Genomic DNA, 132,142 nt, shown 5'->3' with positions numbered 1-132,142 from the left:
TTTTTTTTTTTTGGTAGTAGTAGGGATTGAATCCAGGGTTGCTTTACCACTGAGCTACATCCCCGGTCCTTTTTGTTGTTTTTATTTTGAGACAAGTTCTCAAGAAGTTGCTTAGGACCTCACTAAGTTGCTAAGCCTGGCCTTGAACTTATAATCCTCTTGCCTCATCCTCCCAAGTTGTGAATTACAGGCGTGGTCTACCATGCCTGGCTACGAGAAAATTGTTTAAGGTGATAGAAATTTCCCATATTCTGACTGGGGATGATGATTATATGAGTGTAAGTACTTGACAAAACTCATGGAACTGTACATTAAGATATGTGTATTAAGTTGTATATACATTTTACTTCAATAAAGTCATTTAAAAAAACAGATTTCTGTCTAAGTCAGACCATCCAGTTTAACAGTGCTTCCTAATATTTCCCACATGATGGTATCCTAAGGGAACAATGACACAGTATTTGTACAGTTTTACTCCAGGGCACTTGGAATTCTTGGTTAGGTTGCTCTGAACTCAAAGCTCCCAGACTAGGGCACTTGGAATTCTTGGCTAGGTTGCTCTGGACTCAAAGCTCCCAGACTAGGCTTTGACCAAGCTACACAGGCTGAGGCCATCTATGCCTGGGGACATGAGTCCAAAGTTCAGTGTGGTAACTAATGGAGTCTTCTCTGTAGTCAGACTGACTTGGAGTGGGGATGGGGAGGCATGATTCTTGCTCTGCAATAACTGCCTGTGTGACCTTGGGCAAATTATCTTGTCTCTTAGTCCCTCTCTTTCCTCATCTGTAAAATCAGGACAGTAAAAACACTAACCTTAAAAGATCATTGAGTTCTAGGGGTGTCGTTCAGTATCAGAGTACATGCTCAAGGGCCTGGGTTTGTTCCCCAATACCCCTCTTACGTACACGATTATTGACATGATTAAATGAGATAACGTAAGCCTCTAGCATCTACTGGGCACAGCATAATTAATTAATTACAGCTATCCCCATAAACAGGGAAAAGAGTGCCAGGTGCATGACACTGTACCTATAGTCACATGGAGTAAGTCTAAGACCAGATTCGGCAACATAGTGAGACCCCGTTTCAAAACAAAGAAACAAACATAAAAGGGACAAAAGCTGCCACAACATTTAATAAGAACATAACATTTCCCAGTTTAGTGAAGTTTCTTACTCTAAAAATTGATCATTCTTTCAAATTTTATACTCTGGGCATTCCATTTTTTTTTTTTTTTTTTTTTTTTTTTGTATCAGGAGTTAAACCCAGGAATGTTTAACCACTAAGCCACATCTGTTGGTGCAAAAGGAGAGACCAGGATGAATGCAAACTCCACAAATCAGCAAAGCAGTTTATTCAGGAATGAAGTCTCACACGAGAACAGGGGGTGCAGGGATGAAATGGTGTCATGGAAGCCACTTTCCTGGTGGAAAATGAGCCCCTGAACAAAGACAGGGACTGGGTTTATATAGGGCACTTTTGAGGGGTGGTCTAGTGAGCATGTCAGTTTAGGCACTCAGGAAACCCATTTGTGAGAATTTAAAAATTTATTCTTACTGGGCAATATTTTTACTTGGAGAAGAATGGAGGGTCTGGGGTGAGTATTCAGTGTTAATCTCTTTTCCTTCAGGGTCCCACTGTACTGTCACTGGGAAAGGATGTATCTGGAGAAGGATCAATGCTTTGGCTTCCTTTCTAGGAACTGTTCTGTCATTGGGAAGGAATGCGCTGAGAAAGCCATCAATGTATGGTTTCTTTTCCACTCCCTTTTTTCAGGCCTCACTGTGTTGGGGTTTTTTCATTTTCCTTATTATTAAATATTATTAAATATCCCCAGCCCTTTTTATTTTTTATTTTGAGACAGGGTCTTGCCGAGTTGCTGAGAGCCTCACTACGTTGCTGAGGATGGCTTTGAACTTGTGATCCTCTTGCCTCAGCCTCCTAAGCCACTGGGATTACAGGTGTGTACCACCATGCCCAGCTCAACTCCAAATCTTATTCTAAAGTTAAAAAAAAAAATGTTGGGGATATAGTTCAGTGTAGAGTGCATGTGGTAGGACTAGCTAGCATTGCAAGGTCCTAGGTTCAATCCCCAATATAGAAAGAAAAACAGGAAAGGAAGAAAGGAAGAAAGGTGGGCAGAACAGCTAGCCATATAACTTAGTAACAGAGCACATGCTTATTAGCATGCGCAAGGCCTGAGTTCAATACCGAGAAGAAGAAAAAGAAAAAAAAAATACAAACAGATCCTCAACCCTGGCAGTGTCTAGCCTCTGGCACCAAGTTCTCAGGCATTGCTCTACTGAATTTTCACTGAGTCATAGCAACTCTGTGTCTATCTCTGCCATGCTACCCCTCCTCTGACATCCTCCTGTTTTTACATGGGTATCAGAGAGAAACTCAAAATTAAGGGGACACAGGAAATAAATGTCTGAGGCTGAGGATGTAGTTCAGTAGTACAGCACTTGCCTAGCATGCTTAAGGTTCTGGGTTTGATCGCAAGTACCACCAAAAAAAAAAAAAAAAAAAAAAGGTGTCTGAACGGGGTATTCCCCCATCTTCCCTCCTCCCCCCTCTCCCTCTTCTATCCCCTGGCGCCTATAATCACCAGGCGGTCTGAAGCTAAGTGGTAGTTTTGCCCTTGGTGGGGGGGCTTAGAAACCACACCCCTCCCCCTGGGTCCCTCCTGGCCATTCCCAGCATCCTGGTCTCCTCCATTGTTGAGATGGGTCTGAAGGGTGTATGGTGTTTCCCATGGTGTGGGTGCCGGAGACAGCGGGGGACTGAAAGAAGAGCAGGTATGGGGGTTAACTGAGGGAACATGGGGTTGTTAGAAAAGTGTATGGGGAGAAAGATGAACCCTCAAACCAGCAAAGGAAAAAGGATCCTCTATCTCTCTGGATTGTAGGTGGATCCCTCACTTTCTCCCAAGGCTGGTTAAAGACTTTGCAAAGTCTAGTACAAAATGGAAAAGTGGTGCCCTGGGGCAAAATTTAAGAATTTCTAGATGGTGACAGCAGACCTCTATTCCAAGTATGGGAGACTTTCTGAGCAGGAGAAGGACTTAGGGGGTCCCTTTGTAACTGCTCAGGCTGCATGTTTGTGAAGCCAGCCCTGCTCTTCAACATCCCCACTCCACATCCCTGCTGCTGCCACCAACACTGCTTATCACTTCAGACTCCCAGGACAATTTCTTTTTCAGCTACTGGTGGGAGGTGGTGATGGTGGTGGGAGTTGAACCCTGAACCACAATCCCTTTCTTCCTCCAATCCCCCTTTTAGGTCTGGGTCCTGTTACCCCTCCAGATCCCAGCCCAGCTATCACCTCCATGGCGACTGAGGGAGGGCCACCCTCCCCAGCGACTGGTGCCTACTTCAGCAGAAAAGCCCGACTCTCCTTCCGACACCAGCTGCATGACTTAGCATCGGCTAATGACTCCACCATTTGAAGGGGGCTACCAGGAGCTAACCTTCCAGGAAGACTTGGCAACCCTCCCTTCACCCTATTTCTCAATGGTCCCAGTGTCTGGCTCCCCCAAGTCTGTCATGACCTTCTCATTAAATTCTTTCAGAGTTGTCAAGTATTGTGTGTGACTGAAAGGTTGATGGGGCTCAAGGCAATAAGGCTGGGTATAAGGCTGAAGTAGGAAGTGTAGCATCAGGTGGGAGTGGGACATAGGAATGGTGAATATGAGGCAGAACCCAGGTGTGCTAAGAGGAAAGTAAATTTGCTGAAATCCAGCTTCAGAGTTGAGTGTGGTGAGAACAAGTTTGGGGAGGTTGGTTTGCAGGGTGTGGTGGCACATACCTGTAATCCCAGAGACTCTGGAGGTTGAGGCAGGAGGATTGCACGTTTGAGGCCAGCTTCAGCAATTTCGCAAGGCACTAAGCAATTTAGCAAGACCCTGTCTCAAAATTAAAAAATAAAATAAAAAGGGCTGGGGATGTGGCTCAGTGGTTAAGCATCCCTGAAATCAATCCCCAGTTTAAAAAAAAAAAAAAAAAAGTTTGGGGAGGTTGGCAGGACAGATGGGATTAGGGAGCATATCATTCAATAAATACTTGGGATTTACTCCCTGCCAGATGTTGAGGATGTGTCATTGACCCAAGAAGAAAGAACCTTTTTTTTCTCGCTGAGCTGACTTTCTAGTAGGGGGAGGAGAGAAAAAACAAGTAAACAAAATAAGAATGACAATATGAGATAGTGCCAAGTGCTTCTATGAAGAAAATTAAACAGGGTATTGTGAGAATGAGATGGGAGAGGGTGGTGTTTCCTCAATTTCAGGATAGAAAAGGCTTTTCTGATGAGATGACATTTGAGTTGAGACCTCAATCATAAGCAGCTAAGCGAAAGCTGGGAAATGAGGTTATCAGTAATAGGTCACTAATTCTAACATACCACTCTGATGCAGGATGTTGATAGCAGGGGAGGCTGTACATATGTGGGCCAGGGTTATATGAAAAATCTATCTTCCGCTCCATTTTGCTGTAAACCTAATACTGCTCTAAGAAAGTTTACCAAAAAAATCATGTGGGGTGCGGGGGACCACACCTGTAATCCCAGTGATTGGGGAGGCTGAGGTTAGAGGATCAAAAGTTGGAGGTCAGCCTTAGCAACTCTTCAAGACCCTTAGCAATTTAGTGAAAACCTTTCTTTAAAAATAAGACGGGCTGGGGATGTAGTTCAGTGGTAAAGCACCCTGGGTTCAATCCCCCATAGCAAAAAATAAATTTAAAAAAATTAAAATTTTCACGCAACTGGGGGTATAATTCAGTGCTAGAGCAGTTGTCTAACATGTATGAGCACCCCCACCCCAGGTAGAAAAAACAGCAAATTTTAAGTGCAAAATCCCATAGGTTGTAGCAAACAGAAAATAAGGAGTGACTAGAGTATCAAGGTTAAGCAATTGTTGATCTTCCAGGTCTTGATAAGGAGCCAAAATATTATTCCAGGTGGTATGGTAAGACATCGAAGAATGTCAAAGCAGGGAAGCAACATGGTCTCAGGTTTACAAAGATCACTTGGGTTGCTGTATGGGAAAAGGACTGTCCAAAAGGCAAGTAGGAAAGTAGCAAGGTCATTTTAGGAGGTTGTTGCCAGACTCTAAGGGATGATGGTGGTTTGGCTCAGGAGAGTGGAACAGAGATGGTAAGTAGAATTCTATGTATACTTTGAGAAAGTTTTAAAACTTAACTGTTATATTGAATGTGGAATACAGGAAAAGAGCAGAATCAAAAATGATGCCTTGTTAGGTTAGGATTGTGGCTCAATGGTGGAGTGCTTGCTTAGCATGTGTGAGGCACTGGGTTTGAGCCTCAGCACCATATGCAAAAGTAAATAAAATAATTATAAAAAAATGATGCTGGCCTGGGGAGATAGCTCAGTTGGTAGAGTGCTTGCCTTGTAAGCATAAGGCCCTGGGTTCAATCCCCAGCACTGGGAAAAAAAAAAAAAAAAAAAAAAAAAAAAAAAGATGCCTTGAGATAGGGAGGATTCATTTGGGGTCAGATATCCTTTTCTGTTCTTCACTTAATTTGGGACTTCAACATCTCTGTCCTCTGAATCCCTTCAGGGCAGGATTATATGTATTCTAGAACAAGGATTTTCAAATGGGTCTTTTATGTTTCCCTGACCCCTACACTGGAGAAAACAAGACAGGGAAAACTAAAAACATGTCACTACCTATGAGTACCACTGAATTCCTTTAGGTCCTTGGCTTTGGAGAGAACAGAGTCCATTTTCAGACTCCTGTGAGAATGGTAGCTTTCAAAGCTGGTCTAAAGCACTTAAATTTCACTTGCAGACAAGGCCCACCTCTTTCTCTGAAGCTTAGGAAGTCACATTGCTATGTCTTGACCACAAGATGAGGTAACAGAAGTTAAGTATGGAGAAAGGGGACTGTGAGTCTAGGCTAAAGGAGAGCTCTAAAGGAGGCCCAGTAATCACTGATGATGACTGGTAGGGCAGGAGAGATGATCTCAGTCTCAGAATTCTGAGTTCTACCTTGGACTTGAACATAGAGGGGTATTGTTGGTAGCCCCCACATTAACCATATTCTAACTGTTTAAGTACCTAGAAATGACAGAGAAAAAGAAACATGGGGGAAGATGATTTGGAAAAAGAAGTATGAAAACCAACCACATAACTGGGGGCAACTATGTAGCATGTATCACTGTAGGTCACTGATTCTAACACACACTACTCTGGTGCAGGATGTTGATAGCAGGGGAGGCAGTACATATGTGGGGACTGGGGTATATGGAGAAATCTCTACCTCCCACTCAATTTTGCTGTAAACAGAACATTTCTCTAAAAAAGTTTACAAAAAAAAAAAAAAAAAAAATCAGTCTGGGTATAGGGGTGTATACCTGTATGTGCTTGTATTCCCAACTATGTAAGGCTGAGGTAGGGTGGCAGTGAGGTAGGAAGATGGCAAGTATGAGGCCAGCCTGGACCCTCATATAGCTCATATATATGGGTTATAGCTTGGTGGTAAAGTGGTTGCCTAGCATGTGGAAGGTTCTGGGTTTAATTCCCAGCACCACAAAAATGCAAAGAAGCGAAGGGGAGAGGAGCAGGGAAGGGAGAGAAGGGGAGGAGGGAGGAAGGAAGAAAACCACACATGCAAATGTTTAGTGAGGAGTGGAACACTCATAAATTCCCTTTGTCTCCTGTGTAACTCCTCTGAGTTTAGTGCAATGGTTTGCACAAAACACTAGTGGGCCAGACAAGTTCAGGCTTGAGGTTGAGAAAAGAACCCCAAAGCACAAAGACTCTCTTTGACAAACTGTTTATTAAATTTTGTATCAGTATGGGGTGAATCTTATTACATCCTAGAATCCCAGATTCAGGGAGGTGGTAAAGTGGCAATGGTGAATTTCGGTATCTGGTCTCCCAAAAGTACCTGCCGCTCTACCCCTGATTCTTCAATGGCTGCGAGGCGGATCACCCCTCCACTGGAGCCATCCCGTTCCATAGCCAAAGCAAGAGCTGTGGATAAAAGAAAGTTGGATTTGGAGTTAGTTGCTGGGAATACTGTAATAAATGAAAAATGTTGGCCTGGCTAGGGTATGGAGGATCAAAAATCATCGGCCCAGAAGCCCAAGTTCTTACCATTGGCAGTGAACTGCAGACACTCTTCCTTGGTCATGCCTTCACGGTAGGTAGCATCAACATAACCATAGATATATGAACTCCCAGAGCCTCCAATGGCAAAGGACTGCCTTACCATCATACCTCCCATGGGAACTGAGTACACCTGCCAGATGAAGTAGAACAGTCACCAGTGTATACCCTTCTCCCAGCTCACATACATTCATTTTCCCATTGTGGGATCAGTCTAGGGAGAGTTAATGGTAAGTGAGGTAGAAACTGAAATGAGAAATAGAAAATGGTAGGGGTAGGGAAAGGATCTAAGGCAAAACTTCAGGGCTGGTAGATCATCTTACCTGTCCTCCTTCTTGAGGATCCCAGCCAGCAATAATGATTCCCGCCATCAGATCTTCCCGGTATCGATAACACATTTCCTTAAAGAGGCTGGCTGCTGTGTGCACCAATGGAGGCTCATTCAGTTCGATGCTGGAGGGTGGGGACGGTGGGAGTTACAAAGAAAGCAGTCTCAGGACCTGAGAGTGAGGCCACTTACTGCCTCAGATCCCAGTTCCCTTCACATACTTGCACCTTCCCTGCCCACAAGCACCTGTGGAAACCAAGCTGATAAGTGACAGCATCCGCAACAGCCTGGGTATCAGCTGCAGAGCCTGAACGGCAGCAGAAAATACGGTCATGAATAGGAGTCAGCTTGTCAGTCACTCGATTGGCGATATAGGACCTGCAGGATGGCAGAATAGTGAGGGAAGGACCCCACTTGCCTCTCACCTCCATCCCATCATTATCCAATCTCTGGGGGTGGGGAGCCCAGGGATAGGAAACCAAATATTGCTTATTGGTTCTCATCTAAATTGAAGTTGGCTGGATGGAGAACAGACTTTTATAAGGATGAAGGGAAGTAGAGAAGTACAAGCTGGGACAAATCTTTCTCTCCAGGGAGAGGAGAAACTTCCCTGCCTACAGTAGTCTGGAGGATTAAGGATGTGCTGGCAGGGTTGGGGATGTGTGGCTCAGTGATAAAGCACTTGCTTGGCAGACCATGGGTTTGATTCCCCGGCACCGAAAGGCGGGAAAACAGGATGGGTCATAAGACAAGAAAGGGAAATATGGGAAATCTTTCATAAATCTGTCCTGAGCTCACCCGGTGGTTGTTCTGGAGTCCGCCCCCAGAACGACGCCCCCGTCAAACTGCACAGCCATGATAGTGGTCTGAGAAAAGGGAGAAAACGTTGAGCCTGGACCTTTCCACATTCTCCAACATACATAAACACCAACAATCCCTCCCCTGGATCCCATATCACAAAATTCGTACACGGCGGACCCATTTTCCAATCTCACGGGGGCCTCAACACTCCTCAAAATACCGGAATTCCAACCCTCAAGCTCAGAGGTTTCATTTACCTTGAAGGATTCCAGAATTTCACGCTTCAGCCCACCCTGTACCTCCCATCACCAACGTACCACACCACTCCAGCATCCCCAGAATACCCCTCCTCCTGCCTTAAGTATAACAGTCCACCTCCCCTCTCCCAACCACACTTGGGCTTTATCCTCCCCTCGTGGTCAGGCTTTTTGCACAGTTTCTGAATCCTGACTCATTCCTCACCCCTGTGGAGACTTCCCGGTTTTCCCAGTCTGGGGCAATTGCCTCTCGCCCCAAGGACGGTGCGGGTCCCTCTCCTGGAGAAGCAACTAAAGTGGCCGCCATCTTCCTCCTTCTGTGCTACCACAAAGCAACTGTCGTAAAGCGCTCAGTCACTCTCTCTCTCTCTCTCTCTCTATCTCTCTCTCTCTCTCTCTCTCTCTCTCTCTCTCTCAGGCCTTCTGGGAGCGAAGCCGTGCCGCAGTTGACGGCAGAAGGGAAAGGTTATTTTACGACAGTGAGCATTTGATGGCAGTGTGGCAGGCAAAAAACTAAAAGGGGGGGAAAAAAGAGCGAGAGGTAGAAAGAGAGCGAGAGAGCGAGCGAACGAGAGAGGGAGATAGGGAGAGAGAGAGAAGAGGAGATAAAAGTCCTGCCTTGGCGTGGTGGCGCACGCCTATAACCCTGACCATGGAGGATCCAAGTTTGGCAATTTAGTGAGATCCTGTCTCACCGTAAAATATAAAGAGTTGGTGGATGTAACTCAGTAGTAGACCACCTCTGGGATCAATCCCTAGTACCGGGGAGTCAGGGAAGGCAGGGTATAGCACTTGCTTAGCATATGCAAGGTCCTGAGTTCGATACTGACCTGTACTGTACTGATCTGTCTCACTGGAGCCTGGGGATCTAATTTGGAATAATCGTGGCATATTTTCATTTTTCTTGGCAGTAAACCTAGCAGCGCATACAAGGAGTTGAATTACTGGGTCTTATGGTAACTCTGTTTAACATTTTGAGGAACCGACTACTGTTTTACAAAGTGACCTCACCATTTATATTCGCAGGAGCCATGTATGAGGTTTCCAATTTTTGCATCCCGACCAACACTTGGTATTGTGTATTTTTTATCCTAGCCATCCCAGTGGGTGTGAGCTCTATCTTGTGGTTTTTGATTTGCATTTCCCTAATAATTAGTGATGTTGAGCATATTTCAATGTGCTGATTGGCTATTTGTATATCTTCTTTGGAGCATGTTTATTCAAAGTCTCATTTTTAAATTGGGCTTTTTTTATTGTTGGGTTGTGAGAGTTCTTTTTATATTCTTGATATTAGAAACTTCAGGTATACGATTTCCAAATATTTTTCTCCCATTGGATTGCCTTTATACTTAATTCATTTGTATTCTTTGAAGCAGGAAAGTGTGTGTGTGTGGTGTGTGTGTGTGTTACTATGAATTATGTATACTAGGCAAGCTCTTTACCACTGAGTTACATTCCCAGCCCTTTAAAAGTATTTAGTCTCCCTAAATTGTCCAGGCTGACCTCCAACTTAGGATCCTCCTGCCTCAGCCTCTGGAGTCACTGGGATTACAGGATGTGCTACTGTGCCTGGCACCTAAGTTTCCTTTGAAGAGTTCTGTAGTGCTGACTCTTACATTCCTAGATCTGTGATCCATTTGAGTTATTTTTTGTATATGATGTCAAGTATGGGTCTAAAGTCATTCTCTCTCTTTTTTTTGGCACTGGGAAATGAACCCAGGGACACTTAACCACTGACACATATCCCTGGCTCTTTTTATTTTTTACTTTGAAACAGAGTCTAAGTTACTGAGGGCCTCACTAAGTTGCTGAGGCTGGCTTTGAACTTGCAATCCTCCTGCCTCAACCTCCCAAGCCATTGGGATTACAGGCATGTTCCAACATGCCCATCTTAATTCATTCTTTTGCATGTAGTTATCCAATTGTTCCAGCCCTATTGTCAAAAGGTTATTCCTGACCCATTGAATGGTTTTGGCACCCTTGTCAAAAATCAATGGATCAGGACTGGCAATATATCCCAGCTGGCAGAGTGCTTGCCTAGCATGTGTAAAGTCCTGGATTCAATCCTCAGCATCACCAAAAAGAATCAATTGACCAAAGCTGGAGGTGGTGGCATTGCCTATAATCCCAGTTACTTGGGAGGTTGAGGCAAGAGGCTCACTTTGACTCCACAAGTTAGAAACTAGCTTGGTCAACAGAGTGAGACTCCAGCTTAAAAAAAAAAAAGCAATTTACCAATGTATGGATTTATTTCTGTACTTAATTTTATTTCATTGAGCTATAATTTAATCCTTATGCCAGTATCATATTGTCCTGATTACTGTAACTTTGTAGTACATTAAAAAAAAAAGTTATCCAGTAGTGTTGCATCCCTATAGTCCCAGCTACTTATGAGGCTGAGGCAGGATTGTTTGAGCTCTAGAGTTTTAGATCAGCCTGGGCCACATAGGCCACTTCTCAAAAAAAAAAAAAAAAAAAAAAAAAAAAAAAAAAATCACATAAAATTAATGATTTTAAAGTGCATAGTTCAGTGTTCAGTGTCATTTGGAACATTCACAATGTTGTTCAGCAACCATCACTATCTAGTTTCTGAAAATAGTAATATCTGAAATTGGAAGTGTGGATTCTGCAGCTAAATTTTCCTTTTCAAGATTGTTTGACTATTCTGGGTCCTTTGCATTTCCATATGAATTTTAGGAGTGGCTTGCTCATTTCTGGGCAAAATGATAGGAATTGCATTGAATCTGTAGATTAATTTAGGGGAGTGCTGTCTTTTTTTTTTTTTTTTTTTTTTTTTTTTTTTTGCCTGTATTGGAGATTAAACCTAGGGCCTCACACATGGTAGGTAAGCACTCTACTACTGAGTTAGACCCCTGGCCCAGTTTATGTCTTTCTAGGAATTTTTCTATTTCATCTAGTTTATCTAATTTTATGACCTACACTTGTTTCTTATATTTCATTATAATCCTCTTTTTTTTTTTTTTTTTTTTTTTGGTGCTGGAGATTAAACCCAGGATCTTGTGTATCTATATTCACTCCACTACTGAGCAACATTCTATACCCTTGGCCTCATTTGTGATTTAATTAATTACTTAATGGGTCCTGGGGTTGAACCCAGAGGCACTTTGTCACTAAGCTACATCCCTAGCCCTTTTATTTTTATTATTTTTAATTTTGAGACAGGTTGTACTGAGTTGCCCAGGCTGCTTTTGAACTTGCCATCCTCTTGCCTCAAACCCCAGAGGTGTTGCTAGGATTACAATAGAGTGCCACTGTGCCCAGCTGGCTTGTACTGGGGATCGTACTCAGGGCCTTGTGCTTGCAAGGCAAGCACTCTACCAGCTGAGCTATCTCCCCAGCCCCCAGCTGGCTTTAAACATTTTTAGTCTGAGTGCAATGGGAAGCCACTGGAAGATTTTGGGCAGGAAAGTGACATGATATAATCTGCATTTTAAAGCATTATTTTTTATGCTTTACTGACAATACACTATAGGAAGGGAAACGATGGTCACAGAGACAATTAAAAAGCTATTGCAGGTCGGGTGAGCTGGCCCATGCCTGTAATCCCAGTGACTCCGTAGGCTGAGACAGGAGGATTGCAAGTTGGAGATCAGTCCTCAGCAATTTTTCAAGGCTCTTAGCAACTTCCCAAGACCCTGTCTCAAAATAAAAAATAAAAAGGGCTGGGAGTGTGGCTCAGTGGTTAAGTGTTCTTAGGTTAAATCCCAGTACCCCCCAAAAGTCTACTGCAATAAAATTAGTTATAAAGTTAAAGTTGGCTTGGACAAGGGTAGTAGCACAGTACTCATGGAGAAAGTGGGAAATTGTCAGATTCTCACATATTGGATGTTGATGTGATGAATGGGAAAAAATAAGTCATATAACAAGTTTTTGCTATAAGGTTCTGGAATAATGGAGGTATTTTCTGAGCTAGCAATGACTATGTAGGGAATAGATAGGAGAAGAAGGTACTAGAAGCTCAGTTTGAACATGTTAGGTTTGCTATGCCTACTTGACATCCAAGTAGAAATGCAGAATACACAGTTGTAGATATAGGGTCTGGATTCCAGAAGAAAGTATATTCTCAGGTATAAGTTAGGAATTTGCATAGGAAATGGGCAGCTTTTTCATGTTCACTACTGTTGGGGAGTGGCCAAGGAATCATTTGGTAAACATACAATAAACCTAGTTAGGGAACTGAGTGCCTGCCTGGTGTGAGGCATGATGTACAGGTAGTGGAAGGGAGAGTGTGCTGTTTATTCACGGAGACCGAATACAGGAGATGCATTTGCAGGGGGAAGGTGGTGGGATCCACGTCGCACGTGCCGTTTGAGGTGTCTGTGGAAGTGTCCAGGAAAGAGTTGCTGTATATCAGTGGAACTCAGAAGACAGGTCTGGGCTGGAGACGTGGCACGGAGTTGGCAAACTGAAGCCACAGGAGTGGTTGAAATAGGTCAAGGGAAGCGAGCCTCTGGGCTGCCGGGAACAGGGATGACACATCTTTCCACACTCTATTTCCCTTAAGCGCCTGCCGTCATCACACAAAACGCCTGATGTTGACGACTGCCAAAGAACTTTATTTCTCACCGTTTCTCCCATTTTCCTGAGACGCAGAATGAGGGAGAAGCTCAAAACCATCTCGGCCGGAGGCGGGCTTTGGTTGCGGTGACGTCAGTGTTGGGGCGGGATAGCCAAGTTGCCAGCACAGGGGTCCCCCGCCAGTTTTGGGGTTGCGACCCTGGGTTGCGCTGACCCGGCTCCAGGGCTCTTCCTTCCGGGCCAGTCTCCCGCCACCGCAGTCTTCAAGCCAACTGGAGGAGTCCGTGTCCGGCTAGCAGTCCCTGGGTGAGGTTGTAGACATCCTCCAGGGTGCCGGCGGCCCGGGCCAGCGCAGTTCGCGCGTCCGCCTCTCGGGTTCCTGGACACTCCAGCTCCAGCAAACGGCCGCGACTTGGGAGGACGAGAAGAGCGAGGTGGGCGGCTTGACGGATTAGCCAGGGGTGATGCGGGGCCAGGACGCTGCGGTAGACTTCGCCGCGTTGCACACTGGCGTCCGGGCCTCCAAGCGTTCCTGACGCCACCCGGTGGAGGCAGAGCTGGGACCAGCGCAGCGCGCCGTGCAGCAAGAGCAGTGTTCGTGAGCCCGAAGACCCGGCCGAGTCCCTGGGGACCCTTCCCAGCGGCTCCAGCAGTCCTGCCCGCTTCTCTCACGCCGCCAGGGTTGCCAGTGATGTGTAGTGGGTGGAATCTGGGCCGTGCACGCGAGCCTCGAGTGCTGTCACCTTGGTGAAGGCCTCGCTTGTGACGAAGGCAAAGATGGAGCCAAGGGGAGTTAGGAACCTGTATGTTTGGTGGTGGGATGGGGGAGATGATTTGAAAGAGGGCGAAGGAAATAGGGAACTGAGGACTGGCTTGTGAGAGAGCGATCACTCATCTGATTAGTTCCCTCCATCCTGCCAGATACTGGAACAATTCCACATCCCCTTCCAGATTCAGACTGGCATGAAAGGGCCTTATCATGCGACCCAGCACTCCCGGAGGCCCCAGACAGGGAGACTTTTCCCTTTTTGGGGCCACCAGAGGTTCTGACACTTACTGAATCTAGGGGTAGACATGATGGGAAGGGAGTGAGAGCAGAGCCCCTAGTCCTCCGAACCTACTTAGCAAGCAGCCCAGTTAGGCGCTGAACAACTTGTCCCTAAGAATCTAGTCCTTCCTGCTATACTCTCAGCTTCATGATGGAAGAGGGGAGATGAGGAAGAGGACCCATCTTTCACCAGACCCTTTGCTTAGCTGTCTTTTCCCCTGTTCAGGGTTCTACCTGGGGTTCACAGACACAGCCTTGTCATGAGCATACCTGGAAGGGCATGGACCCTCTGGAATGCAGGACTGCGCCCCAGGCCTTAAGCCTGACAGGACACTTGGGAAGAGGTGAAGCTGAGCAGTGAGATCTGGAGAAGGGAGCCTGGATTCTGAGGGCCTAGACTCCTGAGTTCTTCCCTGAGTAGGAGGAGGGAAAAAGAGCCACTCACCAAGGTTCTGAGCACTGAGATAAGAAGCAGCAACACAAAAATAGTTAGAGGAATTGCCTGGCGGAACCAACGCGGCAAGGCAAGGGGTGTCAGTGAGACCCCCATGGCTGCTGCTGAGGCCACTGCCCACTCAGTAACCCCTAGCCAGTCAGTGTCATCATAGGCCTCCAGGAAGGGAAAGACTCTGGCAGTGCTCTGAGATGCAAAGGATTAATAATTAACCTTTTAAGACCCCCTCCCCTGTGTCCTTTGCCCCAGAGGACAGCTACGCTAGGGTGAGGGGCTGAATGAAGATTTGGGGGAATTGGCAATAATGACCTATCTCTGCATTTCCTTTTCCTGTAGGGCCAGCTTATGGTATTACTGGGCAGAGAGGCTAGGTTAAGAAACAGTGCCCCTACTCAGCACTGATGTGAGCTGTTAGTTAACTCTGGACTTGGATTCCCTCCACTATAAATTGAGGATAATAATGGGTACTTTGCAAGCCTCAGGTGAGGATTAAATGATAATGTTTGTGAAAAAACTGTAAATGGGAAAGCTGACCACAATTACCCCATAAATCTTCCCTAGTTATGGGATGGGGGCTCTCTGAGATCCAGGGAACACCCACTTCTAAATTTTCCATTCTATTCCCAGAGGACCTTGTCATGATCTAGGTACCTGATCTTTGAATCGTGTACTTTAGGTTTTATCCCTTACATTCTTGTGGTTTAATTTTTTAACTCCAGATTGACGTCCTCAATCATTTATCAGAATTATCTTCATTAACTACTTCCACATGCCAGGCCCTTCTAGGCCTCCAAAATAAAAAAGTGTTTACTCAGAGCTTAAAGTCCTTTAAGGGAGAATTTTCAATTTGTCTGCTCCACTGGAGCGATGATGAAGACAGGGGCCTTATTTTTCTTGGATGCTTAATGCACTTAGAATATTGCTTGGGCCAAAACTCATTATTGCTAAACAAATATGTATTGAGTAAGTAAAGGTTATGTGTATGAAGGGGAGGCAAATCAGGGGTGGTTTCTCTAACAAATCCAGACATGTTTTGTTTGCTTTTTGTTTTGTAAATTAGAAGTCCACCAGGTGGTCATGGAGGGAAAGGCATTTCAGGAAAGAAAGCAAGACTACAGCTGGGGCACAGTACAGCAGCTCCAGAGGCCAAGGAATGTAGGATCATGAGTTTAAGGTTAGCCTGAGCAATTTAGCAAGGTCCTAAGCAACTCAGCAAGATCCTGCCTCTAATAAAATATAAAAAAGGCCTAAGGATATGGCTCAGTGGGTTAAATGCATCTGGGTTCAATCCCCAGTACTAAAAAGGAAAAAAAAAAAAAAAAAAAAAAAAAAGACAAGAAAGCAGGGATACAGGAAGTGGTGGGAGTTCTCATACCTTTGTCCATAAACTTCATAGAGTTGGGTATATCTGGTGCCCCATATTCTCAAAGGGTAAGCACTCCAGTCTGTCTATATGAAGACCCACCCAATTCCAACAGTTTATGAATTCTTGCCTTATGGTCACTCTATGTCCTCTCACATCCTGGAGCTCCCTGGGTTGCCCCTGACAGATCCTGTCTCTGGCAAGATTCCCATGAAATCACTTTGAGGCCAACCCTGGACTTTGTTCCCAGTGCTAGAATGATTCCCTATTTGCTGGTTGTGACCTCAGGCAAATCATTTGTCATTTCTGGGCCAATATAGGAAAGGTAATTCAAATTTCCTAAAATTGTTGTGAGGAGTAAATGCCTGCAAAGCATTAACCACAACTTGTGGCCGATCATAAGCCTTTAGTAGGTAGTTATTATCTCTTGCCTACTGTCACTGCCCTTCCTTTTTTTAGCTATGGGATTGTAACTTCCTGAAGTCCGGGGTTCCCAGAACGGATTAGTTTTGAATGTCACTTAATCCTGGAGGCCCTTCCGCAATTGGAGCCTAGATTGGGGCTGATAGGGACCAAACTGATATAAACTGCGTAAGAGGCCTGGCTCATAGACACTGCAGGATGGAGCCAGGTTCAGGAAAGAAGCTGCTGCTGCTGTTGTGGGCAGTGTACTGCAAACATGCACTGGCAGATGGACTGATCGGCTACCCTGTTATTGAAGTGACCAATGGGGGCCCCTGGGGCGACTGGGCCCCACCTGAAATGTGTCCTGATGGATACTTTGCCAGTGGGTTCTCACTCAAGGTGAGGACTCAGGTCTAGGGCCTGGAGGGGTGGAGATGGCATGGGGCCATGGAGCCAAGGATGGCAATCCCCTGATTCATCCTCCCTCCTTTCTCACTATCCAGGTAGAGCCCCGTCAAGGCATTCTTGGTGATGACACGGCTCTGAATGGGATCCGGCTGCACTGCACACGTGGTAACGCTGAGCTCAACACTCAAGTTGTGGAGTCTCAATCTGGAAAGTGAGGAGGGGCAGGGACCAAGCCTCTCCTAGGGTCAGGGCATGTATCTTACCCTCCTGTTACATGCCCTCTCCTAGCAGACAGGCTCCTCTTGAGCTGTAGGGCAGTTTAGACTTGAGGTGGATAGAAGTCCACCTATCTGCACCTTAGGGAAGGTCAGGTGGCTAAACCAACTGAATGGGGTCGCCCTAGACCTGACTTGAAAAGTCCCTGGGTTGGCTTGAGGTGGGTAGGGAGTGCTCACAGAGCCAACATGTCTCTTCTTCCCTTACAGGTGGGGTGCATGGAGTGAGCCTCTGTGGTGTCCTGGTGGCAGCTTCCTAGTGGCTTTCTCACTTCGCATGGAAGCACCTATAACCCCTGGGGACAATACTGCTGCGAACAACATGCATTTCCGATGCTCAGATGGCACGGAGTTGGAGGGGCCTGGGCTGGACTGGGGAAAGTTTGGAGATTGGAGCGCCCCTTGCCCGAAAGGTGCGTGTGGCTTACAGACCAAGATTGAGCAGCCTAGAGGCCTTCGTGATGACACTGCACTTAATGATGCACGAGTATTCTGCTGCCTCACCTAACCTTGTCCTAACCTTGTTGCAGTCCTGTCCTTGGCTAGCCCAGATGCTAGTCCCATCTTCATCTTGGTGTTGGTCTGGCTTGTTTTAGGAATGAGAAATTGTGTCTCCTGTTTACATTCTACCCAGCACTGGGTAAGGTCTACATTTGAGTGAGATCTTAGGAAGTCCACAGTAGGCTGCTGCAAGTTATGGGCCCCTTAGTCAAGAAAAACTTGTGTATGTGTATGTGTGTGTGTGTATGTGTGTGTGTGTGTGTATATATATATATATATATATATATATTATATATATATATATAATTTCCCCCACCCCCAACACACAAGTGAAGGAAGTTCCTGGCTTTCTGAGGACATCTTTAAATACCCTACCCCCATTAAGAGCCCAGGTTGTCTCCTTTCTGAGTTACCAGTGACCTCCAATTAAGAAATTTCTGCCAAATTAGGAGGTGACAATGCTACAATGGCTTTATGTCTTTATTTTCTAGAGTTTAGGAGGCTAAAGTGTCTTTTTCTGTAGTTTCTATGCCTCCCTTGCAAAATCCAAACATGATTTCTCTAAATAGTGTTAAGGACCTTTGTCTTTCATTGCTGTTCTCTCTGCTTGGAATCCCCCAGGTGTCCAGATGGTTAGCTCATCATCAGATGTTAGCTCACCTCTCACTGTCTCACACTTTCCCTGTCATTTAAAACAATAACAACAAAAACGTCTCCATCAGTCAATATCTATTCCATTATCAATGTATTTTTAAAAAGTTTTTATAGCTGGGTGCCCTGATAAAAACCTGTAATCCCAGCTACTTGGCAGGCCGAGGTAGGAGGATCACCAGTTGGAAGACAGTCTGGGTAATTAATCAAGACTTTTTCTCAAAACTAAACAAAAAGGCATGGGGGTGTATGTAGTTCAATGGTGTGGTAGAGCATATGTGAGGCCCTGGGTTCAATAATCTCCAATACTGAACATAAATAAATAATAAAATTAACAAATAAATTAAAACGTGTTAACCATCAATCGAAATAATCCTTTACTTCTTTTAAAAATTGCACTTTCCGGGGCTGGAGCTGTAACTCAGTGATAGAGTGGTTGCTTACCATGTGTGAGGCACTGGGTTCCATCCTCAGCACCACAAAAAAAAGAAAAAAAAAAAAAAAAGTAAGTAAGTAAAGGCATTGTGTCCATATACAACTAAAACATATATATATATATATATATATATATATATATATATATATATATATATAAATAGCGTTTTCTGCCCCTGGAATGTTAAGTTCTTTGAGAGCACAGAACTCATCTGCTTTGTTTTGCCACTGTATTTCCTAGGCAACTGAATAGCTCAATAACTCTGAAAAAAATAAAAAGTGGGGCTCAGGGGCGCCAAACAGGGTCAGGAGAACGCCAAACTCAGGAGGCCCTCATACCCTCCTGCCATTTAGGGCATAATCTGAGCCGGAAGGGTTGGGGTGGACTCGAAATGGTTTATTCCAGGGAGCCAGGGAGTGCGCGGGCCAGGCAGGGGTCCAGGAGCAAGCAGGGGTAACCAGGCGGTCAGTGGAGCCTCAGTGAGCTGAGCCCTGCGGAAAAGAGAAAGTGAGTGAGGACGTAGCCAGGAGCAAGCAGGTCCTTCCACAACCCCACCTCACGCTGTCCTACCACCTTTTTTCCTGCAATCGCCACAAATGACACCAATAGTAGCGTTCACCAGCTGTATGCCACACAGCACGATCTCCAGACAAGAGGCAGCCACCAGCACGGAGAAGAGCGTCACATTCCAGAGCACCACGTTGGGTGGCTCCTCGCACAAATTCCATTGAGTACGATTGCTCAAGTAAGCGCCCCTGTGGATATAGGGTCAAGTGAGTGGAGGAGATAACGGGGTGCCCCCCTCCCACCCCCATCTCCCGTGCACGCGCCCAATGGGATTTTCAAAGGACTAGTTAGGAACACGTGGAGGGAACTCTCCTGAGGCTCACTGGCACCCAGGTTTCCTGGCTCACGTGGGAAGGGCATGGGAAAGGCGAGATGCAGCGAAAGGGGGTCACGCATACAGGCTAAGCCTTACGAGCTTTCTCGGAAGTGGTAGTCCCACTTGCCGTTCATTAAGCATTTCGGTCCAATTCGGAGGCCGGCTCTTGACACTAAGAGGCAGTAGATGGCACCAAGCATTCCGAAAGCCGGGGAGAATATTGAAGGTGGCACCTGGACAAGGTGTGGAAGAGGGCTGAAGAGGGGCGCCCGCTCCCCAGTGGTGAACCGTCCGCGCCTAGCTCCGCCCCCTACATTGCAGAGCTCCTCTGGAGCGGGGTTAAAAATACATTCCCGGGGGAGGGGATACAGTCCTGTAAAAGAGCGCTTAAAAATACACTTTCTTATAAACCCCACACTTGAAGTTAGGCAAAACTAAGGGCAGCGGAGGTTCATGAGGGTTAGGATATCTGTAGAGGGTGCTGTGGCTCTGTGAGAGTTCGGAGACCGAATCCCCAATCTCTCTCTTTTTTGGGGGTGGGGGTGCATTGGGAATTGAACCCAGGGTTTTCTGTCAAAGATATAGATCCCCAGCCCTTTTTATTTCTTATTTACTAGACAGGAGCCCTATAAGTTGCTGAGGCTGGCCTTGAACTTGAGAATCTATTGCCTCAACCTCCTGAGTCACTGGGATTACAGGTGTGCACAATCAAGCCCCGCCAAATCTCTTTTTCTTCTTCTTTTTTAAATTATCAATGGATCTTAATTAATTAATTAATTAATATGCGGTGAAGAAACTCAAACCCAGGGCCTCATACATGCCAGTCAAGTGCTCTACCACTGAACCACAACCCCAGCTCCCAAATATCCTTTTATTTTGGATCTCACCCTATAGCGATGTTCACAACAGCCTGCTCCACAGCAGCCCTTGATCCCTAACAGAACTGCTGCGAGTCCGGGACACAGCACCTGTGGGACAGCAGTTGGAGTGATAGTGTAAGCCCTCCATCACAAGCCATATCCTCTAGGTCTTCACCTATTCTGGAAGCTGTCTATGATGTCCTCAGCCCTTTGGACTACAGGAAGACCTTATCTCTACCTCTCCTGGAGCATTGTTGGGCTCTACCTTACTTTATCATTATTTACTGTGCCTACCTAATCTGTGTGCTTATTCTAGTTTCCTTGAGGGTTGGCTTCACTTTTAAACACTCCCCATAAATCTTGGCACACACTAGGTGCCTTTCTAAATGGGAATCGGGAGGGCCTGGGTGGAAGACCAGGGCCACACTACCTTACATTCAATGAATCAATTGGTTTCTCTGGGTCTCAGTTTTGTCCTGTGTAAAATGGGTTCTAAGAACCTACTTCACAGAGTTGTTCTTAGGATTTAATGAGATAACTGGTGGCGTAGTGTCAAGGACTGCTTTAGAGTAAATGGTATAAATGCCTTCAGCAGTGGGAAGAAGTATGGTGCTAGAAGGTCTGGTGAGCCAGGTAGAGTCTGTTCACAATGCTCTGATGTGAATTGTGAGATTTCCCATGATCCAGCCTCGGATCTCTTTTATATCCTGTGACTCTTCTCACAAAGTCCATCCCCTCCCAGGGAATCAGCTATTCCCTCTGCCAATAGTCACCTCCACATGCGTGGATATCCAAATCCAACTGCCCAAAGGCTGTGTTCACTCAAATGTCTTGATTTTAGGTCTGATTCAGCCTGCCTCAGAATGACCTCAGATTTTTCCAAATTCATCTCCCTTTGATATCCTCATGCTCATAGTTGAATAATAGCATCCACCAGGTCACCTAGGCTGGAAAACTTTAATCCTTCTGCACCCAGCCAGACCTCAGTCTTCCTGACTGTTCCTTCAGTGGCTCCTGAATCTGTTAGTCCTTTCTCCTTCTTCCCTCCTTCAATTCCTAATCACCTTCTGTGAGGAAGATGTTCTTAGCCTCCCTACCAAGTTCCCAAAGCTCTTACCCCATGCCATGCCGCACACATCCTACATGCCACCACCAGATTAAACTTGGTCTTGCTGGGTGTGATGGTGCACACCTGTAAACCCAGGCACTCAAGAGGCTGAGGCAGGAGGATGCAAGTTCAAGGCCAGCCTTGGCAACACAGAGAGATCTCTCTCAAAATCAAAAAGGAGGTCTGGATTGTAGCTCAGTGGGAAAGTGCTTTGGGGTTCAGTTTCTGGGAACAGGAACTTCTTCATTTTGGTTTTCTCTCTGCTCAAGTCCCTCACGGAGGATCCTATCAAAATTGAATCCAAGCAAGGCATTGGAGGCTCTTATTCTGCCTCCAACCTTGTGTTTTATCGTCATTGCAGAGGCCAGGTTCTTTGTTCCTCTCCCATCCCTGGAATTCTGCAGCCATTTTTGATCTTTCCTTCCCTGTTGGTCTTGTCTGGCATATACCATGCAAGGCAGGATTTTGTTCTTTTCCAGGGGAGGGACTGAGCGTTTTAATTCTGTTGTATCATCCACAGCAACCTCAGAGAAAACACTGAGGAATTGAACAAATTTCCACCAGCACTCTCACCTGCCTCTTCCTCTGTTAGGTCCAATCCAGGGCCAGTGCTGACCCCCATTGCTTACCCTCTCTGGTGAGGTCACTAACTGGGAAGTTTCAGGATCCGAAGATACCTCTGGCTTTACTAATGTGTGTGTGTGCGCTGGCGTTCGTGAGTCTGTATGTGTGTTACATTGCTGGAGATCTAATCCAGGGTCTTGCCATGCTGGGCAAGTGCTCTACCACTGAGTTCCAACCCCCAAACCAGATTTACACAATTTTGAATGACCCACCTCTTTGAGAATTTTACTTCTGGTCAAAGTATTAGTTTCCTTTTTTGTGGTCTAAGCTTCCCTGTCTGCTCCCTGCTGTCTAATTGTCTTTATGAAAAGAGCAGCAGTCATCATAAGTTCAGGAGGCAACACGGTTTATAGCTCAAATCTGCTCATTTTCTCTATCACCATGGCCTCTGGCCTATTTCCAGGTCCTGTCTTCCCCTCCATGACATCGTCTCATCTTTTCTGCTTCTCTGGCTGACCTCGAAACTATCCATTTTCCACACAATAGCCAGATGGATCTACTTCAATCCAGTGGGCTGTGGAGCAACTAGAAACTCTCATGCTGTGTGCTGACAGGAAGAACTGATACAAAACTATGGAAAACTATTTGCCACTATTAGCCCTGAGTATTTTCAAACCTTAAGAATCAGCAGTGTACTTCTCTCTAAGAGTGACAATGGAAATAAACACATATGTTCACCTAAGGCACCTACAGGAATGTTGATAGCAACGTTATTTGCAATAAACCCAAACTGGCAACCATCCAAATGTCCATCAACAGTAGAATGTTTAAATTGAAGTGTATTCACACAATGGAATGCATAAGAAATTAAAAACTACAGCTGCACAAAATAACATGGATGGCTCTCATGAATATAATATTATGCTAAAGAAGCCACACAGGAAAGAACACATAGTGTATGATTTCATTTTAAATAGAGTACTGAAGAGATCAAACTAGTTTATGGGATTAGAAGACAGAATAATGGTTACCCTTTTTGGTGGTGGGTAGTGCCTGGTGAGAGGCATGTATGGGATTCTGGTAATAATTATCTGAGTTTTTTTGTTCATTTGTTTTTGAGATTGACCTGGAACTTCTAACCTCCTGCCTCAGCCTCCTAATTTGCTGGGATTACAGTCATGTACCACTGCACCTTGCATTATCTTTCTCTTAGTAATTGGGATTGCAGGAATGTGCACCATGCCTGAATGGTGTGCTCTCTCTCTCTCTCTTGCAATAGTGTCTTTCTCTCTGCTTTGCAGTAGTTCTGGAGATCAAACCCAGTGTCTCAACATGGTAGGTAAGTGCTCTACCACTGAATAAACTTCCAGCCCTATCTATTTTTATTTCAATGGCACCCACTCCTGTCTGAAATCATCTTGCCTATTTATTTACTTCATTCATTCAGTGACTATTAACTGAGTTCCTCTTAGGCAGAGGCACTAGTCTAGGCACCAGGCATACAGCAACCAACAAAACAGCCAGTCCTTGCTCTCATGGGGCTTCTAGTCCTGCTTCCTTCATACCATTTGCCCCCACAAAGGAACACAAGCTTCCAGGGGAGCAGGGACCTTGTCTGTGTCCCTGTGGCATAAGGTGGTACTTCCTGAGAGTGACTCAATGTGTGGAGGGGGAGGATGATAGCTGTGAATGGGAATGTTAGGAGCACATCCTTGGACATGGCCCCTGAAGAAGACTAGTCAAACTGGGTGTAGGAGTGGGGGTAGGTAGTTTAGGCTGGAGAAGGAAACACTATGTGACACTGGGTGAGTGGTGTAGGCCTGGGAGGAGTGTGGCATCTCAGAGGGAGTTGAGGTCAGAGAGATGGAACAGAGACCAACAGCCATGAATCTATGCAAGAGAAGGGAAGTGGAAGAGACCTGAGAAGGTAAGAGGGAGTTGCTAGTTAAGTTGCTAGTTATCCTGCCTCAGCTAATAGAGGTGTGGCCGGGGAAAGGGGATGCAGGTGAGAGCTTCTAGAGCATTTTTATCAGTCAGCTGTTCTGAAAGATGGGAACTATGCTGGGTAGATCTCTCATCTTCACCCCACAAAGACATCACTAAGTTGACCATCCAAAACTTCCCCTAAATTGGGAACTTCCTCCACTTCCCCCAACAGATCCTAATCTCCAGGAAGACTTTGGGGGCGACCTTCTCTGCTGTACTGACCTAGCTCTGAGTTTTATCCTTAGCACCCAGCAGCATGGAGTGGGCATCCAGTGTGTGTGGTTGTGGAGGAGGGGAAGGGCAACACTGAGCTGACAGGTAGAGTGACTGATGTGACAATCACTTCCTGGCTCCAGACATTTGCTGCACCCCCCATGCCCATTATTACCCTGCCCTGATAACCTCCCACACCAACCAGCTGCTGCTTCTGCTTCAGTTCCTTGTAGTGAAGGGTCCCAACATCTGCTCAGCTGTGGAGGCAGGGAGGGGCAGGTAGGACATGCTTTGACCCAGAAGGGGAGCTCTTTAGAGACTGAGCCTCCCTGCCTCCCCCTGCCCTTCACACATTCAGCTCAGGTCCTTGAGGGCTCCTCCAGGGCTGTAGACAGAGTGCTGAGTGTGGAGGGGGGTTTGGGCATGTTTCTAGTCCCCACCAAGCACTTGCCATCCCTCTGGAGTTCTGTCCTTTTCCCTCTGCCCTCCCTTCCCATTCAGACCCCTTAAAGTGGTGCCCAGGCCCCTGGCCACCAGCCTGTGCTCTAGTCGCCTCACCGTCAATCCCCCGCCGATGAAGCCAGCCATGAGGAAGACATGCAAGCTGAGTTGGTCACTGCTCCAGGTCTTCCCATTGGGCACCAACAGGAGGGCATTGGCCAGGATGCAGACTAGGGAAAGAGGTATTAGGGCGAGCCCCACACAGCAGGCACACATCTTCAGGCACATGGCGGGCAGTGAATGAAAGTGAATTGGAAGTTCCCAGTTCCAGAGGAAAATAGGCTGAAGTGTGAGCAATGATCAGAGAAAATATGTGGTAGAAACTGGCAGGATCAGAATGATAGGGGAGAGCGGCCCTTATCACCAGGTGCAGCTGGTGAGAGTAAAGGGAGGATGTGGTGATGGCACAGGTGGGGGAGCTAGACACACACTGAAACTTGCTTGGTATCAGTGTCTTCTATTTCTGCACATACCTCTCCATAGTCCCTTTTTGATTCCTACCTGTTTGAAGACATTACCAAGCCATTTCATGTCTCTGTGTCACAATTGCCTCATCTCTATCAAGGGTAGAGTGATACCACTTGCTTCCTGAGCTTGTTATAAGGATTCCTTAGGACAAGGGGAGTATTTGTAAACTGGCAGCATAAACTGGCTTTGAAATTTATGATTCTCCTGTCTCAGCCTCCCAACTGCTGGATTAAAGGCACATGCCACAGCACCTGGCTTCATTTCTTATTCTTAATATTTGTGATTGATCCCTTCTTTTTTTGAGACTACTCCTGTTTTTCAGGGTAGTCTGGAGACTGAGGCCTGATTGTTAGACATTCCATTCTCTGGGCTCAACGTTTGACCTCAGCGATGACTGTATAATCCAAGCCAGTTCCATGAGAATCCATTTTTTAAAATTTATTTATTTGTGTTGTTGTTGTTGTTGTCATTCAGCATTCTGAGGTAAAAAAAAAAATTCTGTCTTTTTGAGGTTGCTGAGATTGCCAGTGGCCTGTTTTTACCCTAAGGAAGGGCCTCTCTGTTTTAGCAGGAAGTTAAGTCCAGAGGAAAAAACAGTTGAGAGATAGAAAAAACAGTTGAGATACAGAGGTGTGATGATACCATTTGAATCTGCAGATCCAGCAGATCAGCAGCTTGATCTCTCCCTGGAACCTTTTTTTTTTTTTTTTTTTTTTTTGGTACTAGGAATTGAACCCAGGTATGCTCAACACTGAGCCACTTCAGTCTTTCTTTATTTTTAAAATTTTTTAGTTGTCAATGGACCTTTATTTATTTATATGTGGTGCTGAGAATTGAAGCCAGTGCCTCACAAATGCTAGGCAAGTGCTCTATAACTGAGCTACAATGCCAGCCCCTCCGGTCCTTTTTATATTTTAGTTTACAGACAGGGTCTCACCTAGTTTCTTATGGCCTTACTAAATTGCTGAGGTTGATTTTAACCTCATGGTCCACCTGCCTTAGCCTCCTAAACTGCTGGGATTACAGGCATGTGCTTCCACCATCGGTACTCCTTTTGAATAGTCTTTATTATTATTTTTATTTGTTCTTTTTAGTTATACGTGACAATAGAATGTATTTTGGACATATCATGCATACTTGGAGTATAACTTCCCATTTTTGTGGTGGTATTATGTGGAATTACTGGTCATGTATCATATACAAACCTTGGAAACTTTTGATGATGCAAATTGGTTTGAGTTGTGTTTTGGTCAACCACAATGTAAAGAGTAGTTTTTGATACAGAGATTAGTCATTAAACCCTGGATTAATAAATGGCCTATGGTTAGAGATACAGGGATTCACAGTTTAGGACTGAGACCCAGCTTAGTCTCAGGCATAAACAGGATTGTGCAACCCCCTACAGAATTAACCGACAACCCAAGTAGGATGTGGTAGTACCCATGGAAAGGATGAAGGTAGCAGTAAATAATACCACAGGCCTTCACAGATCTTTTTTTTTTGGGTGCTGGGGATCGAACCCAGAGCCTTGTGCTTACAAGGCAAGCACTCTACCGACTGAGCTATCTCCCCAGCCCCCTTCACAGATCTTGCAATGAAAAGTGGTACCACATGGAAATGATAGCCAATCAGACTTCTGATATAGTTTCTCCCAAAGTCCAGCTCAAAACACTAGACAGATATGGATAATAGAGAAAACTTATCACTAAACTGAATGCCAGAATCTGAGAGGAATCCTGTTGTTTATAAAAACAGAGAAGCTGAATAGAGAAAAAGCTATGAAGAATTGACCTCTTGAATGAGAAGACACCTGAAAAAAGAAAATACTTTGAACTTTCCCATCAGGGTTGCCTCTGACTCACAGGCAATTACTGTGATAACTGATACTTGGTTTTGTTTTCTGTTGACTTATTTAATGCTTTAAAAATATTCCATCCCAATTAAAATCCCAATGACATTACTCATAGAGGAAAGCAATCATAAATTCATCTGGAAGAATAAAAGACCTGGAATAGCCAAAGTACTCCTGAGCATGAAGAGTGATGCAGGAGGTATCACAATACCAGACCTTAAAACTATACTACAGAGCATTAGTAACAAAAATGGCATTGGTATTGGCATCAAAATAGACAGGTAGACCAATGGTACAGAATAGAAGTCACAGAGGCAAACCCACATATGTGCAGTTATCTCATACTAGATAAAGGTGCCAAAAACATACAATGGAGAAAGATAGCCTATTCAACAAATGGTGCTGGGAAAACTGGAAATCCATATGCAGCAAAATGAAACTCAATCCCTCACTCACATCCTCACAAAACTCAACCCAAACTGGATCAAGAACTAGGAATTAGACCTAGCAGAAGAAAAAGTAGGCCTGAATCTTCATCATATTGTCATAGGATCAGACTTCCTTAACAAGACTCCTAGAGCACAAGAAATAAAGGCTAGAATCAATAAATGGATGGATCAAATTGAAAACCTTTTTTCTAGCAAAGGAAACCAATCAATTATGTGAAAGAGAGACTACAGAGGTGGGAGGAAAATCTTTTTCACCTGCACTTCAGATAGAGCACTAGTCTCCAAAATTATAAATAACTTAAAAACTTTACACCAAAAATACAAAGAACCCAATCAATAAATGGGCTATGGAAACGGGCAGACACTTCACAGAAGAAGATATACAGGTGATCAACAAATATATGAAAAAGTGCTCATCTGTAGTAATTGGAGAAATACAAATCAAAACCACCCTAAGATTTCATCTGACTCCAATAAGAATGGCTAATATCAAGCACCCAAGCAATAATAAGTGTTGGCGTGGATGTGGGGAACAAGGCACACTCATACACTGCTGGTGGAATTGCAAATTGGTGGAGCCACTCTAGAAAGCAGTATGGAGAGTCCTTAGAAAACTTGGAATGGACCCACCATTTGACCCAGCTATCCTATTCCTTGGTTTATACCCAAAGGACTAAAAATCAGCATACTATAGTAATGCAGCTACATCAATGTTTATAGCTGCTCAATTCACAATAGCTAGATTGTGGAACCAACCTAGATGCCCTTCAATAGATGAATGGATAAAGAAACTGTGGTATATATACACAATGGCATATATATATATTATATTATATATACATATTACTCAGCCACAAAAATGTATATATATACATATATATGCATATTATAATATATTATATATATTATGTATATTAATATATACATATATATATTATGTATTTTATATTTTATATTATATATTAATATTATATATGATATATAATATAGATCATATATACATGTTATAATATATTAATATAATATATTATGTATATATATTATATTATATATACATATTACTCAGCCACAAAAAGAATAAATTATGGCATTTGCAGGTAAATGGGTAGAGTTGGAGAATATCATGCTAAGTGAAATAAACCAATCCAAAAAAACCCAAGACCAAATGTTTTCTCTGATAAGTGGATGATGATATACATGGGTGAGGTGGTAAGAAAAGAATGGAGGAACTTTAGATTGTGTAAAGGGAAATGGGGTGGGAGGGGTGGTGGAAGGAAAGATAGTGGACTGAGACAGACATCATCACCCTAGGAACATGTATGATTATAAGAATGGTGTGAATCTACATTGTGTGCAACCATAGAAATGAAAAGTTGTACCCCATTTGTGTACAATGAATTGAAATTCAGTCTGTAAAAATAAAAATAAAATAAATTAAATTAAAAAACGTATGTAATCCTAGCAGCTCAGGAGGCTAAGGCAGAGGAACTTGACTTCAAAGCTAGCCTCAGTAAAAGTGAGGAGCTAATCAACTCAATGAGACCCTGTCTCTAAATAAAATACAAAATGGGACTGGGGGTGTGGTTGGGTGGTTGAGTGTTCCTGAGTTCAATTCCCAATACCCTCTGCCCCCACAATTATTTCCATGCTGCTTCTGATATTTTCTGTCCTGTTTCTTCAAAGTTTTTACATTCTTCTGTGTTTTAGATGGCCTATTATAAATCAGAATAGAGGTTATTTTATTTATTATTATTTTTTGTGTATGTGTGATGTGGGGATTGAACCCAGGGCTGGGTAAGTACTCTACTACTGAGCTATATCCCCAGCTCTAGTGGTTACTTTTAAATATCGCAATGTCCTTTCACTTGTCTCTCCCTGAGAAACCTCAGAGTCTCATTCTCACAGCCTCCTTTGAGGGGTTCTACACAGATCTTTTACCAGGGATGGAGTCATAAGACCATGTGATCTGTAGTAAAAAGGAGCCCTTCATTCCAAGTCCTCAAATCTCCCTGCATCCATATCCTTTGCTATGCTATTTAGTTGTCCCCTGCCCACCTCCCCACTCAGCAGAAGATTCCCACCTCCCACCATATGGACAGAATGTAAAGTGGGCAGAATCAACCAGATACTGTTTGTGAGCCTAGGCCTTAAAGGAGTTGTTGTGTTGTCCTTGCCACTCTCATGGCCATGAGAAGAACATGCCTGAGTTAACCCACTGATAAAAAGAAGGTGCAAGATTCCAGGAAGAGGTCCAGGTTGGATCCCAGCCTAGATCAGGAGACCTAAGTGAAATAAATGCTTATGTTTGTATGCCACTAAGGCTGTGTGGGGATTTTTGTTACGTAGCAATAGTTGCTTAATACAGATCCTGTTATGCAGGCCACAGCTGACTGACTGACAAGAAGTAGCTGATCCAAAGGCAGATGAGCCTGTAGTCAGAGATTTCTGACATTGCTGAAGGTGAGAGCTCTGCTGAAGAGAGGCACCCTGTCTGCACGATCACTCATCAACTAACTGGATCTTCATTCATGGGCAATTTGTCTGTGAGACAACCTGAGAGAGACATTAGAGGAGCAGGAGTCCCCAAACTGAGAAATGTCAGAAGGAAGGCAGTGAGGAAAAGCCACAATGCAACAGAAACCATGAATGATCAGAATCTGCAGCAAGAGAATTGAGTAGAGAGCTCCATTCAGAAAGAGTTAGGAGGAAGGAGCATGAGACTGGGAAGCAGAGATGGAGAATCTGGGTCCTGGGGTGGGGGAGATGATGATGGTGAGAGGTAGAGCAGGATCACCAGAACTCATGTTGACATAACAGCTAGAGCGACTGCCATGTCCTGAGTAGTGGGCCTTCCCAATGTAGACCTGAAGAGAGGATTCAGCCTTTGGTCCTGATGGACTAAGAGTGAGCCATGAGCCATAATTTACTTATTTGTCTTCAAGTTGAGCAGTAGTGAATCTGAGAGATGTACTTATTCTGTTTTTTTTGGAGCTGATGATTGAACTAGGGCTATTTAACCACTGAGTCTTATCCCCAGACCTCGTTTGTTTTTTATTTTGAGAACAGGTTCCAGCTAAAGTTGCTTAAGGTCTTGTTAAGTTGCTGAGGCTGATCTGGAACTTGCAAACCTTCTGCCTCAGCCTCCCGCCCAAGTTCCTAGAATTACAGGTGTGCATGAGCACACCTGTCAAGATGGTAGGTACTTCTTTTGGGGACAAGGGTCCTCAAGCCAGGGTCTCATGTATATTAGGCAAACACTCTAGCCACTGAGCCATGTCATGGTTATGATCAAGATGATTCTTCTTTTGAGGACAAGTAAAGAGAGGAAAAAGTTATATGTGTGTGTGAAAGGTATACATGTACCCATATTATTTTTATGCAACTCTGTATTGGATTAAATAATGTTAATAATGTTTCAAGACCTTATAGGAGTTTGGAAATTTTTCTTCAAAACAAGGGGAGAAACACATTATCCCAAAGACTGAAAGAAAGAGATCTCTGAAGAAATATTTACTGTGGGAATTGGAAGAATTTTTCAGGAAGGTTTTCAGTGACATCACTAGGATTCTGCAAGTAAGAGCTAGGAAGAATGGTTGAGGTGAAAACGTGCTAGTAAACTAGGCAAGGTAGTGCAATCTTGTATCCTAGCTAATTGCAAAGCTGAGGTAGGAGGATCACCAGTTGGAGGACAGCCTGGGCAATTTATCAAGACATTGTTTCAAAATAAAACAAAAAGGCATGGGTGTGTAGGTAGCTCAATGGTGTGGTAGAGCACTTGCAGAACATGTATGAGCACTCGGTTCAATAATCTCCAGTACTGAACATAAATCAATAATAAAATTAGAGCAATAAATTAAAACGTGTTAACTATCAGTTGAAATAATCCTTTGCTTCTTTTAAAAATTGCATATTCCACCCCTGGAATGTTAAGTTCTTTGAGAGCACAGAACTCATCTGCTTTGTTTGCCACTGTATTTCCTAGGCAACTGAATAGCTCAATAACTCTGAAAAAAATAAAAAGTGGGGCTCAGGGGCGCCAAACAGGGTCAGGAGAACGCCAAACTCAGGAGGCCCTCATACCCTCCTGCCATTTAGGGCATAATCTGAGCCGGAAGGGTTGGGGTGGACTCGAAATGGTTATTCCAGGGAGCCAGGGAGTGCGCGGGCCAGGCAGGGGTCCAGGAGCAAGCAGGGGTAACCAGGCGGTCAGTGGAGCCTCAGTGAGCTGAGCCCTGCGGAAAAGAGAAAGTGAGTGAGGACGTAGCCAGGAGCAAGCAGGTCCTTCCACAACCCCACCTCACGCTGTCCTACCACCTTTTTCCTGCAATCGCCACAAATGACACCAATAGTAGCGTTCACCAGCTGTATGCCACACAGCACGATCTCCAGACAAGAGGCAGCCACCAGCACGGAGAAGAGCGTCACATTCCAGAGCACCACGTTGGGTGGCTCCTCGCACAAATTCCATTGAGTACGATTGCTCAAGTAAGCGCCCCTGTGGATATAGGGTCAAGTGAGTGGAGGAGATAACGGGGTGCCCCCCTCCCACCCCCATCTCCCGTGCACGCGCCCAATGGGATTTTCAAAGGACTAGTTAGGAACACGTGGAGGGAACTCTCCTGAGGCTCACTGGCACCCAGGTTTCCTGGCTCACGTGGGAAGGGCATGGGAAAGGCGAGATGCAGCGAAAGGGGGTCACGCATACAGGCTAAGCCTTACGAGCTTTCTCGGAAGTGGTAGTCCCACTTGCCGTTCATTAAACATTTCGGTCCAATTTGGAGGCCGGCTCCTGACACCGAGAGGCAATAGATGGCACCAAGTATTCCGAAAGCCGAAGAGAATACTGAACGCAGCATCTGGACAGAGTGTGGAAGGTGGGCTAAAGAGGGGTGCACGCTCCCCAGTGGAGAACCGTCGCGCCTAGTTCCCTCCCCCACCCCCCCGCCCCCATTGCCTAGCTCCTCTGGAGCGGAGTTAAAATACATTCCTGGGGCAGAGGGATACAGTCCTGTAATCGAGCGCCTGAAAATACATTTTCTTATAAACCCGGGACCCGGAGTTAGGCAAAACTAAAGGCCTGCAGAGATACATGGGGGTTGGGTATTCTGTAGAGGGTGCTATGGCTCTGTGAGCAAAGAGTTTCTCTCTCTGTGTCTCTGTGTGATGGTGGTTGTGGGGAGGCACTGGGGATTGAACCCAGGTTCTATCACTAATATACATCCCCAGTCCTTTTTATTATTTACTAGTCAGGATCCCGCTCAATTGCTGAGGCTGACCTCAAATTTGAGATCCTCAGGCCTCAACCTCCCTAGTTGATAGGATTAAAGGTGTGCAAACCACGACCCGAAAAATCTCTTTTTAATTTGGATCTCACCCTGCAGCGATTGCCGCAGCAGCCTGCTCCACAGCAGCCCTTGCCCCCTGCCCGAACCGCTGCGATTCCCGGACACAGCACCTGTGGGACAACAGTCGGAGTGATAGTGTAAGCCCTCCATCACAAGCCATATCCTCTAGGTCTTCACCTACTCCGGAAGCTGTCTACTATGTCCTCAGCCCTTTGGACTACAGGAAGACCTTATCTCTACCTCTCCTGGAGCATTGTTGGGCTCTACCTTACTTTATCATTATTTACTGTGCCTACCTAATCTGTGTGCTTATTCTAGTTTCCTTGAGGGTTGGCTTCACTATTAAACACTCCCCATAAATCTTGGCACACACTAGGTGCCTTTCTAAATGGGAATCGGGAGGGCCTGGGTGGAAGACCAGGGCCACACTACCTTACATTCAATGAATCAATTGGTTTCTCTGGGTCTCAGTTTTGTCCTGTGTAAAATGGGTTCTAAGAACCTACTTCACAGAGTTGTTCTTAGGATTTAATGAGATAACTGGTGGGCGTAGTGTCAAGACTGCTTTAGAGTAAATGGTATAAATGCCTTCAGCAGTGGGAAGAAGTATGGTGCTAGAAGGTCTGGTGAGCCAGGAAGAGTCTGTTCACAATGCTCTGATGTGAATTGTGAGATTTCCCATGATCCAGCCTCGGATCTCTTTTATATCCTGTGACTCTTCTCACAAAGTCCATCCCCTCCCAGGGAATCAGCTATTCCCTCTGCCAATAGTCACCTCCACATGCGTGGATATCCAAATCCAACTGCCCAAAGGCTGTGTTCACTCAAATGTCTTGATTTTAGGTCTGATTCAGCCTGCCTCAGAATGACCTCAGATTTTTCCAAATTCATCTCCCTTTGATATCCTCATGCTCATAGTTGAATAATAGCATCCACCAGGTCACCTAGGCTGGAAAACTTTAATCCTTCTGCACCCAGCCAGACCTCAAGTCTTCCTGACTGTTCCTTCAGTGGCTCCTGAATCTGTTAGTCCTTTCTCCTTCTTCCCTCCTTCAATTCCTAATCACCTTCTGTGAGGAAGATGTTCTTAGCCTCCCTACCAAGTTCCCAAAGCTCTTACCCCATGCCATGCCGCACACATCCTACATGCCACCACCAGATTAAACTTGGTCTTGCTGGGTGTGATGGTGCACACCTGTAAACCCAGGCACTCAAGAGGCTGAGGCAGGAGGATGCAAGTTCAAGGCCAGCCTTGGCAACACAGAGAGATCTCTCTCAAAATCAAAAAAGGAGGTCTGGGATTGTAGCTCAGTGGGAAAGTGCTTTGGGGTTCAGTTTCTGGGAACAGGAACTTCTTCATTTGGTTTTCTCTCTGCTCAAGTCCCTCACGGAGGATCCTATCAAAATTGAATCCAAGCAAGGCATTGGAGGCTCTTTATTCTGCCTCCAACCTTGTGTTTATCGTCATTGCAGAGGCCAGGTTCTTTGTTCCTCTCCCATCCCTGGAATTCTGCAGCCATTTTGATCTTTCCTTCCCTGTTGGTCTTGTCTGGCATATACCATGCAAGGCAGGATTTTGTTCTTTTCCAGGGGAGGGACTGAGCGTTTTAATTCTGTTGTATCATCCACAGCAACCTCAGAGAAACACCTGAGGAATTGAACAAAATTTCCACCAGCACTCTCACCTGCCTCTTCCTCTGTTAGGTCCAATCCAGGGCCAGTGCTGACCCCCATTGCTTACCCTCTCTGGTGAGGTCACTAACTGGGAAGTTTCAGGATCCGAAGATACCTCTGGCTTTACTAATGTGTGTGTGTGCGCTGGCGTTCGTGAGTCTGTATGTGTGTTACATTGCTGGAGATCTAATCCAGGGTCTTGCCATGCTGGGCAAGTGCTCTACCACTGAGTTCCAACCCCCAAACCAGATTTACACAATTTTGAATGACCCACCTCTTTGAGAATTTTACTTCTGGTCAAAGTATTAGTTTCCTTTTTGTGGTCTAAGCTTCCCTGTCTTGCTCCCTGCTGTCTAATTGTCTTTATGAAAAGAGCAGAGTCATCATAAGTTCAGGAGGCAACACGGTTTATAGCTCAAATCTGCTCATTTTCTCTATCACCATGGCCTCTGGCCTATTTCCAGGTCCTGTCTTCCCTCCATGACATCGTCTCATCTTTCTGCTTCTCTGGCTGACCTCGAACTATCCATTTTCCACACAATAGCCAGATGGATCTACTTCAATCCAGTGGGCTGTGGAGCAACTAGAACTCTCATGCTGTGTGCTGACAGGAAGAAACTGATACAAAAACTATGGAAAACTATTTGCCACTATTAGCCCTGAGTATTTTCAAACCTTAAGAATCAGCAGTGTTACTTCTCTCTAAGAGTGACAATGGAAATAAACACATATGTTCACCTAAGGCACCTACAGGAATGTTGATAGCAACATTATTTGCAATAAACCCAAACTGGCAACCATCCAAATGTCCATCAACAGTAGAATGTTTAAATTGAAGTGTATTCACACAATGGAATGCATAAGAAATTAAAAACTACAGCTGCACAAAATAACATGGATGGCTCTCATGAATATAATATTATGCTAAAGAAGCCACACAGGAAAGAACACATAGTGTATGATTTCATTTTAAATAGAGTACTGAAGAGATCAAACTAGTTTTATGGGATTAGAAGACAGAATAATGGTTACCCTTTTTGGTGGTGGGTAGTGCCTGGTGAGAGGCATGTATGGGATTCTGGTAATAATTATCTGAGTTTTTTTGTTCATTTGTTTTTTGAGATTGACCTGGAACTTCTAACCTCCTGCCTCAGCCTCCTAATTTGCTGGGATTACAGTCATGTACCACTGCACCTTGCATTATCTTTCTCTTAGTAATTGGGATTGCAGGAATGTGCACCATGCCTGAATGGTGTGCTCTCTCTCTCTCTCTTGCAATAGTTGTCTTTCTCTCTGCTTTGCAGTAGTTCTGGAGATCAAACCCAGTGTCTCACACATGGTAGGTAAGTGCTCTACCACTGAATAAACTTCCAGCCCTATCTATTTTTATTTCAATGGCACCCACTCCTGTCTGAAATCATCTTGCCTATTTATTTACTTCATTCATTCAGTGACTATTAACTGAGTTCCTCTTAGGCAGAGGCACTAGTCTAGGCACCAGGCATACAGCAACCAACAAAACAGCCAGTCCTTGCTCTCATGGGGCTTCTAGTCCTGCTTCCTTCATACCATTTGCCCCCACAAAGGAACACAAGCTTCCAGGGGAGCAGGGACCTTGTCTGTGTCCCTGTGGCATAAGGTGGTACTTCCTGAGAGTGACTCAATGTGTGGAGGGGGAGGATGATAGCTGTGAATGGGAATGTTAGGAGCACATCCTTGGACATGGCCCCTGAAGAAGACTAGTCAAACTGGGTGTAGGAGTGGGGGTAGGTAGTTTAGGCTGGAGAAGGAACACTATGTGACACTGGGTGAGTGTGTAGGCCTGGGAGGAGTGTGGCATCTCAGAGGGAGTTGAAGTCAGAGAGATGGAACAGAGACCAACAGCCATGAATCTATGCAAGAGAAGGGAAGTGGAAGAGACCTGAGAAGGTAAGAGGGAGTTGCTAGTTAAGTTGCTAGTTATTCCTGCTCAGCTAATAGAGGTGTGGCCGGGAAAGGGGATGCAGGTGAGAGCTTCTAGAGCATTTTTATCAGTCAGCTGTTCTGAAAAGATGGGAACTATGCTGGGTAGATCTCTCATCTTCACCCCACAAAGACATCACTAAGTTGACCATCCAAAACTTCCCCTAAATTGGGAACTTCCTCCACTTCCCCCAACAGATCCTAATCTCCAGGAAGACTTGGGGGCGACTTCTCTGCTGTACTGACCTAGCTTCTGAGTTTATCCTTAGCACCCAGCAGCATGGAGTGGGCATCCAGTGTGTGTGGTTGTGGAGGAGGGGAAGGGCAACACTGAGCTGACAGGTAGAGTGACTGATTGTTGACATCACTTCCTGGCTCCAGACATTTTGCTGCACCCCCCATGCCCATTATTACCCTGCCCTGATAACCTCCCACACAACCAGCTGCTGCTTCTGCTTCAGTCCTTGTAGTGAAGGGTCCCAACATCTGCTCAGCTGTGGAGGCAGGGAGGGGCAGGTAGGACATGCTTTGACCCAGAAGGGGAGCTCTTTAGAGACTGAGCCTCCCTGCCTCCCCCTGCCCTTCACACATTCAGCTCAGGTCCTTGGGGGCTCCTCCAGGGCTGTAGACAGAGTGCTGAGTGAGGAGGGGGAATTGGGCACGTTTCTAGTCCCCACCAAGCACTTGCCATCCCTCTGGAGTTCTGTCCTTTTCCCTCTGCCCTCCCTTCCCATTCAGACCCCTTAAAGTGGTGCCCAGGCCCCTGGCCACCAGCCTGTGCTCTAGTCGCCTCACCATCAATCCCCCGCCGATGAAGCCAGCCATGAGGAAGACATGCAAGCTGAGTTGGTCACTGCTCCAGGTCTTCCCATTGGGCACCAACAGGAGGGCATTGGCCAGGATGCAGACTAGGGAAAGAGGTATTAGGGAGAGCCCCACACAGCGGGCACACTTCCCTGTGCACATGGTGGGCAGTGAATGAAAGTGAACTGGAGGTTCCTGGTTCCAGAGGAAAACAGGCTGGAGCATGAGCAAAGGTCAGAGCAGAGGTGTGGTAGAAACTGGCAGGATCAGAATGATAAGGGATAGGGGCCCTGAGGAAGAGGAAGAGAGGCTACAGCTGGTGAGGGTAAGGGGAGGATGTGGTAATGGAGCAGGTGGGGGAGCTAGACACACACCTGAAGTTGCCTGTGGTCAGTGTTGTCTTCTTTTTTTCCGCCACCTCTCCATAGTCCCTTTTTGATTCCTTACCTGTTTGAAGACATTACCAAGCCATTTCATGTCTCTGTGTCACAATTGCCTCATCTCTATCAAGGTTAGAGTGATACCACTTGCTTCCTGAGCTTGTTATAAGGATTCCTTAGGACAAGGGGAGTATTTTGTAAACTGGCAGCATAAAGGAGATGTACAGTGGCCTCATCATTTCTATTTGTCACAGAGTTCCTCCCAGAAAGAAACGAATGATGATAGCAGGCTTTCCTTGTCTGTTCATTTCATTTTCTTCATATTTGTTTATTGATTCCCTTTTCCTTTTGAGACTAGTATCTGTTTCTCAGGGTAGACTCCAGCCTGAGGCCTGATTTGGTAGTGTTGTGGGAAACAGACTGGTCGAGAAGCAACAAGCAGCACTCCAAACTTTATGTAGTACAGGTGATCTCAGAGGAAACAAAACTCCAAATTCTGAGCCTTGATCCACAGTTTCTCACAACGTTTATAGGTTATTTGGCGTCATCTTACACCCCATCCTATCATTGTGGACTTTTTCCTCTTTTAAAAAAAATTCCTACTCCATGCGACTGAAATTCTTGTGCAGGATCTCTAACATAATGCATGCTTAGAGAAACAGATTAGAAGGAATGGTTCTTTTCACAGGCATCTGTTACATTTCAAGAGGAAGTAGTCAGACTCCTAGGGCAGTTATTTACAATTCAAAAGGTAGGGACCCCTGACTAATTAGACTTCCTGGAGAAAGGCTGAGAGAAGGGAGAAGACTGCTTCTTTCCCCAGGCATTGGTTTCTTACCATAATGTTTTCATAATTTCATTTCAAAACCAAGTATGGTTTTGCAATCACGTTAGAACCTTCCATCCTCTGGCCTCAAAGTTTGACTAAGTGATGCCTGTATATCTAATCCAGTTCCATGAACAATGCATTTTAAAAATTTATTTATTTTTGGTGTTGTTGTTGTTGTTCAGCAATCTGAGGTCAAAGAAATTCTGTCTTTTTGAGGTTCTGAGGTTCCTGGTGGCCTGTTTTCACCATGAGGAAAGGCCTCTCTGAGCAGGAAGTGAGTCCAGAGGAAAGAACAGTTGAGAAACAGAATGAGGTGTGATGACATTTGAATCTGCAGATCCAGCTGTGTTGAAGCCTGAACTCTACTTGGAAGCTTTTTCTTTTCTTTTTGGTCCTGAGAATTGAACCCAGGGTTACTCAACACTGAGCCACTCCAGTCCTTTTTTTTTTTTACATTTTTTAGTTATCAATGGACCTTTATTTTACTAATTTGTTTTTATTTTTTATGGTGCTGCGGATCAAACCCAATGCCTCACACATGCTAGGCAAGCTCTCTACCACTGAGCTACAACCCCAGCCCTCCAGTTCTTTTTTATATTTTAATTAGAGACAGGTTCTCACTGAGTTGCTTAGGCCCTCACTAAATTGCTGAGGCTGACCTTGAACTCAAGGTACTCTTTCCTCAGCCTCCTGAGCCACGGGGATTATAGGCGTGCACCACTGCACCTGGAATTCCTTGGAAACTTTTGATGATGTGAGTTGAATTTGAGTTGTGTTTCGGTCAGCCACAATGCAAAGAGTAGTTTTTGATACAGAGATTAATTCATTAAACCCTGGATTAATTATGGCCTATGGTAGAGATACAGGGATTCACAGTTTAGGACTGAGACCCAGCTTAGTCTCAGGCATAAACAGGACTGTGCAGTCCCCTACAGAATTAACCCACACCCAAGTAGGATACGGTAGTACCCATGGAAGAGATGAGGGTAGCAGTAAATACCACAGGCCTTCACAAATCTTGCAATGAAAAGTGGTACCACATGGAAATTGATAGCCAGTCAGACTTCTGATATAGCTTCTCCCAAAGTCCCACTCAAAACACTAGAGAGATATGGATAATAGAGAAAACTTATCACTAAAACTGAATGCCAGAATCTGAGAGGAATCCTTGTTGTTTATAAAACAGAGAAGCTGGATGGAGAAAAAGCTATGAAGAACTGACCTCTTGAATGAGAAGACACCTGAAAAAAGAAAATACTTTGAACTTTCCCCAGCAGGTTGCCTCTGACTCACAGGCAATTACTGTGATAACTGATACTTGGTTTTGCTTCTGTTGACTTGTTTAATGCTTTTAAAATATTTCCAGTGCTGCTTCTAATATCTTCTGTCTTTTTTTATTTAAAGTTTTTACATTTTCCTGTATTTTAGAAGGCCTGTTTGGAATCTGAGTAGCAGTTATTTTTATTCATTATTATTTGTGTGTGTGTGTGTGTGTGTGTGTGTGTGTGTGTGTGTGTGTGATGTGGGGATTGAACCCAGGGCTGGGTAAGTACTCTACTACTGAGCTATATCCCCAGCTCTATTGGTTACTTTTAAATATCGCAATGTCCTTTCACTTGTCTCTCCCTGAGAAACCTCAGAGTCTCATTCTCACAGCCTCCTTTGAGGGGTTCTACACAGATCTTTTACCAGGGATGGAGTCATAAGACCATGTGATCTGTAGTAAAAAAGGAGCCCTTCATTCCAAGTCCTCAAATCTCCCTGCATCCATATCCTTTGCTATGCTATTTAGTTGTCCCCTGCCCACCTCCCCACTCAGCAGAAGATTCCCACCTCCCACCATATGGACAGAATGTAAAGTGGGCAGAATCAACCAGATACTGTTTGTGAGCCTAGGCCTTAAAAGGAGTTGTTGTGTTGTCCTTGCCACTCTCATGGCCATGAGAAGAACATGCCTGAGTTAACCCACTGATAAAAAGAAGGTGCAAGATTCCAGGAAGAGGTCCAGGTTGGATCCCAGCCTAGATCAGGAGACCTAAGTGAAATAAATGCTTATGTTTGTATGCCACTAAGGCTGTGTGGGGATTTTTGTTACGTAGCAATAGTTGCTTAATACAGATCCTGTTATGCAGGCCACAGCTGACTGACTGACAAGAAGTAGCTGATCCAAAGGCAGATGAGCCTGTAGTCAGAGATTTCTGACATTGCTGAAGGTGAGAGCTCTGCTGAAGAGAGGCACCCTGTCTGCACGATCACTCATCAACTAACTGGATCTTCATTCATGGGCAATTTGTCTGTGAGACAACCTGAGAGAGACATTAGAGGAGCAGGAGTCCCCAAACTGAGAAATGTCAGAAGGAAGGCAGTGAGGAAAAGCCACAATGCAACAGAAACCATGAATGATCAGAATCTGCAGCAAGAGAATTGAGTAGAGAGCTCCATTCAGAAAGAGTCAGGAGGAAGGAGCATGAAGACTGGGAAGCAGAGATGGAGAATCTGGGTCCTGGGGTGGGGGAGATGATGATGGTGAGAGGTAGAGCAGGATCACCAGAACTCATGTTGACATAACAGCTAGAGCGACTGCCATGTCCTGAGTAGTGGGCCTTCCCAATGTAGACCTGAAGAGAGGATTCAGCCTTTGGTCCTGATGGACTAAGAGTGAGCCATGAGCCATAATTTACTTATTTGTCTTCAAGTTGAGCAGTAGTGAATCTGAGAGATGTACTTATTCTGTTTTTTTGGAGCTGATGATTGAACTAGGGCTATTTAACCACTGAGCCTTATCCCCAGACCTCGTTTTGTTTTTTATTTTGAGAACAGGTTCCAGCTAAAGTTGCTTAAGGTCTTGTTAAGTTGCTGAGGCTGATCTGGAACTTGCAAACCTTCTGCCTCAGCCTCCCTCCCAAGTTCCTAGAATTACAGGTGTGCATGAGCACACCTGTCAAGATGGTAGGTACTTCTTTTGGGGACAAGGGTCCTCAAAGCCAGGGTCTCATGTATATTAGGCAAGCACTCTAGCACTGAGCCATATCCCCAGATATGGCTATGATCAAGATGATACTTCTTTTGAGGACAAGAAAGAAAAAATTAATTGTGTGTGTGGTGAGGTGGTCCACATGTACTCATTATATTATTTTTATGCAATAATTCTATATGAATGAAATAATGTTAATAATGTTTCAAGACCTTATAGGAGTTTGGAAATTTTTCTTCAAAACAAGGGGAGAACACATTATCCCAAAGACTGAAAGAAAGAGATAGATCTCTGAAGGAATATTTACTGTGAGATTTGGAAGAATTTTTCAGGAAGGTTTTCAGTGATATCACTAGGATTCTGCAAGTAAGAGTCAGGAAGAATACCTGAGATGAAAATGTGCTAGTAAACTAGGCGAGGTGGTGCACACTTTAATCCCAGTTAGCTGGGAATCTGAGACAAGAGGATCACAAATTTGAGGCCACCCTTAACAATTTAGCTAGACCTTGTCTCAATATAAAAAACAAAATGGGTCAGGGGACATAGCTCAGTGGTAGAGAAATTGCCAAGCATACCTGAGACCCTGGGTTAGTGCCTCAATACCACAAAACAAACAAACAAACAAACAAACAAACAAACAAATAAAAAACAAATAGATATAACTCAGTGGTAGCGTACCACTGGGTTCAATCCCCAGTACAATTAAAAAAAAAAAAAAAAAAGGGACAAAAGTTGGTCTGACCAGAGACTTCTTTGTAAATACCAAATGTCACAAGACCAAGGAGTAATGTCTAGCTAAATCCATGACTCAATTAGTATGTTCATGTCCAAATTTATGCCTAGCATCATATGAGCACGTGCTCTTTGTGTAAAGGACAACAGAATTGCATTTCTGAGAATGTCCAGATTTGGAAATAGCACTGTCTCCTCCTCCTTTTGTGGGAGATTATTTTAACTCACGAGGAGATGCAGTAAAATCAAAACCCCCAAAAGGGGAAGTATTTTTATAAATCTAAATCATGTATATAAATCTGGTTGAAAACTTGGATATGTTTCCCTCAAAAAGCTCTTTTAAAGAGAGACTATAAGGGCTGGGGAGATAGCTCAGTTGGTAAAGTGCTTGCCTTGCAAGCAAAAGGCCCTGGGTTCGATCCCCAGCACCGTAAAAAAAAAAAAAAAAATTAAAAATAAAGAGAGACTATATAATATCAATTCTAAAAATGATATTAATAGTGTCAAGATGTTAATCATTTCTTGCCTGCCATGACCTGAGTCCATTTTAGGAACTATCAGGTAACCCGAAACCCAACTCTCTGTTGAAGGTGTGGCTCAGTGGTAAAGTAGTTGCCTAGCATGTGAGAAGCCCTGGAGAAATTCAATTCAATACCAAAAACAAACAAACAAACAACTGAACAACTTACTACTTCAGGTAATCAAAACACCTAAAGCTAGATCTAATATGATTGTAGTCTGATCTATAAATTCAAGGTGTCATCACATCACACTAGCAGCAGCAAGGGAATCTCCTTTGTAGCTTTCTTTCCCTAAAGACAGAGGAAGTTTTTTTTTTCTGTTACCCAGAAAACGTCTCCTTTGCTAGGTTCAGATTCAGTGCCTGTCTCTGACCCAGCACTGTGAACAGGTAACATGCTGAAATCAACATGTTAATTGACTTATGTCACCCACAGATCACTCTGTAACAGGAGGAGTTCTTTACCACCAAGCTAGGAAATTAGAGAAACTCTTAGGAAGGAAGGATAGAATGGGTGATGGGGAGGCACAATAAACATGCCTTTCAGGGAATCTGTCTAAATTTTATGACCCTGTTTCCCTGGCCATAGCTGAGTAGACCAGAGGCACATACCGCCCCAATATATGACAGAGGTAGTGAGTCACCCCCATTCTTGTGTTTCTTTGTTTTGAAATGGGGACTGGCTATGTACCCCAGACTGACCTTGAACTCCTGGGCTCAAGGGATTCCCCTGCTCCAGCCTCCCAGTAGCTGGGTCTAGAGATTCAGGCCACCATACCCAGCTCCATTCGTTTGTTTTGCAGTGATAGACTTTTTAGCTGGGTACATCACTGGCTAAAGACCATGTTTCCCAGATTCCCATGCAGCTAACTGTGGCCATGTGACCATGGTTATGGTCTACAAGAAGGGGTAGAAATGGTGTGTTCAACTTTGGTGCTGCACTTTAGGGATTATGAATGTCCACACATTTCCTTCCTTCTTGGCTGGAGTGCAGGCGTGAAGTTCAGCCTTTTGGACTATGTGGATGAGGGGAACCTTGAGAGATAGTGAAACAACACTATCTGAGGAGCCTGGATATCTGGACAACCTTGAGGAACAGAAACACTGTTACAACCATGGACCGCTTGCCCCTTTACTGTTTTGTGAGCAAGAAATAAACTCCTATCCTATTGAGATGTTGTTAATTTGGGGATCTGTTATAACCTAATAGTTATGTCCTAACTAATGTACAGAGGCTAGCAATCCATAAACTGTATGGCAGGATGAAAGACACAGTTATATTTGCTTTCTCATAGGATGTAAACTGAGAAAAAAAATGGGAAATGTGTTAGTTTTTCTGGACTGAAAGTTGGTTACAAGGAGGCCATCAGATTGAGTCAGTGCCAGTATTAATTCCTTAAATGTTAACTATATCATGCATTTTTTTTTTGTACAATTTAACGCCTCTGAAATGAGGTTATATCATACAATGGATGGTGTCTTGTAAACATGGTATATTTTGCTTACATTTGTGAAAATTTGGTCATAGTTGTTTGTATTTTCATGAATGCAACTGAATTATGTGTCCTATTGGTTTTGTACTTCTTGAGTTAAGATGCTGTTTGAAATGTCTTCAAAAGGCACAATACCATTTACATTAGTCTTGCTATATTGTATAGGCTGGCCTGAACTTCTGGGCTCAAGTGATCCTCCTTCCTCAGCTTCCTGAGTAGCTAGAACTATAGCCACATACCATCATGGCTCCAAATGAAGTGTGTGTGTGTGTGTGTGTGTGTGTGTGTATGTATGTGTGTGTGTGTGTGCGCGCGTGTGTGTGTATTACTAGCACATTAGACACATGAATACAATCACATGAACTTAAACTTGGGCTATGTTCTAATAAATGCATTACTAAACAATTTTGTCCTTGTAAGAATAGCATAGAATGTATTTGCACAAACTAAGATGACTTTGACATCACCAGGCAATACAATTTTATGGGATCACCATCGAATATGCTGTCTATCATTGACTGAAACATTGTTATGTGGCATTTGACTGTAATTAGATAGAAAATCTGATCTAACAAAATATATATAAGATACATAAGAAGAAACCTCCAGAATTTCAAAGAAAGAAAGATCTTTTTTCTTTTGGTACGGGTATTAAAGTCAAGGGTGCTTAACCAATGAGCCACATCCCCAGTCCTTTTTTCTTTTGAGACAGGGTCTCAATAAGTTGCTTGGGCCCTCACTGTTTTTCTGAGGCTGCTTTTGAACTTGTGATCCTCCTGCCTCAGGCTTTGGAGCTGCTGGGATAATAAGTGTGTGCCACTGGGCCCAGCAGAAATCAAAGATCTAAGTAAACTGAAATATTTCAGTTTCAGGGATAGGACAACTCAATATTATCAAGATATCAGTTCTTTCAACTTGATCTGTGTTCAATCCAATCCCAATCAAAACGCAACAAGTTATTTGTGGTTGTTGACAAACTGATTCTAGTTTATGTAGAGGCAAAAGACCTGGAATAGACAACCACAAGACTGAAAAAGAGGAACAAAGTTAAAGGACAGCACTACTGACTTCAAGACTTCCTATAGAGGGCTGGGGATATAGCTGAGTGGTAGAGTGCTTGCCTAGCATGCGTGAGGACCTGGATTCAATCCCTAGTACTGGGGAAAAAAAAAAGAAATGAACTATAAAGCCATGAAAAGACATGGAGGAACCTTCAATACTTATTACGAGTGAAAGAAGCCAGTGAAAGGGCTGCATATTGTATAATTCTAACTATATGAGATTCCAGAAGATACAAAACCATGGAGCATTGAAAAGGTCAGTGTTGCCAGAGATTGTGGGGGGATGGGACAGTAGAATATACGGAACACAGAGGATTATTTTAGGGAACTGAAATTACTCTATATGACCCTTTAATGGTGGATACGTCATATATTTGTCCAAAGTCATAGAATGTACAACTCCCAAGAGTGAACCCTATCGCAGACTATGGACTTTGGCTGATAAGGATGTTAATATAGTTTCACTGATTGTAGCAAAGTTTCCACTGTGGTACTGTATGTTGATAATGGAGAAGGTTGTGCATGTGTAAGGGCATAATATATGTGGGAACTGTACTTTCTGCAGTTTTTCCTTTGAACTTAAAATTATATTATATATAAATGTACATATATATGTATATATATATGTTTCATTTTGTTGTTTGTTTGAGATGGAGTATCACTATATTACACAGGTTGACCTTAAACTTGTGTGCTTAAATGATTCTCCTGCTTCAGCCTCCAGAATAGCTGGGATTGCAGGCATGTATCACCATGCCTCCTATTAAATGTGTGTGTGTGTGTGTGTGTGTGTGTGTGTGTGTGTGTGTGTGTGTAATTACAGGCATGCACCACATTGCCCAGAATATTGTGTTTTAAAATAGAAACAATAAGTTAATGATGTATTTAAAAGGCATGGAAACAAAGTAGGGGGTGAAATTTTGATGTTAATAGCCAGACCTGGCAGCACATGCCTATAATCCCAGAGACTCAGAAGTGGAGGCAGAAGAACTGCAAGTTTGAGGTCAGCCTTGGCAATTTAGGGAGACCCTGTCTCAAAACTAAAAAAATTTAAATGGACTGAAAGGGCTGGAGATGTAGTTTAGTGGTAAAGTGTCCCTGGGTTCAATCCCTAGTACAAAAAATAATAGAGATGTTAGTGAAGGTGTCAATTTTTTTTCTCAGTACTGGGAAGTGAACCCAGGAGCACTTCACCACTGAGCTACCTCCTCAGCCCTTTTTATTTTTGATTTTGAAGTAGAGTCTCCCAAAGTTGTCCTGGTTGGACTCAAACTTACCATCCTGCCTCAGCTTCCTGAGTTGCTAGGATTATCAGGTGTGCCACCACACGTGGCTTGAAGGTGTCAATTCTGTGCACACTATTGGTAAAGCAAGAACATGCCTTGGAAGAACATTCTTGAGAAATGCTGGAACCTAAAAAAAAAAAAAAAAAAAAAGAAATGCTGGAACCTGGTATGTTGGCACATAACTGTAATCCTAAGGACTCAGGAGGCTGAGGCAGGAGGTTTGCAAGTATGAGGTCAACCTCAGCAATCCTCAGTATAAAAGAAAGGGAGGAAGGAAAAAAGGAAGTAAAAAGAGGAAACAGTAAAGAATTGTCTGGCTGGAGGCATAGCAGAGTGGTAGAGCATTTGCCTAGCATGTGCAGGACTCTGGTTCAATCCCCAGCACCAAACAAACAAAATGCTGTTTGGCCCTTTCTTTATTTTATTCGTTTACTTTTTATTTTTTAATTTGAGGTACTGGGGATTGAACCCAGGGCTTCATGCATGCTAGGCTCTACCACTGAGCCACATCCCCAGCCCTTGGTCAATGTTCTTTTTTTGGGAGGTGGGTACTGGGGATTTAACCCAAGGGCATTTTCCCCCCAAACCATATCCTAGCCCTTTTTTATTTTTTATTTTGAGATGGGGTTTCACTAAATTGCTTTGGGCCTTGCTATGTTGCTGAAGCTGGCTTTGAACTGGGATTACAGGTGTAAGTCACTATACTCAGCCCTGGCCAATGTTCTTACTGGCACCGAGAACAATGTTGTATGGAAAAACATTGTTCAAGTATGCACTAGAATTTTTTTTTTAAAGATCTGAAAGAGTTTTAATTGACATAAAATTTAGAAGTTTAAATATTAAGAAATAATTGTATTGTAGTTTAACTGGCAGCATTTTTTCTCAGGGGTACATAAAATAATGGTGTGTTACAATCAATGGTGTCTTAGATTCAGTGAAATTCAGTATCAAAATCTTTTCTGTGCAGGCCAAGTTCCAGAGTCAACAGATACAGCACTTATCTTGACATACTATAGTTTGAGGAGACAGACAATAAAGAAATGAAAGACTATGCTAAATTATATGAAGGAAATAAACAGGGTGATGAGATAGAGGGTGACTGGGGTGTGGCTACCCTCTATTTGGTGGTCAGAGAATCAGAACTACACTTAGACCTGGGTGAGAGGGGCCCCTACCTGACTGCTTAGTTCAGTATTTCTCAAACTTTAACTTGATACACATCTCTGGGGGATTTTGTTGGAATGCTGATTCAGTAGATTTGTGGTGGGACCAGACAGTCTGCACTTCTAACAAGCTCCCAGGTGATGCTGATGTTGCTGTTCCAAGGACCACACTGGGTAATAAGGATGTAGAAGGTCCTGTATATCACAAATCCTGAAATAAAAGAATCCCTCCAGTCCTGTTTTTGGTTCTGGGACAAAGGTTTTGAAAGTTCAGGAACCATGGGAGTCCGTGAGAATTATAAGAAAGAAATATATGGGGCTGAGGTCGTAGCTCAGTGGTAGAGCACTTGCCTAGCATGGGTTCAATTCTCAGCACCACATACAAATAAATGAATAAAATAAAAATCCAACAACCTCTAAAAAATATTACAAAAAGAAAGAAATATATGAGTTGAAGTGAACCCGAAGCTTAGTCTTCAGGGGTGTGTGGTGGTGGGTCCCCAGATCCAGCTTCTGCCCACTCTGTCTCTGCAGTTCTGGGTTACCCTTGGACTTCTCCTGGTACAGGAAAGAGTTTGACTTCTGCAGTCTCTGGACTGTGAAGACAATTCCAGATGAGCAATGTGGGAATTGTTTGATGTACGTTTACTTCTGATGTGTGGGCCTCCATTTGTGCTGCTGTTCTGGACTTCATAAATATTTGCAATGGACTTGCAGGATATAATAATAACTGACATAAAAATGGTTGACCAAAATGCCAGGCAGGCTCTGTCCTAATTGTTTTACATGTATTAACTCCCATAATTCTGATAAGAAACCGGTGAGAGAAATTGGAGTTATTATCATTGTTCTCATTTTGCTGAGGAAGAAATTGAGAATGCCTGGATTCTGAGCCAGGCAGCTTGGCTCCAGGGTCTGTACCCTTCACCACAATGCTGTCATCTCCACTCAGAGAGGGGAACCTAGGGTGAAAGAACTTGCCATGAGGAACCAAAAGTGACTGAACTTTGAAAACATTAGAATCTTGTGATTCTAATCAAAAGAAGGAAGAAGGATCCAAGATGAGATCAGAAAGACAGGCAGGGGCTGATTCCCACACGGGGCCTTGTGAGAGGGTTAGAAGTCTTTGGAAGGCTTTAAATAGAGCTGTGTTAATCTGCCCTACCAGGATGTGTGCAAGTGCCTGGGCCGCTTTGTTCTTGGGAGTCATGCACACACCATCCAGATCTGTAAACTCTGGTGGGTAGAAAGCCCAAGTTGTGTTTGGAGAGCTGGCCTGTCAGGAGCCCAATGTCCTCATCTTGGATGAGCCAACTAAAAACTTGGACATAGAGACTATTTGATGCTCTGAGAGAGGCTATCAATGAGTATGAGGGTACTGTGGTTGTCATCAGCCAAATGCCCGACTCATCACAGAAACCAACTGCCAACTGTGAGAGGTGTTGGAGGCCCTGGGTGAATGACCCTGAGAATGAGCTTTCCCTCCTGGAAGTCTCCTGAGAGACAGGCTTACATGGCCTAGAAGTACCCTGCTGTCTCCCTCTCCTTGGAAGCCTGCCTTTGCCCTGCAGCTGACTCAGCAACCACTTGGGTGCATGAAGGTAGAGCTGTGACCAGGATACTGCTTTGATTGATTCCTTTGAAAGACTCGTGTGTTCCCCTTTTTTTCAGACAATTGAGCTGACTTACCCTCAATAGCCTTCCATACAAATAGAGGTGAACACTGTTATTGTGGGGTTCCATCCAGCCAAGCTTAAGTGGCCTCTTGTCTTGAGACTTATTTCTCAGAAGCTTGCCTGTGGTCTACCTTAAAGCTTCAGGCCTAGCTGTCCCCCTGGTTTTGAGTGGTGCTTTTCTTTTCTTTTTTTCTTTCTTTCTTTCTTTCTTTTTTTTTTTTTTTTGATGGATTTAATGCTGACTTACTGACACAAATATCCATTTGGATCTCAGAACTGGAGGCAAGTGTCTGAGACCTGTGCTGTTACTGCCTAAGATTTGGTGCCTGTGGTCACTTGTCTGGTTGGGGACTTGAGGACAGGGAAGGAAAGCTGCAAAACTTGAATTTCCTTTTGCAAGAGGAAGAAATAAAGGAAAGGAGTTGCTGCCAACTAAAAAACAAATAAATACATAAATAAATAGGGCCGTGAAGTGATTTAATTTATTTATTTACCTATTTGTTTATTGATGCTGGGGATTGAACCCAGGGCCTGTGTAAGCTAAGCACCCACTCTACCACTGAGTTACACTTCTAGACCTTATTTATTTATTTGTGGTACCAGAGATTGAACCCAGGGACACTGCCACATCCCCAGCCCTTTTTTATATTTTATTTAGGGACGAGGTCTTGCTAAGTTGCTTAGGACCTCGCTAAGTTGCTGAGGCTGGCTTTGAACACACGATCCTCCTGCCTTAGCCTCCCTAGTTGCTGGGATTATAGGTATATGCCACTACATTTGACCCTTATTTTTTATTTTTTTAAAGACTATTTTGGTGGTATCTGAAGAATGGATTGTGAAAAGGAAGAGCAGGAGCCAGGATACCAGGAGTTAAGAGGCTACTACAGACTGGGGTTGTAGCTCAGTGGTGGAGTGCTTGCACTTGCTTAGCATGTGTGGGGCACTGGGTTCAATCCTTAGCACCACATAAAAATAAATAAATAAAATAAAGGGATTATGTCCATCTAAAACTAACAAAAAGGAAAAAAAGAAAAAAGAAAAAGTTATTACAGCAGTATAGGTGAGAAAGATGTAGGTGTGGACCAGGGAGATGCATAGGGAGAGTATGGACTGATGGATTGAAGGTGGCGGTAATAGAAAGAAGGATGTCAAAGAAGTCTCTAAACTTGGGGCTTGAACAACCAAATGGACAGTGTTTCCTGAAGTGGGGAAGTTAAAACCATGAAAGTTAAGGAAATGAAGGTAGACTCAGGAATGAAAGTGATACTATGCAGAGGATCCAAGGATTACTATCTAGAATGTTTTGTAATGTGATCTGGCTGGGGATGGGAACTGAATGTTCCAGAGCATGGCAAGGCCAGGGTCATCAGTTCCTGAAAACTAACATCCACATGAGGACCAGATAGAGTCTTTATAAGGGAGACAATCCTCAGAAGGTAAAGAGTTCAAATTCAGATTTTCAATGGAAAACCTATCAACATCCCCTCAGTGTTTCTTTCTTCTTCCTCTCACAACTGAGACTTGTGGAGACCAGGGAATCAGAGTTCAGCGTCCACTCTCTCCCTCTACTATTTATCTATGGTGAGTAGCCCCTGAAAAAACAGCAACACATATTTAGTTGTAATATTTGCAGCACCAAAGAGGGTATCAGGAATAGATTCTTGCCATAGAGAGGAAGGATTTCCTGAGAAGAGTCATCACCTCAGCAGGGATTAGGAACAGGGCACAGAGGTGGAGCATTAGAGTCTGCTAGCTCTGATTTCTCTGCAAGTGGGTCCTCATTTTGTGGATCCTCATCTTGGGTGCAGTTCCAGGAATAAGATCACTAAAGTAGAACTCCATGCAATGTCTCCTCCTTACCCACAAGAGAAATCATCAAAAGGATGCAGTCAGATCTGCTTATCTCCTGAGACATAGTATATATTCACTTCGGGAGAGATAATATTTAGAGACCCTGCAACATTGGGAGCCGCTGAGTGACAAAGAAGAACTGCTGTCAGATGACAGCATAGCAGATGACGCATTGTACTCTGTATAAGGAGGTAGACAGGCAGGGTAGGGGTTGGGGAATGAACATAGTTAGAGAGAAGAGAATAGGGGACAGACACATTGGTACTGGCCAGGTGGAAGGAAAACCAGGGGAGTGTGATATCCTGGAAGATTTCAAGGAAGGAAACAATTATGTGAATTGGTCCTAAGGGGTAAGTACTGACCATTGGATTTGGCAAGGTTGTTAATAAAGGGGGTTTCACTGAAGTGGTCAAGATGTGAACAGACTTAGCAAGGCCCTAAGCAACTTAGTGAGATCCTGTTTTGAAATTAAAAACAATTTTTTTAATGGACTGGGGATATGGCTCAGTGGTTAAGTTCCTTTGGGTTCAATCCCTGGTACCAAAACAAAACAAAACAAAACAAAAAATGTGAATGGAGAAGAAAGGATCATCCAGCTTTTGAAGATTGCATTCAACAGAGAGACTGAAAAAGAAAAAATAACCCCACAAACACAGAGAAAAAAAGAAACATGCAAGCAAGAGACACAATAAAAAGCACTGGTGGAAAGAGAAGGAAGTTCTGGTTGCTTCTCTTTTCTGTGTAAATTAAAAATTAAATTGAGTAGCTGAGGATGGAGAGGTGTTGTCATTTGTGGAGAGATTAAGTCATTAATCATTGTGGATATTAAGTCATTATTTCAGAGGATAAAAGAGAAAACTGAGAAGGAAAACCAAATATGATTGTTGGACAGTGCTAAGAGCCTATCTGTGATTTATGATTATATATTCAAAATGAAATCACTCAGTATACTTATTTATCTCCAGTCATGTAGTTTAGAAAAAGTCTCATCATTGATGGAATTTGGTTTAACCAACCTTGCAGTTTTGCAGGCAAGTGAGATGGAGGGAGAGGAACAAGGGAATTAAGAATGTATGCAGAGTCAGGTATAGTGGCACTTGCCTCTAATTCCAGCAGCTCAGGAGACTAAGGCAAGAAGATTATGAGTTCAAAGCCAGCCTCAGCAACTTAGTGAGCCCCTAAGCAACTCAGCGAGACCCTGTCACTAAATAAAATATAAAAAAGGGCTGGGAATGTGGCTTAGTGGTTGAACACCTCTGGGTTCAATACCAGAAAGCCCCCGCCAAAAAAAAAAAAAAAAAAAAAAAAAGAATGTATGCAAAGCCTGGTGCAGCAGAACATGCCTGAGAGGCTGAGGCAGGAGGATCACAAGTTTGAGGCCAACCTCAGCAACTTAGTGAGACGTTATCTCAAAATAAAATAAAAAGGGCTGGGGATGTAGCTCACTGTTAGAACTCTTGGTTAGCATGCATGAGGTCATGGGTTCAATATCCAGCACCAAATTAAAAAAAAAAAAAAGAGTGTATTCAATGGAATGATTGTAGCAATGGGTAGCTGAATCTAAACTGGGTGAGGTGAGATGCAAAAACTTGAAGAGGATGACAGATAATGAAAACAGGGAGTGATTAATGGACTAAAGACTCTGGAGGGTTGAAGGATTCCTGGTATGAGGGTACAGAGAAGGGACCCCAAATATGGATAGTGGTGGGGAGATTGGAAAAGGTGCAGTTACTGATAATAACAGGGCCTGGGGTTTGACCACGGGAGTGTGTGGCTGAGTTGGCATGGAGGAAAAGATTGTAGTAGAGTGTAAAGGAATAGCAACTGCAAGTTTAAAGTATTGGATTATCTAGGTGGATTTGTGTCCACATCAACGAGGACATGATTAATGGTCAAAAAGTTAATGTAAGCTAAACGCCTTTGGAGAACTTGGTAGGTGTGGGCAGATGACTGTAACAAGGAAGGGTGGGTGATGAGCGGTATAGTCCATTTTCATGTGCTTCAAAGAAGCTTTGGTTTTAGAGGGAGCAGAAATTTTTTGGAAGCAACAGGAAGAAGCAAGAAAGATACCTGCTTCACTTCCAGGTATGTGGAGAGTAACAGAAAAATAAAAGAGCTAATACTACTTTGGAGTGTTGCAAGGGAATAGTGTCTCTGAGGGAGGGTCAAGTTTCTATGAGAGTAAGAAGGCAAAGGGAAAATTGGGGTGATGACTTGGGGAATTTTGTTGATGACATAGCTTAAGTTCCAGGTAGGGTCCAATGAAAGGATTTAGGGTGGGGAGAAGGTAGGAGATTGTACTGAAGAAGGGATGAAGAGTTGTTTGGAGATAAATCTAGGTGATGATAGGTGCCATGGCAAGTGTCGAGTTCTGGTGTGCCTATAGTTAATAGGGATATAGGGCAAAGTGTTTGCTTGGCCAAATGTGGGAAATTAGTTTTAGTTTTAGTTTTATTTGCAGTCTCTGTCTTAAAATTGCTCTCTTACTTTGCAATAAAACCAATAACAATGAAATGTCATATATGGGCCGGGGTTCTTCTAAGCATTTACATTTATTAATTTCCTTTGTGTCACTACAACTCTATAGAATAGGTACTGTTACTCTCCCTATTTTGTGGTAAAGAGGTAGACACAGAGAGGCTGGTAATTTGCCCAAGATTATTGTGAGAGTCGGCTTTCTGCTACTATAGCAAAACACCTGAGATAATTAACTTACAAAAAGAAAAGTTTTATTTTGGCTAACAGTTTGGATGTTTCAGATCAAGATCAGGCTGACTCATTGTTTTCAGACTAGAGACAAGGTAACACATTATGGCAGGAGCATGTGGGGAGCAAAACTGCTCACTCATGACCAGAAAGCAAAAAAAAAAAAAAGGAGGGTACTGGGATCCCACAAACCACTTCAAGGGTACATCCTCATTGATATCAAGACCTCTTACTAGGCTCCATTTCTTAAGGGTTTCACCACCTCCCAATAGCACCACCTGGAGACCAAGTCTTCAATACACTGGCCTTTGGGCGATATCCAAGCTATAGCTAATTGTGTCATTTCCCATGAAGCAGTATGATGCAGAGGTTGAAGCATGTATTTGGAGCCATATTGCCTGGGTTTGTTCCCAGGTTACCCTATTTGACTTGATTAAATTACCTAACCTCCTTGTGCCTCAATTTCCTCATTTGTAAAATGGGGGCAATAACATTTGAATTATAGTTTTGTTGTGAAGATTAAATTGATGTATGAAAGTTCTTAGCACAGCCAGGTATGGTGGCACATGCCTGTAATTCCAGTGACTAGAGAGGCTGAGGCAGGAGGATCCCAAGTTTAAGGCCAGCCTCAGCAATTTAAAGAGACCCTGTTTCAAAATTAAAAATGAAAAGGGCTGGGGATGCTACTCAGTAGTAAAGCGCCCCTGGGGGAGGAAAGAGTACTTATGACACACACTAGAATATTTGTTATTTGTATTTTCCATGCTAGGTCAGCAGAGTTTGGATCTCAGAAGAGTTTCTCTAGGGAGTCTAATTATGAATCTGTCCACACTGACTCAGCTAGTAACTACTGGAACTTGGAATCAAACCAAATTTGTTTAAATTCATAATCCATGGCACACCTGTCAGCAATTGATTGAACAATGCAACAAAAACTGACAAGGAAGCAGAGGAATTCAACAACACCCTCAACCAACAGGATGCAATCAATACTGAAAGATCACCCTACCCAATAATGGGAGAATACACATTCTTTTCAAGTACTCATGGAACATGTACCAAGGTAGACCATGTATCCTCGGTCATAAACTCAACCTTAACCAAGTTTTAAAAATGTAAATCATACAGAAAATGTTCTCTGACCACAATGGACTCAAACTAGAAATCAACAGATTATCAGGAAAATCTCGAAACATTAGAAACTAAACAAAGTCTGCTCCCCTACCCTAGCATGTGGGTACCAACTGGGGCTGTTAATCATAACGATCTATAACTTGCTGTTTCTTGTCTCACCTTTGAATGCTCCCCAAACCTGCCAGCTGTCCAGGTGCCAGAGCCACTCTTGGATTCTTTAGAATTGTCAGTGCTCACCAAAACCACACTGTATTCCCCAAGAAGGAAGAGGAGCCCCGTGGTTTTACAGGGGTTCATTCAAGTGCCCCCTCTAGCTTCTACCCATGATTCCTCCCTTGTAGGGCTCAGACCTGATCCCATGGGCTGACTTGAGACTAGCACCCAACTCTGACCCATGATGCCCTCCCCATCTCCATCCTACACTTCTACCCAGATACCTACAAACTCTCTTTTTTCATTCTTGACCAGACACTCCATGCAGAACATCTCCAGCAAATCAACTCCTCACCCACCAGGCAGGCCCACACCATCTTGGGTCCTGGTTAGGTTGCAAAATGGGCCACTTTCCACTTCCTTTTTCACTTATAATTGAGAAAAATCAGGAACTTTCTAAATCTCCAAAAGTAGGACTGGTTAGCTAGTATACAACTATCCATGAAAAGAAACTGCCTAATGACATGAAAAATTGTTCATAACATATTGTTATGTTAAGAAAGCAAGTTAGCAGCTGGGTGTGGTGGTGCATGCCTATAATCCCAGCAACTTGTGAGGCTGAGGCAGGAGGATGTCAAGTTTGAGGGTCAGCCTCTACAATTTAGTGAGGCCACAATTTAGCAAAACCCTATCCCTCAAAATAAAAAATTAAAAGGGCTGGGGATTTTGCTCAGTGGTCAAGCACCTCTGGGTTCAACAATCCCCAGGACCAAAAAAAAAAAAAAACAAACAAACAAAAAAACACAAAAACCAGCAATATATGGTATACCATTATTAAAATTTTGTAGAAATATCTACATTCTATATTCTGATTAAAAGAGTCTATAAATACATCAAAATGGCAACAGTGATTATCTCTGGGTGTCAGAATTGAGGGTCATTTAAATGTTCTTTGAGGATGGTTAATGGGTGCAGGGGTGCACTGAATAAGAGGAATAATTTCTAATGTTCTACAGCACACTACAGTAACTGTAACTGACAACAATTGTATATTTAAACATATCTGAGCTGGTTGTGGTGCTCATGACAGTAATCCCAGCCACTCAGGAGGATGGCAAGTTCAAAGCCAGATGCAACAATTTAGCAAGGCCCTAAGCAACTTTTTTTTTTTTTTTTTTTTTTTTTGTGGTGCTGGGGATTGAACCCAGGACCTTACCAGCTGAGCTATATCCCCAGCCCCAGCCCTAAGTCTTTAATAAAACTCTGTCTCAAAATAAAAAATAAAAAGTGGTGGGGATATGGCTGAGTGGTTGAGCATTTCTCAGTTCAATCCCTGGTGCGTGCGTGCACGCGCACACACACACACAATGGCAGGGGATGTAGCTCAGTGGTAGAGCACCCCTGGGTTCAATTCCCAATACCTCAAAAACAAAACAAAAAAATCAGACTTCCAGAATCTCCACCAGGATGTCTTATAAACTTTAAAAGTTCCACCAAAATCATTATGTTTCTCTCTAAACTCCTTTTAACTATTCCAACTCTGCTACTCTTGTGTCTCCACTGTGAACAGATGGCACTTTCTTCTATTCAGTTCCCCTAGCTAGGACCAGGGAGCAATCCTTTACTACTTCCACTCTCTTCCTGCCCTAATGTCTATCTACTGATCATGACCATTGTTTCCATCTCATTAGCCCTAGGGTTGCTCTTCTTTTTTTTTTTCTTTTCTCCTTACTTTCTTCCTTCCTTCCTTCCTTCCTCCCTCTCTCCCTCCCTTCCTTTCTTTCTTCCTTCTTTTCTGTTCCGGGATTGAACTCAGGGGCACTTAACTACATCTATTTCGTATTTTATTTAGGGACAGGGTCTCACTGAGGTTCTTAGCACCTCACTTTTGCTAAGGCCGGCTTTCAACTCGTGATCCTCCTGCCTCAGCCTCCTGAGCCATTAGGATTATGAGCATGTGCCACCATGCCCAGCTTAGGGTCTCTCTTCTTTTCTCCAAAATCAAAGCACCATCATCTCTTGCCTGTAAAGGGTCTGTTAGCAAATATTTTAGGCTTTGTGGGCCATAGAATTTCTGTTCCAATAGTAGTACCATTTGTATCCTGAGAATGGCTACAGACAAAAAGTAAAAACATCGTTGCAGCTCTGTTTTAATATACATTTGTTAACACTACAACTTGAATTTCATATAATTTTTACATCATGATATATTATTCTTTCCATCTCTTACTCAAAAGTCATACAAAAACAGATGGAGGGTTGGTTTTGACTGGAGGCCACAGTTTACTAATCCCTGACACAGATCATAATCTTTGTGGAGGCAGGGATCATTATCTGTTTTTTTTTTTTCCCATTAAATATCTAAGTTCCAACACCAAGCCTTCTGTACATTCAATAAATATTTGATAAATTTTGGTGCAATGGTACATGTCTATAATCCCAGTGATATAGGTGGCCGAGGCAAGAGGATCACAAATTTGAGGTCAGTTTGGACAATTCAGTGAGACCCTATCTCAAAAATAAAATGAAAATGTACAGGGATGTTGCTCAGTTCCTGAGTTCCATCCCCAGTAGGGGGGTGTGGTGATGGTGGTGGTGCAAGAAGAAAAGTTGGTAAATAAATTATTAAAGGAGCAAATTGTACACAAAACATTTTTATTACAAAAGTTCTTTGTGTTAATGAATAAAAAAATGAGCAGTATATCCACACAAAATGAATAAGCAAATCCTTAGCAATCCCCGCCCCTCAGAGATAGCCATCTTTTCATACTTTTGTGCAGTAAATGGTAAAAATTTAGGAAAACCTTTTTTTTTTTTTCATGAATAGAGAGTCTCACTAAATTACTGAGGCTGTGTTTGAATTTGCAATCTTCCTGCCTCAGTCTCCTGGGTACTTGTAATTACAGGTGTGCACCACCACGCCTGTCTGGCTAGGAAAAGGTTGTTTTCTGGCCAAGGGAGTGGTGAAAAGTTATTTCCCTTCAATCCGCAGAGGAGGTAGGTTTCCCCTTTCTGGTTGTTGGGGGCTGAAGCTGGAGAAGAAAGATAAGGAGTGTGAATGGAAAGCATGGAGGTGGGGGAGAGTAATTAGACAAGCAATTAAGGATCTCCTACCACACTGCAAAACCAGACCCTGAGGGATAGATATAGCACCCATGCTTTCTGTGTTTACAATTGAAAAGGTAGATAAGGAATTGTAAGAATGAGAAAGGTGAAATACCAGAGGGGAAATTCACAGTGCTATGAGGGCTTGGGGTAGGGGTTTGTCTAACCTCAAGTGGGGGTCAGGAAATGACTCCCCTCCCTAAGGAAAAGAAGAAATTAGTTGGGCAAGACAATGGAAAGTTCCACAGTGGGAAAGTGTGGCATCTTTATTTAGAGGCATTTGGCTGGAGGACAGACAGCAGCAAGAAGTAGCATGAGATCAGGTTGGTAAGGACCACATCAAAAGAATCTTATCATCTAGATCTAACTACCACTTTGTAGAAACTTAAGAAGATAAATGAACAAATTAAAAAATATATGGAGGAGGAAGCAATCAACCAGCTCCAGAATGAAGAACAATCTGTGGAACAGATGATCCAGGTGTTCAGTGGTATGAAATGAAAAAGAAATAAAAAGAAGGGTGGTCTATTATAGAATAAGAGATACCACTGGCTCTGTGGTGCATGCCTATAATTCCAATGACTAGGGAGGTTGAAGCAGAAGGATTGCAAGTTTGAGATCAGCCTCAACAATATAGTGAGACACTCAGCAACTTAGACAGAACTATCTCAAAATAAAAACTAAAAAGAACTGGGGATGTGGATGTGGCTAGGTGGTAAAGTGGCCCTGGGATCAATCCCTAGTACCGGAAAAAAAAAAAAAAAAAAAAAAAAAGAAGACTTAAGAGACATAAATAAAAACCAAAAAAAAAAAGGTGTGGCTCTCATTTATTTCCTGATTGGAACAAACCAACTATGAAAGGCATCTTTGAGATAACTGAAGAAATTTTAATATGAACTGGACATTATAAGATACTAAGGAGGGCTGGGATTGTAGCTCATGGTAGAGCACTTGCTTAGCACGTGTGAGGCACTAGGTTTGATCCTAAGCACCACATACAAATAAATAAATAAAATAAAGGTATTGTGTCCATCTACAAATAAAATATTTTTTTAAAAAGATACCAAGGAATTACTGTGGCATGGTGGTTACATTTTTAAAAAGCTATTATTGGTTATAGATGCATATAAGTGAGATGACTAGTGTCTGGTGTATGCTTTAAAATATTCTGAAAAAAAGAAAAAGAATATTCTGGAAAAAAGGTGGAGGTGGCAATAATAAAATGGGGAAAATGTTGATAATTCTTAAAGCTAGGTAATGGTTATAAAGATATTTATTATGATCAGGTCCTGGACTTTTATATATATTAGGAAACTTAGAGAATACGTAGAGGAAGAGAGCATAATAATAAAACAAATAGAGGCATCTTATATGCAATATTAAAGAATTTCATTTTTTAACTTTTTATTTTGAAATAATTTTAGATGTATAGATGGATTGAAAAGATAATAGAGAGATCCAGGATGGCAGACTAGAGGGAGGCTGCGTTCCTTGTCGCTCCATAACTCCGATTTCAAGCAGAGGATATCTGTTTCTTGGTGAGGCAGTTTTTGCTGCTTATCGATCCCCTGCTGTTTACCCCATTTGTCTGCTGTGATCACCTGCAGTCTGCCAGTATATCGAAGACTTTTTTGAGTGCAGATTGCTCACTGTCAGGCATCTATTATCCGCCATTTGCCTGCCTTTCGCTTGTCCATCGCCTGCCTTACACCTATCCATCACCCAACATACAAGGTTCACCTCCCGATCGTCCGACAATAGTCAGCAAACTGATCGCCGACCGCCAGTGGAGCACCAGCTGCCTGCTGTTGCCTGGAAGTTCTCTGTCACAGTACCTGCAGGTTTGATTACATGTGGCTGCCGCCATTTTGAGACAACGACCAGGCCCCATAGGACCCCTGGCCAGACTGACTGAGCCCCCTCTCCAGGATACCTCAGCCCAACTGATCACTCCCTGCCTCTGGGGCCCTCACATAGACTGACTGCTCCCTGCCGCCAGGACCCCAGACCAACTGACTGCGCCCTATCACTGGGACCCCAGACCGACTGATTGCACCCGGCCTCCAGGATCCCACAACCACACCAAACACACCCGACCTCCAGGACCCCAGCCGGACCAACCACATCCCGTCTCCAGGACCTCTTGCTGACTATGTCCACCCCTGAGCTGCAGCTCCCCATTTGCCAACACATTTCAAAGCCAGAGAGGTCATCTTGGATAATGCTGGAGGCAATAGCTCCGATCTTTGGGTGGGGCAAATCCCATCCTGAGACGCCTGCTGGAGGCTTGAAGCTCATTGACAGGTACCTCTCATGCATCAGGCTACTGAACACTGGGAGGTTTCATTACTATATGACTGTTATACTGTAGATTTTCTTTTTTATCCTTTTTAAAAAATTTAAGTTTTTATTTCTTTACTTTTTCTTGCTTTCTTTTCCTTTTGTTTACCTGTTCCCTCAGAGTCTCTTTCTCCCTTTTTTGCTTGCTAACATCCGATTTCTTTTGATTACACTCTCATCCTTTCTATTATCTAGAACTTCTATATATTCTTTTCTTATCCCATTAACAGCCACATTCTACATCCCTCTGCATCCTCTTTGTCCTCCATTAGAAACTGCAGACCTTATTGCAAACCTGTTTGTTTTACCAAAGATAATATTTGAACTCATTTTGTTTACTATGACAATTTTGTTATTGTCCCCATGGGGCTATTTGGTCTAGGATTGCATAGTGTCTGATTTGGGCACTGCTAATATTGATCTCTCCTTAAAGAAAGGGCTTTGGAAACCTATAGGGCCACTATAAGCCTATAGGGGGAAATCTGCAATACCCCAGATCTGCACTGCTAGAAGGGAAGATACACGAACAACATGAAAAAACAAGGGAAGAAAATGATCCAAACAAATCTAGATTCTATAGTAATAAATCCAATGACAGTATGTTAGAAGAAATGTCAGAAAAGGACTTCAGATTATACATGATTAAGACGATTTGCGAAGCAAAGGATGAGATAAGAGAGCAAATGCAGGCAATGAATGATAATACCAATAAGCTGAAAGAGCACCTGCAGGAAGCAAAAGATCATTTCAACAAAGAGATAGAGATTCTCAAAAAAAAAAAAACCAAACGGAAATCCTTGAAATGAAGGAAACAATAAACCAAATAAAAAACTCAATGGAAAGCATCACCAAAAGACTAGACCACTTGGAAGACAGAACCTCAGACAACGAAGACACAATATTTAATCTTGAAAATAAAGTTGCCCAAACAGAGAAGACGGTAAGAAATCATGAACAGAATCTCCAAGAACTATGGGACATCATGAAAAGATCAAATTTAAGAATTATTGGGACTGAGGAAGGCACAGAGATACAAACCAAAGGAATGAACAACCTATTCAATGAAATAATATCAGGAAATTTCCCAAACCTGAAGAATGAAATGGAAAATCAAATACAAGAGGCTTACAGAACACCAAATGCACAGAATCACAACAGATCCAACCAAGGCACATTATAATGAAAATGCCTACCATTCAAAATAAAGATAGGATTTTGAAGGCCGTGAGAGAAAAGCATCAGATTACATATAGGAGGAGACCAATATGGATAGCAGCAGACTTCTCAACCCAGACTCTAAAAGCTAGAAGGGCCTGGAACAACATATTTCAAGCTCTGAAAGAACATGGTTGCCAACCAAGAATCCTATACCCAGCAAAACTAACCTTCAGATTTGAAGATGAAATAAAATCCTTCCATGATAAACAAAATTTAAAAGAATTTACAAAGAAAGCCTGCGCTACAGAATGTTCTCAACAAAATATTCCATGAGGAGGAAATGAAAAACAACAATGTAGGTAAGCAAAGGGAGGAACTACCTTAGAGAAAAACCACTCAAAGGAAAAACCAAGCCAACTTAAAAACCAAAAATAAGCCAAATGACTGGGAATACAAATCATATCTCAATAATAACCCTGAACGTTAATGGCCTAAACTCATCAATCAAAAGACATAGACTGGCAGAATGGATTAAAAAGAAAGACCCAACAATATGCTACCTGCAAGAGACTCATCTCATAGAAAAAGACATCCACAGACTAAAGGTGAAAGGATGGGAAAAAACCTACCACGCACATGGACTCAGTAAAAAAGCGGGGGTTTCCATCCTTATATCAGATAAAGTGGACTTCAAATCAAAGTCAGTCAGAAGGGATAAAGAAGGACATTTTATACTGCTTAAGGGAATCATAAATCAGGAAGACATAACGATAGTAAATATTTATGCTCCAAACAATGGTGCATTCCTGTACATCAAACAAATCCTTCTCAATTTCAGGAATCACATAGACCACAACACAATAATTCTGGGTGACTTTAATGCACCACTGTCACCACTAGATAGATCTTCCAAACAAAATCCAACCAAAGAAACCATAGAACTCAATAACACAATCAATAACCTAGACTTAATAGACACATATAGAATATTCTGCCCATCAACCAGCAGATTCACTTTCTTCTCAGCAGCACATGGAACCTTCTCAAAAATAGACCATATGTTATGCCACAAAGCAGCCCTTAGGAAATGCAAAAAAATAGATACTGCCTTGTGTTCTATCAGATCATAATGGACTGAGAGTAGAAATCAATGACAAAATAAAAAACAGAAATGACTCCAATATCTGGAGACTAAATAATATGCTATTGAATGAAACATGGATAACAAAAAACATCAGGGAGGAGATTAAAAAATTCTTAGAGGTCAATGAGAATGACGATACAACATATCAAAATCTCTGGGACACTAAGAAAGCGGTACTAAGAGGAAAATTGATTGCATGGAGCGCATTCCAGAAAAGAATGAAAAGTCAACAACTAAATGACCTAACATTACAGCTCAAAGCCCTAGAAAGAGAAGAACAGAATAACAGCAAAAGTAGTAGAAGACAGGAAATAATTAAAATCAGAGCTGAAATCAGTGAAATTGAAACAAAAGAAACTATTCAAAAAATTAACAAAACAAAAAGTTGGTTCTTTGAGAAAGTAAACAAAAGAGACAAACCCTTAGCCACACTAACAAAGAGAAGGAGAGAGAAGACTCAAATTACTAAAATACATGATGCAAAAGGAAATATCACGACAGGCACCACTGAGATACAGAACATAATGAGAAGTTACTTTGAAAATCTGTATTACAACAAAATAGAAACTACCGAAGACATTGACAAATTTCTAGAGACATATGCTCCTCCCAAACTGAACCAGGAGGACATACATAATTTAAACAGATCAATATCAAGCAATGAAATAGAAGAAGCCATTAAAAATCTACCATCCAAGAAAAGGCCAGGACCAGACAGATTCTCAGCTGAGTTGTACAAGACCTTCAAAGAAGAACTCATTCCAATACTTCTCAAAGTATTCCAGGAAATAGAAAAGGAGGGTACCCTACCCAACTCATTCTATGAAGCTAATATCACCCTCATACCCAAACCAGGAAAAGACACATCAAGGAAAGAAAATTGTAGACCAATATCCTTGATGAATATAGATGCAAAGATCCTTAATAAAATATTGGCAAACCATATCCAAAAACATATTAAGAAAATTGTGCACCACGATCAAGTGGGGTTCATCCCTGGAATGCAAGGATGGTTCAACATTCGTAAATCAAAAAATGTAATCCATCATGTCAATAGACTTAAGGATAAGAATCATATGGTTATTTCAATTGACACAGAAAAAGCATTTGACAAAATACAACACCCCTTCATGCTCAAAACACTTGAAAAAATAGGGATAGTAGGAACATACCTGAACATTGTAAAGGCTATTTATGCTAAGCCCATGACCAACATCATTCTTAATGGAGAAAAACTGAAAGCATTCCCTTTAAAAATGGGAATAAGACAGGGATGTCCTTTTTCACCACTTCTATTCAACATTATCCTCGAAACTCTAGCCAGAGCAATTAGGCAGACCAAAGAAATTAAAGGGATACGAATAGGAAAAGAGGAACTTAAGCTGTCACTATTTGCGGATGACATGATTCTATATTTAGAGGATCCAGAAACCTCCTCCAGAAAACTTCTAGACCTCATGAATGAACTCAGCAAAATAGCAGGCTATAAAATCAACACACATAAATCTAAAGCATTTTTATACGCAAGCGACGAAACAGCTGAAAGGGAAATGAGGAAAACAACCCCACTTGCAATAGCCTCAAAAAAAAAATCAAATACTTGGGAATCAATCTAACCAAAGAGGTAAAAGATCTCTACAATGAAAACTACAAAACATTGAAGATAGAAATTAAGGAAGACCTTAGAAGATGGAAAGATCTCCCATGTTCTTGGATAGGCAGAATTAATATTGTCAAAATGGCCATACTACCAAAAGTGCTATACAGATTCAATGCAATTCCAATTAAAATCCCAATGACGTACCTTACAGAAATAGAGCAAGCAATCATGAAATTCATCTGGAAGAATAAGAAACCCAGAATAGCTAAAGCAATCCTTAGCAGGAAGAATGAAACAGGGGGTATCGCAATACCAGAGCTTCAACTATACTACAAAGCAATATTAACAAAAACAGCATTGTATTGGAACCAAAATAGACAGGTAGATCAATGGTACAGAATAGAGGACATGGACACAAACCCAAATAAATACAATTTTCTAATACTAGACAAAGGTGCCAAAAATATGCAATGGAGAAAGGATAGCCTCTTCAACAAATGGTGCTGGGAAAACTGGAAATCCATATGCAACAGAATGAAACTAAATCCCTGTCTCTCACCCTGCACAAAAATCAACTCACAATGGATCAAGGACCTTGAAATCAGACCAGAGACCCTGCATCTTTTATAGAAGAAAAAGTAGGTCCAAATCTTCACCTTGTTGGCTTATGATCAGACTTCCTTAACAGGACTCCCATAGCACAAGAAATAAAAGCAAGAATCAATAACTGGGATAGATTCAAACTAAATAGCTTTCTTTCAGCAAAGGAAACTATCAGCGATGTGAAGAGAGAGCCTACAGAGTGGGAGAATATCTTTGCCACTCATACTTCATATAGAGCACTAATTTCCAGAATATATAAAGAACTCAAAAAACTCTACACAAAGAATACAAACAACCCAATCAACAAATGGGCTAACGATATGAACAGACACTTCACAGAAGAAGATCTAGAAGCAATCAACAAACATATGAAAAAATGTTCACCATCTTTAGTAATAAGAGAAATGCAAATCAAAACTACACTAAGATTCCATCTCACCCCAATTAGAATGGCGATTAGCAAGAATACAAGCAACCATAGGTTTTGGAGAGGATGTGGGGAAAAAGGTACACTCATACATTGCTGGTGGGGCTGCAAATTAGTGCAGCCACTCTGGAAAGCAGTGTGGAGATTCCTTAGAAAACTTGGAATGGACCTACCATTTGACCCAGCTATCCCACTCCTCGGCCTATACCCAAAGGACTTAAAATCAGCATACTGCAGAGATACAGCCACATCAATGTTCATAGCTGCTCAATTCACAATAACCAGACTGTGGAACCAACCTAGATGCCCTTCAATTAATGAATGGATCCATTAATGAATGGATAAAGAAACTGTGGTATATATACACAATGGAATATTACTATATTACAATGGAATATTACTAGCTATAAAGAATAATAAAATTATGGCATTTGCAGGCAAATGGATGAAATTGGAGAATATCATGTTAAGTGAGATAAGCCAATCTCAAATTCCAAAAGATGAATGATCTCACTGATAAGCGGATAATGACACATAATAGGGGGTGGGAGGGGGGCAAGAATGGAGGAAGGAGGGACTGTATAGAGGGAAAAGAGAGGTGGGAGGGGTGGGGGGGAGGAAAAAATAACGGAATGAATCAAACATCATTACTCTATGTAAATGTATGAATATGCAAATGGTATGCTGTTACTCCATGTACAAATAGAAACATGTATCCCATTTGTTTACAATAAAAATAAATTAAAAAAAGAAAAGATAATAGAATATTCCCATATGCCCTTCACTATTTCCTCTAATGTTACATATTACACAATCATGGCATATTAATCAAAGCTAAGAAATCAACATTGATCCAACACTAATTAGCTGAACTACAGACTTCAGGTTTCTATGGTTTTCTTCTCCAGGATCCCATCCAATGTCAAATCTTTTTAGTCTCTTCCAATCTGTCACAGTTTCTTGGCCTTTCCTTGCCTTTTATGGCTTTAATACTTTGAAGAATAGTGTCAAGTATTTTGTAGACTGTTTCACAATTTGGATTTGTGGATGTGTCATGATTAACCTAAGTTGTGGATTTTGGGAAGAATACCACAGAGGTGAGGAGGCTTTCACATCACAACGTGTCAGGAGGCATATAATACCAACAAGACTTATTAAAAATCTTAATCATATAATTGGCATATAATACCAACAAGACTTATTAAAAATCTTAATCACTTGGTTAAGGTGGTATCTGCCAGGTTTATTATCCTTCCTTTTACTACACTCAGTAGCTTGGAAATCATTATTGCCTACTCTCAAGGAACTCCTTTGCTACCATCCTGACCTTGCCACTCCTTTTAGTGTTTTTGTGCATCTCTGTACCGGGGCACGTAACCATTGAACCACATCCCTAGCCCTTTTTATTTTTTATTTTGAGACAGGGTCTCCTTAAATTGCTTAGGGCCTCACTAAATTGCTGAGGCTGACTTTTAATTTGCCATCAAACTACTTCTGTCTCCCAAGATGCTGGGATTGCAGGCATGCACCACCCAGCCCGGCCTCAAATGTATTTTAAGATACTTTGGCAGTAATGCGGAGATGAGATACGATGAAGCTTGCTGTGGGACTGGACATAAATAGCTGGATTTGAGTGATTTTATATCAGTTCAGCAAAAGTTGATATTATTGGATATAAGGGAAATGAGGGATGAGAGAAAGTGGAGCTGGGTGGCTCGGTTCTTTCACTGAATTCAAACCAAGGGGTCTATAGGTCCCTAAAAGGTTGTCTACTTCCCTGTCCCACTAATGAGAATCCAATTTCTGCTTCTCAGTCTTTCCTTGCGTTGGGGCAGTTCCCTGAGGGATACCTTGTCTGGATATAAAAACTGGGAGAGGTCTGAGATTACCAAAGATGATCAGCATTCCTGAAGCTGAGTTTGAGAGCAGACAAGTCATTCCCAAATGCTCTCCTTTCTCAGTTGAATGGCCCAATTAAGAACATGTAATCAAAAGGTCTATGACTCAATGGTTTCAAACAAGTAATTTTATTTACCTTTTCAGATTCGACCAACCAATCCTCCCCTTTGGCCTAGAGTGTTTGTTTTCTTCTAGGATGTGTTTGGAGAAGGAGTACACTGCTACTATCTTTGCACTCATCTCCGCCGGCGGACTCCGCGTCCAGCCTTCTTTTCTCCTCGGCGCCTTCGGGCGGGGGCAGGAGGAGCTGTGGGAGTGGGGGCTGGGGGCGCAGGGCCGGGCGCCGAGCGGGCCCCGCTGCCTTGGGGAGGCTTGTAGATCAGATGGAAGATGAAGGCGTTGCAGTACCTGCAGGAGGCGCATGGGCGTGGTGAGAGGCGGGGCCTGGGCTCCTAGGGGCGGGACTTGTGGGGGCCCGCGTTCGAGGGGCAGGGCTAGATAGGGCTCCGCCCACCAAGAGGGGCAAGCAGGACCTTTTGCACCATAGGACAAGGAGCTGGGGAAAGTTCGTGAACTGGATCTAAAGGGGTATGTTGGGGATTGTCTGGAACAGCCGGGGGGTGGTGGTAAATAGTGGGGACAGAAAAGGGGGGCTATAGGGCTGAGGCAAGGATGGTCCCAGGAGAGCAGGGACCTTTTAGGGTGCAGAGAGTAAGAGAGATTATGTGTCCAGAGGGAAAGTGGGTTGGCTGTGGGCCTTTACCAGGGCATGCAGTTGTCAGCTGCTCTGAGGCGAAACGGGGAGCGGAAGGGGTTCGGTTGTGGAGGACTGGTGCCCCCTCCCGTGGCCACCGCCATGGTCTGGTCGTCCATCACACAGCCGTACTCGCTGCTCTCGGTGAAGAAAGCAGGCACTCGGAGAGACTGAGATAGGGGCAGGGCTTTAGAGACTCCCGGAGAGGCTCCTCCCCCCAGATACATCCCAAGCCTCCAGGATGACAGAACGGTTGAAAACTGAGGCCCCAGAACAGACCAGGATGCAAGAAAGGCACGAGACTGTCACAAAGAGGGTCAAGAGGACCCATGGGTGCTCCCCAGGTTTGTGGAGCTGGGAGAGGAGAGTAGACTTTCAGAAAAAGAAGGAAGGAGCCGGGAAGGAAGTGAGATACCCCACCTGTAACCTGGGCAGAGAGCTCAGCCACGTGTCCTTGAGACCAAAGCCCGAGTTAAATCCTGCCCAGGGAGAGCAGAGAGATGCTGGCTTCCATGATCTCCTTCTCTCCTCCCGTCCACATACTTCTATCCCTGAGCCCCAGGCTCTTACCGATAACGAGGTCAGGCTTGGGCCCCTGGAGCAGATGATAGGGTCTGGCTGACACCTTGATCTGCAGGTCTCTGCGACCCCCTTTCTCCTTAGTCCCAGAGTTGAGCCGTGCTGATACCCCAGAATTAGGACGGACAGACACCTCAGGGCCATCCTGTGGGACCAAGAGTGGGGTGGGGCAGCCACCAGAAATCAGATGGAGGCACTAGGTAAGACAGAAGAATGAGGAGAGGAAGGCCCCCATCAGGAGTCCAATAGGCAGATCAGGGCCTCCCTCAAGCCCTCACCCTTTGCAGGGTAAAATGTTGCTGGTCATTCTCGGCTGGCAAGGCATCACCCACAAACTGCAGCTCCAGGGCCACGTGAGGGAGCAAGACCAAAAGCTCCTGAAGGACAAAGAAAAGGCAGGTCTAGCTCCCATCCTGTGTCCACCCCACAGCCAATTCCAGTTTCCAAGCCAGGAAAGACTTACCCAAAACACCATGACAAGGTCAAATTCTTTCCCTGCCTCTACCACGTGGATCTTCAGCGACTGCTTGTTCTGAATATTGAGCTCAGGGACTAGAGTAAGGCCAGCTTTTAAGGATATGGTCTTTCTCAATTATCCCTCCTGCCCCTACTTCCCCCCATCCTGCCCTGCATTCCTTACAGGACTGGGGCACCAGATGGGTGATGACGTAGTACACGGTCAGTGGGTAGGTGAGAAGCACAGCCATGGGAGAGTCGAGGCTGAGGCCCCGCCATGTGTAGTAATCCTGCCACGAGCCTGGGGAGAGTGGATTACTGGGGCACCCAGCCTGAACCCCAACCTCTCTTGTCTAATAGCTCCCTTTTTCTCAGATACCCAGGCTTCTGGCCCTGTTGTTCCTGTCCCTATCTCAAGGCCCTTCCAGCTCACCAAAGAGGGTCCTGGGTGGATCTGAGGGCACTGGAGGCATCAGGGAAGGCCCATCCCCCTGGAGAAGCTGGTAGGGATCTCCTGAGAAGATGAAAAGAGGAGGAGCCTGGGGTCAGGGAAGCCCCACCTGACCCATCTTCTCTTTTTTCCAGAAGAGCTGTGTTCCCTGAGAGAGGGCCTAGAACTGCAGTAGGAAGGATGAGAGCCTTTTTAGAGTCAGGGCTACTGGATGGGGTAAGCAGGGTGACCCCTTTGAGGGCTTCAGAGAGGCTTGAAATGGCACTGTTGGTAGGGGTTTGGTGTGTATATGAAGGAGTTATCTGGAACCTGGACAGCATTTCCTTCCCTCTAGACTGAGGGGCCCATGCCTGATGAAAGGCCCCACTCACCACTGAGAAGAAGGCTGAGGGATGGTGTGCTGCCTCGAGGGTGCCTGGGGGTGCCAGGTCCTGGAATCAGCATGCTGAGGTGAGTCCAGTAGCCACGAGTGAGGCCCCGGGAGGCCAGGAAGGCTTCCTTGTTAAAGGTTTCACTGGTCACTTCTGGAGAAGGAGGGGAGGTATTGAGGGCCTGATGGCAAGGCCCCAAGACTTTAGCTCTTCTCAGCCTCCCCCAGGGAATCTGGGTCACAGTCTGTTTCTAGTCAGGGAGGGAACTATTATTTCTGAGAGTCTACAGTGTACCAGGCAGAGAGTCCACACCATCCTTGTAAAAATTCTGTGGGATGCTACATTTGTTTGTATCCCTCTTTTACAGATAAGGAAACTGAGCATCCAAGAAGTAATGTGGTATGTTTTATGTTGCACTGCCAGTTGGTGGTGCAGCTGGGAAGTAAGCATATGAAACCCTACCTGAAAGTCCCCTGAGCTCTCACAGGGATGCAGGCACCCAGTTTTCCATTTCAGAGATCCTTTCTTGCCCAAACCTTATTCCAAGGGTCTAGACTTCAGGTAAAGGCTTTCAGTTTCAGAACCTTGTTTCTAGGCACCCAGGTCCTATCTCAAAGACCTAGTCCCGGTGTTTCCCCAGCCCACTCTGACCTCCTTATGGTACCTGCAGTGTAGGTGAAAGGTAGAGTTGCCAGTTCCCCTGCCCGCTCCATGAAGGCTGCAAGCCTTGGGCACCAAAATCGGTGGCTCACATCATCTGGACATCGCCGCCAATCAGCCCGGAGACAAGCCTCTCCACAGTATAATACGGCACTGCACTGGGGACTGGGGGACATGGGGTGGTAGGCACCTAGTGTTAATCTCTTTAAGTCCTATCTGCTGGCTGACTGCCCTGCAGCTGCCCATATGTCATTTGGCCTGTTTGTCTTATACCCTATAACTTGCCTATATTACCTTGTTTTGTTTTTTTTCCCCATCTTTGTCTTCATATTTCCCTGACCCTCCCTGTCTCTCTGCTGTCTCCAACTGTCCTGGCTTGCTTTTTTTTTTTTTTTTTTTTTTCCCTTGTTAGGGTCTTTTTCTTTGTGGGCTACTCACCAGGGTGTCAGCTTCACTTCAAAGCTGTGCCTGTGACAAACATGGCAGGTTCGAGCCCGAAGGGAGGCAAAGGTGAAGCCTGGCCGAGGACCCCATGTCCGCATTGGGGTCTTTGCTAACTTCACACCCAGTCTTGGGACCAGGCTCTCCAGTTCTCTGAATGGGGGTGGAGATGGCATCAGGATGGATAAGGGGGCTACAGAGTCCAGGCCCCAGACCTCCCCATCCCCTAAAACCAGATTTCTGTACCTATGCAGCTGAGCATCTCCCACTGTAAGCTGTCGGGGCTTTCGGGGGTCCCCAGAGCCCATGGGGCAGGCCATGCTATGGCAGAGAAGAGCATAGGCCCGAGAAGCTAGGTTCTCAGTTCCTGAACCCCAGCCCACATTCCCTTGGACTCCATCTACTAGCAGATCAATGCCCAAGATGGTGCCATGCTCATCCGTCACCAGTAAGAGGCAGGAAAGGTGCAGGGGGGCAGTCTCTGGGGAAAGAGAGAAAATTTGGGAGAGGCAGTAGGGAACAAAGCAGGGTCAGGGGTATTAAACTCAAATGCTGTGGGGGCTAGGTAAGTAACTTCAGTGAGTAAAGTAGACTAAGTGGAGGGGGCATATCTTTTTTAAGGCAACAGCTACTATACAGTACCAGAATTTGCCACATGCAGAAATGTAGACACATTGTCAGAACTTTAGATTTTTAGATTTTTCTTGAGGAAGTGTAAATCTAGATTTTTTTTTTTTTTTTTTTTTTTTTTTTGTACTGGGGATCAAACCTAGGGGCACTTTCCTACTGAGCTACATCTTCAGTCTTTTTTATTTTTTATTTTGAGACAGGATCTCATTAAGTTGCTGACACTCTCAAACTTGCAGTCCTCCTGCCTCAGCATCCTGAGTTGCTGAAATTACAGGCATGTACCATTGTGCCCAGTTCATATGTTTGGATTTTTATTGCTTCCAATGTTTAAATGCTGACTTGAAAAACAAAAAGACATTGTGGTTGATGAAAACACCTTTTTGGGCCAGATGATCCAAAACCACCAGTTTGTGACTCCTAACTGAGTCTGAATGACAGGGGTTGACTTCAAAAGGGGAGGATGGTTGGGCAGGACATAGGGCAGACTGGCTCTGGGTTCTTACCACTCCCGCGTTCCTTTCTCTTCTCAGGTCCCGTTTCATCCTCCACTTTGTAATCTCGGCAGCCATCCTCACCACACGCCTCCTGTTCAGTCTCCTCTGGCTCTCCTGGAGGCTTGGCTTCCTGAGGGGATTCCCTGCTGGTAGGGGCTGGTTCCCCATCCTCCTGTGGTTCCACCTTCTCTGTGCTTGCACCCTCCTCTTCTCCATTCTCTCCTTCTTCATCTTCTTCCCCCTCCTCTTCCCCTCCCTCCCCATCCTCTAGGCTGACAAAGCTGACATAGGGGCTCAGGTCTCGAAGGTGGAGTGGAGGCTCATCTCCCAGGAGTCGGGCAGCCCCCAGGCCTGGTCCAGGGCCTGGCTCTGCCCCTTGCCCCAGGCTGATGCCCACACTACGGTTGGGCAAGACATGGAGCACCCAAAGGGCAGGGTCCTGGGGCAGCCTTCTGATCTGAGCCTCCAGCTGTCGCCAGCGGCCCTCAAGGCTGGTCCCCACAGTCCCTCGTTCTGCCACAAACTTGCGGAACCAGCCAAAGAGGAGAGCAGCAAAATCAAGGAATTCATCCCGGTATCCAGACACAAACTCCATGTCTTCAGGGGGACAGGGCCTGGGCCCAGACTGAGCAGAGGAAGGGATAGGGTAGTGTTGGGAGAGTTTGGGGCTGGGTCACTAAATGGGGGAGAGCGTGGGTTTGAAGGTTATTTAGGGTGGATCTATGGTTGTATATTAGGAACTGAGAGTTGGGTTTTGGGGAATGAGGATGGGAGATCAGGGGTGGAAAAGTTGGGGGGCTGGATTGGAAAGTGGGCTATTAGGGTTGAAGATGAGTACTCAGGGATGAGATGGTATTTTGAGCTCAAAATTTGAGTACTCAGATCCTCTAGAGTTTTAATTAAGGGTCGAGATGAAGTAGGGTTAATCCTATGGAGAAGGGTTTGGTGAGGAAGGACAACCCATTGGTCTATGGGGTATGGGAAGAGGGAATAGGAGCTGAGGCATCCCTGGGGCTTTGGCGTGAGCCCCAGTAGACCTAGCCCCACCCGGTCGCCCCACTCCTCCGGTACCTGCAGCCGCCACTACTTTTCGAAGGTAAATACCTCGGGGCAGGGGGGAGGATCGTGACGTCAGGGCTGCCCGAGCCCACTGCCAGTCCCTCGGGTGGCCACGCCCTCCCGGACTGGGTGCCTTGGCGGGTGGCTGCCCTAGTCAGTGCGTGCGCGGCTGAGCTCAGGCCTGAGTCCTTTGACCGCTTCACCTCAGCCTTGCGAGTGGATCCCGCTGCGACACAGCGGGGGAACAGGGGAAGTGAAAACATGCTGGAGCAGGTGGGAGTCTAGCCGGTCATCCATTTCACAGGTCCGCGGACTGACCTGTGGCGGCCAGAGGGGCTGACATCCCTGAACCGAACTCGATCATCTCGTAGGGTCACTGCCCACCTACCCAGACTCGTCTCAGCCCGCAGTCTGAATTTTCTTTCGGTTTCGTCGGACATTCCTGGCCGTCCCCTCCGTCGACTCTGGGTTAGGCACGAGGCTAAGGAGTACGGCTTTGGGGATTTCCCTGCGGCGGGAGGCAGACGCGGCGCGGGCTCGGAAATACTGACCAGAGGTCGGTTCGGGACAGCGCGAGCGCCGGGCGGAAAGCCGCCGCCGCCGCCTCGCGCCCGCTCCCCAGCCGAGACAGCTCCGACCGCCCCCGCAGTCAACATGAGGCGGGCGGGAGAAGGAAGCGAAAGCCATCCGTAAATTAGCTGGACGCCACACTCCCCGATCTTGAGTCAGGGAGAGGCGGCCCTACACCTAAACTCCCCCGATCCCGGAGATGAGACGGGCCTGGGGACCCCCATTCCTCGCGCTCCTATTTCTGCTTGAGCTGCTGACTCTGCCAGGTTAGTCAGGAGCGGGGTTCGGAGTCCAGATCCCGGAGTCCCCGGAAGGGAATGGGCGAGGGAAGGGGACACTAGGGCCGTGGCATCGAGTGCAGAACTGGGGCGCTGTAAGGCTTCCAAGGCAACTGGGACAAGGGGAAGTTCCTTGGAGACAACCGGGTCCTGGTGGGATTATGGACGTTTTGGGCGAGGGGCATCGGATGTGTGGGTTGAGACTGCGGGCCAGACCCCAAGGTCTAGGGGAGAGGCTGAAGGGACAATGAGTTGGAGACTAAGTAGATTAAGTACATCAGAGGAGATTCTTGGCCTGAGAACAGGTGCCGACCACCTTTATCCCATTCAGGAGACGGCAACGAGGGCAGCGTCACTGGAAGCTGTCTCTGTGGTACTAGAATTTCTTCTAACCTCCCACCATCGTTGCAAACCATGGATCATTTCCGAAAACACCTGAAAGCCTACAGTCACTGTGGATTGTACATCAGGTAGTCTCCTCTCTCACCCGGCAGGCAGTGCCTTCCAGTCAGTCCCTGCCAGTTGTCTCCAGGAATCCTTTCTGGTCAATCCCAAACTCCCTCCGGGTGAACCCTGCCTCGTCTCCGGGTTCTGTTCCTTCTAACTCTGCACCATCTTTTTTCTCTGTTTCACTTCACTGGGGATTTCCAGTCTCAGCAGAAACAACTTTCTTTGGGTGACGTCATGCCTTTGGAATGAGGGAAGGTGCTGAGACCAGGTTCTTCCTCTTACAGGTTCCAACTACCTTTGCGGAATGTATGTGGGCGCATCCAAGACCCATGGGTTCGTGAACTGGTGGGCTGCTTTGATCGCAGAGGTGAGAACTTTGACTTTCCTCCTCAAGCACTGGGCATGGCAGCGTCCACCTTACAATTTCCTTTGCCTCTGTCCTTAAGCCCTGACACACTACATCCTAGAAGCTTCTGATTTTGGCCAAAGTACTTTCGCTTAAGTCCATGTCTACCAAACATCATTTACCATCTTCTTCGTGATTTTTTGTCAATTCTACCACATGTGACGTATTTCACTTAATATTTTTCTTGAAATCGCTATTATATAAAGCATTTTCATGTATAATATAATCGCTATTGTATTTTCCTTGAAATTACTTGAAGGCACTGTTTTCATTTTCCAATAGTTAATTATGAAAATTCAGACATATATAAAAGTTTAAAGAATTGTAAAGTGAACATATGTCCATTACGTAGGCTGCAATATTTGATTTATATACCTATATTTCGCATATAAAGCAAATGTTACAATGTGATATTCACAATATTGATATTACTTCATTTTACTGTATTTGCTTATTGCATATCCTTCTCTAACCACCATTAATCTATCTTATTTTTTAAAAAGTTTTTCTACATTTTTATTGGTGCATTATAGTTATACATAATGGTGGGGGATTTGTTGTTACATATTCATACCTATGCACAATATAACCAATATAATGTGGCCAATTTCACTCCCCAGTATTTCCCCTTTCCTTTCCCTCCTCCATTCTCCTGGGTCCCTTTCTTCTGTTCTATTGATCTCCCTTTGATTTTCATGAGACATCCTTCCCACTTTCATTCCCTTTTTGCTCTTTAGCTTCCACATATGAAAGAAAATATATGGCCCTTGGCCTTTTTAGTTTGGTTTATTTTGCTTAACATAATGTTCTCAAGTCTTCCATCCATTTTCCTGCAGATAACATCATTTCATTTTTCTTTAGATCCATCTTATTTTCTTTCTTTCCTTTCTTCCTTCCTTCCTTCCTTTTTCTTTTTTCCCTCCCTCCCTTCCTTCCTTCCTCCCTTCCTTTTTTTTCTTTCCCTCCCTCCCTCCTTCCCTCCCTCCCTCCCTTCCTTCCTTCCTTCCTTCCTTCCATCCTTTCCCCCCTCCCTCTGTTCTTTCTCTCTCTTTCTTGCAGACTGAACCCAGGGGACTACCTCATTTTTCTTTAGATCCATCTTATTTTTTGATGCATTTCTTTTTTTCTTCCTTTTTGATACTGGGGATTGAACCCAGGGGCACTACCACTGAGTCATAGCCCTATTTCTTTTTATTTTTTATTTTGGGACAGGGTCTCCCTAAGTTGCTGAGGGTCTTGCTAAATTGCTGAATGGCTCCAACCCCATTTATTACCACTAGATCATACCCTTTTTGTCCATTTTTCTACATAACTGTCCTTTCTTCATTCAATCTAAGCACAAAACTAGTTTTTTCCTGAATCTGTGTCTTCTTTCTGAAGGCTCTCATGTCCTATAAAACTGATTAAATAAATTGGTTATGCTTTTCTTTTGTTAATCTGTTTTCTTTTGGGGAGGCATTGGGAGTTAAACCCTGGGGTACTTTATCACTGAGATGCACCTCCAGTTCTTTTGATTTTTTATGTTGAAACGGTCTTACTAAGTTACTAAAGGTTGCTAAGTTGCTGATGCTGCCTTCAAACTTGAAATCCTCCTTCCTCAACCTCCTGAGTTGCTGGGATTGCAGGTGTGTACCACCACACCCAGCTTCAATTTTTTTAAAAAAATTTTTTGTTATAGGGGTGTCAGCCATGGTTTTTGGGATCGATGAGGAAAAGTTACCCCTTTCTCTCTCCTGTACCTCTGTCTGCTTTTCACCTGTTCCCTGATAGCCCTGCTTTCTCACTTCTTTCCTTTGCAGAGTGCGGACCTGAACATGGGGGGAATGTGGTCAACCAGGAGCATTTACCTTTCCCCAGCACTCCAATTCCTGAGCCCGCAGGGGGAACACCGCCAGACATGAACACTGCTACCCAGATGTACCTGCCATCCATTCAGCAGTCTACCCAGCAGTTCAAGCTTCCATCAGGAGCACTGCCTTTGGACAAAGAGCTCACCCACCTAAATGAAACCACCACTTTCACTGTGGGTTATGGCCTGGGAACTGAGTTTAAGGTTAAGGAGAACCAGAGACTGAAGGAAGAAATAGCAGGCACTGCAACTGAGGAATCAGCCATGGTGCCAGTGCTGTCCCTCCTGGTCATTGTCTTCATTCTCACTGGAGTCCTTCTCTATTTGTTGTGCAAAAGGAGGCGGGAGCAGTCTCTCCAGGGCTCTTCAGGTAAACTGGGCTTGTGAACCCCTTCCCCAGGGACCCAGGATTCCTTCCTGGCAGGAGTCCTACCCCCAGTAGTTCTTAGGTAGCTAGAGACCTGACCCTGGAACACAAATATTAACATTTCCTGTGCTATGGAACACAGGTTGTGAGAGAAGAGGCAGCTAGAGATTATGGAGTGGGGAGGGAGGGAAGTCACCAAGGGCCCAGGGACCAGCACTTGGACTTTAAGGTCAGGTAGTGCTTGGCGCATCAAGGAGATGGCAGCTAGACCACACTAGTGGGAGATGAAGCTGTGGAAAAGGGTGAGGATCATTCAATAAATTTACAAATCTTTATTGAGCACTTACTATATAACAGGCCCTAGATGTCTTTGTCTTAGAGTATGATTCCCCAATTTAAACTATTATCCACTTCTCCAACCTGCTTTGATCTCAGAGCTCATCTCTATTTCTTTATCCTTTCCAGATCGGCAACTCCATTATACACTTGTGACTCCAGTCTCTAATGCCTGCACCAAGAAATGAAGTTGATGAAGATAAAATTGATTTATTTTTATACTTCATGTAACTAATCCAACTTCTGACACACATAAGGTACAATATTCAATATTTAACATGTGACTAACCAATCACTACACTTTCTTAGCCCCCCATTCCTGTACTGGAGACTGAACCCAGGGCTTCACACATGCTAGGCAAGTGCTCTACCACTGTGCTACATCCCCAGCACTTTTTATTTTTGAGTCAGGGCCTCTGTAAATTGGCTGGCCTCAAACTTGGATTCACCTGCCTCAGCCTCTGCAGCCTCTGAACAACTGTGACAGGTATGTACCACCATACCCAGCTTTGTCCCCACCTCGCTTTTTTTTTTTTTTTTTTTTTTTTTTTTGGTACAGGAGATTGAACCCAGAGGTGCTTAACCACTGAGCAACATTCCTGGCTCTTTTAAAATTTTATTTAGAGATGGGTCTCACTGAGTTCCTTAGTGCTAAGTTGCTAAGACTGGCTTTGAACTCATGATCCTCCCGTCTCAGCCTCCTGAGCTGCTGGGATTACAGGCATGTGCCACTGTACCCACAAGTTTGTCCCTCTTTAAAAAATAAACCAATGTTATAAAATCTGGGTGCTGAGGGTGTACCTCAGTGGTATAGTGCTTGCTTAGCATGTGTGAAGCTCCAGTTTAAATCCCTAGCACTGCTAAAAAATAAAAACTAAAGGGAAATAAATAAAACCTGCCTTTTATCCTACATAATGACAGCTTAGACAAAATCTACATGTGCTTCTTAACTACTAAAAATTTTTTTTAGCATGCTATAGTGATGTGGTCATATCAGTGTTTACAGCAGTTCAATTCACCATAGCTAAGCTCTGGAACCAACCTGGATACCCTTCAACAGGTGAATGGACAAAGAAAATATGATACATACACACACACACACACACACACACAATGGAATATTTCTCAGCCATAAAGAATGAAATGATGGCATTTGCTGGTAAATGGATGAATCTGGAGATTATCATGCTAAGTGAAATAAGCCAATCGCCCAAAACCAAAGGCTGAATGTTTTCTCTGATATGTGGATGCTAATGCATAAGAAAGGGAGGGAAGAATAGAAGTACTCTGGATTAGACAAAAGGGAATGAAGGGAAGGGAGGGAGGATGGGAATAGGAAAGACAGCAGAATGAATTGGATATTACTTTCCTATGTTTTATATGAATTCACTACCAGTGTAACTCCACATCATGTACAACTAAAAGAATGGGAACTTATATTCCACATATGTATAATATGTCAAAACAAATTCTACTGTCATATATAACTAAAAAGAATTAAAAAATAAATATAAAAAATAAATAAAAATTATTTTTAGGATTTGGGTGGTAGTGCACACCTGTAATCCCAGTGACTTGGGAAGCTGAGGCAGGAGGTTCTTAAGTTTGATGCCAGCCTGGACAATGAAGCAGGACCCTGTCTCAAAATAAAAAGGACTGGGAATGTAGCTCAAGAGATAGAATGTTCCTGGGTCAATTCCAGCACTACAAAAAATTTTTTTTTTTTTTAGAATTATTGACTCTTTTCTGTATAGATATTTGCTTCAGGCCCTTGCCCCTTACCATGACTCCTGTCTTCATTTTACTGGTTATGGTCCCCGCCTAGTCACAAGTCTCCCTGCACACTACATCAGCGGTTCCTCTCCAAATCCACACCAAAGGTCTGGGGCTCTCCCACTTTTCCTCCTCAGTGGCTTTGTGCTGATGCTGTTCAGGTTGGGTTTACTTCTTCAATCCCTTGCATAATTCATATATACCCCAGTAAAGAATCTGATTTATTTAAAAAAAAATTGCTGTTGCTTTTATTAATAAAACCCTTAGTTTTTGTTTTGTATATCTTCCAGTAAGGAAGAACATATCTTCATTAGGCTATCTTTGGGAGCCTGGGGCAGGGGCATGATGGACATGAGGAAGTGGGTTTGGCAACTGAATGTCCATCTCCTGAACTTGCTAAATGCAAAGCAAGAGCACCCTGCTGGAGGACTCAGGCCACATCTGTGGGCAGGACTGGGCTTTAGTTTCTCCATTTCCACCTTCTGGTCCTTGTCTTAGTCTTCTCTGACCAGCAGAGCATGTATGTTTCAGTTCCTGTTCCCCATCCTGCAAGCTTCTAAGTTCTGCCCAGGGTGCAGGTCATGGTCTCCCTCCACACTCTGGATACACCTCCTTGGTTTAGTTCTCCAGCATCTGTTCACAGGTGCGGGCCACATCACTGAGCTTGAGGCGGGCATAGTCTACTCGCTTCAGAGCCATCTGACAGTCCTTCCTTGAGGAGTAGCTGGAGCCCTCATGGGGCTGCCCAGTGGCCACCTACAAGACAGTTAAGATTGATCAGTGGAGCCCCACCTCCCTTACCTAACCCCCAACCAAACATTAGGTTTCTTGTCTCATTTCTTTCCTGAGTTTGATCTGTTAAGCAGCCTGGTAGGTGAGTAACTAAGGCAAATCACTTAACTTCTGTTAACATCATCTATGAAATGAAGGTGAAAATAACTACTTTTTAGAGTTGTTGTAGGATAAGGTAATGCTGAATGTCTGGCACACATAAACGTTAGGAGATAGTGGCAGCTGTCATAAGGACCTTGGAACCCCCTTAATCCTGTCCCTTTTCTTGGGATATAAGTATGTGGGGTCTCATTCCTAGAGATCAGGACGTTTGTAGGAACACAGTTTGTGGCTTTAGTATTGATTACACCACTCTCTCAGGCACTTCCCCATACAGTGGTTCAGGCCTTTACTTCTTTTCTTTGGGGGAGGAAACAAGTCCTGGAAGGAAGGTTTCGGTCCTCCAGTTGGGAAGGCCTGATTTTGCTCAGCTAATGCTCCACTTAGCCTAAGGCTAAGGCTAAGGTTGCGAGAGGGTCCGCAGGCGCACAACACGACCCTGACACACCCACCTGGGTGAGGTAGCGGATCTGAGCCGATAGCTCCGCCTCCACGTGCTGCACCGAAGCAGTGAAGGCTGCCGCCTGCCGGTCTAGGAGCCGCTCATTGGTTTTTTCCTTCGATAGTTCCAGGATCACTGTACCTGCGGTGGCGGAGAGAGAACGGGGCTCACTGGAGAGGGCGGGGCTCACTGGAGAGGGTGGGACTAATCAGAGATTGGCAGTATAGCCCCGCCCCAACGACAGCTGCTCCCACCCCACTTTCGCCGCGCACGCGCTTAGGATCCCTCCCTAACCACGCGCCGAGTCTCGGGTCAGCGCATGTGCGCGCAGCTCCGGCTCGTTTTCGGCTCTCTGTCTTTCGCTCGTCGCATTCCGAACCTGCATTCTGGAGGATGGCGCCGATTTCCCGTTCGATGTCTTCCAGGGCGCGTAGTCGCTCGTTCGCCAGGCTGTAGGTAGCCATCGTCCCTCTGGGAAACCTCCACAGGATTTTGTCCTTCTGCTCAGTGCAACGCTTGGGCCCGGAAGTGGTTGTCGGTTTGCGCCTGCGTAGAGAAAACTAACGAACACTACAGTTCCCAGGGTTCCCAGCGCATTCTCGCCCTTCTCTGTCCACTTAGGGAACTACCACTCCCAGGGCGTCCTGCGCCTGACTGCGTCTGCGCCTCCACCGCGGACCACCTGTGTTTCGGGGTGATGTTGAAATAGCCCCTGTTCTGAGACCATTCAGACTTGTCCGCCTTCGTGCCACTGTTTTGTGGACCATACTTAATTATTCTATAAGGATTTATTAAGTGTCTGCTGGGTGCTAGGTGATGATTGGATTTATAGGGCATTCCTTAAGACTGGATGGCCATGGGCCCTTTGTCTGCCAACCACGCCCGAGGAAAACTTGACTTGGTGAGTGTTACATTATTCTCCCTAGGACTTTTCTCTGACCGCGAGTCCAAACGCAGCACAGACTATTGATGTATTTATTTTCTGTTGCTGGCACCCTCCAGCCTTTTCCTCTTTCCTTTTCTGGTTACTTATAAGCTGGGATCAGGGGATATAAAGATGAATGAGGTGGACTCTCATGTGACAGTTAAATAGATGTTTTGTTAGAGATATGCTCAGGGTGTATCACAGGGAGTCCAGAGGAAGGATTCTTGGAGGAACCGCTTCTTGAACTGAATCCTCAACGATGAGAGGTTGAAGTGGAAAAGGGAAACAGCATAGGCAAGAGCAGGTAAAAGGGCTTACCACATTTGGAATCCAGCAAGGGGTTCAGTTTGAACGGAGTGTGGTGGTGGTTAGGTGTGACACTGGGAAAACTGAATGGGGAGCCAGATCAGGAAAAGGCTTGTAAGCTAAGTAATTTGGACTTTATTCTGAAAAAATTTGGGTACCTTCGAAGGAATTTTAGAAAGTGTTTTATAACCAGATTTACCTTTTTGAAAAGATCACTCTCTACAGCTTATAGATCATCAAGAATGAAACTAAGGTGGTGGCCACATGCCAGTAATTCCAGGGACTCTGGAGGCTGAGGCAGGAGGATTCCAAGTTTGAGGCCAGCCTGGGTGATTTAGACTGTGTCTCAAGATAAAAAAAATTTAAAAGGGCTGGAGATGTAGCTCAATGTAGATTGCCCTTGGGTTCTATCTCCAGTACTGGGGGAGGGTTCCAACTACATTTTTTTCTCTCTGAGACTCAGCACACTTAATTTTTTTCTCATAAAACCATTGGGTGTGGGTAATTCAGTGCTCCACAAATCATACAGGGACCTAGGCTTGCAGTGCACCTGGGCCATCCTTTAGGGTCCTATCCTCGAAAGTGTGGTCTGCAGTTTAGTAGCAGTGGCATAACTTAGAAACTTGTTAGAAATGCAGAATCTCAATCCCCATCCTAGACCTACTGAATCAAGTTTGTGGGTTTTTTGGGGTGTGTATGTGTGTTTGGTGCCAGGGATTGAACCCAGGGGCATCTAAACACTGAGCCACATCCTCAACCCTCGGGGTCTTGCTGAGTTGCTTAGGACCTCATTAAGTTGCTGGTTTTGAACTTGGAGTTCTCCTGCCTCAGCCTCCCGAGCTGCTGGTATTGCAGGTCTGTGCCACTGTGCCTGGCCAGTGTTTGTGTTTTAAGATCCCCAGGTGATTTGTACGTGTAGTAAAATTTGTGAAACACATTCTAGAGTATGTTCAAACCGTTGGTCCCATTCCTGGGTTGCAGCTGGCAGAAATGGGGAGAGAAAATGTGGAGGAGGCAGACCTGTCTCAGGCAAGTGACCCATATTATTTCTACTCACATCCATTGAAGAAAACTTGGTCATATGGTCTCACCTACCTCTGAGGTTCAGGGAAATAAATTTTTTTTCCTAGGTGGCCAGCTGTTGTTCTATTACTATGAAAGAATAGATTTTTAGGGAATAGACTCACAAATCAAAATTCTCAATTATGCAGGCAGAATAAAGGCATTTTCATATTCACAAGCTCTCAAAATTTTTCTATGCATCCTTTTATATGCATTCTTTCTTAGGAAGTTATTAGACTTGAACCAGAAGAGGAAGATATAGGATCCAGGAAGTAAGCCTTAATTCATGAGAGGTGACTGGGAACTCCTGGGTTACAGCTAGGGGAATTCCAGGACAGCAGGTGGAAAGAATAGCTAGTTCATTAGCAGGATCCTGGAGAGATTGCTTTAAGGAGATGAAAGAGATGAATATTTTAAATTGTTCAAAATGTAGACTTTTTTGGAGGAGAGTATGGCACTGAATTAGTGATAAATTCTGACAATAAGCAAATTTTAAAATGCCAGTTAAGGGAAACGGTTGTATAAGAACAGAAAGGTAATCATAACATACCACATGACTCAACCATAAATAATCTTTGCATAACCATATTAAATTCAGAATTTTGGTCTGATCCCAACTGATAATATAATTCCCTTTGGAGAATGGGGGATGGGCGCAAGATGAAAGCTGTTCCCTGGTGATTGAGTTCAGTCTTTACCTTTTATGGTGGGAAGCCATAGATGCTTAAAATAAAAATCAAGAAGACAAGTAGGTTTGGAGATGTGGAGATAATGTCAACAGAAACATCTAAAGGAAGTGAAAGTAGTTGCCTCTGAGGAGAAAGAGATTTTGAGAGGGATGGGTTCTGCTTTATAATGTAATGTGTTTTGTAGTACTATTTCACTCCTTAAACTATGTGCATATATTACTTGGAAAATAAAAAGTTAGTTATACCGGGCATGGTGGTGCATGGCTGTAATCCCAGAGACTCGGTAGGCTGAGGCAGGAGGATCGCAAGTTCAAAGCCAGCCTCAGCAACTTAGCAAGACCCTGTCTCTAAATAAAATATTTTAAAAAAGGACTGGGGATGTGGCTCAGTGGTTATGCACCTCTCTGTTTAGTCCTTGGTACCAAAAAAAAAAAAAAAGTCAAGAAAAAGTGAGAGAGGAAATAGAGACGTACTTTACTGTGAAAAAGACCTAAGTGTGGAGGAGAGTTTGGTTTCGTCCCTTCCTCCTTTTTCTCCTTTCTTCCTCCCTTCAATTGAAAGACTTGTGTGGGTTTATTTACTGTGAAGGAAGAGCTAGTGAAGGAGGGGTGGGTGGAAGAGAAGGGGCTGGTTCATTGAATCTAAACCTCTGAGGAGGTGGGAAGGGAGCTGTGAGCACAGGTGGAATGATTAACTTTGAACCAAATAAGCATCATAACCTTGGTGAAAATTGGAAAATTGGTGTAGATGTCAGTGTTTATAGGGGTGGGAAGTTGAAATCATTCATTTTCTTTGCCTAATCTCTATGAAAAGCAGAAGTTCCTAAAAGGAAGGTGGAGAATTAGTAGGATGGGAGCAGGAGAGGGAGGTGACCAAGGACATGGAGAAGGGACAAGGGTTATCAGAGACAAGGGTTATCAGGTATCAAGGTCTCAGCTTAGGTTAGAGATTTATGGTAGTAAATTTATGGTAGTCCTAAGTTGATACCTGGGGCCTAGCATAGTGTTGGCAACTAGGATGTGTTCAAAAATATTTGTTGAATGAAAAAATAAGTGTGGTTGTATGATTTCTCAAGTAGTGCCTATCAGCTCCCTGTTAGTGGAAAGGGGCAGGAGATAGTGGTACAGATCCAAGGGTGGGGTTTGAGAGAATTGTGAAAGGAGAAGAAATTGAGTATGCTGATAAGATAGTGGTTGATCTAATGATCTGGAAGTGTAGGCTGGAAAGAAGAGGAAGTGTCAAGTTGTGAAGGGACCAAGAGCTTTGTAATAAAAAACTTAAGCCATTAAAATGTCAAAGTACATTTTACTGTCATGTATAACTAAAAAAAACAAATAAAAATAAAAAAGAAGCCATTAAGAAAGTGATTATAGCTGACTATCTTAAAAATTTGTGTATTATTAAAAATACTAGAAGCATTATACAGGCACATACCTGTAATATCTCAGCAATTTAGGAGGCTTAGGCAGGAGGATGGCAAATTCAAAACCAGCCTCAGCTGCTTAGTGAGGCCCTAAGCAATTTAGTGAGACACTGTCTCAAAATAAAAAACAAAAAGGGCTGAGGATGTGGCTCACTGGTTAAGCACCCCTGGGTTCAATTCCTGGTACCAATAATAAATAAATAATAAAAAACAAAATACTAGAAGCAAAATGTTTGGGATTAGATAAAGGTGAACATGTGTGGATGTAGTGGTGCACACCTGTAATCCCCACCACTGAGAAACCTGAGGCTGGAGGATCATAATTTTGAGGCCAGCCTGGGGAATTTAGTGAGACCCCTGTCTCAAAATAAAGGAAAGGACGGGATGTAGCTTAGTGGGAAGGTGCTTGCCTAGCATGCATGAGGCCATGGGTTCAATTCCTATACCACAAGCAAAACAAAAACCTTGTATCTACAAGGACAATTATTCTAATACTGTTTGAATTAGCAAAATAGTGGACATTCAGTATGTTCACTAGTAGGAAGCTGGTAAAAATAAATGATATCTAGGCAATGAGGAAATCATTCTTTAAAAGAATGAGGTGGATCTATATGTATTGCTTAAGGAATGCTCTTCTAGATACACTATTAAGTGAAAAGGTGTAGAAGAGTTCATAATATGCTAGTCTTTGTATTTAATATAAGCTAGTGAATACATAAATCCACACATGACTGAATATGAAATGTATCCTTGGAAGGATAATCAAGGAACTAGCAATAGTGGTTGTCTCTGGAAAAGAGAAATGGAAGGATAGGAAATAGGCAAGGAGGGAGCCTTATTTTCATTGTTTACCGTTAAATGCTGTTTGAATTTTTAAAAACCATGTTGCATGTATTACTTCCTAAAAAGCATTAAAAACATTTAAAAGCTTAAAAACGATTGTTCTCAAAGTGTGTTAATTATACATCTAGATTCATGAATTCTTCATGGGGGCTCCTGACTTAGAATCCAGGATGGTAGAACTAGACTGTGGATCATTATTGTGCCTCCCAAAGTGTTCTCATTCACGTGAAGCAATTGGAGATCCATGGGCTTAGAGGTCAAGGAGCAGGGTCATGGCAGTCAGAGGGATGCCTGATCCTATGGTGGGGTAAGCAAGATTATCGGCATTTTGGCAGCATTTAAAGCCTGTGGATAAATGATTTAGCTACATGTATAAGCTTTGATATAGACTAAGGGCCTATAGACTTGTCCCTATTGCCTCTAACTGGTTGTTCCAGTCCAGGGTCTCCAAGTCCCCAAAACATGCTCTGTTCCTTTCAGCCTTCACATTTGGGTTGCCATGGTCCAGAATGCTCATCTCTGTGTGGTCTCTTAACTCAATTCTCTGTCAGTTCTCTGCTTAAAGGTCACTTCCTCCAGGGAAATCATCCCCAAACCCCAGACTCCCTGTCATGTGTTTTCACAACTCCTGTACTTCTCCTTGGAACACAGATACTGTAATTTAATAGATAGGGAATGACTTAATATTTGTTTTGGCTCTACTTTTGTGTCCCTCTATCATGCCCAGCACATATACTTAAATCAAAATGAGTTTGAGCTGGGCATGTTGGTGTACTCCTGTAATCCCAGAAACTCAGGAGGCTGAGGCAGGAAGATCGTGAGTTCAAAGCCAGCCTGAGTAATTTAGCAAGGCCCTCAAATGCTGGGGATGTGGCTCAATGGTTAAGCACCCCTGGGTTCAATTCCTCATACAAAAAAAAAAAAAAAAGATGAGTTTATGGAATGAAGGAAAGAGCTTTAAGAGATAAGGTCAGTTACAGGTGTGGCAGTGGATTATGGAGGTGAGAAATACTCCTGGAGTGTTGCTTATTTCCTTAATCTAGCCTGGAGGTTGGGCCAAGCCTCATGGAGTCTCTGATGCATGTCCCAGGCATCTCAGGAACAGCACTAGGATGTTGCTTCTAGAACTTGGGCCTACAGCTGCATGCATGACTCTTGGCTGATGAAAGTTTCAGCTTCTGTGTTAGAAAGGAGATGTCATTCATGTGGCTGCTGTCTGGTGAAGTGTGCAGATGTGGTCCCACTGAGCCCCAGGAGTGGACTACTTGAGCAACCATAAGAAGTGGAAATGAAACCAGCTGGGTCACAACAGGTCACAATGCTGTCCTTTGTCGTCAGCCATAACAGGGAAGAGCTTGTCCTGTTTAGCTCCTGGGAGCATCTAGTCTGTGGGGAAGTTAGTTATTATTTCCCCTGTAAATGACTACGTTTACTTTGTAGCCTTACTAAACTGTACCCTTGTGTGTGAAGTGACCAAATCAAGATTCAGTGTTTACTTTGCCTTTGCCACAGGCACACAGAATCATTCAATAAACATTTATTGATAGCCTTGTGTCAAGTACCCTGAGGGTGCAGAAAAGAATTGTAGACATGTATACTACACACTGAATACTACAGGGAAAACACACACAGTCATGCCTATTAAAAGGTTTATTTTCATGTTTATGCTCAGAAATAAACAGTTTTGCCTCCACAGGGTCTCATCTTAGAGGAATGGGAGGCAGGCAGTAGATGGAGGGGGGCAGGTATGTTGGTGTGAAGTTGAATATGAGAATTCTTTCTTCCCCTTTCCCTACTCTCACTCATTTTCAGTGTCCCCCTCCAAACAATTTAGGTATGAACACAGCTTGCTACCCATTGGGTGACTAGGGAAGTGGAGCTGTAGTCAAAAGATTAATGCCCACTTTCAACAAGTGATGGGTCCAGTGTGTATCTGGGGTAATGGGGAAGTGAGAAAAGGGGTTGGTTGAAGAAACTGCTGGATGGTGGGGAAGGAAAAGAAGCAGGGACACCTCCAGCCCCCAAGATAGTGGGGATCTTGGTCCTGCCCCTACCTCTCCCAGCACCATCCACTCCCTTCTTCCCCCTTCCTAGCAGAATTGGTCATCATAATCGTCGTCCTTCATCCCTTTCAGCCGAAGCCGGGCAAAATCCTCAAACACAATGTCATCATCTGTGGCATAGCTTAGAGGTAGAAAGGAGAAGGATGAGGTGAAGGCTTCTGACCCTTCTTTATGTCTCCTCCTCTGTTCCTCACCCCCTCCCAGGGGCAGAGGTGTTGGAGCAACAATGGAACCAGAAGGATTTGCAAGGGATGGAAAATGAAAGAATTAGGGAGCCCTACAAGGCTAAGTTATATTCAACCACCCTTTTCCCCACGAAAGAAAACAAATAACCCCAGGAGGTATGAGGGTGGATTTGGACATTATGGGAATCTGCAAAGAAGGTCAAAGTAGGACGGTATGGCTGTGGGTTTCTTACTTGGTATCAAATTCAATGAGGTTGGTATCCACAGGGACATCTGTTTCAGGAGCAGCTGAGGGGAGAAGAGTGGGTGGGTGGGTGAGTGGGTGCTGGATCAGTGGGTACTCCACTGATCTTGTTTCAGGCCTTCCCTGCAGGGTGCAAGGTGGGCAGAGTGCTCACCTGACTGAGGTCTGGGGAGGGTGATGTGGTCATGGGGCTTGGGGTGCATAAGAACAAAAGGCAGCTCCACGGAGACATCCCTGGGGGGAAGGGGAGAGAATGCATGAAGAGGACACAACCATGTGGAACCAGAGACGACCACTGTGACCCCTATCAGGATCTACCATACTTACCCGCCTCGAGACACTACCAGCTTCACCTTGACCCTGTAGGACACCAGGATTCCCAGCACCTCCTTGTTGGCACCCTCCTTCACGCTGCAATTATGGGGAGATGTTGGATCAGGTGGCCCATTGCCTTGTTACCTAGCACAACCCTGTAGCTTCCATCAGGATTCTGAGGTGGGCTACAAACTCACACTATACCCCGGAGCTCCAGCAACATTGGCAAAGGATACCACGGTGTTACCCTGCTCAGAACCTTCCTGGGCCCTCGTCTCTGGCAGTAATAGCTCAGTCTTTCTAACTCGAGAGCCTTATAGGTCCTGTTTGCCTCACCTCTTCTCCTGTGGTTCTTTCTCACTCTGCTGGCCCCCAGGCCTGCTGTATGCAATGTGTACCCAGTGCAAAGTTGCCAGCTGGGGTTTGATCCAGCCCTTTGTGAAGTTCTGGACCAATGGGGCTGCTCTTGCCCAAGGGCACAGGGCACCTAATAATTCCTTAGACACACTGGGCCTATCCCATCTTTGAGTCTTAGGGCTTGCAGTTCTTTCTGCTGCAACACTTGGACTGCATATTCGCAACACCTCCTTCCTCAGTCTTCACCTCTGGCTACCCTATTTAAAATCAGTGCAAACCTGCCCCTCTCTATATTTCCAGTCTCTGCTTGCTTTTCCTCCTTAACACTTGTCCCTTAACACGATATATATATAAAATTATCTGATCATCTGTCCTCTCCTAGGAAAACAAGAATTTTTTTAAAATTTTGGTCTCCTGTTCACTGATACCTTCCTGGCATCTAGGACAGAGCCTGACACACAACCAGCACTGAACAGAAAGTCTGTCTCCTACTCCACAGGCCCTCAGCCCCGCCTCACATGGTGCTGGAAGCCAGGTTGGTGTCCTCATGCTTGAGCTTCCCATCCAGGGCAAGACCACGCTTCTCCCGGTTGTCACTGAGCAGTGGGGTTATGGTGTACACCTTACAGAACGTGGAACTGGGAGATACCTGGTCACTTGGGGAAACAAATGGACAAAACACTTAGGCTGGGCTGGGTGACAGGGCAGCCTACCACCCCCAAGCAGCATCTCCTTTTCTGTTCCTTTGGGCACATGTTACAAGGGGTAGGTTTTGGCTCAACCTGCTCAAGGAAATTAACAACTCATAGGTACCTGACTGGAAGGAACACCCTTAGAAGTGAGATGGTTCAGGAAAAGTTCTGCCTTATACCTCATATTCCCCTGGGCCTACTCTAAGATTGGGACCCCCCAGGCCTGCTGTGATACTTACTCTTGTTCAAGTTGAGCCACGGGGCACTTGTACTGGGCAGTGCTGAAGAGGCAGATGTCGGCATATTGTCTCACTGTGGGGCAGGGGTGGAACAGCTCTGGATGGAGTGCAGACCTACTACTGCACCACCACTCCAGACTATGTGGTGTGGACCCCAAACCCCAGCACACCCCTACCTCCTACCCATAACACACAGCCCTCTCTGCAGCAAACACAGAAGCCCGGATATCATTCTTTAAATTCACTGTGCCCTGGTAGGTCTCCCACACTTGGATATGGCCTGGACTGAAATCATAACAGAAGACACTTTGCAGGGACTCCCTCCCACAAGATACCCCTCCCTTCCAACCCCACCACCTACCAGAGACTCTGATCTTCTTAACGGTCTTGGTAGAGTTGTTGGTGACGTGGACATTGACATTGAGGGGCTCCCCATGGTAGTACAGCTTTTGAAGGGAGGGGCGTTGTCACATGAATTGTGCTTGTTTTTGACTGGTCCCCTTCTTGGTGTGCTCCCTCCCCTGAGTCCTAGCCCGTAGCAACTCCACACCCAGCAGAGGCAACTGTGTTTAAAAACACCATTCTGCTTGTGGCTTCACCCCTGCCCCCAGGGTCTGTTCTGCCTTTCGGGCACTTGCATCACTCTCTAGCACCCCACCTCCTTGTCCAGGGAAGCCTCAAGGTGCAGGGACCTGTCAGACATGAGGAAGTGGCGTGTAGTTTCAGCTGAGGGCTGTGGGCCGGGTTTCTCTGGGGCAAACTGCACCTTTCGGATCACCAGTCGCACAGAGTTCCTGGGGTTGTGGGGAGAAGGAAAGGGATCAATCCCTAGACACCCAAACCTCCCTCTCACATCCCACAGGGGCCTGGGGCTCCAGGAAGTGGGAAAGGAATAGTTAAAACCACAGAGGAGCTTGCTTCCCTCACCTTTTGTGGCTTTTCTCTTCTAGTGATTTGGCACAGAAGGCTCGAATCTCAAAGTCTACCCCGCAGGCCTTGGGAGGGGGAAGGAAAGGCTGTATCTTACCCAAGACTCCTGCGCTTACCTCCACCACTCCCCTTCCTTCCTCCATGCTTCTCTTGTCTTGGGCAGGGACTCTTGCCCCATCACTATGAGGAGTGTAGGGACTATCTTCCCTACGCTGCCTCACTGCGGCCTGGCACCTAGAGGCTTGTTCATGGTAATGCATGGGGAACCCCTGTATCCACATACATGCAGGTCAAGAGCAGGAGGCAGTGTCATACGTGCAGTGACTATCTCCCTCTAACATACCTATGGGCTGGGGGGTACCTCCCTGTCCACCCCTGCCATTCACCCTTTGCTCAGTTGTACTCTGGGCTCTTGCTCAATTTTGTTTTGTTCATGTGTCCTCAGAGCCATTCCTTCCATACCTTCCCTGTGTCCTCTGGTCCTGGCTGCAGTGTGACAGAGCAGGGTAGATTCTGGGGTATCTGTGACAGAGGAAAAAGGGAAACTTCAGTCCTCCAGAAAGCCCCATATTTTCCTCCCAATCTCAACTTAAATGGCTGGACAAAGGGCACCTGGGGATGAGAAAGGAAGAAGAAAGAGGTCCCAGGGTAATGAGGCTTTGTGGGGCTCCAGGAAGTGGGGAATGGTTAAACCACAGAGGAAGTTACTTCCTTGAAGGGTGGTGAATCTAGGGCACCTGCCTTACTTGTTCCTTCTAGATCTACTCAAAATAGATGCCTCACCCCTTTTGTCCCAACACGGTCCCAGACCCCTTGCCCAGCAGAGGGTCGGGGGGCATCCTCACTGTGAAAAAAAAGGGGTGGGCATGCTGGCCCAGCTTCCTCAGCAGCCGGTCCTGCAGGCGGGTGGGGGGCCGGGGTGGGTTGGGCATTGGGGGGAAGGCCTGGTAGGTGGCGATGAACAGGTCTTTGCGGAAGGACAAGCCCAGCACATCCAGGTCTTCGCGGCCATAGCGGAAGGCGCAGGTGAGGGTCACAAACACTGGCAAGGGAGGGCAAGGTGGGGTGGTCAGGAGTACCCCTTTCCCCAAACCCACACCAGTACCTAAGAGCCATAGCTCCTTCCATGGCAGCATAAGACTTCCTTCAGTCCTACTCCTGGTTTCTGCCTCAGCCCTCCATCTTTCTGTGGCACGTTCTAATGCCAGCCCATCTCACTCTTCTCCTCCCCCACTCCCCTCAGGCCCCTTGGATTTGGGGCTGGTACCTTTGCGGTCCTTCAAGTAGTCAGGATCCACGAGCACCACACCATCTAGGAAAAGGACACATAGGCTTATTTCCTGAAGGGATTTCTTCCCCATTCCTGGGCCTAGGAACCTCCTCCCCTCTTGGGAGCTAAGCTGTCCCCTTCTGGACAAACTTACCTACAGGATCCACTTTGTCCAGGTGATCTACAAAGTCCCGCTTGCCCAAGTACACGGTGAGCTGAGGATGTCAAGGGGTCACAGGGAGGATTGGGGAGGATGGTGACAAGGCATCAAAGCCCTCAAAAGTGGCTGCCCTGCCCTGGGCCTGGGCTGGGCTTTCAAGGAGTTTCTCCCAGTAATGTTGGAAGGTGGGGGTGGCAGGTTTCCCAAACTATCCAACCAAACTTAGGCTTTTTAGCTGCTCTCTTTTTTCTCACCTGTGTCTTCCAGGTAGGTGTATGCATTTGGGAGAGTCCTCAGGGAGGACAGCCTGATCAGCCGGTTAAACAGTGCTAGCCTCATAAGGTCTCCTTAAGGTGCTCTGGGATAAACAGACCATAGCCTGGGGGCTATTTTTCCCAACCCCAGGCTCACTGGGTTGGCTCCTGAGAGGGTTACAAGCACAGCGCTTGCTTCTGGCTCTTTTTCTTTGGTGTTGCTTAAGGACTTGGGCCTGTCCCCACCCAGCCCTGTGGCTGGCTCAGGCTGAGCAGCCTCTGCAGCAAGGGGCTTCAGGAGGCAAAGGAAGTCAGCTCTTAGCTGTCACAGGAAGTGGGGAGCTAGTGTTGGGGACTGTCTAGGGGCAGGCTGGTGGCAGGGCCCAGGGAGGGTCAAAAGGGTAAGTACTTTGGGTGACTCACCTTGCAGTTAGGACTCGACTTCTTGAAGACCCTAACAAAACAGAAAGGGAAACCCCACTGCCTCCCTCAGACTCAGCAGGGACCCCCATACCAGGACCTTATCCCTCCTGGGCCTGAGAAGCAAAGCTCACCCCTATCCCTGGCTGGAGACTGCCCAGCCCCATCCCTCCCACTTTCTGATAAGTTCCTTATATTTCTCACATGTCAGCTCATTGAGGCTAGTTGCCAGGGCAAATGCTCCTTCTCGTGTCCTTGGTCCACCCTTACTAGTCCCCTTCCATCCACAGTAATGACCACTGGTTGCCCCAGGAAACATCCAGACTCTTCCCAGAGGGGACCTGAATGGGCAAGCTGTAGCAGTGTCTGAGTCAGAACTAACCATTTTTCCATGTGGCCTCCAGCTCCAATAACAGTTGGGGTATACGGAAGAGCAATGGCTCTAGCCCTTGCCCCTCAAATGGTTTCTACCACAGGAGCTATTTTCTATTAACCACTAACTGTCCCCATCTCTGAGCTCAGCAGCTTAAAAACCTATTCATCTTTCAAAACTTAGCTCAGATATCACCTCTTTTAGGATGCAGATCCAGCCTAGACCCTAGCCTACTCCTCCTTTTTGGTGAATCCTGTCACATCTTATTCATATTTTACTTGTGGTGTGACAGCACACAACAGCAGTTAGCCCTTTCTGTCTCCTTAGACTGTGAGTTCCAAAGCCTTGTTCATTTAGGCATCCCCAGTATAGTAGTAGCCACATGATAAAATTCATGATGCTGGCTAACATTTATTGGGTGAATACTTCATGCCCAGCACTGTTCCAAATGTTTCAAATATGTTATTTAATGCTCTTAACCCAGTGATGCAAGTTCTGATATCTTTATTTTACAGGTAAGGAAATTGAGGCATGGAGATATCAAGAATTTTGTCTAAGGTCACAGAGAGTAAAGGGTGGAATTCACATACAAACTGAGGCAGTTCAGCGTCTAGTCTCTGCTTTTAATCACCAAACTGCTAACACTATCTTTTGTAACATGCATCAATAATTTGTCAAATTGAAGGACACTTTCTACTCTGATGCTGAAACAACCTAAGCTGTGACTCTAACCATTGCTTGGGGTTAGGGAAGTATCTGATTCCCGTGCTCTGGCCACTTGTGAGCTTGTTCTTTGAAGCACCTTCCAATCCACTCTGCCTAAGCAGCAATCCCTAGAAAGGGCCCCCAGATAACAGAAATTGAAATTCTGCCACCACCTGTTTCTGTTATAACTTCCTTGTCCCTTTTTCCCTGAAGACCAAGCTGTTCAAAGGTCAAATGGCTAAGGGTATGGAGGGCCCCAGGTATCCCCAACAATAAAGGAGTGTAAACATGGACATGGTGGCAGCTAGAATAAGCACCCTACCGTATGTTCCAACTTGGTGGCTGATTGCTAAGGCATCATCCAGGCTCTCCCTGCCCTCAGCTTCTGGTTTTCCTCTGTCCCAGTGTTTCCTCCCACTAGGAAGCCCTGGCAAAGGGCTGCAACAGCCACAATCAGTTGGCCAACTGGAGTGTGGCTCTGGGTCAGTTGCCCTGGAGCAACTACAGGACAACTGCCTTTTGGATCCTAACCCAGCCACCTCTTGCCAGGCTAGGGAGTGGAAGCATGCACACAGTGAAGTTGGCCAAGGAGGCAGAGTATGGGAGGACCAGGGAGGTGTCTGGGGTGGGGGAGTAGCTGAAGCAGATGCCCCTTTGCACTTCCTGCTATTCTCTCCATTTCCTATGGCCCAGAATTTGATGAGGGTGCAGGGAATTATGCCAAGTCAGCAGTCCACTTGGGTCCACCCGTCCCCCTTCATGAACCACATAACGGAAACCAGGGGGCCTCCCTCAAATTTGTGACTTCCCCTTTCTGTGGGGTATTTAACCCCTAATCCAAATGTCAGTCTTCCCTCTGATTATCTCTCTCAGATACTAGTCCTCTTGATGCTCAGAAACCTGAATTCTCACGTTCCATGGATGGGGGGAATGATAAGATGTTTTGCAGAACAAGTGACCAAGCCCCCATTCCTGATCCTCTCTGGTTTGAGGTATACAGCCCCAGTCTTTTCTTCTTTTGCTCCTACTTCCCTGGGACTCAGGCATACACCCTCTGCCCCCTTGGGGTGTTGGTCACAACAGGAAGTGGATTTTGCTAGAGACCCAAAAAAAAAAAAAAAACCAAAAAAAACCGAGAACTTGGGGTGTCAGTGGAAGGAAGGAGCCTCGATTGCACAGAAAACATCCGGGGAGTGGATGCTGTGCCCAGGGCTGATATTCTCCCATTCCTGAGGAGAGGAATACGGCCTAATTTCTGAGAGGGTCCCTAAGCAATTCGCTCCCTCAATATGAAGCTGTTGCTTCTAGCAACACAGGGAAAGGCAGAAGTTTGGAAGCTGAGCCACCCAGCCCTTGGGACAGGTGGGGGCAGCCGGACTGCCTGTGGGGTATTAGACAAGAGGCTTTTCATTGGCTAGGCATGAGTCTAGGGAGGATCCCCTCCCAGCATCAGTATCCCTGTACACAACCTCTTGGGGCCGGCCACCTGCTCCTCCTCCCTCCGCCCCTGCATCGCAGTCTGCACGGGAGAACCCCAATGGTCCCACCCCTACAAGGCCTCGCTTTCTGAAGGGGCCCAGGCACGCTTCGCACCCCCCATCCCCATTATCCTCAAGGACCTAGGCGTGCGGCCCCGGATGGCTGCCCCCTAGGGACTCAGGGGTCTGGCCCCGGGATTCTCTCCCGTGGTCCTTGTCTGGGGACCAGGCCGGCACTTGCGGCGAGCCGCCACCGCCCTTGCCCCGCCGCGTGGCCCCACCTCCCTTACCTGGTCCCGGGTTTCTCGCCCATGGTGCGCGCGCCCGCCGCCCGCCGGGTTCGCGGCTTGCTAGCAGCCTTCTTGCCCGCTGCCAGGTCCCAGCTCCTCCCCGCGCCACTGCGCACGCGCACCCTCGGCTCTTTCTCTTCCCCCTCCCGTCAGGTCCTGGGGAACCAGGGCCAGATGCGTCAGCCAGATCGCGCGCGCCGCAGCGCTGCCCGCCCTCCCCACACAGTCAGGCTCGCAGACTGGCTCCGCCCCACGCCTCTGTCCTCGGCCTCCCTAGGGGAGCCTCCTTGAGCGCGCTATCCCTACTCCAGCTCTTCCCGCCTTTCTCTCCCCCTACCCCCAATCCCTTAGAAACCGATTGGGCCCCTTTAAACGAAGGCACCCGCCTTCCCTGATATTAGCGCCCACTGATTGGCTCTTGGCAGCCGGAGCCCTGCAGGGGTCCCCTCCCCTTTGTTTGCTTTCTCAGTGGCTGTGGAGGCGACGCGGGTGGTGGGGGAGGTGGGATGAACTCAAACAGTCTGGAAAGGAAAACTGGGGAATGCACTTGTGCGTGAGTGGTTCTTAGTAGCGTGATGCTTCCTTTAGTGAGTGCCGCCCATCCCAGAGCTTAAAGCCTTCTTTGGCCCGCCTTCCCGTCTTATTGCGGTGTCTCAGCTCCCCCTGGTGTATGTCTTTGGTTTTCGCAGGGTTCCTTTTAAAATTTCTCTGACTTCCACCTCCTCCACCAACCCATTCTAGCTAACATCCACCCACTCATTCATCCATCATACATCCACCCCTATTTTATGCTAGTCACTATGGGGACACACATTACCATGGCCCCTGATTTCCTTGTATACTTGAGGACACACAGGTATTATGATCCCAGGAATGCTATAATAGAGGTATGACTCAGAAGATAAAACAACCCAAAGTGCTTGGCCAGAGCGGGGGGTGGAGAGAGTGAAGACTTCATAGGAAGGACATTTGAGGACAATGGTTCTGAAAGATGGGCAGATGTGGAGAAAGGGCATTCCAAAGAGGGAGAAAGGCAAGTCACATCTTTTTCTGAAGTGTTCACAGGGTTAGATAGCAGGAGAGAGAAAGTTGAGAACTGGAACATGTTGTGGAGGGTTTTGTATAGTAGGTGAAGAAAGGGGCTGAGGTCTTTCCCTGGAACCGGTTTTTATTTATTTTTTAATTATTACTAGTATTATTTCAGAAAAAGGAGTGACATGAAGAGATTTCCTTTTTTGGAAGATAAATTCTGGGCAATGTGGAGGGTGGAAGAGTTGGGCAAGATTAAAGTAGATAAACTAGTCAAGAGAAAAAAGCTGGTAGCGTGGAAGAGAGAAGAGGGCCATATTGGAGTCATTTCTGGAGTGAGACTGGACTTGAGGGATGATAAAGGATGACTGATGTTTCTGGACTTACAGAGATAAGGTATTTCTCCTTTTATGTCTTTTCCCATACTCTCCTCAAAGAAACTTAAAATAAATAAATAAATAAAAGGACAAGTTGGTAGAAATTCCTTGCAATACATATTACAGAATAATTTCTCATATCTACAGAGAATTTCTACAAAACCCAAAGAGGTAAACGACATGAAAAGGTAATAAAGAAGGAATATAAATGTCTACTAAACATGGAAAGTTATTGTATTTCATTAATGATCAGGGAAAACAAACAAAGCAGATTTTTTTCAACACTTGGCCTTGTTTTTTTGGTACTGGGGATTGAATCCAGAGGTACTTTACCATGGAGCTACATCCCAGCCCTTTTTATTTTTACTTTAAGAGGGTCTCACTAAGTCACTCAGTCTGGCCTTAAACTTGGAATCCCCTGCCTCAGTGCCTCCTGAATAGCTGGGAGTAAATATAAGCAACATCCCTCCTGGCATTTTGTTTTTTTTAGAACAGACTTTCTATGTTGCCAAAGCTGGTCTCAGACTCTTGAGCTTAGCCAGGCATGGTGTTGCCTCCTGGTAATCCCAGCTACTGGGGAGGCTGAGGCAAAATTCAGGGCCAGTCTGGGCAACTCAATGAGACTGTCTCAAAAATGAAAATAATGAAAAAGGGCTGTACCTCAGTGGAAGAGCGCCCTGGGTTCAATCCCAGTACTGCCAACAAACAACAAAACAATAACAACAGCAACACAAACAAACACTCATGGACTCATGGACTCCTGAGAGATGGGATTTCATTCTCATCTTTTTTTTTTTTTTTTGCAGTGCTGAAGATCCAAGAATCTACCAACTGAGCTATATCCTCAGCATCTCACTTGAAAGCCACAGAAGGACTTTAAGGTGGGAGTGACAAAAGCTTATACACACAGGAGCCTTGTGCAGTGGTGCACACTTATAATCCTATCAGTTCCAGAGGCTGAGGCAGGAGGATCTTGAGTTCAAAGTCAGCCTTAGCAACTTAGCAAGGCGCTAAGCAACTTAGTGAGACCCTGTCTCAAAAATAAAAAGGACTGGGGATGTGACTCAATGGTTAAGCCCCCTGGGTTCAATCCCTGGTACCAAACACACCCCCCCCCCCCAACAAAAAAGACCCAGAAAACAGAAAAACAAAATCTTCCACAAACTTATATACATATGGAAAACTCACTCTGGTGGTTGTGTGGAGTAGGGACTGGAAGGCAAAAGAGAGGCAGAAAGCAATGAATAAACCTTTCTAAGAGGTTATAAGAAGTCACGTGAGGGGAGATGGTGACTTAGACCAGAGTGACACTGGAGATGGAGAAATGGAAAAAAATGGCACTCTTGGGTTAATGTATTTTGGAGGCAGAATGCCGGGACTTGGAAGAATTGGATAGAGGTCTAGCAGAAAAAAGGATGACTCTTGGATTTGAATCTAACCATGACCCAATATACAATGGGTTATTAGGGTGTTCACTATAAAGTATTGGTGAAAAATTGGTGCAGACAAAAATTCAGTAATGGAACTATATCGTGGAACATCCATTTCATTCATACTACGCAGCTTAAAGACACGATATATGAATGAAAAAAGTCAAGTGCCCACCCTCCTGCTGTAAGATAGACCATTTATGTGTCTGTGCATAGATTAATATTAGGAAAGTACACACGTTACTGGGAAGTGCCTTGGGAAGCGAGGTTTTCTTTATACTTTATGCCCTCGTATAGTTTGAATTTGTTTTATTTGTTTTTCAAAGGTACATATATTGAGAACGAAGCTGTCTGAAACTGTTTAAAGGAAAGTTTCGGACTTAAGCGCCCTTTGTCCAGACCACGTGTTCACTAAGGACCACCGGCGGCCTCCGACCTGCCCCAAGCCTTCCTCATAGGCTACCGGTGAATACCACAGGAGGTAAAAACACCCGCAGCCCAGGCACCCGGGCCCCGCCACCCTGCGCATGCTCCCACCAGCTTGAGCCCTTCTATTCACTCAATGCGCAGGACCACAGCCCCCTCCTCAGGCCCCCTTCTCAAGACGCGTCAGTCGCGTTGTGTTTGCGTCATCGCGCCACGCCACCACTAGAGCCCCGGGAAGATGGCGGCAGCCGTTCTCAGTGGGCCCTCTGCGGGTTCCCCGGCTGGGGCTCCCGGGGGTACCGGGGGTCTCTCGGCGATGAGCTCGGGCCCGCGTCTCCGTCTGCTGCTGTTGGAGAGCGTTTCCGGTTTGCTACAGCCGCGAACGGGGTCCACCGTCGCTCCTGTGCATCCCCCAGTCCGTTCGGTCCCACATTTACCCGGGCTCATGTGCCTACTGCGGTTGCATGGGACGGTGGGCGGGGCCCAGGTAAGTCTGCGCTCGCGTGCTTGCGGCTCTGTGGGAAGGTTGGCCCGGCACCTGAGGGCCAGGATTAGCTGCACTGAAGCTGCAGTCGACAGGTTGAGGGGAAGAGGGCAGAAAGAGAATCCAACCATCATTCCGGACAAGATTCACGTATTTCTCTTTTATCCGCCGTTTCTCCAGGGGGAAAAATTAGGTCCCATTTTTTTTTTTTTGTTGCTGGGCTATTGGTAGGCACACAGGAATGGATTCAGTTCCTGGCCTGGTCACTGAGCCGTTGAATGATCTCCAGTCCCGTTTTCTTCTGGCGATATTTGTTTTTGTGATTGTTTCCAGAGAGTTAACGGACGTATTCAACGCGTAAATATTTACTGTGGTCTTACTGAAAACCTAAGGCTGTACTAGGCTGTCCATTTACAGACACGATGGCGATGAGCAATACGCATTGAAAAGCGATGAGAATTGAATCCTAGCAGGGAACTTCTAACCTAATCCGGAGAATTGCAGAGATTTTCCAATGGAATTGGAGTGTAAAATGAGACCTTAAGGATGAGTAGGGGTTGGGTAAGGAAGGAAAATGGGAGGAGCAGTTCGTTTAGAGAAAGACTCACGTGGGAAGGCCCTGTGGTAGGAAAGAATTGAAAAAAAGGTTATTATCCAGAGGCTCAGATGTGGAGGGAAAGAGTGGGTAGAGGCTGGTGAGATTGGTAGGCAGAGAACAGATAGGTCATGTAGAGCTTTGTAAGACGGGTTAGAAGGATCTTTTGGACTATATTAGAGCAAGATTTAACATCTGTTCAGTTCTGTAGGCTGGAAACTCAAGTGTCATCCTGAATACTTTCTTCTTCACACACCTTTTCATAAGCAATCTATCAAATTCCCCCTACTTCCCTATAGATTTTCATTCCGCAAATATTTATTGAGTATCAGTTACATGTAAGGTACTGTTTTTATCTCTAGGTAGATAAATTAGACTTGGGTCTTTCCCTAAGAGAATTTCTAGTCTAATTGACAACAGAAATGAAGGTAAGTAAAAGGGCCTGGAACTTGAGGAAAGACATTGTCCATCTAAGCTTAATCACCAACTTGATTTTCCCATGGAACCACAAACTTAACAGTTTCAAAATGGGACTACCCCAGGACAGTGCACAATTTCTAGCTCAGATTATAGCAAAAATCTTGCCTTTGGTCTTCCCTTCTTACTCCCTGCACAGTAGTTGGAGTGAGCTTGCTTGCTTGTTTTTTCTCTCTTTTTTGGTGTACTGGGGATTGAACCCAGGGCCTAACACGTATTAGGCAAGCTCTGAGCTATATCCCAAGCCATTTTTTAAATTTTATTTTGAGGCTGGTATTACTTAGTTGCCCAGACTGGCTTCAAACTTGACATCCTGAGTAGCTAGGATTATAGTGTGAGCCACCACACCAAGCAAATGGAGTGAGCTTTCCAAAATAAAGTTGTGTTCCTGTTTGCTGCCTTTAAAAATCCTTCAGTACCTGGGTTTGCTTTCTTTTTTCTTTTTATTGGCCTCAGGGCCTTTATTCTTCTCTTGGAATTCCTCCATGAGCTGCCTTGGCTCTTACCTCCATCTTTTTAGTTCTTTTCTTGTTCCTGACCACGCATGATTAACAAATGTTTATTACATTGTTTCTTTCATTTATACAACCTCCCTCCTCCACACTAACACAAGTAGGCTTAGATTTGTTTTATTTTTGTTTATAACTGAAAAAAAAATCTTATGGAAAGGTTCAGACATAGATAATTTTTCTAATCATTCCACCCTGAGCATTTTTCATTTAACAGTGAACATTTTGCCATTCTTATTTCATTCCTCTTCAACTTAGCTCCCTCCCAAGCAAATCCCAGATATTTTTCCTATAACTGTATGCTCTTTGAAGGACAGACAGTGGCTTTACTTTTCTGCCTTGTATCCCTAGGGCTTAGTAGTGTCCTGTTCTCTAGCCAGTAGCTAAATATCAATAAGATTACAGCATTCTTGAAACTCTGCAGTAACTTACCATTGCATGAGACTGTACATGGCATGCTTACCTCTTGATCTCGTCTCGTAGGACTCCCTGCTTGTCTTAATTGTGTTTCAGCCACCCAGGCTTATCTAATTTCTAGAACATGCAGAGGCCATTCCTTATTAATTTTTTTACTCTTTGCTGGGAAAGTCCTGGGAAAGTGAGCTTTTTTGAATTTAGGTCTCAAATGCCACCATTTCAGAGGAATCTTTCCTGACCACTGTCATAAGGTAGCCCCTTTAATTTGAGTTATTTGCTTTCATTTTATCCTGTTTTGTTTCTTTCTTAGAATTTATCACTATTTGAAAGAAATGAACTTATTTTTTATCTTCTAAGTTTTCTCTTCCCTTCATATCCAGTTTAAATTTGGTGGTTCATTGTGATCAATTCCTTTGCTTTTTACTTGCACTTACTTGATAATATCCTGTCTGTGTTAAATCCAGTTCTTATTTATTTTGTTCCTGTATCTTCACAGCTCAGTATAACTGAAGAAAAACTTGAGTCCTTGCTTTCTGGTTTCACTTTTTAAATTCATGGCCATTGTCATCACAAGTGGACCTTTAGTGTTATTAAGCAAACTTGTTAGTTGCCACTTTCCTAGACAACTATTTTGTGCCCTTTTCAAACCTCTACTATTTTTTCTGCATTCTCACTCTTAGTTGATGACCTCACTACCTAGTTCATGGAGAAGACAGAAATGGATAGATGGGAATTTCCATAGGCTCCCACGACCATATTTACCAACTTACCTGTCCCGTGTGCTTTACCTTCCCTCCTGTTACTAGTGATGAGCTGTCCATACTCTTAATCTAAGGCCAGTTCCTCTGCATGTGTAATAGACCCTTTCCCTTACCACTTACATAAGTACATTGTGTAATCAGTTCTCCTCTAATCCACCATCATCAACTTCCCCCACTCTCTGTTGAATTATTTTCATCAGCATATAGCTCAAAGCTGCTTAAAAAAAAAAATCATCCTCCAGTTCCTATCCCATTTCTATATTACCTTTATGACAGCACTCCTCAAAATAATTCTCTGTATTTGCTTGCTTCCATTCTTCCTTTTTTTAAATATTAAAGTTCACAGAAAAGTTGAAAGATTAAAATAAATCCTATATATCCTTCACCCACATTCTTCAAAAGTCAACATTTAATTTATTTATTTGCAGTATTGGGATTGAACTCAGGGGTCCTTTACTACTGAGCCTTTACCCCAGCCCTTTCATTAAATTAAAAAAAAAAAATTATAGTCTCACCAAGTTGCCCAGTTTGACTTCAAACTTGCAGTCCTCTCGCCTCAGATTCCTGAGTAGCTGGGATTATAGGTGTGCACCACCACCATTTAAAAAGGTCAAAATGCACTTGATGGTGTTGGCACATGTCCTTAATTCCAGGAACTCAGGAGTTTGAGGCAGGAGGATTGCAAGTTTGAGGTCAGACTGGACAACTTGGTGAGACTCTGTCTCAAAAAGGATTGGGAATGTAGTTCAGTGTGGTAAAGCACCTGGGCTCATTCCATTTAGGCTTTTACTCAACCACTTTGCCACTTTGGGTGATATGGTAATTCTTGAAGGTAACCCTGTAACCATTAAGTGAGTAAGTTCATGGGTCAAATTTGAGTCCTTATGTCACTTGACCCATCTGTATCATTCAATATAGTTGATTGTTCCTTCCTTTTTTGGGAGGCGGGTGGGTACCATGGATCGAACCTGTTGCACTTAGCCACTGAGCCAGTATCCCCAGGCCTTTTTTATTTTTACTGTTTTGAGGCGGCCTTTCTAAATTGCTGAGACTGGCTTTGATTTGTGATCCTCCTACTTCTCATCCTCCCCAGCTGCTGGGATCACAAGCGTACGCCACACCACCATGCACCTGACTCCTTCCTTAAAAAACTTTTTTTTTTTTTTTTTTCCATCTTGCTAAATTGCTTAGGGCCTTGATAAATTGCTGAGGTTGCTTTGAACTTGCAATCCTCCTGCCTTAGCCTCCTGAGCCCTGGGATTACAGATGTGTGCCACCACACCTGATTTTAAAAACTTTGTTTACTTGGCTTCTGGGATACTCTCTCAGTTCTCCCCTTACCACACTGGTCACTCCTTTCCAGTCTTTCCCAGTAAAGATTAAAGACTGTTCTTCCTTATCTCTTTGTCCTCAAAAGGTTAGAGTTTCCAGGGACCCAGTCCTCATACTGCTTCTCTCTCTAATATAATCATTCTGATCTTGGCAAACTGATCTAGTGTCATGGCCAAAAACTCCCAAATTCACATCTCTAACCAAGATTTCTCCTCGTAACTCCAGACTTGTCTTCCCAGTGCCTGTTTGGCATTTCCGTTTTGATGCTAAATAAATACCACAGATTTAACTTATCTGAAACTGAATTTCTGATTCTCATTTCCAAAACCTACTTTTCCTGAATCAGTCTTCTTAGTAAATGGCAGCTAATTATCGAGTGATAAACTTTGTAGTTATCTTTGACTCCTCTCAGTATATTCCATCCATACCAGTATCCATATCCATATCAAATTCTATTGACTTTACCTTCAGAATTTAATCAGATTTTAACAACTTTTTATCTGCATGCTTACCAGTTTACAAGGAGGTAATACTGGGATCAAACCAGGGCCTCCTACATGGTAGGCAGGAGCTCTACCACTAACCTACACATCCCTGGCCATTTTTATTTTATTATGAGATGGGGTCTCACCAAGTTTTGCAGGCTTCCTTGAATTTGTGATCCTCCTGCTTTAACCTCCCAAGTAGCTGGGATTATAGGTGTGCACCACTATAATCTGGTATGTTTGGCTTTGTTTATTTACTAATTTTAATCATAAGTCAGATAATGTCACTTCTCTGCTTAATTCTGTCCTTTTTTAAAAAAACATTTTTATTGAGATGTGATTCATATACTATTCAGTTTACTCATTTAAAGGGTACAATAAAATGGCTTTTATTGTATTTGCAGAGTTGTGCAACCATCACTGTGTTTGGAACATTTTTGTCACTCCATAAAGGAATGCTGTACTCATTGAAACTTGGTCCCCATTTCCCATAAACCTCTCCCTGACTGCTTCTAGCCATAGGTGACCACTGGTCTGCTTTTCTGTCTATAATTTTTTTTTGTGTGTGTATGATCAGGGATACTGGGGATTGAACCCAGGGGCACTCTACTGCTGAGCTATATCCTTAGCCCTTTTTATTTTTTTGAAATAGGGCCTTGTGAAACTGATGGACATTTGAGTTATTTCTACGTTTTCATTATTATGAATAATACTGTTTTGAACTATTTACAAGTTATTGTGAGCACATATTTTCATTTTTTGGGTTTATTACTTAGGAGTGGAATTTCTGGGTCATATGTTCACTCTGTGTTTAACCTTCCTTTTTTTGTTTTTGTTCTGTGGATTGAACCCAGGGATATTCTACCACTGTACTGCTGAGCTATATTCTCATCCATTTTATTTTTTATTTTGAGACAGGATCTTATTAAGTTGTTGAGGTTAACCTTGAACTTTGTGATCCTCCTATCTTAGCCTCCTAAATAGCTGGGATTACAGGTGTGTATCACTGCACCTGGCTTATGCATATCGTTTTGAGGAACTGCCCAATTTTTTTTTTCCAAAGTAACTGCACCATCTTGCATTTTTTTTTAAATTAAAAAAATTTTTTTCATATATGTATATAGGGTAATAATGTCTGTCTCAGTCCACCGTCCTTCCCATCCCCACCTGCCCTACCTCTCCCCTCAGTGCCCTACCCCTACCCTTTCTCCCCTCTGTATAATCCAAGGTTCCTTCATTCTTCCCTACCCACCCTCAACTGTGGATTAGCATTCGCTTACCACAGAAAACATTTGGCCTTTGGTTTTTCGTGGATTGGCTTATTTCACTTAGCCTGATATTCTCCAGTTCCATCCATTTACCTGCAAATGCCATAATTTCATTCTTTAAGGCTCTGTAATATTCCATTGTGTATATGTACCACATTTTCTTTATCCATTCAACTGTTCAAGAGCATCTAGGTTGGTTCCATAGTTTTGCTGTTGTGAATTGAGCTGCTATAAATATTGATGTAACTGTGTCACTGTAGTATGCTGATTTTAAGTCCTTTGGGTATAAACCAAGAAGTGGGATAGATTGGTCCAATGGTGGTTTCATTACAAGTTTTCTTAGGAATCTCCACACTGCTTTCCAAAGTGGTTACACCAATCTGTAGTCCCACCAACAATTTATGAGTGTGCTTTTTTCCCCCACATCCTCTCCAAAACTTATTGTTTGTATTTTTGATAGTTGCCATTCTGACTAGAGTGAGATGAAATCTTAGAGCAGTTTTGATTTGCATTTCTCTAATTGCAAGAGATGATGAACATTTTTTCATATGTTTGCTGATCATTTGTATTTCTTCTTTTATGAAGTTTCTGTTCAGTTCCTTAGTCCATTTGTTGACTGGGTTATTTGTGTTTTTGGTGTTGTTTTTTGAGTTCTTCATGTATTCTGCAGAGTAGTGCTGTATCTGAAGTATGTGTGTTAAAGATTTTTTCCCATTCTATAGGCTCTCTCTTCACATTATTGTTTCCTTTGCTGAGAAGAAGCTTTTTAGTTTGAATCCATCCCATTTATTGATTCTTAATTTTACTTCTTATGCTTTAGGAATCTTGTTAGGGAACTCAGGTCCTAAGCTGACATGATGAAGATTTGGGCCTGCATTTTCTTCTGTTAGGCACAGGGTCTCTGTTTTAGTGCCTGAGTCTTTGATTCACTTTGAGCTGATTTTTGTGCAGGGTGAGAGATAGAGGTTTAATTTCATTTTGTTATGTATTGATTTCCAGTTTTCCCAGAACCATTTCTTGAATAGCCTTTCTTTTCTCCAGTGTATATTTTTGGCACTTTTGTGTAACTGTATTTATGTAGGTTTGTCTCTGTGTCTTCTGTTTTATACCATTGGTCTGCATGTTTATTTTGGTGCCAGTACTATGCTGTTTTTGTTACTATTGCTCTGTAGTATGGTTTAAGCTCTGGTAGTGTGATGCCTCCTTGCTTTACTCTTCTTGCTAAGGATTGCCTTGGCTATTCTGGTTCTCTTATTTTTCCAAATGAATTTCATGATTGATTTTTCTATTTGTATAAGGAATGTCATTGGGATTTTAATAGGAATTGTATTGAATCTGTATAACACTTTTGGTAGTATGGCCATTTTGATGATATTAATTATGCCTATCCAAGAGCATGGGAGATTTTTCTATCTTCTAAGGTCTTCTTCAGTTTCTTTCTTTAGTGTTCTGTAGTTTTCATCGTAGAGATCTTTCATCTCTTTTGTTAGATTGATTCCCAAGTATTTTATTTTTGTTGAGGCTATTGTGAATGAGGTAGTTTCCTGATTACTCTTGCAGTGGATTCATCGCTTACGTATAGAAATGCATTTGATTTGTGGGTATTGATTTTTATATCCTCCTGTTTTCTGGAGGAATTTATTGGATCCTCTAAATATAGAATCATGCTATTGGCAAATAGTGATAGTTTGAGTTCTTCTTTTCCTATTCATATCCTTTTAATTTCTTTCATCTGTCTGATTGCTCTGGCTAGGATTTCAAAGATGATGTTGAATAGAACTGGTGAAAGAGGGCATCCCTGTCTTAGTCCAGTTTTTTGGGGGAATGCTTTCAATTTTTCTCCATTTGGAATGATATTGGCCATGGACTTAGCATAGATAACTTTTACAGTGTTTAGGTATGCTCCTACTATCCCTAGTTTTTCTAATGTTTTGTTGCATTTTTCCAGAAGTGTGTGAGGGTTTGTCTTGTTCTCATTTCCCTTTAAATTTCTGCCTACACAGACTTTTAAGAGAGGACTTTTGTGCCCATTCTACTACTTAAGTACTATCTCCCTTCCCTACTTAGGGCAATCCTTTCCTTCTTTACTCTGCTTTATTCTTCCTTATAGCACTTAGCACCATTTGATATAATATATACAGGTTGAGTATCCCTTATGCAGAATGCCTGGGGACTTGAAGTGTTTGGATTTTAAATTTTTTGGATTTTGGAATATTTGCATCCATATAATAAGATATCTTGGCAATGTCTAAACATGAAATTTACATATGTTCATGTGTACGTTATACATGTAACTTGAAGGACATTTCATATAATATTTTATTGTTATTATTATTTTTGGTACTGGGGATTGAACCTGGGGTGCTTTCCCACTGAGACAGGATCTTGCTAAATTGCTGAGGCTGCTCTTAAATCTGGGTCTTTCTGCCTCAGCCTCCCAAGTTGTGGTGGGATTACAGGTGTGCTGCACCCAGCTTATGTAATATTTTAATTAATTTTGTGTGTAAAACAAAGTTGGGGTACATTGAACTATCAGAAAGTGAAGCTGTCACTTTTTCAGTCACCCATGTGGACCATCTGTGGTTGTCTGGTATCACCATTCATGGCAATGAATGTATATGCTAAATAATCATTTTCTTATACTTATTTATACATAAGTACTTTGCAGTGAAAAACATGACATACCATTAATACAGTAAAGCAGTGATGTATTTGGATAAGTAAGCAACACAGAAGCCTCATCAAAAATCCCTGCATCAACCTGGCATAGTGACACATGCTTGTAATCCCAGTGGCTCAGAAGGCTGAGGCATAAGGATCATGTGTTCAAAGCCAGCCTCAGCAAAAGTGAGGTGCTAAGCAACTCAGTGAGATCCTGTCTCTAAATAAAATACAAAATAGGGCTGGGGATGTGGCTCAGTGGTTGAGTGCCCCTGAACTCAATCCCTGGTTACCCCTCCACCCTCCAAAAAAAAAAAAAAAAAAAAAAAAAATCCTGCATCAGTTATTGAGTACCAGTAGAAGCAAATAATGGCACCTACATGTGTTTTCATTGAAAGGCTACTGTGCCCTCTTTTATTTTTTTAAGTGACAAGAAATGTCAGAAATGACTGCAAGACTAGGAAGTGGGTCCTCTAGGGATAAGGAGGCATTTTTTTTTGTTGATTTTTAAAAATTTTTTCTAGTCATCTGCCCCATTAACATTTTTATTTTAGAAATCTCTTTGATTTTACAAACAGATATGATTTCATATTCAGTTATGAATGCATGTTGCTTTAGTTCTTTAGTAAACCCTTCACACATTTTCACCATGTTGTCTGTAGGCACATTTTCTCCAGTATTAACATCATCAATCTCTGTTGTTATGATCACCTTAGTGCTCTGTGTGCTATAAGTAAATACACATGCTTTTTTCTTATCACTGGTACTCATAGGGGTATCTGCTTTTAAAAATTTTTCAGCAATATCGTTACGTTAGAGAGCAGAGAATAAGCAGTAAAACAAAACATTTAGTAATGCATGTAATTCATGCAGGGCATTGTGGGGAACCTGTCATGAACTGGTCTGGCCTACTCTTTCATTTTACAATCTTGTGGGTGGGGATATTTGAGCTGTGGAATCTTATGGGGATATTTGAGCTGTGGAAAAGATAAATCACAGCTGAAGGGGGCTGAGAGAGAGCCCTCTTTTTCCCTTGGGGAAATAAGCATAAGCATAAGCTACTGTGTACGTGTTTTAGCTGGACCTATCACATGAGGTCAGGTGTGGAATTTTCCACTCGTGTTATGCTAGCCCTCAAAGTGTTTTGGATTTTGGATATTCGGATTAGGGATGCTCAACCTGTTTTTACTTCATCAGTTCTTTTCCTGTCTCCAGTGAGAAAGTAACCTATTCGGCACCGAAGACAATGTCACAAATAAAGTAAATGTTGAGTAAACATTTATTGAGCTCTGTGTTCCTTCACCTGACCCAGTGCATAATGTGTGTTCAGAAAGAAGTGTGATGCTAGGTGTGGTGGCACATGCCTATAATTCCAGCAACTTGGGAGGCGGGGGCAGGAGGATTTAAGTTCAAAGCCAGCCTCAGAGATTTAGGGAAACCCTGTCTCAAAAAATAAAAAGGTTTGGGGATGTAGCTCAGTGGTAATGCACCCCTTGGTTTAATCCACAGTATCAAGAAAAACAAAAAGAATGACTGTTGCATACCATTAGGGAGATGTGGGTGCCATGAGGAGAGTCTGACCCTTCTGACAGTAGAGAGGTTGCCTGGGGGAGCATCAGTGATGAAACATCGTTAATGGGCTTCCACAGCATTAGAGACGGGGAGACTTGGAAGGAGGACTCTGAGTAGATCTATGTTGTCTTCCTTACTGCTGTATGGAAACCAGGAACAGGAGATTGCTTGGGTGTGAAGGTAGAAGGATGGGGAATGAGTTCAGTGTCCATTCAGCTGTGACTTCTGGTTGCCTCTATGCTGGGTGCTTTCCAGGAGTCAGAGGTGAACCTGACTCATTGTTGAAGACTAATGGAGGGATAAGTTGGGCTCTTCTCTGATAGCTCTGATTTGTTGGGTGCAGTGTGGGGTAAGGGATCAGGCAAGCTAGAAGTTGCAGAAAAGCTCAGAGGCTGATATGAGTGTTACCCACGGGAGAAGAGGACACAAGCTAAAGGCCTCTAGAGGGATGGTCTTTTAGCCTCAAAGGAACTGTGACTTCAGAAAGGCTTTGGAGGTGCTGGTACAGGGAAAGCTTGGAGAATTCCGCCTGTGTCTTTATTTTTTATTTAATTTTTTTTTGTTATTTTTACAGTCTGCATTTTGATTCATTGTACACAAATGGGGTACAACTTTTCATTTCTATGGTTGAACACAATGTAGATTTACACCATTCATGTAATTGTACATATACATAGAGTAATACTGTCTGTCTCATTCTACTATATTTACTTCCCTCACCCCCTCCCACCCTATTTTCCTCTATACCATCCAAAGTTCCTTCATTCTTCTCTTCGCCCACCGCCACCCCACCCTCCTCCTTACGTATCGTCATCCACTTATCAGAGAAAACGTTCGGCCTTTGGGTTTTTGGTCTTGGCCTATTTCACTGAGCATGATATTTTCCAACTTCATTCATTTACCAGCAAATGCCATAATTTTATTCTTCTTTATGGCTGAGTAATATTCCATTGTGTATATATACCACAGTTTCTTTATCCATTCATCAGTTGAAGGGCATCTCGGTTGGTTCCACAATCTAGCTATTGTGAATTGAGCTGCTATGAATGTTGATGTGGCTGCATCACTGTAGTATGCTGATTTTAAGTCTTTTGGGTATAAGCCAAGGAGTGGGATAGCTGGGTCAAATAGTGGATCCATTCCAAGTTTTCTGAGTTATCTCCATATTGCTTTCCAGAGCACTCTTCTATGTCTTTAACGTCCTATTACTTGACTTCTTTTTTCTTTCTTCTAGAACCTTTCAGCCCTTGGAGCATTGGTGAGTCTCAGTAATGCACGTCTGGGTTCCATCAAAACTCGGTAAGTCTTTTAATCCTTTTTTTTTTTTTTTTTTGTGGTACTAGGAATTGAACCCAGGGATGCTAACCCACTGAGTTATATCCTCAACCCCTTTTTATTTTTTATTTTGAGACAGCTTAGGGCATCACTGAATTGCTGAGGCTGGGCTTTGAACTCATGATCCTCCTGCCTTAGTCTCCCGAGCTGTTGAAATTATAGGCATGCACCACCATGCCTGGTTTCTCAGCCCTTTGGATTTTTTTATTTTGAGACAAGGTTTTGCTAAATTGCTGAGGCTGACCTTGACCTTGCAATCCTCCTGCCTCCTGCCCAAGTTGCTGGAATTACAGGTGTGGACCACCACATCTGGCTTCTCCCTCCTCCCCTCCAGAAGTAGACTATGTATACATAAGCCTTAAGAAGTAGACTATGTATACATCTGTCCATCTATTGTTACCACCCTGTGGATTCTAGCTAGAGATTTCTCCATTTCCAGAGGGTGGGAACTTTCATTCTTTTTGTGAGCTCTCTTGTGTTGAATCTACACTTTCCAGCTCCCAAGTTCTGTTCCGTACCTGGGCTCCCTTCTTTCCTTGCTGCTCCCACCTCACTCCAGGTCCTCCAAGCATTTCAGGAGGTAGAAAGCACAGTGAATCTTGGGGTGAAGTCTTATGAGAATAAAAATACAATCAATAGCCCCCACGCACTTGTGTCATACTCTTCTCGTTTGTAAGGTTTGAGGGCCTGTGTCTGCTGTCCCTGCTGGTAGGGGAGAGCCCTACAGAGATGTTCCAGCAGCACTGTGTTTCCTGGCTTCGTAGCATTCAGCAGGTGTTGCAGGTAAGTATTCAGCTGCCTACCACCCTCTCCTACCCGGATCTTATCCTCCTCCTGGGTCTGGGAAGTTTTTTGTGCCTGGGACATTTAGCTCTGAAGACAGAATGATTAGAAGCAATTTCCTGAAAACAGTGAGATTAGACTTGAAATAGAAACATTCTTTCAAACTTTTGATATTTTTATCTGCTGGCTTATTTTAATTCTATCAAACATGGTAACCTTCAACAGTTTCACTCCTTAGTTAGCTTTCGTTAATGAATGACATCTCTAATGTTCCTTTTTCTGAGTGTGTGTTTTAGTATACTCTTTTTTTTTTTTTTTTTGGTACTGGAGATTAAACCCAGGGGCGCTTAACCACTGAGCCACATCCCCAGCCCATTTTTAATATTTTATTTAGAGACAAGGACTTGCTGAGTTGCTTAGGGCCTCACTGAGTTGCTGAGGCTGGCTTTGAACTCATGATCTTCATGCCTCAGCCTCCCTAGCCACTGGGATTGCAAGTGTGTGCCACTGTTCCTGGCTTCCTTTGTTCCTCTTATAATGTTTTGATTTTTCCCCCCTCTTTTTCCATCCTTTGATGATGTCTGTATTTGTTATTCCACAAGCATTTTCTGAGCACATACAGCAAACTGTGTGCTAAGCTCTTGGCAGACAGTGGTAAGATGTACTTGGATCCTTCTTTCATGGTGTGTAGAGTCTAGCATAGAGGTTTGAAAGTTTTCTTTATGAAGTAAGTGTTCGCAGATAGTAAATGTATTTAGGCTTGTGAACCACGTTTCTGTTGCATATTGTTTGTTTTCTATTACTTTAAAAATGTGAAAACCATTTTTAGCTTGTGGGCCATGCAGAAACACATCCACAGACCCTAGTTTGCTGCTTCCATTCTAACAGAAGACACTTTAACTGACTGATGATATAAATGAATGTGAAGTGATAAGTTGAGGTAGGTACTGTGGAGGCAGAGACTAGTTCTCATATAACAAGGGAGTCTGACCCCAACTGTGGAGGCAGAGATTGGGGTCAGAGGTTTAGGGAGGGCTTTCCTGAACTGATCAGTTGTAGTTAATTGGGCTGAAAAATGTTCTAAGAGTGCATAAACCCTGATAGAAGAGGAACTTGCCATTTGAAGAATTAAAAGCATGCTGGTGTGGCTGGAGTTGATTATGCACAACTGGGAAGGTAGATTGTAACCAAGCCATCCATGTATGACCTTGGTGGCCATGTTAAGGATTTTGATTTTTATTCTGAGAACCATGGGAATTCATCCAAGATTTTAAGTGTAGGTATCTTAGTATACTCAATACTAACAGTCAAAATAACAAAATACTGCAGACTGAGATTTATCTGGATTACAGTTATGGAAGTTGGAAAGTGCAAGATTGAGAGGCAGCATCTAGTGAGGGCATCATAACATGGTGGGCAGCATCACATGGGAGGTTGGGGGTTAGGTGTGGAGTGGTGGGGCATGAGTGTGCATGTCCTGAACTTGCTTTTATACCAAACCCAATCCTGTGGTGACAGTAACCCATTTTACCCTCACAACTTAATCACCCCTTGGATGGTAGGTTTTTAATAGCTTCTTCTATTTCATTGCTTGATATTGATCTGTTTAAATTGTGTATGTCCTCTTGGTTCAGTTTGGGAGGAGCATATGTCTCTAGAAATTTGTCAATGTCTTCAGTAGTTTCTATTTTGTTATAATACAGATTTTCAAAGTAGCTTCTCATTATGTTATGTATCTCAGTGGTGTCTGTCGTGATGTTTCCTTTTTCATCATGAATTTTAGTAATTTGAGTTTTCTCTCTCCTCTTTGTTAGTGTGGCTAAGGGTTTGTCTCTTTTGTTTACTTTCTCAAAGAACCAACTTTTTGTTTTGTTAATTTTTTGAATAGTTTCTTTTGTTTCAATTTCACTGATTTCAGCTCTGATTTTAATTATTTCCTGTCTTCTACTACTTTTGCTGTTATTCTGTTCTTCTTTTTCTAGGGCTTTGAGCTGTAATGTTAGGTCATTTAGTTGTTGACTTTTCATTCTTTTCTGGAATGTGCTCCATGCAATGAATTTTCCTCTTAGTACCGCTTTCTTAGTGTCCCAGAGATTTTGATATGTTGTATCGTCATTCTCATTGACCTCTAAGAATTTTTTTATCTTCTCCCTGATGTTTTCTGTTGTCCATGTTTCATTCAATAGCATATTATTTAGTCTCCAGGTGTTGGATAATTTGTTTTTTCTTTTGTCACTGATTTCTACTCTCAGTCCATTATGATCTGATAGAACACAAGGCAGTATCTCTAATATTTTGCATTTCCTAAGGGCTGCTTTGTGGTATAACATATGGTCTTTTTTCGAGAAGGTTCCATGTGCTGCTGAGAAGAAAGTGAATCTGCTGGTCGATGGGCGGAATATTCTATATATGTCTATTAAGTCTAGGTTATTGATTGTGTTATTGAGTTCTATGGTTTCTTTGGTTGGTTTTTGTTTGGAAGATCTATCTAGTTGTGACAGCGGTGGGTTAAAGTCACCCAGAATTATTGTGTTGTGGTCTATGTGATTCCTGAAATTGAGAAGGATTTGTTTGATGTACAGGGATGCACCGTTGTTTGGGGCATAAATATTTACTATCATTATGTCTTCCTGATTTATGGTTCCCTTAAGCAGTATGAAATATCCTTTATCCCTTCTGACTGACTTTAGCTTGAAGTCTACTTTATCTGATATAAGGATGGAAACCCCCACTTTTTTACTGAGTCCATGTGCGTGGTAGGTTTTTTCCCATCCTTTCACCTTTAGTCTATGGATGTTTTTTTCTATGAGATGAGTCTCTTGCAGGTAGCATATTTAGTCTGTGGATGTCTTTTTCTATGAGATGAGTCTCTTGCAGGTAGCATATTGTTGGGTCTTTCTTTTTAATCCATTCTGCCAGTCTATGTCTTTTGATTGATGAGTTTAGGCTATTAACGTTCAGGGTTATTATTGAGATATGATTTGTATTCCCAGTCATTTGACTTATTTTTGGTTTTTAAGTTGGCTTGGTTTTTCCTTTGAGTGGTTTTTCTCTAAGGTAGTTCCTCCCTTTGCTTACCTACATTGTTGTTTTTCATTTCCTCCTCATGGAATATTCTGTAGCGCAGGCTTTCTATTTGTAAATTCTTTTAAATTTTGTTTATCATGGAAGGATTTTATTTCATCTTCAAATCTGAAGGTTAGTTTTGCTGGGTGTAGGATTCTTGGTTGGCAACCATGTTCTTTCAGAGCTTGAAATATGTTGTTCCAGGCCCTTCTAGCTTTTAGAGTCTGGGTTGAGAAGTCTGCTGCTATCCATATTGGTCTCCTCCTATATGTAATCTGATGCTTTTCTCTCACGGCCTTCAAAATCCTATCTTTATTTTGAATGGTAGGCATTTTCATTATAATGTGCCTTGGTGTGGATCTGTTGTGATTCTGTGCATTTGGTGTTCTGTAAGCCTCTTGTATTTGATTTTCCATTTCATTCTTCAGGTTTGGGAAATTTTCTGATATTATTTCATTGAATATATATTTCATTGTTCATTCCTTTGGTTTGTATCTCTGTGCCTTCCTCAATCCCAATAATTCTTAAATTTGATCTTTTCATGATGTCCCATAGTTCTTGGAGATTCTGTTCATGATTTCTTACCGTCTTCTCTGTTTGGGCAACTTTATTTTCAAGATTAAATATTGTGTCTTCGTTGTCTGAGGTTCTGTCTTCCAAGTGATCTAGTCTTTTGGTGATGCTTTCCATTGAGTTTTTTATTTGGTTTATTGTTTCCTTCATTTCAAGGATTTCCGTTTGGTTTTTTTTTTTGAGAATCTCTATCTCTTTGTTGAAATGATCTTTTGCTTCCTGCAGGTGCTCTTTCAGCTTATTGGTATTATCATTCATTGCCTGCATTTGCTCTCTTATCTCATCCTTTGCTTCGCAAATCGTCTTAATCATGTATAATCTGAAGTCCTTTTCTGACATTTCCTCTAACATACTGTCATTGGATTGATTACTATAGAATCTAGATTTGTTTGGATCATTTTCTTCCCTTGTTTTTTCATGTTGTTCGTGTATCTTCCCTTCTAGCAGTGCAGATCTGGGGTATTGCAGATTTCCCCCTATAGGCTTATAGTGGCCCTATATGTTTCCAGAACCTTTTCTTTAAGGGCAGATCAATATTAGCAGTGCCCAAATCAGACACTATGCAATCCTCGACCAAAGAGCCCCTATGAGGACAATAACAAAATTGTCATAATAAACAGAATGAGTTCAAATATTATCTTCAGTAAAACAAACAGATTTACAATAAGGTCTGCAGTTTCTAATGGAGGACAAAGGGGATGCAGAGGGATGTAAAATGTAGCTGTCAATGGGATAAGTAAAGAGTATACAGAAGTTCTAGATAATAGAAAGGGTGAGAGTGTAATCAAAAGAAAGCAAAAAAGGGAGAAAGAGACTTTGAGGGAATAGGTAAACAAAAGGAAAAGAGCACGAAAAGTAAAGAAATAAAAACTTAAAATTTTTAAAAAGGATAAAAAAGAAAATCTACAGTATAACAGTCATATAGTAATGAAACCTCCCACTGTTCATTAGCCTGATGCATGAGAGGTACCTGACAATGAGCTTCAAGCCTCCAGCAGGTGTCTCAGGATGGGATTTGCCCCACCTGAAGATTGGAGCTACGGCTTCCAGGATTATCCAAGATGGCCTCTGTGGCTTCGAAATGTGTTGGCAAATGGGGAACTGCAGCTCAGGGTGTGGAGGTGGTCAGCTGGAGGTCCTGGAGGCGGGATGTGGTTGGTCAGGCAGGGGTCCTGGAGGTCAGGTGTGTTTGGTGTGGTTGCGGGATCCTGGAGGCCGGGTGCAATCAGTCGGTCTGGGGTCCTGGTGATAGGGAGTAGTCAGCTGATGTAAGGTTCCCAGAGGCAGGGAGTGATTGGTTGGGCTGAGGGATCCTAGAGAGGGGGCTCAGTCAGTCTGGCCAGGGGTCCTATCGGGCCTGGCTGTTGTCTCAAAATGGCGGCAGCTGCATGTAATCAAACCTGCAGGTACTGTGACAGAGAACTTCCAGGCAACAGCAGGCAGCTGGTGCTCCACTGGTTGTCAGTGATCAGTTTGCTGACTGTTTTGTCGGACGATCGGGAGGTGAACCTTGTGCATTGGGTGATGGATAGGTGTAAGGCAGGTGATGGACAGGCGAGTGGCAGGAAAATGGCAGATGGTAGACTCCTGACAGTGAGCAATCTGCACTCAAAAAAGGCATCAATATGCTGGCAGACTGCATGTGATCACAGCAGACAAATGGGGTAAACAGCAGGGGATCGATAAGCAGCAAAAACTGCCTCATCAAGAAACAGATATCCTTTGCTTGAAACCGGAGTTACGGAATGACAAGGAACGCGGCCTCCCTCTAGTCCACCATCTTGGATCTCCCCTTAGTCACCCCTGAAAGATCTTTTTTTTCCATATTGTATTGAGAAGTTTCCAGCACATGACTTTTGGGGAATACATTAAAACCATAGCAGTGCAGGTAAGGAGATAGTAATGGTGGTGGTCACATTTTTATTTAGAAATAGCACCCTAGCTTGCTATGTGGAGAAAGGAGAAGAATGAAAACAGCAGGACCATGTGGAAGACTACTAAAGTAATCTAGAACATTTACAGTAACTTGAATGAGGGTGGTGGCAGTAGAATTGACCAGAAGTAGATATATAGAGAGATACAGAGGCATAATGGGGAAGTCTGGTGATTGATTAGCATTAGGGAGAAGACTTGCCCAGAATGATTCATGGACTTGAGAACTTTGGAAGACAGCCAGGTTCAGAAGGGATGGGAGAAAACACCACAGATGTGGCTTTGGGTGTTATATAGAAGCCTTTTTCATAACCATCCTCATGAGTATCCTCCTGATCTGGCATGACTGGAAGTGGCTAGGTGTCTCCATGCAAATTTGAGGGTTCAGTGGGTTGGGACTTTAGTTGGTATTCTTTTTGGGTTTTTTTGGTACTAGGGATTGAACCCAGAGGCGCTTAACTGCTGAGCCACATCCCCAGCCCTTTTTTATATTTTATTTTGAGACAATAGGATCTTGCTTAGGCCTTGCTGAGTTGTTGAGGCTGACTTTGAACTTGCAATCCTTCTGCGTCAGCTTCTTGAGCCACTGGGATTACAGGCATGCACCACCACACAAAGCTAGTTGGTATCTTTTACAAGGGAAGTAGTATTCAGCATTTAGATGGCAGTTGACACTGCGGATGAGATATCAAGATGAGTCCTTATGCCAACTGAGTTTTAAGGCACACTACAAGTAATAGTCAGAGGAGAATGAACTTAACAAAGGAGACCAAGACCAAGACAGCAGTAGAAAGAAGATAACTAGGGTGGTAGGTTGGATGAAATCTAACAGAAGAGAGAGTAGCAAGCAGGATTGTGGGTTCGCTGGATTCCAAGGGAAGGACTCTTGAGGGAAGGGGCAAGAGTCATTTCTGTTAATACTCCTGTGAGGTAGAACAAGATGTGACCTAGAATTGCTTATCATATTAGTAAATCAAAGGTTGTAAGACTATAATGAAAGTGTTTTTGGTGGAACTGTAGACACTGAAGCCAGGCTAGCTTGGGATGAAAACAAGTGGGAGAAGGGGAATGGAAGTAGGGAAAATAGGTGAGCCTTTCAAGACTTTAAGTCTAATGATAATGGAGAGGAATTGGGCAGTTAATAGAATTTGGCAAATGGAGCACTAGATGGGTTCAAGGAAAAATTGTGTGTGTGTGTGTGTGTGTGTGTGTGTGTGTGTGTGTGCGCGCGCGCGCGCAGTTTTAATTTTGTACTGAGAATGGAACCCTGGGACACTCTACCACTGAGGTATATCCCCAGTCCTTTCTCCTTTCATCTTTGAGTCAGGATCTCACAGAGTTGCTGAGGGTCTTGATAAGTTGCTGAGGGCCTTGCTAAATTTCTGAAGCTAGCCTTGTGATCTGTGATCCTTTTGTCTCAGCCTCCTGAATCAGGGATTATGGGCGTGTGATACTGTACCCAGCTTGAGGAGTTTTAGAGATGGTTGACTTGAGCATGTATAAATATCAGTGGGAAGAATCCATTTGAGGGACAGAAGAGAGAACTGGTTGATATGTAAAGTTTTGAGAAGAAGGGAGGGGATAGTATTTAAAGCATGGTACGAGAGTTTGTTCTTGGATAGGAGGAGGCAGACTTGCTCTAGCAGGGGAGAAGGATGGTAAGGTTTACAGGTTTGGGAGCAGGAAGCTAAGGTGATTACCATCTTTGGACTTTAGTTTTCTAAGATATAGGCAAGACCATCTAGAGGTGGCAATGGTGGGAGAATTTGGGTTTGGAAGTTCAAGGAGAAGGTTTGAGTAGCAGAGAAAATTATCCAATGCAGTAGGATTGCTGAACAGTGTTGAGGGCCTGTTTGTGGTTGGTAGACCCACCTCATCTTGCTTTCTTAAAAAGTATTCTTATTTCTTTTGTTGTCTCATGGTTTGTTCTCATGGTGTAGAAGGAGATATGTGTCAAATGCTTTGTCTTTAAATTGTGTTAGTTTTCTTTCTAAACCCAAATAGTTCTGTTTTTGTGAGTTCCAGGGTATACTTGAATAAGCCAAAAGCAAATTTGGAGAGATGAGGCTTATTATTTGGCTGAGACTTTATTTTTCACAGTGAAAAGTACTCTTCTCCTTTCCCAGCAGAGAAATATAGTGTGGGAGATTCAAACAACTCTTTTTTTTTTTTTTTTTTTTTTGGTAGTGGGGACTGAACCCAGAGGGACTTTACCACTGAGCCACATCCCTAGCCTTTTTTAAATTTCGAGACAGGGTCTTGCTAAGTTGCTAAGGTTGTTCTCTAACTTGTGGTCCTCCTGCCTCAGCCCCCCAAGTTGCTGGGATTACAGGCATGCACCACCACACCTAGATCAAACAACTCGAGATCTTTGAGTGAATTACATCTTGAGGGTGTGGCTTTCTTACCTTTTCCCCTTCCCAACAGATATTCCTGGGATTCCAGATACCTTTAATATTAAAATATTAAGCACAAGTCCTTTCTGAAGACTAATATGTTCTTTTTGGGTCCTGTATATTCTCTGTGGCCCTGTTTTCCTACAGATAGTAGATTTGATATTACTATTGACACTAACTATGATGTTTCTCAAAAGCCCCATATTGTTAAACTTCCTACCCCTCCTCCTGTTGGTGACAGTGGAGGTGAGGTTGGCAGCATGGGTGTTGTTACTCTTAGTCCCAGGACCCTCCACCCACCATGGAATTGGCTGTGGCTGTCCTGAGAGACCTGCTCCGCTATGCAGCCCAACTTCCTACACTGTTCCGGGACATCTCCATCAACCACCTTCCTGGACTTCTGACTTCCCTCCTGGGCCTCAGACCAGAGGTGAGACACTTCCTCAGTCCTCCATTGCTTTACCCCAGGAGTGTTTGCCCTTATTTACACTGTTTGGATTAAAGAATGTGATTAAAAGTAATTAAGGAATAGAATTGAAGATGTGGGATGAGGGAGGAGCAAGAAAAAAGTGAGTATATGGAGAAAGGACCTTCTGGGGTAGTAGAACGTAGTGTAAGGCCATTGGGCTTTTGACCTGTTCCTTCTTCCTGACTTTCTGTTTTTCCCATAGTGTGAGCAATCAGCATTGGAAGGAATGAAGGCTTGCATGACCTACTTCCCTCGGGCTTGTGGTTCTCTCAAAGTAAGTGTTCATGGAAACTTCTCCCCACCAACATGAACCTTAGTAATACTCTTAACCTCAGATCCCATTTCTGAGATTTCTAAGCACCTATCTCAACAACTATAATGATGTTACCTTGGAGTACTTACTTAATCTTTATAGATAAAGAAATTGGAATTAAGCAACTGGTGTAAGGTCAGCAGGGTTCAGTACCTTTATTTATTTGTCTGATGCCAAGACCCAGGCTCTACCCTATGGACTCTTTCCCATAACAACCAACCACTCTTCCTTCCCTCCTTCTCTCTTCCCTCTCTTTCCTCCTTCCTTCTCTCCTTCCTTCCTTCCTATACTGGGGATTAATTCCAGGGTTGCTCTACCACTGAGATACATCCCTAGCCCTTTTTATTTTGAGGCAGGATCTCCCTAAATTGCCCATGCTGACCTTGAACATGCAATCCTCCTGCCTCAGCTCCCAAGCAGCTGGAATTAGAGACATGTACCATTGTTTCCTGTCTCATTTCTTTTTCTGCTCTGGTTTCTCTGAGTCTCTAGAATGCCTTCCCCATTTTTCTACCATCCTTGTTTCTGAAGTTCTTGTAATTTCCTTTAGGAAGCCTTCTTGACCTAACGCTTTCCTAGGGCAACTTTCCCAGTGTTTGTTTCTTTTTATTTTCCTATCATCCCACCCCACCCCAGTTGTTATGATCCATACAAAGTGACTGTACACCAGGGTCTTACAGGTCAGAAATGGGGAAAATGAGGGAAGAGTCCAGGGGAAGAATTAGTTTTATTTCAAGGAGCTGCTGTAACAAATATGAATGGTTTACAAATTCTACTAAAGCAGTGTAACAGTTAAAGGTCATTTGTAATTGGCACATCTGTTGTTTGCTATGTAATTGGGTGTGAGCTATACCTAAAAACCAGTAGGTGTTGCCTTGTAGGTTAAATGTTTTCTCTTATTATATATATAATTGATACAGTTAGTGGTAATTGGCCTCATGCTGGGAGCAAAACGAGCATGACTTTATCTTTCCAATTTCACATAGAAGATTTATTCATACCATAGATCTTAGCAACCTCAGTGTACTTTTCTTTTTCCCCTTAAGTGGAGTACTGTCACTTTTTACTTAAGGAAAAACTTTATTGCTCTCTTTGGCATGTCTGAATTGCTGGTAACACTCCTCTTGCTCTATGGGGCTATGATAAAGTAAAATAAGGGTTATTTGAACACAAGCATTGTGATGCTGAAATAGTCTGATAACTGAGATGGCTATTAAGGTGTCAAGAGCAAGAGCATATGTCAGAATGCACATTCTTTTTTTTTTTTAATATTGTTTTTTTGTTGTCAGTAACCTTTATTTTATTTATTTACATATGGTGCTGAGAATTGAACCCAGTGCCTCACATGGCACATGCTCTGCCACTGAGCTACAACCCCAGTCCAAGAATGTGCTTTCTTAGTACTTGTATTACAGTATATTGTTAAAATTCTTCCATTTTACTATTAGTTGTTATTCTGTTATTGTGTCCACTTCACACTTTACAATAGGTATGTATGTGTAGGGAAAAGCATAGTATGTAGGGTTTCAACTATCTGTGGTTTCAGGCATTTGTTGGGATTCTTGAAATGTGTTCTCCATGGCTAACTGGGGAGAGCTCTGTAACTGGTTACTTGCAGTATCTGAAAAGTCCTGGAGCAGATGCTGTTTCTCAGTGAGCATAGGGTCATATCCTTGCTTATTCTTTGTTTTTTATGAATGCTCTTAATCATAGCTAATAGAAACTTTGGGTGCGCAGGACAGGATTTTGGTAAAGAAACAAAGTATTTGGAGTAACTCATGGATTTTACCAACGGTTACTGAAGAATTATTTACTACCATTTTACTAACTTTCTGTCTTGCAAAATGTTTTATAAGTTCTCAAATTGCACAGGTTAGCATTTTGTCCCTGACTTAGAGTTTGTGAGATTGTACTACAAATGTCTGTTTTGATTCAGCTTTCTTTGGTATTTACATTTACTTGCATCCCCATGTGAAAGCAGAATGGGAATTGAGTGTTACCTGCTGAGTGGAAATTTGAATAGTCATAGAGATTAGATTGCTAAGTGGTTCCTCTGTGCTTGCCCCTTAAGTTTTCAATATGAGTAGTTGGGGAGAATTCACCTGTAATTCATAGCCTTTTTTAGACAGTGTAGTTTTTAGAGTTATGGCCTGTGTTTTGTATACTCTTTCCAAACCAAACAACAAAGTGTTCATATATGGTTGCAGGATATGTCTGCCTTTATTTCTCTAAGAATAGGTCATCTGGAAAACATCCCTCTGTTGAGGATTTTGACTTTGTTGCCAATATCTTGGATAAGAATCTGTTTGTGCAAAGGCATTAGGGGCAGTCTGTACTTGTGAAATCTTGCACACCAGTACTTAGGAAACTGGTAGTTGCTATTTTGAAATATTTTATCTACTTTTTTGTCTTGTCCCCGAGATGCTCCCAGGGCAGTCGCAATTTCCCATCTCAGGGTTATTCCTCCCAAATGAAGTATCTGAAACATTCTGAGTTCCTGAAGTCAGTGTCCACTTAGGCTTTACCTCACTCCCTCCTCCTTGCCACGTTGATTAATAGTTACTGGAATGAGAAGGGAGACAAACCCCCTAGCCTCGTGAGATACCCAGGACCCTGTGTGCGTTGTATGCAAGTGAAAGTTCCAAGTGAGCTTGAAACAACTTTGACTTGCTTTACGGGTCAACCAGGGCAGACCCTTGTGGTTGGAGCCATGTCACTACATTGTCCTCTGCTTTGTTGAGACACACAAGCAGAATTCTATTGGCCTCAGTTCATTTTTTTGAACCAGTCTCAGAAAAAGCATGAGTAGTAGTTGGCCAAAAAGATCAAGTGCCATTATGAGTTGAGGCTTTGGTATTTCTTGATTTCTTGAAGACCTATTCTCTGTGGAGAAGCTACTGAATCAGAAGAAGACCTTGGGTACCATGTAAGACATACAAGTGCTCTTCAAATCCTAAGGGAAATGGTCCTGGATGCTCCCCTACCTGGGATTAGCTGTAACAGTCTCATGTTTAGTGAGAATCTTGAAGTGTAATATTGGAAACTAAATGTGGCTCCTGCCATAGGTAGATAGGTAGATAGGGAGTCCTTGGGTACTTGGTTTCTGAATCACACACTGGCAGAGGCTTCTATTCTTAGTGTCCTCCCTAGTGCTGGACCTTGTGCTTGGCTGATTTGTCTTCTGGAAGTTCGCCTTTGTGCATAGGGTGCCAGGATAAAGTTAGTACTTCCTAAAACAGAATTTAAGACCTCAGTCTGCTTCTGTCTTGGCATCTTCTGATTTTGTAGCTTTCCTTAGCATTTTTCCCTCTCTGGTCTCATGATCTGGATTGTGGCCTTTTCCCTAAGCCTTACTCAGTTCTACTTCTAACCTCAGCATCATTCCTTCTTGATCCTCTTTCTGTCTAGCATTGGCTGAAGGTTATTGTTTCTCATATACTTGTCTCGCTGACTAATTCTTACATCTCTCTGAAAGTAGAAATGTCATCTCCTTCCTTTTTTGTATTTCAGTTGTTGTATTCTTTTTTTTTTTTCATTGATTGCAGTTGGCAGTTTATTTTCCACAACTGAGATTGAGAAACACAGGGCAGGAAATTTGGAGGTGGAGAGAGGAGGGACAGGGAAGACTTAATGGAAGACGCTCTGAACTGGAGGCGAGGCAAGGTCCAGGAAGAGAGGGATGATGAATGTGGAGGCCAAGCTCAAAGGCATAGCAGCACACAGCACCTTGGAGGTGTGGGAAACAGCCCTGTTGAGCCCCAGGGCAGCTCTGTATGTAGTCGGAACTTGCCAGCCAAGGGTTCAGGTGCTGCCTGTGGTGGAGTGGAATAGTCACAGCAGCTGTGAGCCCACAAGGCTGCTTACCTGACCCTTCACAGTGAATGTGCCAGCTCCTGAGCTAGGTTGTTTTATTCTTATTTTTTTTTTTTTTGCCATGAACACTTTCTGAGAGTAATGTTTGTTTGTTTGGTACTTGGGATTGAACCCAGGAGCACTTTTATCACTGAGCTACATCCTCAACTCTTTATTTTTTTATTTTGAAACTGGGCCTTAGTTACCTCAAACCTACCAGTCCTACTGCTTCAACCTCTGAGGTCTCTGGGATTATTGGCATGTGCCACTGCACCTGACAATGTAGTGTTTTTACCAGAGTAACATTTTTAAATTCATTACACAAAATGCATTGAATTGTAAGGAAAGCCAGTCTCTTAAAATGTAGTTATCAAAATAGTTTTTAAAATTGTGATAGAGTAGTATGTGCTAATTTATTAATATGTTAAATAGTAAGATCTTGTTTTAAGTAAGTTCTTTAAGATGAGAGTTTTCCTTTAGTGATTAGGGGAGACCTAGAGGGAATGAAGATTTTTATTACTTACAGGTTCTGCCAGGGACCTTGTGGAGGTACATGGCATACCTGGAGGCTACATACACAAGAGGTTAGGGAACATGACACAGACCAAAACACACACACTTACACATCACCCACCCATGAGCCAACACTTATATTTTGATTCCAGGGCATTATCCAAACAGGTTTCCCTTGGGAGTTCTAATTGGTGGGTTTAAAGCAATCAAGCATGAGTTCTGGGAAGTAACAGTGAAGTAGTCACTGTGGCATAACTGCCCAGCCCATGCATGATGTGAGGGTCAGCAGGGCCTTGATTCCCATAGGCTACAACTGGGGGACTGGCTACCAGGAGAACAAGACACATACCTGGATCACTCACATTGAGCAACTGGGAGAAGGTGAAGAACTGGACACTGTTGGGATGACTGAGCCCTGCATCTAGTGTAAGAAAGTCCAGTTTATATTCACAAAGGATGCTAAGGCAATATAAAATTATAAGAATTCCTTACAGATCTAGAAGCAGGTCTTCTAGCTACTGTAATTTCAAATTTGTGATGCATGTGGATGATATTTGAAGATATGTTACCATTATAATATGAAATAAAACTAAATATGTTCTGTTGGTGACAGTCATGGGTACTACTGACACTGCTATTTGCCTACAATCCTAATTGATGGAAACACTGTATTTCACTTACAATTAGTGAAAATAATGGTGTAATTTTTTCACCTTCCATGTTCAAATCCTCTTTGATGCTACTTCCAAATAAATTTGGGCCCTCAGATTAAATACTCCTGCGCCAGAGCCTTCTCATAGCAAGCAGAGCTGATGTTTGCTGATGACAGGTTGCTACTCAGATTTGCTGCCTTCTTTGGCCTGTTCTTGCCCTCATAACTTCTGGATAGTACCTCGATTCCCAGCTTGGGCTCTTGCTTCTATGTCTGAGTTGGTAGAGTTGAATGTAGAGATTGTTTCTCAGAGCTCTGTCTTTTTGTCTTGGGGCAGATGATTGTAATTTTGTGAAAACTGGCAGAAGGAAGTCCAGTAGCCTGTGGGGCAGGGCCCAGGTTCTTTTCCCCTCAGACAGGAGGCTAAGGGGCAGATCTGACATTGCAGGGTGTCTTTCTACCTGAAAGCATGTATGGTACCAGGTGTGGCTGCCCTGTGAAGGCGATGTGCTTCCTGTGTCTGCGGAAAAGAAAGACTGGGTAGAGAGTCTGCCCCTTGAAATGGGTGGGTGTGCATCTCTGACTCTTGGACCTGCCTCGAAGCCTCTTCCCTTCTTTTCCCTTCCAGGGCAAGTTGGCCTCGTTTTTCCTATCTCGAGTGGATGCCTTGAGCCCTCAGCTCCAGCAGGTAAAGGGAGGGAAGACAGGTGCAGAGCCCAGGGATCTGAGCCTCTTATGATTCATTGTTAGCTTTTCTCTTACAGCTTTTGGAATGTTTCTGCTTCCCCATGGTTAACAACACTAGTCTTGACTTCGGTTCTCCTCTGTCCAACTGGGCCCAAAAACCTGACTGTCCCTTGAGCTTCCTTTGATTTCCAGCTCTTGGGTTTTAGAGGACTGGAGGCTCCACAGCTGAGCTAGCTTCCATCTGACCAACTTTCTGCCCTTCCTCTTGCAGCTGGCCTGTGAGTGTTACTCCAGGTTGCCTTCTTTAGGGGCTGGCTTTTCCCAGGGCCTGAAGCACACTGAGAGCTGGGAGCAGGAGTTGCACAGCCTGCTGGCCTCACTGCACAGCCTGTTGGGGGCCCTGTATGAAGGCGCAGAAACGGGTAGGGACCAGGGCTGGTTTTCAACAGGGACTGGGGAACCTGACATCTGGAGGGAACAGGAGGGAGGTCCAGAGAGGTGGGGTAGTTGATTACTAGGCAAAATGGATGAACATAGGTAGTCATGTGCCACCGGGGAGGGGGGGGGTAAAAAAAAAAAAGGAAGAAATGGAAAGAAGATAGTATATAAATAAGATGGTTGTTTTGCTGTTCAGCTCCTGTCCAGAATGAAGGCCCTGGAGTGGAGACACTGCTTTCCCACTCAGAAGATGGTGATGCCCATGTCCTCCTGCGCCTTCGGCAGAGGTTTTCAGGACTGGCCCGCTGTCTGGGGCTTATGCTCAGGTGTGTTGGTGTTGGAGGGAGCAGGATCCTGGAGCAGGAGGAGTTGAGGTGGGGAATGTTAATTTCAGCATGGAGAAAGAGATTGAGGTGGGTGTGGAGCCATCCTGGAGAGCCTCCTCTGAGAGTCTCCCTGCTCTTATTCTCTTTAGCTCTGAATTTGGAGCTCCTGTATCTGTACCTGTGCAGGAAGTCCTGGATCTCATCTGCCGGACCCTCAGTGTCAGTGGCAAGAATATTGTGAGTGGACTTTGTTCTTTATACACTGCCCTTGTTCAGGACCTTGGGCAACTAGGAAAGCACTATGACCTGAAGCTCCCCAAACAGAATCATCCCTGAAGTTGTTCCAGATGGCTCCTACTTCTATCCAAATACCATAATTCCCTGTGCTTCCTTGACACAAGTGCCAAAGTCAGAGTGGATTTTCTCACATAGCTGGTGCCCCCTTATGGGAGAGTGACTTTGGGGATCAACTGTGTCATTGCTGAGAAGTTCAGCCATCCTCCCATTACCCCCCATTCCAGGGTCTGTTTAGAGGATGGGAGTTTGGTTTTGGGTGAGCTGTGGCAAAGGAGTAGGTTCCTTGTTATTTGTACATATGTATAAAGTCACACTCTTCTGCTCTGTCTCTGTTTCTGTCTTTTCTGTGACTCTCACTTTCTTTTCCCACTCCTTATGTTTGCTGTTTTTTTTTCTTCAGAGCTTGCTTGGAGATGGTCCCCTGAGGTTGCTGCTACTGCCCTCTATCCACCTTGAAGCCTTGGACCTGCTCTCTGCGCTAATCCTTGCGTGAGTGGGATTTAGCTGGGTGTGGAGAAGGGTCTAGGGTGTGCTGAAAATGAGGGTCACCATTTCATCTCTGCTCTTAGGTGTGGAGGCCGGCTTTTGCGCTTTGGGGCCTTGGTCAGTCGCCTGCTCCCTCAGGTCCTCAATGCCTGGAGCATTGGTAGGGATACCCTCTCTCCAGGCCAGGAGAGGCCTTACAGGTGACCATCCAGGAGGGGATAAAGGGGAGAGGGTATGCAGGTAGACCTGGGCCTCTGGCACATCCAGTTTCCATTTATAACCTGCCCTCTTTGCTCATACTATAGCACTATTCGGACCAAAGTATATGCTGTCTTAGAGCTGTGGGTCCAGGTTTGTGGGGCCTCAGCAGGGATGCTTCAGGGAGGAGCCTCTGGAGAGGCCCTGCTCACTCATCTACTTAGTGACATCTCCCCACCAGCTGATGCCCTTAAGGTAAGTGAGAATAAAGCTCCTGTCCCTCAGTTCCTATACCCTTTGTCCAAATGTGCCTCTTCACTGTCTCCTGATTCTGTCCTGCCTTTCTGTTTGCCTCTACATGACCATTGGTGTTTTCCTCTACCATCAGCTGCGCAGCCCCCGGGGGAGCCCTGATGGGGGTTTGCAAACCGGGAAGCCTAGTGCCCCCAAGAAGATAAAGCTGGATGTGGGGGAGGCTATGGCCCCACCCAGCCACCGGAAAGGAGAGAACAATGCCAACAGCGATGTCTGTGCAGCTGCACTGAGAGGTTGGTGAGGCCCTGGACCTGTGTGGCTCTGGGATGGCTTGGAGCCATAGCCGGGAGAAGGAGCAGAAGCAGCCATAGCTATGAGGACTGCAGGTGACATCTTGGGTCCTGCTGTTAGACTGGGGTTCTGATAGTTCACCTTGCTCTTCCAGGATCTCAGTTCTCTCCTTTCATTTACTTAAATACTTGGTGTCTGTACCCCATATACTAGGTACAATTCTTGCACTTAGGGGAAATCCCTGCCTTTGGAGCTCACATTCCCCTACAGGGCAGGATGCCTGCTTCCAATGCAATCATTGATCTATCAGTAGAAGTTAGTAGTTGGGTGCTATGCAATTAGTGGATGACTTTCCTTTGGGTTCTGTGTATTTCACTATCTCCCACCCCATGTGAAGCAAGAGCCAACTGTCCAAGTACCTAAATGCACATTCATAATGGTGTACCTACATTATCTCATTTCCATATTGTCAACAACCTTATGTCCTAGAGGGGCTTTTATGGTCCCGATTTTATACATGAGAAAGCAGACTGAGGGAAGGGAAATATCTTGCCCAGGGTGGACAGTGGCAGCTGGATGCTACTATTGGACTTTGTGCTCAGAAGCCTTCAGTCTTGATCTTGTGAGTTGCCTGCCTCTCACATACCATTCTCTTTGCCAGGCCTCAGCCGGACCATCCTCATGTGTGGACCTCTCATCAAGGAGGAAACTCATAGGGTTAGTGGAGCCTGGTCTTCATGGAGTCTGGGGGTGGGAGCTGTTGCTCTTTGCATGTGTGTGTGGGGTGCCCCCAAGATTGGTCCGTTGGAACCTGGGAGGAGGCCCTGAAGAAGGTTTGGGCAGTCTTGGCCAAGTTTCTAGTTGTGCTCTGTGTCTTTTTCAGAGACTTCACGATCTGGTCCTGCCCCTTGTCATGGGTGTACAGCAGGGTGAGGTCCTGGGCAGCTCCCCATATACTAGCTCCTGTTGCCGCCGTGAGCTCTACCGCCTGCTGCTGGCACTACTGCTGGCGCCTTCTCCTCGTTGCCCTCCTCCTCTTGCCTGTGCCCTGCAAGCTTTCTCCCTTGGTCAGCGAGAAGACAGTCTTGAGGTAACTGCTGGTTGGGCCTGAGTCCCTCTTTGATTCCTGGATTCTCTTGTTTTAGGGCTGGCCCATGAGACCCTGTATTCCTGAGAGTCACACTGTCCTTTTCTTCTTTCCTTAGGTCTCCTCTTTCTGCTCCGAAGCACTGGTGACCTGTGCTGCTCTGACTCACCCCCGAGTTCCTCCCCTACAGGCCATGGGCCCCACCTGCCCCACACCTGCCCCTGTTCCCCCTCCTGAGACCCCATCTCCATTCAGGGCCCCACCCTTCCATCCCCCAGGCCCTATGCCCTCTGTAGGTCCCATGCCCTCTGTAGGTCCATTGCCCTCGGCAGGTCCATTGCCTTCTTCAGGCTCCATGCCCTCAGTAGGCCCAATGCCATCTACAGGCCCCATGCCCTCAGCAGGCCCCATACCCTCTGCAGGCCCTGTGCCCTCAGCACGCCCTGGACCTCCAGCCACAGCCAACCACTTAGGCCTCTCTGTCCCAGGCCTGGTATCTGTACCCCCTCGGCTCCTTCCTGGCCCTGAGAACCATCGTGCAGGCTCCAATGAGGACCCTGTCCTTGCTCCTAGTGGGACTCCTCCACCCACCATCCCCCCAGATGAAACTTTTGGGGGAAGAGTGCCCAGACCAGCCTTTGTCCACTATGATAAGGAGGAGGCGTCTGATGTGGAGATCTCCTTGGAAAGCGACTCTGATGACAGCGTGGTGATTGTGCCTGAGGGGCTTCCACCCCTGCCACCCCCACCACCGTCAGGCACCACTCCTCCCCCTGTGGCCCCCACTGGACCCCCAATAGCCTCCCCTCCTGTGCCAGCCAAGGAGGAGCCTGAAGAGCTTCCTGCAGCCCCAGGGCCTCTTCCTCCACCCCCACCCCCACCTGTTCCTGGTCCTGTGACACTCCCACCACCCCAGCTGGTCCCTGAGGGGACTCCTGGAGGGGGAGGACCCCCAGCCCTGGAAGAAGATTTAACAGTTATTAATATCAACAGCAGTGATGAAGAGGAGGAGGAAGAGGAAGAGGAGGAGGAGGAGGAAGAGGAAGAAGAGGAGGAGGAGGAAGACTTTGAGGAAGAAGAAGAAGATGAAGAAGAGTATTTTGAAGAGGAAGAAGAGGAGGAAGAAGAGTTTGAAGAAGAATTTGAGGAGGAAGAAGGTGAATTAGAGGAAGAAGAGGAGGAAGAGGAGGAGGAGGAAGAAGAGGAAGAGTTGGAAGAGGTTGAAGACTTGGAGTTTGGCTCAGCAGGAGGGGAAGTAGAAGAAGGTGGACCTCCACCTCCAACCTTGCCTCCAGCTCTGCCTCCCCCAGAGTCCCCCAAAGAGCAGCCTGAGCCAGAACCAGAACCTGGGCTGCTGCTGGAAGTGGAGGAACCAGGAGCAGAGGAACAGCATGGGACTGAGACAGCCCCCACCCTCGCCCCCGAGGTGCTCCCGTCCCAGGGTGAGGAGGAGAGGGAAGGGGGAAGCCCAGATGCAGGGCCACCTCCTCAGGAGCTTGTTGAAGAAGAGCCTTCGGCTCCCCCGACTCTGCTGGAAGAGGGGACTGAGGGTGGGGATGACAGAGTGCCACCTCCACCAGAGACATCTGCAGAAGAAGAGATGGAGACAGAGGCAGAGGCAGCAGTTCTCCAGGAAAAGGTGAGGGAGGGCCAGGTGGAGAAGCACCTCTGGGTAGGCAGGCGGGACTTTTGGGAAAGGGGGTGCAGCTGCTTGTGTTAGGGAAGAGGTTTACTACTTTTCTGTGTATATATGTGAGTCTGTTATAAACCATATTATGTCTTTGTCCCTAAAAGGAGCAGGATGACACAGCTGCCATGCTGGCTGACTTCATCGATTGCCCCCCTGATGATGAGAAGCCACCGCCTACCACGGAACCTGACTCCTAGCTCTCTTCCACACACCAACATTTTGTTTCTAATAAAGTTATGTCCTTAGATATTGATGCTGCTTCTGGCTCTTGCCACAATATATCCCTGACCAGGAGCCCAGAGTTCTCAAAGTATCCATAGTCTCCAAATGTCCCTGCAGCTATCTTATTGTCTTTATTGTATAGAGGAAGAAACACTGACTTAAAGGAGAAATGAACATCTTGTCACTCAGCAAATTAAGAGTGAGAATTTTAGAATTCTTGCTCTCAGCTCTTGTATATTACTAAGTATATGCAGGGTTGCCTGTGTGTCTAAGACTGCAAGTAATTAGAAGATGCAGCCCTACTTTTGAGTTTGTAGTCCAGGGGTGGGAAATGTGTTAGAATTTAAGGGATTAAGCAGCCTGGTGAGTGAACCCATGCTTATGGCCTATGCACATCAGTCTCTTGGTCTGAATGTAGACTGATTCTTGGGGGAATAATGGGAGTGGGTACAATGGGGATTGAACCTTGGGTTGCTTAACCACT

The 132,142-nt window shown here is 44.2% G+C and overlaps 11 protein-coding genes across 20 annotated transcripts; 4 read left to right on the top strand and 7 right to left on the bottom strand.

Annotated features, from left to right (window-relative positions):
- The first annotated feature begins 2,725 nt into the window (after positions 1-2,725).
- C3H17orf114 (chromosome 3 C17orf114 homolog) lies at positions 2,726-3,448 on the top strand. Its single transcript, XM_047546429.1, has 2 exons — positions 2,726-2,798; positions 3,282-3,448. The coding sequence occupies exons 1-2, from the start codon at positions 2,726-2,728 to the stop codon at positions 3,446-3,448; spliced, it is 240 nt and encodes a 79-aa protein (XP_047402385.1).
- A 3,326-nt stretch (positions 3,449-6,774) lies between these two features.
- On the bottom strand, positions 6,775-8,871 carry Psmb6 (proteasome 20S subunit beta 6). The gene is made up of 6 exons (XM_047546172.1): positions 8,717-8,871; positions 8,252-8,319; positions 7,700-7,831; positions 7,449-7,578; positions 7,114-7,258; positions 6,775-6,990 (listed from the first exon to the last, which is right to left on the bottom strand). Exons 1-6 carry the CDS (start codon positions 8,816-8,818, stop codon positions 6,848-6,850), a joined length of 720 nt encoding a protein of 239 aa, XP_047402128.1. The 5' UTR covers positions 8,819-8,871; the 3' UTR covers positions 6,775-6,847.
- A 4,296-nt stretch (positions 8,872-13,167) lies between these two features.
- On the bottom strand, positions 13,168-14,648 carry Gltpd2 (glycolipid transfer protein domain containing 2). The gene is given in 5 exon segments (XM_047547774.1): positions 13,168-13,854; positions 13,949-14,096; positions 14,172-14,186; positions 14,367-14,567; positions 14,570-14,648. Coding segments are annotated over 5 exon segments (984 nt in total). The 3' UTR covers positions 13,168-13,313.
- A 1,226-nt stretch (positions 14,649-15,874) lies between these two features.
- Positions 15,875-17,761, top strand: Vmo1 (vitelline membrane outer layer 1 homolog). The gene is made up of 3 exons (XM_047547773.1): positions 15,875-16,719; positions 16,824-16,939; positions 17,214-17,761. The coding sequence occupies exons 1-3, from the start codon at positions 16,537-16,539 to the stop codon at positions 17,509-17,511; spliced, it is 597 nt and encodes a 198-aa protein (XP_047403729.1). The 5' UTR covers positions 15,875-16,536; the 3' UTR covers positions 17,512-17,761.
- A 1,295-nt stretch (positions 17,762-19,056) lies between these two features.
- LOC124979364 (transmembrane 4 L6 family member 5-like) lies at positions 19,057-24,934 on the bottom strand. Its single transcript, XM_047543826.1, has 5 exons — positions 24,764-24,934; positions 20,362-20,442; positions 19,571-19,707; positions 19,165-19,346; positions 19,057-19,082 (listed from the first exon to the last, which is right to left on the bottom strand). Exons 1-5 carry the CDS (start codon positions 24,932-24,934, stop codon positions 19,057-19,059), a joined length of 597 nt encoding a protein of 198 aa, XP_047399782.1.
- Positions 24,935-31,692: 6,758 nt separating this feature from the next.
- Positions 31,693-37,422, bottom strand: Tm4sf5 (transmembrane 4 L six family member 5). The gene is made up of 5 exons (XM_047543825.1): positions 37,252-37,422; positions 32,850-32,930; positions 32,195-32,331; positions 31,772-31,970; positions 31,693-31,707 (listed from the first exon to the last, which is right to left on the bottom strand). The coding sequence occupies exons 1-5, from the start codon at positions 37,420-37,422 to the stop codon at positions 31,693-31,695; spliced, it is 603 nt and encodes a 200-aa protein (XP_047399781.1).
- Positions 37,423-45,388: 7,966 nt separating this feature from the next.
- Cxcl16 (C-X-C motif chemokine ligand 16) lies at positions 45,389-78,094 on the top strand. 2 transcript variants are annotated; one of them, XM_047547482.1, is made up of 7 exons: positions 45,389-45,505; positions 72,367-72,479; positions 73,694-74,225; positions 74,569-74,707; positions 74,972-75,054; positions 76,893-77,312; positions 77,775-78,094. In XM_047547482.1, the coding sequence occupies exons 3-7, from the start codon at positions 74,159-74,161 to the stop codon at positions 77,831-77,833; spliced, it is 768 nt and encodes a 255-aa protein (XP_047403438.1). In that variant the 5' UTR covers positions 45,389-45,505; positions 72,367-72,479; positions 73,694-74,158; the 3' UTR covers positions 77,834-78,094. The 2 variants fall into 2 exon arrangements, with proteins under 2 accessions (XP_047403438.1, XP_047403439.1); XM_047547483.1 differs by lacking the exons at positions 45,389-45,505; positions 72,367-72,479; positions 73,694-74,225 and adding an exon at positions 73,642-73,662.
- On the bottom strand, positions 67,652-74,461 carry Zmynd15 (zinc finger MYND-type containing 15). 2 transcript variants are annotated; one of them, XM_047547480.1, is made up of 13 exons: positions 72,340-74,461; positions 71,453-71,687; positions 71,204-71,359; positions 70,770-70,930; positions 70,106-70,258; positions 69,717-69,797; positions 69,468-69,584; positions 69,291-69,379; positions 69,106-69,204; positions 68,819-68,972; positions 68,669-68,727; positions 68,258-68,418; positions 67,652-67,902 (listed from the first exon to the last, which is right to left on the bottom strand). In XM_047547480.1, the coding sequence occupies exons 1-13, from the start codon at positions 72,923-72,925 to the stop codon at positions 67,731-67,733; spliced, it is 2,223 nt and encodes a 740-aa protein (XP_047403436.1). In that variant the 5' UTR covers positions 72,926-74,461; the 3' UTR covers positions 67,652-67,730. The 2 variants fall into 2 exon arrangements, with proteins under 2 accessions (XP_047403436.1, XP_047403437.1); XM_047547481.1 differs by lacking the exon at positions 69,468-69,584.
- A 1,118-nt stretch (positions 78,095-79,212) lies between the features above and the next one.
- On the bottom strand, positions 79,213-81,284 carry Med11 (mediator complex subunit 11). The gene is made up of 3 exons (XM_047544067.1): positions 81,131-81,284; positions 80,762-80,892; positions 79,213-80,174 (listed from the first exon to the last, which is right to left on the bottom strand). The coding sequence occupies exons 1-3, from the start codon at positions 81,213-81,215 to the stop codon at positions 80,037-80,039; spliced, it is 354 nt and encodes a 117-aa protein (XP_047400023.1). The 5' UTR covers positions 81,216-81,284; the 3' UTR covers positions 79,213-80,036.
- On the top strand, positions 81,066-131,689 carry Pelp1 (proline, glutamate and leucine rich protein 1). Of its 4 annotated transcripts, XM_047544058.1 has the most exons (19): positions 81,066-81,652; positions 98,187-98,261; positions 99,137-99,291; positions 111,032-111,096; positions 111,810-111,915; positions 120,163-120,312; positions 120,554-120,625; positions 126,310-126,369; positions 126,640-126,790; positions 127,003-127,132; positions 127,282-127,369; positions 127,830-127,918; positions 127,999-128,115; positions 128,221-128,368; positions 128,502-128,661; positions 129,321-129,376; positions 129,543-129,749; positions 129,865-131,385; positions 131,541-131,689. In XM_047544058.1, exons 5-19 carry the CDS (start codon positions 111,862-111,864, stop codon positions 131,631-131,633), a joined length of 3,096 nt encoding a protein of 1,031 aa, XP_047400014.1. In that variant the 5' UTR covers positions 81,066-81,652; positions 98,187-98,261; positions 99,137-99,291; positions 111,032-111,096; positions 111,810-111,861; the 3' UTR covers positions 131,634-131,689. The 4 variants fall into 4 exon arrangements, with proteins under 4 accessions (XP_047400014.1, XP_047400013.1, XP_047400016.1 ...); XM_047544057.1 differs by lacking the exons at positions 81,066-81,652; positions 98,187-98,261; positions 99,137-99,291 and adding an exon at positions 99,441-99,723; XM_047544060.1 differs by lacking the exons at positions 81,066-81,652; positions 98,187-98,261; positions 99,137-99,291 and adding an exon at positions 99,822-99,870.
- On the bottom strand, positions 87,635-96,222 carry Arrb2 (arrestin beta 2). 5 transcript variants are annotated; one of them, XM_047544063.1, is made up of 16 exons: positions 95,975-96,212; positions 93,132-93,162; positions 92,709-92,812; positions 92,449-92,509; positions 92,292-92,336; positions 91,870-92,066; positions 91,487-91,546; positions 91,022-91,089; positions 90,753-90,888; positions 90,456-90,540; positions 90,095-90,167; positions 89,682-89,819; positions 88,819-88,902; positions 88,646-88,725; positions 88,481-88,535; positions 87,635-88,183 (listed from the first exon to the last, which is right to left on the bottom strand). In XM_047544063.1, exons 3-16 carry the CDS (start codon positions 92,733-92,735, stop codon positions 88,090-88,092), a joined length of 1,203 nt encoding a protein of 400 aa, XP_047400019.1. In that variant the 5' UTR covers positions 92,736-92,812; positions 93,132-93,162; positions 95,975-96,212; the 3' UTR covers positions 87,635-88,089. The 5 variants fall into 5 exon arrangements, with proteins under 5 accessions (XP_047400019.1, XP_047400017.1, XP_047400018.1 ...); XM_047544061.1 differs by lacking the exon at positions 92,709-92,812 and having other exon boundaries at positions 95,975-96,209; XM_047544062.1 differs by lacking the exons at positions 91,022-91,089; positions 92,709-92,812 and having other exon boundaries at positions 91,808-92,066; positions 95,975-96,222.
- Positions 131,690-132,142: the final 453 nt, after the last annotated feature.

Source organism: Sciurus carolinensis, chromosome 3 (genome assembly GCF_902686445.1).
Source record: "Sciurus carolinensis chromosome 3, mSciCar1.2, whole genome shotgun sequence".
NCBI classification, from domain to species: Eukaryota; Metazoa; Chordata; class Mammalia; order Rodentia; family Sciuridae; genus Sciurus; species Sciurus carolinensis.
Note: the sequence above shows the minus strand (reverse complement) of the source record. Positions and strands in the feature narration are given on the sequence as shown.

What these genes read in the sequence shown, in the direction of transcription:
- C3H17orf114 (XM_047546429.1), top strand. Translation starts at nt 2,726, where the DNA reads ATGGGTCTGAAGGGTGTATGGTGTTTCCCATGGTGTGGGTGCCGGAGA. An exon ending in GGGGACTGAAAGAAGAGCAG is followed by an intron (nt 2,799 to 3,281) that starts GTATGGGGGTTA and finishes TCCCCCTTTTAG; the next exon opens with GTCTGGGTCCTGTTACCCCT.
- Psmb6 (XM_047546172.1), bottom strand. Translation starts at nt 8,818, where the DNA reads ATGGCGGCCACTTTAGTTGCTTCTCCAGGAGAGGGACCCGCACCGTCC. An exon ending in ACCGGGAAGTCTCCACAGGG is followed by an intron (nt 8,320 to 8,716) that starts GTGAGGAATGAG and finishes CCCTTTTCTCAG; the next exon opens with ACCACTATCATGGCTGTGCA. An exon ending in ATCCTCAAGAAGGAGGACAG is followed by an intron (nt 7,259 to 7,448) that starts GTAAGATGATCT and finishes TTCATCTGGCAG; the next exon opens with GTGTACTCAGTTCCCATGGG.
- Vmo1 (XM_047547773.1), top strand. Translation starts at nt 16,537, where the DNA reads ATGGAGCCAGGTTCAGGAAAGAAGCTGCTGCTGCTGTTGTGGGCAGTG. An exon ending in CCAGTGGGTTCTCACTCAAG is followed by an intron (nt 16,720 to 16,823) that starts GTGAGGACTCAG and finishes CTCACTATCCAG; the next exon opens with GTAGAGCCCCGTCAAGGCAT. An exon ending in GTGGAGTCTCAATCTGGAAA is followed by an intron (nt 16,940 to 17,213) that starts GTGAGGAGGGGC and finishes CTTCCCTTACAG; the next exon opens with GTGGGGTGCATGGAGTGAGC.
- LOC124979364 (XM_047543826.1), bottom strand. Translation starts at nt 24,934, where the DNA reads ATGTGCCTGAAGATGTGTGCCTGCTGTGTGGGGCTCGCCCTAATACCT. An exon ending in TCATCGGCGGGGGATTGACG is followed by an intron (nt 20,443 to 24,763) that starts GTGAGGCGACTA and finishes GCTGTCCCACAG; the next exon opens with GTGCTGTGTCCCGGACTCGC. An exon ending in GTTGTGAACATCGCTATAGG is followed by an intron (nt 19,708 to 20,361) that starts GTGAGATCCAAA and finishes CACCTTGTCCAG; the next exon opens with GTGCCACCTTCAATATTCTC.
- Tm4sf5 (XM_047543825.1), bottom strand. Translation starts at nt 37,422, where the DNA reads ATGTGCACAGGGAAGTGTGCCCGCTGTGTGGGGCTCTCCCTAATACCT. An exon ending in GCTGCGGCAATCGCTGCAGG is followed by an intron (nt 32,332 to 32,849) that starts GTGAGATCCAAA and finishes CACTCTGTCCAG; the next exon opens with ATGCTGCGTTCAGTATTCTC. An exon ending in TACCACTTCCGAGAAAGCTC is followed by an intron (nt 31,971 to 32,194) that starts GTAAGGCTTAGC and finishes CTATATCCACAG; the next exon opens with GGGCGCTTACTTGAGCAATC.
- Zmynd15 (XM_047547480.1), bottom strand. Translation starts at nt 72,925, where the DNA reads ATGGAGTTTGTGTCTGGATACCGGGATGAATTCCTTGATTTTGCTGCT. An exon ending in GAGAAAGGAACGCGGGAGTG is followed by an intron (nt 71,688 to 72,339) that starts GTAAGAACCCAG and finishes CTCTTTCCCCAG; the next exon opens with AGACTGCCCCCCTGCACCTT. An exon ending in GAAGTGAAGCTGACACCCTG is followed by an intron (nt 70,931 to 71,203) that starts GTGAGTAGCCCA and finishes CATGTCCCCCAG; the next exon opens with TCCCCAGTGCAGTGCCGTAT.
- Cxcl16 (XM_047547482.1), top strand. Translation starts at nt 74,159, where the DNA reads ATGAGACGGGCCTGGGGACCCCCATTCCTCGCGCTCCTATTTCTGCTT. An exon ending in CACTGTGGATTGTACATCAG is followed by an intron (nt 74,708 to 74,971) that starts GTAGTCTCCTCT and finishes TTCCTCTTACAG; the next exon opens with GTTCCAACTACCTTTGCGGA. An exon ending in GGGCTGCTTTGATCGCAGAG is followed by an intron (nt 75,055 to 76,892) that starts GTGAGAACTTTG and finishes TTTCCTTTGCAG; the next exon opens with AGTGCGGACCTGAACATGGG.
- Med11 (XM_047544067.1), bottom strand. Translation starts at nt 81,215, where the DNA reads ATGGCTACCTACAGCCTGGCGAACGAGCGACTACGCGCCCTGGAAGAC. An exon ending in CGCCATCCTCCAGAATGCAG is followed by an intron (nt 80,893 to 81,130) that starts GTTCGGAATGCG and finishes CCGCCACCGCAG; the next exon opens with GTACAGTGATCCTGGAACTA. An exon ending in AGATCCGCTACCTCACCCAG is followed by an intron (nt 80,175 to 80,761) that starts GTGGGTGTGTCA and finishes ACTGTCTTGTAG; the next exon opens with GTGGCCACTGGGCAGCCCCA.
- Arrb2 (XM_047544061.1), bottom strand. Translation starts at nt 95,997, where the DNA reads ATGGGCGAGAAACCCGGGACCAG. An exon ending in GGACAAAGTGGATCCTGTAG is followed by an intron (nt 92,337 to 92,448) that starts GTAAGTTTGTCC and finishes TCCTTTTCCTAG; the next exon opens with ATGGTGTGGTGCTCGTGGAT. An exon ending in AACCTGGCTTCCAGCACCAT is followed by an intron (nt 88,903 to 89,681) that starts GTGAGGCGGGGC and finishes CCATAATTGCAG; the next exon opens with CGTGAAGGAGGGTGCCAACA.
- Pelp1 (XM_047544057.1), top strand. Translation starts at nt 99,475, where the DNA reads ATGGCGGCAGCCGTTCTCAGTGGGCCCTCTGCGGGTTCCCCGGCTGGG. An exon ending in TCCTGGGCCTCAGACCAGAG is followed by an intron (nt 120,313 to 120,553) that starts GTGAGACACTTC and finishes TTTTTCCCATAG; the next exon opens with TGTGAGCAATCAGCATTGGA. An exon ending in TGTCTGGGGCTTATGCTCAG is followed by an intron (nt 127,133 to 127,281) that starts GTGTGTTGGTGT and finishes TATTCTCTTTAG; the next exon opens with CTCTGAATTTGGAGCTCCTG.